We start from the raw sequence: 126709 nt of genomic DNA, 5'->3' as shown, positions 1-126709 counted from the left end.
AGCTGAAGAGCTGAGGGACAGCGCTCAGGCCCAGAGTTCAGGCCCCACGACCGGACCCAAAAAAAAAAAAAAATTAATGTGAAAACAAAAGGAAGAAATAGCCTAAAAGCCAGTGGGTCACACTTATAGTCCTAGCTACTCAGAAGGCTGAGATCTGGAGGATTACAATTTGAGGCCAGGCCAGGCAGAAAAATCCATGAGACCCCCCATCTCCAAAATAGCCAGCCAAAACAGCCAGGCTGGAGACATGGCTCAAGTGGTAGAGTGCCAGCTGTGAACAAGAAAAAACTGAGTGAGCATGAGGCCCTGTAATCAAACCCCAGTACCAGAAGACAGACAGACAGACAGCATTTATTCAGATGAGTTCTTGACCCTTCAAATCTGTGTCTTTATCTCTAACATGGAACAAAACCAAGAAACAAAAATTAGATACTTCCACATAAGATGGCCTAGAGAATAATGGAAGTAGTCATAATGGGGGAGCCATCCTCAGGGAGTCTTGGGGCGGTGGGGAAGAGGGGTATGCGTAACCCCCAAGGTGTCGGCAGGTGAGCCCTGGTGGGGGGAAGGGAGCCTGCGACAGAAAAGCCAGGGACCCACCATGCATCAGCCAGCCATGAGAGACAAGCATCTCCCAGCCAAGAACTGGGGCCTCCAGGCCTGCAGGTGGCGCTGCAGCCCCAGGCCCTCCATCATTCACCCAGGTACAGGCACAGTTCCATGGTGGGTTTGAGCCCAGCCTCACCACTTGCACTGGTCAGTTTGTCTTCTTGTCTCAGGGCTACACATTGTAGTCTCTCAAGATTCTCAAAGTAGACATTTGTCCCTTCCCTTAACAAATCACTCCCCACACAGGAATCCCAGGGATTGCAGGGCCTGGCCCTGGAGGAAGTGGAGGATGGGTGAGATCCGCACCTTCAAGACCAGACTTGATTTCTCTTGCACAAAGGGACCCTCGCCCTGCCTGTGTAGCTAGCACTGTGCAACGGAGGCGAGGTGGCAGGGCAGGGGGTGGAGGGGAACACTTTAACATCCAACACCCTAGCTAGAATGAGGCTTGGCCCACCATGAGCCTCCTTTCCTGTTCTCAATTGTCTGTAAGGGCTGGGAATGTGGCTTAGTGGTAGAGTGCTTGTCTAGCATGCATGAAGCCCTGGGTTCGATTCCTCAGTACCACAAAAAAAAAAGCTGGAAATGGAGCTGTGGCTCAAGTGGTAGAGCACTAGCCTTGAGCAAAAGAAGCTCAGGGACAGTGCCCAGGCCCTGAGTTCAAGTCCCAGAACTGGCAAAAAAAAAAAAAAAAAAGAATTGAAACTTTTAGCTGGGTACCAATGGCTCACACCTGTCATCCTAGCTACTCAGGAGGCTGAGATCTGAGGATCACAGTTCAAAGCCAGCCTGAGCAGGAAAGTCCTGAGACTTTTATCTCCAATGAACCACAAGAAAACAGGAAGTGGAGCTGTGGCTCAGAGTGGTAGAGTGCTTAGCCTTGAGCTCAAGGACAGTGCCCAGGCCCTGAGTTCAAGCTCCACGACCGACAAAAAATTAAGTAATTTTTTTTTAAAAAAACGATGTTGTTGCCGGGTATCAGTGGCTCATGCCTGTAATCCTAGCTACTCAGGAGGCTGAGATCTGAGGATCACGGTTCAAAGCCAGCCCAGGCAGCGAAGTCCATGAGACTCTTATCTCCAATAAACCACCAGAAAACCAGAAGTGGCGCTGAGGCTCAAGTGGTAGAGCACTAGCCTTGAGCTGAAGAGCTTAGGGACAACGCCTAGGCCCAGAGTTCAAGCCCCATGACTGACAAAAACTCAATTAAAAAAAATTTAAAGATGCTGTTGAGGAAAAGGAGAGAAAGGGTGAAATTGACCCACATGCATGCTATTTATTAACTGAGCTAAAAAAAAAATCAAAATGGTATTTGTCTTTTTCACACAGTTACAGTTTGCATGGAAAATTAAGAAAGGATAATTGTTACCTTAGCGTGTTTTCCGTGACTATAACACAGTACCACAGATGTGGTACATTACGAAGAAAAGAGGCCTTATTCCAGCTCCCATTCAGGGCTGAGATCAAAGGTCCACATTGGGTCCCAGCCTTCTCGATGGTGGGGTCCCAAGGTGACTTGAGGGCGTCACATATTGAGTCAGAGGAAGTGTGTGTGTGTGTGTGTGTGTGTGTGTGTGTGTGTGTGTGTGTGTGTGTGTGTGTGTGTGTGTGTTCAGGCCGCTCTCCTTACAAAAGCCACCCAATCTCAATAGTGGGGCCCCGCCCTGGTGACTTTATCTGATGCCGATCACCTGCCCAGGCCCCACCTGCCAGCGCTGCAGACGGATTAGCAGGGTGGGACAGCACCCTAGTAAAGCTACAATAGGGATTAAACTCCAAGAGGGGACAAATGGTACTCAACTCGCCTCTGTGAGTCAAGATCTATAAACTTGGGGCAACTTCATTGACAGCATATTGCCACAGACTGGGTACAGTAGCACCTCTTTTTTTTTTTTTTTTGGTGGGTCATGGGACTTGAACTCAGGTCCTGGATGCTGTGCGTGAGCTTTTTTGCTCAAGGCTAGCGCTCTACCCCTTGGAGCCACAGCGCCACTTCCGGTTTTCTGGTGGTTTATTAGAGATAAGAATCTCACAGACTTTCCTGCTCTGGCTGGCTTTGAACCGCAATCCTTAGATCTCAGCTTCCTGAGTGGCTAGGATTAGAGGCGTGAGCCACCACCTCAAGACCAGTAGCACCTTTCATTAAGCAGGGAGTTCAAGACATTTTTTACAAAGATGCTAAACAGCACTCTTATTGGGTGTTTGATTTTGGTCATAAAAGTATTTTTCATGAGCCAGACGCTGGTGGCTCATGCCTGTAATCCTAGCTGGTCCTGGGGCTTGAACTCAGGACTGGACATTGTCCTTGAGCTTTCTGGCTTTTTGTTTTGTTTTGTTTTTGCCAGTTCTGGGGCTTGAACACAGGGCCTAGGCACTGTCCCTAAGCTTCTTTTGCTCAAGGCTAGCGCTCTACTACTTGAGCCACAGCGCCACTTCTGGCCTTTTCTGTTTATGTGATACTGAGGAATTGAACCCAGGGCTTCATGCATGCTAGGCAAGCACTCTACCACTAAGCCATATTCCCAGCCCTCTTTGAGCTCAAGGCTAATGCTCTGTACTTGACACAGCTCCACTTCCAAGAAAAATACTTTTTTTTTTTGTCAGTCGTGGGGCTTGAACTCTGGACCTGGGCGCTGTCCCTCAGCTCTTCAGCTCAATAAATAAATTGTAATAAAATAAAACATTTTTCTTATCTTCACATATATGGGTTTATTATTATTTATTCAGAAGTACTGTTAAATGATCCAAGTTAACCTTTTTTTAAAAGGCAGAATCTCATAGTTTAGGTAGGCTTTGAACTTCCTATGTATTCCTCCAAACTGGCCTCCACCTCTCCATCCTCCTACCTCAGCCTCCTGAGTGCTGGGATTGCAGGTGTGAACCACCACCCTCAGCTGTGTGTTAATATCTTATATTGAAAATTAGCAGTAAATAGAGCTGTAACTATAACCCACCCACCAACAAAATCTCTCTGTGGTCTTCCCTAATTGCTTTTTGTTTTCTTTTGTTGCTGTTTCAGGATTTGAACTCAAGGCTTGTAACTCTTGCTCTGCTCATGCTCTACTATAGCCACACCTCACATATGGTTTTTTTCTTCTTATTTTAGAGATGGAGTGTGTGTGTGTGTGTGTGTGTGTGTGTGTGTGTGTGTGTGTGTGTGTGTGTGTGTGTGTGTGTGTGTGTTGGTCCTTAGGGCCTGGGTGCTGTCTTTGAGCTTTTCAGCTCAAGTGCTCTACCATTTCAGCCATAGCTCCACTTCTGGCTTTTTTTTTTTTTTTTTTTTTTTTTTTTTGGTAGTTAATTGGAGATCAGAGTCTCATGGACTTTCCTGACTGTGCTGGCTTTGAACTGCCATCCTCAGATTTTGGCCTCCTGAGGAGCTGCAACGTATAGGTGTGAGCCACCTGTTCCTGTCTGTAAGATGGAACTTGGAGGACTTTTCTCCTCAAGCTGGCTTTGAATCATGATCCTCCATAACTTATGTTCCCGAGTAGCTAGGATTCCGGGCATGGGCCTGGCTATTTTGTGATGTTTTTTAAAGCCTTATCCTTAAATTCTTTGGTGGTGCTGAGGTTTGAACTCACGTTCTCACTCAGTCTTCTACAAAGCACAAAAGATTCCTGAGATCAAACACTTCAGAGAATTGCTGTGTTAGGACCACACATGGAGAAATCTCCATGGAGTGTTTAGGACCACTGGAAAGAAAGCAGGAGAGCCTGATGCTGATGGCTCATACCTGTACTCCTAGCAACCCAGGAGGCTGAGATCTGAGGACTGTGGTTCAAAGCCAGCCTGGCGAAGGAAAGTCTGTGAGGCTCTTCTCTCCAATTAACCATTCAAAGAGCCAGAAGTGGAGTTGTGGCTCCAGTGGTAAGATGCTGGACTTGAGCAAAAGTGCCCAGGGACAGCACGCAGGCCCTAAGTTCAAGCACCCAGAATGGCCCAGGTACACACACACACACACACATACACACACACACATACACACACACACACACACAAATGGAAAACATGGGGTGGGGAGGAAGCAGGAGAAATCCTAGTTGTGAGCTTGGAGTGCTAGGGAGCATGGGGAGAAGGAAAGGGAAGCCGCTGGGTGGGGGGTACACCCCACAGCCTGAGGACTGAAGGGTGTTCAGTCTGACTCTGGCCGCCTCTCGATGACCAGGGCCTGCGCAGCTCCCCTTGACAGCAGACCCAGTGGTGATCCCTGAAACTCACCCATCCACCGCGGGGGGCCCTGCCATCCAGCCTCCAGGGTGGCTCCACTCCTGCTCTGAACTGGTCAGCGCCCAGCCTGCGTGCCAGGGGCCCGCGCTCCTGCTGCAGGAGCTGTGGGGCTGGGGGGGGAAAGGGGGGGGCTGGGCCGGGGGGGCTGAGCGGGGGGGGGGGGGACTGGGCCAGGGGCTGGGTCGGGGGCTGGGCCGGGGGGGGGGGGCTGGGCCAGGGTCTGGGCTGGGGGGCTGGGCCGGGGAAGGGGCTGGGCCGGGGGGGGGGCTGGGCCGGGGGCTGGGCTGGGGGGCTGGGCTGGGGGGCTGGGCCGGGGGCTGGGCTGGGGGGCTGGGCCGGGGGGCTGGGCTGGGGGGCTGGGCCGGGGGCTGGGCTGGGGGGCTGGGCTGGGGGGCTGGGCCGGGGGGAGGGGACTGGGCCAGGGGCTGGGCTGGGGGGCTGGGCCGGGGGAGGGCTGGGCGGGGGGGGGGGCTGGACCGGGGGCTGGGCTGGGGGGCTGGGCCGGGGGGAGGGCTGGGCCGGGGGCTGGGCTGGGGGGCTGGGCCGGGGGGGGGGCTGGGCGGGGGGCTGGGCCGGGGGGTTAGGCCGGGGGCTGGGCCGGGGTGTTAGGGAGGCCCGCAGAGCTGCATGGGAGCCTGGGGACACGCGTGGGAAGGGGGGGATGGGGGGTGCAGGGACACGTGTGAGATCTGCCTGCCCGCAGCTGCCTCCGAGGGGGACATTTTGGGGTGCACTTGTGAGTTCTGTGTGCTCCCAGTTGGGGGGGTCTCTGGGAAGTATCTTGGGGCCTTGTGCTCATGTTCTGTGTGTGTATTCGGGTCTGCGGGGACAGGTGTGTCTGTGCGGAGGCGCGGGCGAGCCAGTGGGCGGGGCGATCCGGGGGCAGGGCGAGCCAGTGGGCGGGGCGACCCAGTGGGCGGGGCTACCTGGGGCGGGGTCTTCTGGGGCGGGGCTATTCGGGGAGGAGCCGAGCCAGGGGAGAGTAGGCACGAGGCTATCCGAGGGCGGGGTTGTCTGGGGCGGGGCGAGGCGGGGGCGGGGGCGGGGGCGGGGCGAGCCGGGGGCGGGGCGAGCCGGGGGCGGGGCGAGCCGGGCGCGGAGCGCAGGCCCCGCCCCTTCCCGCCCGCCCTTCGCGTCCTCCTCAGAGTCGCCGCGCTCTGGCCGCCGCCGGCCGCGCCGCCGCCCGGAGCAGGTAGGAAGGCGCCCGGCCTCCGCAGGGTCGGCGCCGCGCTCGGCTGCCCCTGGGGATGGGGCTGGGAACCGCGGGGGGGAAACGGAGGCTCGGCCCGGGGTGGGGGCGGGCGGTGGGGGCTGGGAGCCGACCCCTCCCCTGCCGCCTGGGGCCACGGGGGAAACTGAGGCACGGGCGGACGCGGCCGGGCCTGACACGCCTGAGCCAGCACCGAGGGGAGAACAACCTGTTCTACTATGTATCTATGGAGAGACGGACAGGCCGGCCGGCCGCCGGGGAGCGGGCCTGGTGGCCCCCGCTGGATCCCGGTCCTGTGGAGGCTGCGGCCGCCAGGGCCTCGCCGAGACCCGGCTCAACGCGGCGGGGCCCGCGGGGCGCCCCGGGCCGCATCTGCTGAGCCCTGCCGCGCGAGCGTGTGCGTGAGCGTGTGTGCGTGAGCGTGTGTGCGCGTGTGCGTGAACTTTGTGTGTGTGAACTGTGTGTGAACTGTGTGTGTGAACTTGTGTGCGTGAGCGTGTGTGCGTGTGAGCGTGTGCGTGTGTGCGTGTGAGCGTGTGCGTGTGTGTGTGCGTGAGCGTGTGTGCGTGAACTTTGTGTGTGTGAACTTGTGTGTGTGAACTTTGTGTGTGTGTGAACTTGTGTGTGTGAACTTTGTGTGTGTGTGAACTTGTGTGTGTGAACTGTGTGTGTGAACTTGTGTGTGTGAACTTTGTGTGTGTGAACTTGTGTGTGTGAACTGTGTTTGTGAACTTGTGTGTGAACTTTGTGTGTGTGTGAACTTGTGTGTGTGAACTGTGTGTGTGAACTTGTGTGTGTGAACTTTGTGTGTGTGAACTTGTGTGTGTGAACTGTGTGTGTGAACTTTGTGTGTGTGAACTTTGTGTGTGTGTGAACTTGTGTGTGTGAACTTGTGTGTGTGAACTTGTGTGTGTGAACTTTGTGTGTGTGTGAACGTGTGTGTGAACTTTGTGTGTGTGAACTGTGTGTGTGAACTTGTGTGTGTGAACTTGTGTGTGAACTTTGTGTGTGTGTGAACTTGTGTGTGTGAACTTGTGTGTGTGTGAACTGTGTGTGTGAACTTGTGTGTGTGAACTGTGTGAACTTGTGTGTGTGTGAACTGTGTGTGAACTTGTGTGTGTAAACTGTGTGAACTTGTGTGTGTGTGAACTGTGTGTGTGAACTTGTGTGTGTGAACTGTGTGAACTTGTGTGTGTGTGAACTGTATGTGTGAACTTGTGTGTGTGAACTTGTGTGTGTGAACTTGTGTGTGTGAACTTTGTGTGTGTGAACTTGTGTGTGAACTTGTGTGTGTGAACTTGTATGTGTGTGAACTTGTGTGTGTGAACTTGTGTGTGTGTGAACTTGTGTGTGTGAACTTGTGTGTGTGAACTTGTGTGTGTGAGAACTGTGTGTGTGTGAACTTTGTGTGTGTGTGAACTTGTATGTGTGAACTGTGTGTGTGTGTGAACTGTGTGTGTGAACTTGTGTGTGTGCGTGCGTGTGTGTATGTGCATGCATGTGTGCGTGCATGTGCGCGTGCGTGTGTTGTTTTGGTGGTGCCCGTGCATCTCTGTCTTACCGCGTTCACTCGTAACCGGCTGAGCTCCGCGTCCGCAGTTCTGTGTCCTAAGCTCACTGCGTGGAATCCACATTTGGGAGTGAGGTCCCCACGGCGGCCCCTGTGTGTGTGCCTGTGTATACACGTGTGTTCACACCCGCGCCCCATGCACACGCCACCCTTGCAAGTGTGCACGCGCACCCCGAATGCCTCATTTTCTATCTGTGGTTAAAGAGGAGTCCGGCACCTCCGGTGCCTGCAGTTGCTATGAGGGCCAAACCCCGGGCAGAGACCCCGGCCAGGCACACTCCACAGGAAACAGAGCCCACAGAGGGCCAGGCAGGGGTGAGCAGCCCTAGTGGCCAGGAATGGGGACCGCAACCAACAAAAATTGCCTGGAACTCTCCATAAAGCCAGCCGGGGACACTGAGGCTCAGGGCCAGGTGGCGTGGCACACACCCCTAACTCCTAGCTCCACACAAGCCTGAGACCTAGAGAGTTCGAGGCCTGCTCAGGCAGAACAGTGCTTGAGACTCCAGCTCGAATGAAACAACGCAAAAACCTGGACTGGAGGCATTGTGTAAGCGGCAAAATGCCAGCTGGGAATAAGGAAGCCAAGAGAGCCGAAGGTCCCGAGTTCCAATTCCAGTATGGCCAAATGAAAAAGAAAAGATGAGAGACATGGGATTTTCATCTCACTGTCAGGTGCTAGGCAGGGTGCTCCCACGAAGCACAAGTGTTATCCTGCACCAGAGGATCCCCCCCACAGATGACCCCCTAAGCCAGAGCCCTGGGCCCTGCGTCAGACCAGGATGGGGGTTCTGATTGCCCATAACCAAGTCTGGTTCACAGTGGAGTCTAACTGTTGCCCTGGCACTTACAAAGAGCCTGCTGTGTGCCTGCCCAGCCTGAGGTACAGAAATGAAGTGGGCTTTAAAAAAACAAACAGATTTGTTGCCGGGTTGGGCACTGGTGGCTCACGCCTGTAATCCCAGCTACTCAAGAAACAGAGATCTGGAGGTTCAATATTTGAGGCCAACCTAGAGCCCCCTCAAAAAAGGTTCATGAGACCTCATCGCAAGTGAAAAAGAGAGGCGCATGGTGGTGCACTCCTGTCATCCCAGCGACTTGGAAAGTGTAAATAGGAGGATCACAGTCCAGGCTAATAACAAAAGCAAGAAGGGCTGGGGCACGGCTCAAGTGGTGAAGCACCTGCCTTGAAAGCATAAGGACCTGAATTCAATCCCTAGTCCAGCAAAAAAAAAAAAAAAGACATGGTTTATGAAATAAATGGTCCTTTTCCCTTTCAGTATTAACAAGAATATAATAATAACTATAATAATACTAGGCAGGTCTTTCATTATGACCCGGTCTGTATTTGGTGCTGGGCATAGAGCACAGAGCCTTGCACCCCTGGGAGCCCCGCCTCCAGCCCCTCAGCAGCCGCCTTGGGCTCAGAGACAGTTGTCGGCCTGGGTTTAAGCTCAGAGAGGTTAAGTAGTTTTCCCACAGTCACACAGAGCTGGCCAGCAGTGAGCTGGGGTTCAAAGCCCGGCCGTGGATGTGGTAGCCCAGCCCCTCCTCTGTTTCTGGAATCAGGAGTGGAAAGCTTTTACAATTCCAGATGTGTGTGTGTGTGCACGCGCGCGTGTGCGTGTGTGCCCTTGGGTGCTGGTGGTGGGGCTTGTGCTCAGGTCAGCTGTTTGTCCATGGGGAGTCGCGCTGGGTCACTGTGCGCCCAGTGCCCCATCCACACACACCCCCTCCAGCCTTCCCCCTCTGAGGCGGTGAAGTCTTGGCCTCCATGCCTTCCTGGAGGCCCAGCCTCCAAGGCTGGGCAGCTCAGACAGCCAGGGTTTGGGTGGGCCAGGCAGGGGGAGAGGAGGGGGGACCAGATAAGGGTGCACAGCCCGGGCTTGGTGCACAGAGACACAACCTCTGCGAACTTGCAGTCTGGACCACCACCGTGGTCTAGCTGTGTGACCTCAGGCTGCCCACCCGACCTCTCTGAACCTCGTGGGCTTGTCCATAAGATGAAGATGGGTCTGTGGCAGCGGCGGGGCACAGGGGAAGCATTGGGGCAGGTGGAGCCTGGCGCCCATCCTAAAAGCAAAACAAACACACACACACACTGGCCCGGGCTGGGCTGGGCGGGAACTGCCCGGGGCCCTGGCAGCAGGCAGTTCCCAGCACCCCTGCTTTTGAGAAGGAGGGGGTGGGGGTGGCCAGAGCTGGATGGGGTGCACGGCTGCTGGAGACACCCCTGGGGGACCCCGCTTGCTGCCCCCAGGTCGGAGATGGGGGCTCGACCTGGCCCAGGACTGGTGTTCCCAGGCACTCAGGGGGCTGAGAGCTGAGGATCCAAGTCTGAAGCCAGCCCAGGGTAGGAAAGTTCCTGGAGACTCTCAATGAACCAGCGAAAAGCCGGAAATAGGGCTGTGGCTTGAGTGGTAGAGCACCAGCTTTGAGTGAAAAAGCTTAGGGACAAAGTGCCCAGGCCCTGACCCCAGGAGAGGTGCAGAAACACGAGAAAAAGCCGAGAGCGTGAGGTCCTGAGTTTAAGCCCTTCTACTCACACTTACACACACACACACACACACACGCACACACGCACAGTATATGTCCAGCCATACTGAAATGCCTACTGGGTGCTGTCGGTTATGAACGCTGGCCCTGGCGACATCGAGGGACGGAGGGAGGAGGAGGGGAATGGGATGAAGGTCGTGGGGAGAAGTGTAGGTTTTATATTCTAAGTGACATAGGGCGCCATCACTAGCACCTCACAAGAAATCTGCAGGACCCCATTTGCCAGAAGTTCTGAAGTGAAGAAAAGAAAGAGGGAGAGGGAGGGAGGAAGGGAGGGAGAGAAGGAAGGAGAGAAGGAAGGAAGGAAGGAAGGAAGGAAGGAAGGAAGGAAGGAAGGAAGGAAGGAAGGAAGGAAGGGTGGATGGACAGGCATGGTGCTACACGCCTGTAATCCCAGCACTCTGGAGCATGGCAGCTGCCAGGCCAGCTGTGATGTGTGAGTATGGGTTGTGTAGATGAGAGTTTGGGCGCCAGGTCCTGTGTTGTGGTTGGAAACGAGAGAGGACCTGGAGAACTGAGCGTGAGCCACCCAGGGGCCGGGGGACACTTTGGGAAGAAAAAAGCAGGCTGGCAGGACGGAGGTGGCTGTGTGTGGCGCTGCGTGGCGGGTGCACTGGGCCCTGTGGTCCTCACTCCAGGCCTGGGAGCCTCAGGCCTCCCCCCCCTTCCACTCCCCCCCCACCCCTTTACTGGCTTTTCTCTGCTCTCTTCCTTTCTCTCTGTGTTTCTTCTTTTTTCTTTTTTTCTGAGTTCTGGGCTTGAACTCAGAGCCTGGGCGCTGTCCGGAGTCCCAGCTCCACTTCTGGCTTTTTTTTCCTAGTCATCAGAGATAAGAGTCTTACCAAATTTCCTGCCTGGGCTGGTTTTTGAACCTCAGTCCTCAGATCTCAGCCTCCTGAGTAGCCGGGATTACAGGCGTGCACAGCAGCACCGGCTTGCTCTGTCATTTCTGTCTTTGCAGTCAGCTCTAGCCGGGCTGGGGCCTCCCATGCTGAGCCTGGAAGCCTGAGTCCAGGGTCAAGGAACCAGCCAGTTCCTCTGCCTGAAGACAGCCACACCGCCCTCCTGGCCTTCTCTAACAGGCGCCTCCTGGGGTCCCTTTGTATACCTCAGGGGGGTTTTGTTCTGGGGCTTTTTGTTTTGGTAGGTCGTGGGACTTGAACTCTGGGCCTGGGCGCTGTCCCTCAGCTCTTCAGCTCAAGGCTAGCGCTCTACCACTTGAGCCACAACTCTGCTTCCAGTTTTCTGGTGGATCATTGGAGATACGAGTCTCCCAGACTTTCCTGCCCAGCCTAGCTTTGAACTGCGATCTTCAGCTCTCAGCCTCCTGAGTAGCTAGGATGACAGGCGTGAGCCACCAGCGCCCAGCTCTTTTTCTTAATAGTGAAGCCTTGAACAAAAGCTCAGGGACAGTGCCCAGGCTCTGAGCTCAAGCCCCGTGACTAAGAAAAAAGAAAAGAAAACTGAGTTTCCATGAGCATGATTGGTTTGTCTGATGTGGATGTGAATAGCAAAGGCTTGTCCTTTGCTTTCAGCTACCTATAGCCGAACACTGCGAATTAACTGGAAGGAGAGGATGGGGCGGGGGGGGGGGGGGGGTGGAGGGGAAGAAAAACAGGGAGAAGAGGAAGAAGATAGCTGTAGAAATGGAGGCAAGAGGGGTGAATAAGGAGACACAGATGTTGAGTCTGGAAAATTAATATATGCCAATATATACAATAAAAGGTGAGCTTTTTTTTTTAAGTTTTCCATTCACAATTGGCCCATGGATGAAAAGTGTGTAAAACATGTGTGTGTGTGTGTGTGTGTGTGTGTGTGTGTGTGTGTGTGTGCACATGCTGGTACTAGGGCTTGAACTCAGGACCTGGGCACTGTCCTTTAGCTTTGTTGATCAAAGCTGGCGCTCTACCACTTGAGCCACTATGTCTACCACATAGTAGGTCCTCAAGGCATATAGTAGGTCCTCAGGGAACATAGTAGGTTTTAGGAACCCATAGTAGGTATTTGGGGCACATAGTAGGTCCTCAAGACCACATAGTAGGTATTTAGGGCACATAGTAGGTCCTCAAGGTACATAGTAGGTATCTGGGACACAAAGTAGGTCCTGGGGGCACATAGTGGGTATTTGGGGGCAATTAGTAGAGTACATAGTAGGTCCTCAGGGCACAGAAGTATTTGGGAACATAGTAGGTCCTTGGTGCACATAGTAGGTCTTTCAGGCACAAAGTGGGTCCTTAGGGCACAGTAAGTTTGGGAGGCACATAGTAGATATTTTTGGGGGGGTCAGTCGTGGGGCCTGAACTCTGGGCCTGGGCACTGTCCCTCAGCTCTTCAGCTCAAGGCTAGCGCTCTACCACTTGAGCCACAGTGCCACTTCTGGCTTTTTGCTTATGTGGTGCTGAGGAATTGAACCCAGGGCCTCATGCATGCAAGGCAAGCGCTCTACCACTGAGCCACCTTTCCAGCCCCTTTGGGGCAATTAGTAGGTTTGGGGGGCACATAGTAGGTCCTCAGGGCACATAGTAGGTCTTTGGGGACACATAGTAGGTCCTTGGGGGTACATAGTAGGTCCTTGGGGGGCACATAGTAGGTCTTTGGGGGCACAGCATGGATGGCTGCTTTGGGTTGGCCCGCGCAGGTGCAGCATGGCGCTGAGGAAGTACCTGCGCAAGGGCCTGCACCGGCTGCAGAAGGGCCCCGGCTACACGTACAAGGAGCTGCTGGTGTGGTACTGCAACAACACCAACACGCACGGCCCCAAGCGCATCATCTGCGAGGGGCCCAAGAAGAAGGCCGTGTGGCTCCTGCTCACGCTGCTCTTCGCCTGCCTCGTGTGCTGGCAGTGGGGCGTCTTCATCAACACCTACCTGAGCTGGGACGTCAGCGTCTCGCTCTCCATGGGCTTCAAGACCATGGACTTCCCGGCCGTCACCGTGTGCAACGCCAGCCCCTTCCGGTGCGCGACACGCTCAGAGCCACCCGCTCCTCCCTTCCCCGCTCCCTTCCCTGCCTTCCCTGCCCCTCTCCACCTCTCCCCTCCTGCCTCCTCCCCCTCCTCCCCTCCCCTCCTCCTCTTCCTCCTTTTTGGTGCTGCGACTGGGACTTGAACTCAGGACCTCACCTGAGACGCTCACTTGACTTTCTCTCTCCAGGCTGGTGCTCTACTATTAAGCCACAGCTCTACTTTTTTGCCAGCTCATTGGACATAAGAATCGCACTGATGGTTCTTTTGCTCAGGCTGGCTTTGAACCTTCATCCTCAGCTCTCAGCCTCCTGAGTAGCTAGGGTTACAGGTGTGAGCCACCGCTGGCTTCCCCCGCCTCCCACCATCTTTCCTGCTTCCCCCCCCCCTTGCTTTTCACTCTTTTGCAACAAGATTAAACAATTGTAGGCTTCTTCTTAAGCTTCCTAAAGAGAAATATATGTAGGAAGCCTAGCACAGCAAGTGGTTCATGCCTGTAATCCCAGCACACAGGAGACTGAGGCAGGAAGATCTGAGTTCCAGGCCAGCTTGGGCTAGAGACTCTGTCTTTAAAAACACAAACACACAGGGTCTGGGAAGGTGGCTCAGTGGTAGAGTGCTTGCCTAACGTGCATGAAGCCCTGGGTTCCATTCCTCAGTACTATATACACAGAAGAAGCTGGAAGTGGCACTGTGGCTCCAGCGGTAGAGTACTAGCCTTGAACAAAAGAAGCTCAGGGACAGTGCCCAGGCCCTGAGTTCAAGCCCCAGGACTGGCCAAAAACAAAACAAAACCATCATAGCCGACAGAAAAGCCATATGTATGTGCTACTCCCTGTCTTCCGCACAGCATGTGTCATTTTGTGTGGTCCTGAGTTTACTGAGCATCTACTATGTGCTCTGAGGCCCTACTGTGTGCTGGGCACTGTTCTAGGCACCAGAAACACAGTAGTGAAAAGAACTCAGTTCCTGCCTTCTCTACCCAAGGGGGGAGGGGAAGGCATCCAGATTTCCCCATAAATATTGAATAGTTACCCTGATGATTAAAAATATATCAAGTTGCTGGGCACTGGTGGCTCGCAGCTGTTCCTCTTACTCATGAGGCTGAAATCTGAGGATAGGAGTTCAAGGCCAGAAAACCATGGGGAGAATGTTATGGCCAGTTAACCAGCCAAGAGCCAGAAGTGGAGCCATGGCTTAAGTGATAGCGTTCCGCCTCGTCTGTGGGTGGGCACGGTGAGAGGAAGTTGTGCAAGGAAGGGGTTAGGGGTGTGAGGAGCACGAGGCCCCTGGCACGTGGCCATCGCCAGCTACCAGCAGCTCTGTGGGTCGCATGCGGTTCACAGGTGCCTGCGCCCCGGGCGGCCTCCCGCACCCCGGGCCTCCTCCTGCAGGTACTCCAAGGTCAAGGCGCTGCTGCAGGACCTGGACCAGCTGATGGAGGCCGTGCTGCAGCGCATCCTGGCGCCCGACCCCAGCCACTTCAACGCCTCGCAGACCCTGAACCTCACCATCTGGAACCACACGCCCCTCCTCTTCATCGATGAGCGGGATCCCCAACACCCCGTGACCCTGGACCTCCTGGGGAGCAACCCCAACAGCTCAGCCAGCACTTGCAATGCCCAGGAGTGCAAAGTGGCCATGAGACTCGTGAGTGATTCCCCATAGAGCCCGGTGCCTTTCCTCTCCTAACTGTGATTGTTGGGGGGGGGGGGTGAAAAACTTTACAAATAGAAATAGTGAAGCTGGGGGTCAGTGGCTCATGCCGGTAATCCTAGCTACTCAGGAGGCTGAGTTTGAGGATCATGGTTCGAAGCCAGCCAGGGCAGGAAAATCTGTAGATTCTGATCTCCAATTAACTACTTAAAAAAAAAAGCTGGGATTGGATCTGTGGCCCAAGTGGTAGAGCACTAGCCTTGAGCACAAAACCTCAGGGACAGAATGCAGGCCCTGAGTTCAAGCCCCATGGTTGGCGCGCACACACACACACACAGAAATCGCTGGCTTGTTACTCAGACCCTTGGATGCAATTAACCCACTTCAAAGTAACTTATGCAAAAAACAAGATATTTACCAGATCAAAACATGAAGTCCAGGGGCTGGGAAGGTGGCTCAGTGGTAGAGCGCTTGCCTTGCATGCCTGAGGCCCTGGGTTCAATTCCTCAGCACCACATAAGCACAAAGAAAAAAGCCAGGAGTGGCACTGTGGCTCAAGTGGTAGGGTGCTAGCCTTGAGCTGAAGAGCTGAGGGACAGCGCCCAGGCCTAGAGTTCAGGCCCCATGACCAGACCCCCCCCCCAAAAAAACAAACAAACCACCATGAAGCCCAGGGTTCTTTGGCCTTGAGGTCTGGCTGGGTCTAGGCTCAGCTGATCCTGAGGCTGGCTTCCCCGGCCTCTCGGGCTGAGCTGTCAGGCTGTCAGCGCTGGTTGGCCCTCCTGCAGCCCAGCCATCTCTGCACACACGGAGCCCCTGTGTCTGTCCCAAGCCCCCAGCGCAGGCCTGGGACACACTGGCCAGCTCACGTGCGCATCTCCAAGCCAATCGCTGGGGGTCAAGGAGGGATGGCCACCGCTGGCCAGCGCTGGCCAGAGCTCGCTCCATCCGCACCAGGACCCCGCGTACAGACCCGGCACCGAGGGGGGGGCCGGGCCGGGCCGGGGCCTGGGTCCTGGGGGACCCGACACCCCCGAGCCTGAGGGATACTCTGGACCCCGCAGTGCAGTCTCAACAGGACGGTGTGCACGCTCCGGAACTTCACCAGCGCCACGCGGGCCGTGACCGAATGGTACGCGCTGCAGGCCACCAACATCTTCGCCCGGGTGCCGGGGCCCGAGCTGGTGGCCATGGGCTACCCGGCCGAGCGCCTGGTGCTGGCCTGCCTGTTCGGGACCCAGCCCTGCAGCCACCGGTGAGCCGGGCCGGTGGGCGTGGTCAGGGGAAAGGGGCGGGGCCGAGGCGTGGGCGGGGCCTGCTGTAGGGGCGGGGCTGTGAGTGGGCGGGGCCCTGGGAAAGTGGGTTCTGTGCGACAGTGGGTGGAGCCTGTGGTAGGGGCGGGGCCCTGGGAAAGTGGGCGGGATGGAAAGGAAGGATGCCATTTCAGATGATGCCTGTAGCCATCTTCATTTCCTCCTCCTCCTCCTCCTCCTCCTAGTCCTCCTCTTCCTCCTCCTCCTCCTCCCCCCTCCTCCCCCCTCCTTCTCCTCCTCCTCTTCCTCCTCCCCCTCCTCCTCCTCTTCCTCCTCCCCCCTCCTCCTCCTCCTCTTTCCCCTCCCCTTCCCCTCCCCCTCCACCCCCCCCACCCCACCCCACCCTCGCCCTGTGTCCTTCTCTCTGCCTGTGTCTGTCTGTCTGTCTCTCAGGCAGGCTCTGGCCCTGTCTAGGTGACCTCTAGGCTGAGGTGAGCCGCCCCTGCCCTGGGGTGGGGAGCGGCGGGTGGCAGGCGTGCACCGCTGCACGGCTTCCTGGCGTCTGTGCCCAGCGGGTGCAGGCGAGGGTTTGGAGGGAGCCCTGGCTGTGGGATCCGAGGCAGCCCGCGCTGGGCACAGGGCTGCTGACCCGTGAAGGGTTGGCACAGGAGATAAATCGGGAGAGTGGCACCCTGCGGGGGAGGGAGCTGGCCCGGCCCTCCCTGGGGATTGAATTCAGGGCCTGGGCTCTGTCCTTGACCTTTTTCACCCAAGGTTAGTGCTCTAACCACTTGAAGCACAGCGATACTGGCTTTTTGCTGCTTCAAAGAGACTTAGGGACTTTCTGCCCCAGCTGGCTTTGAACCTTGATCCTCAGACCTCAGCCTCCTGAGCAGCTAGGATGGCAGATGTGACCCACAGACCAATGACTCATCCTCTCTCTCCACTCAGATCTCTCCCCCAGCCTGACACCTCCCCTGAGCCATTCCCTCACCCCCTCTGGGACCTCAGTGTCACCCCAGGGCTTGTCTCAGCCCAAGCCTTTATCACCGATGACAGTTAATTCACCAAATATTTACCAAGTGTCTGTGGCCCTGCACCAGGCCTGCGCCTGGAAGGCCAGGTGGCTGCTGGCATCCTGGGGGAGGGGGAGAGACAGACAGAGACACAGAGAAAGAGAATGCACTTTCAGAGCAGATAGACTTGAAGGAAGAGGAGACGCGCAGGGGAGCTGAGAATGGAACATTAGAAAATGTTCCAGATGCAAGAGCAGGTGCCAGCACTTGAGCCTGGAATCATCTGGAGAGTTGCACAAGTGGTTCATCAAGAGGATCAAGGCAGGGTGTTGGTGGTTTTTACTGTGGGAGCAGTGAATGTCCTGGGGTGGGGTGGGTTTTCCCTAAGCATGGCTGGACCTTGTGCACCCACAGATGCAGGGATAGCCCAGGCCCCTTTTTGCAGCAGGATTGAAGAAAGAAAGGGGGAGGCCAGAAATCCTGCAGGGACCAGGCTGATTTTCTTTTTCTGTTTTGGAGCATTTGAGGCACCATCCCCCCGCCCCTTCCTGTTTCACTAAAAATAAAAAAAAAAAGATATGAGGGGCTGGGAATGTGGCTTAGTGGTAGAGTGCTTGCCTAGCATGCATGGAGCTCTGGGTTCAATTCCTCAGTACCACATCCACAGAAACTGTTGGAAATGGCACTGTGGCTCAAGTGGTAGAATGCTTGCCTTGAGGAGGAAAACAAAGCTCAGGGACAGTGCTCAGGCCCTGAGTTCAAGCCCTAGGACTGGCAAAAAAAAAAAAAAAATTCATAGAAAGATTGACTCTGCCTCCTGAGTGGCTGATGTGAGCTCCACACCCACCCAGATCACCTAAGATGACGTCAGCTCAGGAGCCTTGCTTATAAGTGCCAGGGTCCAAGCTGGGAACCGGTGGCTCACGCCTATAATTCTAGCTACTCCGTAGACTGACATCTGAGGATCATGGTTCAAAGCCAGCCCAAGCAGGAAAGTTCATGAGACTCTTATCTACAATAAACGACCAGAAAACCGGAAGTGGTGCTGTGGATCTAGTGGTAGAGTGCTAGCCTTGAGCTAAAGAGCTCAGGGACAGTGCCCAGGCCTGGAGATCAAGCCCCCCACAACCAACAACAACAAAAAAAAGTGCAAGGGCTCTTTGTCCAAATGAAGTTATAGCCACAGGTCCTTGGGGTTTAGGATATGGCTGTTTCTTTGGGGAGATGTGGGTGAGACAAGTAAACTTCTGAGAAAATTCTTTCGGAGCCTGGGACTAGTGGTTCACACCTATAATTCAGGCTACTTGAGAGGCTGAAATCTGAGGATCAGTGATCGAAGCCAGCCTAGGCAGGAAAGTCTGTAAGACTCTCATCTTCAATTAATCACCAAAAAGCCGGAAGTGGAGCTGTAGCTTAAGTGGTAAACTGCCAGCCTTGAGTGGAAAAGCTAAGGGACAGCAGTCAGGCCCTGAGTTCAAGCCACACTACCAGAAAAAAAAATGCTCTGATCTAGGTTCAAAGTCAACCCAGGCAGAAAAATTCATGTGACTCTTCAGTTAACCAGCAAAAAGCCAGAAGTGGAGCTGTGGCTCAAGTGGTAGAGCGCCAGCCTTGAGTGAAAGATCTTTCTCAGGACTCACGGCTAAGGCAGAGAGACTGGGTCCCAAGGCATCTGGGAGCCCACCTTTGGCTTCTGCAGAGGGGTGGCCTGTGGTTCGTCTCCCTCCATTCTGTACAGCCAGGATGGCAGACACTCCCAAGAGGCTCGGCCCTTGGTAGTGTGCCCCTTCAGCCCGTGATTCTTATTTTTTAGGAATTTCACACCCATCTTCTACCCATATTATGGCAACTGCTACATCTTCAACTGGGGCATGACGGAGCAGGCCCTTCCTTCTGCCAACCCTGGAACTGAGTTCGGTGAGTATTGCTGGTGGAAGTGTATGCCTGTAATTCCAGCGACTCAGAACACCACAATCAAGAGAATCACAGTTCAAAGAGCAGGAACCCGTCTCAACAGATAAACTAGGTCTAGTGGTGCAGTCTGCAATCCCAGCTATGCAGGAGACACACATAAGAAGGATCGAGATCCAAGGTCAGCCAGGTGCTGGTGGTTGATGCCTGTAACCCTAGGGACTTACGAGGCTGAGATCTGAGGATGGAGGTTTGAAGCAGGAAAGTCTGTGAAACTTTTATCTCTAATTAACCACCAAAAAGCTGGGACTGGAGCTGTGGCTCAAGTAGCAGAGTGCTAGCCTAGCAAGTATGATGTGCTGAGTTCAAACTCCAGTACTGAGAGAAAAACAATTAAAAAAAAAAAAAACCTTAAGTATACTGAATATTCTACGAAGTTTTAAAATCTCCACAATCTCCAGTTTCTAAGTGGCATTTATTTGCTCAGTCTCTCTACTATGCAGTTTGTTATTTTGATGTTTTAAGCAGGGGTTAGACTGGCCTGGAACTCTCCATCCTCATTCTTTTTCCAGAGTGCCGGGATTATAGGTTTGTACCACCATACTCACCTTGCTTGTACGGTTCTTGAAGAGAGAAAATCCCAGAGACAGAGAGCGAAGGAGCAGGAGACAGTGGGGGTGGTTGTGGGCCAAAGACCCTTCTTTTCAGGCGAAAGCCTTCCTCTGTCCCCTCGGGAAGGGCTGGGAAGAGCCTGGTGCGCACACCTGTAATCCCAGCAATGGAGAGGCATCATTGCCAGTGTGCGGCCAGCCTGTCTCACAATAAACACACACAATCGAAGGCAGCACTCCGCACGAATGGAGTCCTGGCTGTGCTGAGGGCGGCAGGGCTGGCGTTTACTGAGGATGACTGTAGACTGGTCCAGGCGCTGTGAGTGGGTGGGCCGTACGGGGTGGGCGGGGCTTGTGGCTTGGGCTAGGTAATGAGTGGGCGGAGCATGCTGATAGCATGACTAGACTGGTGCAGGCGGCGTGAGTGGGTGTGGCCGTGCAGGGTGGGCGGGGCTGTGGAGTGGGCGGGGCTTGTGGCCTGGAGTAGGTAATGAGTGGGCGGGGCGTGCTGTACATCCAAGATCCACCTGCGATGCAGAATAAAGGTTATGGAACTCGGGGAGAGAAGGGCCCAAGAAGGAAATCGTGGGTGCTTTGGAGAAGGCAAGAAATGTTTGGGGTCCATGGCCGCTGCGCCAGCCTCCTTGGCAGGCCCTAATGGGCCCCCTGGCTGTACGGAAGCTTGGTCCCCCACCCACATCGGGGATTTTGCTCAGCAGCCCCGGCCCGCCTTCCCCCAGGTCTGAAGTTGATCCTGGACATCGGCCAGGAGGACTACGTCCCCTTCCTGGCATCCACGGCGGGGGCCCGGCTGATGCTGCACGAGCAGAGGGCGTTCCCCTTCATCAGGGAAGAGGGCATCTACGCCATGTCGGGGACCGAGACGTCCATCGGGGTGCTGGTGGTACAGCTGGGGTCCAGAGGCTGCCCGGGGCCGAGGGTGGAGGTGCACCTTCCCAAGCCCCGGGCCCAACTGCAGCGGGCTTCCAAGGGGGGCCTGGGGTCCCCATGAGCACCCTCTCACCCAGGACAAGCTGCAGCGCAAGGGCCAGCCCTACAGCCCGTGCACCGTGAACGGCTCCGACGTCGCCATCCAAAACCTCTACAGCAGCTTCAACACCACCTACTCCATCCAGGTGGGGCTTGGGTCTCCAGGCCACGGGCACCCCTGGCCTACTGGGCCTGTGTATGTGTGTGTGTAGGTCGGTCCCAGTGTGTGTGTGTGTGTGTGTGTGTGTGTGTGTGTGTGTGTGTGTGTGTGTGTGTGTGTGTGTGTGTGTGTGTGTGTGTGTGTGTGTGTGTGTGTAGGTCGGTCCCAGGGCTTGAATTCAGGGCCTGGTCATTATCATTATCCCTGACCTCCCCCACCCTTTTACTGGTCCTGGAGTTTGAACTCAGGACCTGGGCACTGTCCCTCAGCTCTTCGGCTCAAGGCTAGCACTCTACCACTTGAGCCACAGCACCCACTCCCAGCTTTTTCTGAATAGCTGATTGGAAATAAGAGTCTCATGGACTTTTCTGCCCAAGCTGGCTTCAAACCATGCTCCTCAGATCTCAGCCACCTAAGCCTAGCTAGGATTACAGGCGTGAGCTACTGGCACCTGGCTCATCCCGTAGCCTTTTTCATCAAGGTTGGTGCTCTACCACTTGAACCACAGCTCCACTTTCAACTTTTTGGTGTTAGCTGGAGATGAGTCTCATAGACTTTCCTGTGCAGACTGGCTTTGAACTGCGATCCTCAGATCTCAGCCTGCTGAGTAGCTGGGATGACAGGTGTGAGCCACTGGTGCCCAGTCCTGCTGGACCTCTGAAGGCAGAACAGGGCACCCTGACACAGCACTGGCTGCCATTCCTCCCCCTGGAGACAGCCAGGGTGTCACTCCGCAGGTGTCCCAAGAAGAAGCGAGAAGAGATGATAGTTATCATCAGTGAGTCATCCCTGTGGGTAACACACTGCACTAAGTGTGGGTGCATTATTATTTTTTTGTCGGTCGTGGGGCCTGAACTCTGGGCCTGGGCGCTGCCCCTCAGCTCTTCAGCTCATGGCCAGCGCTCTACCACTTGAGCCACAGCGCCACTTCCAGTTTTCTCGTGGTTTATATGGATTTTCCTGCCTGGGCTGGCTTTGAACCATGATCCTCAGATCTCAGCCTCCTGAGCAGGATGACAGGAGGGAGCCACCGGCGCTGCACATTACATCATCTTTGACCCCATTCCACGAGGCAACACGCTGTGGGAACACACCATGACAGCCGCTCACCTGGTGCTGGGCAGGCTCTACTACTGCAAGGACATTACACGGATTATGTCATATAACCCTCACCTCCCAGCACCCTAATGATAGCCATGCTCTTTTCAATCCCTAATTAGGAACAAGGAAATAGACTGACCATCCCCAATCTACCTGCCTGGTCAATTTACCTGGGAAGTCCCCCTTTGTATCTGCCTTCAATCTCCCTTGCTGTAACTGGGAGCTTCCCTCTTGCTCTGGTTTCTGGGGTTGGCCCAGAGCAATCCATCCCTAGCCTCAGCTAACCTGAGAGGGCAAGGCTGACAGACAACCTTTTGCTGGTACTCTGTGCTCAGTCCAACACGGGGAGGAGCCAAGGGAGGAGACTGAGTACCAGCTACTCACTGAGCGTGGCTATCCCCTGTGTGGCCCAGAGTAAACTGAGGCCCCGGCACATGTGGCTGGTCCCTGAGAAGACTGAAACCAGGTCAGGATGACCCGGACACACCACTGGAGGCCTCCGTGTCCCCCCTGGTCCTTCCCTGCTGGCCACTCTAAGTCAAAGGTCATGCTCGGCTCCCTCCTGGAGTGGGAGCTCCCAGCTAGCTTGCTGTGGGCAGGTTCTGGGTAGGCGCATGCGCACAGCCGCTGGAAGAACTATGCTGGTGAAGCCTGGGCGAAGCATGGGTTTGGGGCAGGCCACCCTCGCAGCGTCTGCGGGGCCCAGGCTGCTGGGGCCAGGCCTGGGTGCGCTGCAGGATGCAGGGCAGTGCCCAGATCAGAAGGACAGCTACCCTACTACAAGGGCCTGAGTCTGACTTTAGGGTCATCTCACTTGTCAAATGGGGCCACTTCCGGCCCCTCAGCCACCAGGGCCTGGCCTTTAACTTCTCTGGATGAGTTTCTTTCCTTTCCTTCCTTCCTTCCTTCCTTCCTTCCTTCCTTCCTTCCTTCCTTCCTTCCTTCTTTCCTTCCTTCCCTCCCTCATTCCTTCCAGCTTTTCTCTCTCTTCCTCTCCCCCACCCCTTTCTCTCATCCCTTAGCTTTTGAACTCAAGGCTTACCACTTAAGCCGCACCACACACTTGCTGGCTAATTGCAGATAAGAGTCTCACCTACTTTTCCTGCCAGACTGGCTGCAGCCTCCTGAGTAGCCAGGACTACAAGCATGCGCTACAGCACCCAGCCGGGCTCCTTTCTGTGGAGTGGGCGCCCCACAGGCTGCTTGTGTTCCCCTCCACTCCCCCAGGCCTGTCTCCACTCCTGCTTCCAAGACCACATGGTTCACAACTGTAGCTGCGGTCACTACCTGTACCCGCTGCCGCCCGGGGAGCGCTACTGCAACGACCAGGACTTCCCGGACTGGGGTGAGCAGGGGGCCCAGGGCGCGTGGGGAGAAGGGGCGAGTGTGTGCGTGTGTTCACCCATCTGCAAATGCATGTGTGCGAGTCACACTTGTGATGCAGAGGACTGGTGCTCGGGGGTGCAGGACACGTGTGTATGCACACCCAGGCTCTGATTACTCCACTGTCTGCCTCTGCATGCATGCCCAGCCTGGGCGCACACGTTTGTGTGTGTGCACCTCACATCCACAGCGGTGGGGGGCCGGGATGGGGACCACAGGCTCGAACCTGGGGTCATGCAGGACCATGCCTAGCTGGAGCCCGGGCCTGGCAGCCGCGGGGCCCGCAGTGCCTGGATGTGGTCAGCGGCGAGCAGTCGCAGAGCAGCACAGTGCACACTCGCATGCTCCATGGTCCCAGAGCTCCATGGCTCTGGGCGGGGTTCAAGGGGAGCCACTGGGCTGTGCTGGGCTGTGTCCACCCCAGCCTGGCTGCGGGGTGGGACAGGGAGGGCCAGGCTTCCTCATGGCAGAAGAGCTAGGACCGAGACTCCCATAGATGCGCAGGGCATGGAGAGCAGACGCACGCGGGGAGGTCCCTTGGGGAGGTCCCCCCTCTGCCCCAGCTCGCCCCAAAAGGCTCCTGACCGCAGCCCCTCCCCTCCCCAGCCTACTGCTACCTGGGCCTGCAGATGAGCATGGCCCAGAGAGAGACGTGCATCAGCATGTGCCAGGAGTCCTGCAAGTGAGTGTGGTGGCTGGGGGCGGGGCTTGAGAAGTGGGTGGGGCCCCTGGGGCGGAGCCTAGGGGAGTGGGTGGGGCTGGGCACGGTGGCTTGGGCGTGGCGAGTGGATGAGGTATGAGCCGGCGTGAATGGCGGCGCCTTGTCTCTCTCTGTCAGTGATACCCAGTACAAGATGACCATCTCCATGGCTGATTGGCCTTCCGAGGCTTCGGAGGTGAGCCGGCGGGGTGACAAGCTCCTGGTCCCCACCTTTGAGCTGAGGATATGTATAGGAATTAGGGGGTGCCCTGCTTCCCCTTCCTTCTCTTCCACACACATGTGACACCACTGGGGAGGGAGACACACACAGAAACGAGATCGAAACAGAGCCTGGTGGCTTACACCTCGAATCCTGCTCAGGAGGCCGAGATCTGATGATCACGGTTCAAAGCTAGCCCAGGCAGAAAAGACCATGGAACTCTTTATCTCCAGTGAACCAGCAGTAAGCTGGAAATGGCACTGTGGCTTAAGTGGTAGAGCACTAGCCTTGAGTGAAGAAAGCGAACGGACAGCACCCAGACCCTGAGTTCAAGCCCCAGTTCCACACACGTACACACAAAAAGCGGGGCTAGAGCCATAAGCAATAAAACTGAGTGTGAGGCCCTGAGTTCAAACCCTGGCTGGGGGGGGCCTGGGGGGGGAATGTGCCATCAGGGCTATGAATCTGAGAGACAGGACTAAGGGAGAAACAAGGGAAGACCCCTCTTAAAATGTGACATCTGAGCTGTACCGAGGCAGAGCCAGGGAGGATTCTGGGAGCAGCAAATGTTGGGTGTGGGGTGGGAATGGGCTGAGGATCCAGTGGCTGTCCCCTAGGGGAGGACGCTGGAGACAGCAATGGGGGACCCCCCACCCCCACAGCAGCCAGGCCTCCACTTTCTCCTGTGCCACCCCCCTGCCCCAACCCCAACTTTGGGACAGAACGGGGGGGGGGAGCTCACCTCCCTGTGGCCGGGGCGGGGGTCAGTGGGGGAGCGTTCAGAGGCCATGTTTTTCAGCTGTCTTTTGTGTTTCCAGGACTGGATTTTACACGTCCTGTCTCAGGAGCGGGACCAGAGCCCCAATATCACCATGAGCAGGTGAGCTGGAGCCTGGGTGGGGCTGGGAGGGCAGATTAGGGAGGAGCCACAGCCCCTCACGCTGGTGGGGGCCAGGCACAAAGGAAGGGCAGGGAGGGGGGAGGCTGCCGGGCGGCTGGGTCTGCCAGTCCCTAAAGGAGCAGCACAGGGCTCCAGTTATGACTGGAACATCCACCCTCCATCCAGCACCCATCCACTCTTCCCCTCACCCATCCACCCCTCCATGCATTCATCCACACACCATCCATTCAGCATGAAGACACAGACAAGTGCTGGTGGCTCAAGCCTGCAATCCTAGCTATTCAGGAGGCTAAGATCTGTGGGTTAAGGTTCAAAGCCAACCTAGGCAAGAAAACTTGGGCGGCTGGGAAGGTAGCTCAGTGGTAGAGCGCTTGCCTTGCATGTATGAGGCCCTGGGTTCAATTCGTCAGAACCGCATAAGCAGAAAAAGCCAAAGTGGTGCTGTGGCTCAAGTGGTAGAGCGCCAGCCTTGAGCTGATGAGCTGAGGGACAGCACCCAGGCCCAGAGTTCAAGCTCACGACCGACAAAAAAGAAAGAAAGAAAGAGGACTGGGAAGGTGGCTCAGTGGTAGAGCACTTGCCTTGCATGCCATAGGCCCTGGGTTCGATTCCTCAGCACCACATAAGCAAAAAGAAAAAAGCCGGAAGTGGCGCTGTGGCTCAAGTGGTAGAGTGCTAGCCTTGAGCTGAAGAGCTGAGGGACAGTGCCCAGGCCCAGAGTTCAGGCCCCACGACCAGACCCCAAAAAAGAAAAAAGAAAGAAAGAAAGAGAAAATTTGGGAGATTCTTATCTCCAGTTAACCAGCAAAAAGCTGCCTTGTGCCAGGCGCTAGTGGCTCATGCCTGTAATTCTAGCCACTAAGGAGGCTGAGATCTGAGGATCACAGTTCAAAGCCAATCTGGGCAGGAAAGTCTATGAGACTCTTATCTCCAATAAATGGTCAGAAAACTGGAAGCAGCGCTATGGCTCAAGTGATAAAGCACTAGCCTTGAGCTGAAGAGCTGAAGGACAGCATCCAGGCCGAATTCAAACCCCACAACCGACCAAAAAAAGGCTGCCTTGCTCTGTGTGTGTGTGTGTGTGTGTCTGTGTGTGTGTGTCTGTGTGTCTGTGTGTCTGTGTGTGTGCAGTCTCCACCATCTTGCTGTCTCCTACAGGAAGGACGTTGTCAAACTTAACATCTACTTCCAAGAATTCAACTACCGAACCATTGAGGAAACCCCAGCCAACAATGTGAGTTTGGGGAGCCCTTTCCCCCTTCACCTCTGCACCCCAAGGTGGGGATTAAGAAGGTCCAAAACTAGCTGCAGGCTGGTGGTTCATGTGTACAACTCTAGCTACTCAGGAGGCTGAGATCTGAGGATGGAGGTTCAAAATCAGACTGGGTAGGAAAGTCTATAAAACTCTTATCTCCAAATAACACCAAAAAGCCAGAAGTGGAGCTGGGGCTTAAGTGGCAGAGCACTAGCCTTGAATGAAAAAGCACGGGAACAGTGCCCAGGCCAGGCTCTGAGTTCAAACCCCAGTACTGGCATGCAAAAGGTCCAAAGCTGTCCCTACGCTGATGGCCACCAGCTCCCCTCCCCAGCTGTACCTCACCACCTAGGGGCCCCGAGTCTGGGCTGGGGGCAGGAATGTGCCTGCCCTGACCCCCATCAGACCCGAGTCTCCTCCCCCAGATCGTCTGGCTGCTCTCGAACCTGGGCGGCCAGTTTGGCTTCTGGATGGGGGGCTCGGTGCTGTGTCTCATCGAGTTTGGGGAGATCATCATCGACTTCCTGTGGATCACGGTCATCAAGATGGTGGCCTTCTGCAGGGGCCTGCGGCAGAGGCGAGCGCGGGCCTCGTACTCCGGCCCCCCACCCACCGTGGCCGAGCTGGTGGAGGCCCACACCAACTTCGGCTTCCAGCCTGACGCAGCCAGCCCCGACCCCCACACGGCCGCCTACCCCGAGGAGAGGACTCTGCCCATCCCGGGGACCCCGCCCCCCAACTACGACTCCCTACGACTGCAGCCCCTGGACACCATCGAGTCTGACAGTGAGGGCGATGCCGTCTAGACCGGCCGCACTGCGCCCGCGACCCTGCCCAGTGCCTTCTCTGGCCAAGCCAGAGCCGTGTTCCTCAGAGAAGCCAGCAGCAACCGGCCATTGCCCGGCCGGGGCGCTAAGGACCCGATGCCAGTCCCTCCATTGCAGTGGGCTACCCTAAAAAGGTTCAAAGTTGAAAAAATTAAAAAAAAAAACAGAACATACTCAAATACCAGCTACTCAGGAGGCCGAGATCTGAGGCCTGCAATCAAAGGCTAGCCCTGGCAGGAATGGCCGTGATACTTCTGTCTCCCACTAACCAGCAAAAGGCCAGAAGTTAGTTGAGCTGTGGCTCAAGTGGCAGAATGCCAGCCTTGAGCACTAAACCTAAGGGACATCACCCAGGCCCTGAGTTCACGTTCCAGTACCAGCATACAAACAAACAAGAAAACCAAGATGCTAGGTTCAAGATAAACTGTATTCACCCTGTCTCTACCCACCTGTCCTGCTCTTTGGCCTAGATCAGGGTCCCTCCCCTACACCCTCTCCAGGTGGCAGCCTCTCTCCTCCCAGTGCCCCGCCCACTCCATCTGCACAAAGCTGTACAACTGGGCATGCCGCCTTCTCCTCATTGGCCTCTGCCGACCTCTGGGAACAGGCTCAGGAGGGCAGTGCTGGGTCAGGGCCGGGCAGCAGCAGGCATGAAGCAGCTGGGCTGCGGAGCAAGTTCCAGGCCACACAGTGAAACCCTGTCCTAAAAAGAATGAAAAATAAATAAGGTAAAGAGGGGAAACACTGAGTGGTGCTTTGTTCTGGCTCCACAGGCAGCGTCTGGCAGGGCAGCCTCAGGCCAGGCCTCAGGAGGCCACGGGAAGCCCCTGGTGATTCTCAGCTCTTCTCACGCTGGTCCCGACAGAGATCTAGCTGCTATTTTATCCTGTTTGAGGGTACTGAGGTTTGAACTTGGGGTCTCGGGTTCTCAAGGCAGGTACTCTACCATGTGAGCCATACCCCCAGCTTGCTTTGCTTTAGTTATTTTTTCGGGAAGGGGCTCATACTTTTGCTCAGCGTTGGCCCAGGACCGTGATCTACCTATACTTCATGCATAGCACAGCATGTATATCGCCTTTGCGGTATAAACCATCCTGCTTCGGGGCTGGGAAGGTGGCTCAGTGGTAGAGCGCTTGCCTTGCATGCCTGAGGCCCTGGGTTCAATTCCTCAGCACCACATAAGCAAAAAGAAAAAAGCCAGAAGTGGCGCTGTGGCTCAAGTGGTAGAGCGCTAGCCTTGAGCTGAAGAGCTGAGGGACAGCGCCCAGGCCCAGAGTTCAGGCCCCACGACTGGACCCAAAAAAGAAAAAAACAAATAAATAAACCATCCTGCTTTCCTAAGGGCAAAGAGAGACATTAATGCCTTCAGCGAAGCAAACTGATCTTATTCAAACCATCCAGTCTCTCTCTGCTTCCCAGGCCGCCTCTCTTTGGTCTTGGTCCCTGACCAGGTCACGTGACTGTTTCTGAACCAATCATCTGAACCAATCAGTGGGCCCAGCTGGACAGGCTGCTTTGACTGGTTGGACCTGAAGCCATGGATCACATGCCTAGGATCACTAGCTATAGTTGAAGCTGCTCATTTAAATTTGAGTATCAGAAAGACAAGTCCATTTCTTAGTGGAAGTATATTCCCACAATATATGAGACATATACCAATAACTCAGTCACTGTTTTTTTCTGAAATTCAAGTTCAAGCATTTCATTGCTAAGTATGGCAACCCTAATGGCTCCCCTCCCAGATAACAGGCTCTGCCCACCTCCCAGGCCCTGGGTTTGAACGAGCCCTGAGTTCAGATCCTGCCCTACAGGACCAGCTGAGCGCCAGGGTCTGGCCTCCCATCTGGGTCCGGGGGGGGGGGGTCCCCATGGAGGAAGGGTGAGGTGGCTAGAGGCTGTGGAGCACAGGCTGGGCTTGTTTGGAGACTTCTGCAAACTCAAGTCAAGCTCCACTTCTGGCTCTTTAGTGGCTAATTGGAGATAAAGAGTCACAGACTTTCCTGCCCAGGCTGGCTTTGAACTTGGATCCTTTCATCTCAGCCTCCTGGGGAGCTAGGATGACAGATGTGAGCCACTGGCTCCTGGCTCCCCTGTGCACATTTTAAAAAGGAAAAACTGATGGGCTGGGTTTGATCCCCAGTACCCCACCTGGCCTGGCTTCCTGTGTCCTCCCATTGCTGCTCTACCCGGCACCCCGGCAGACCGGGGACCGGCCTCGGCCAGTGCTGCGCTGGGCCTGGGTGGGTCCGGGCTGCCCGCTCCCCTCTGCACTTGCACTTCCACCCATGCCTTTCCCCCAACCCACCTCTGCCAGCCCCCCCTGTCCTCCCCCAGGCCCTCCCCCAGGGCCTCCACATGGCTGAGGTGTGCAGGAGACAAGAGCACTCACTGTGAGACTGAGGAAGAAGCAGCGCTTTCATTTCAGTGTTAATTCATGTTTAAGATCATTTATTTTAAAAATCATCTGCAAAGTTCTAATAAATAATATCCTTCTCATTTATAAACTTGTTTGTCTGAGACAGGGTCTCACTGTGTAGCCCAGGCTGCCTGAACTGGCTAATCCCACTCCTGCAATCGGGTGTCTTGCCGTGCCCAGATTACCACCTTTCCTTCATTATACGAAAGAACCAAGTCACTTAAGAGCAAGCCCTACCCTACCGCCGGCACGTGTGGGCCCCGGTCCGTCTGATTGGCTGTGGCTGCAGACATCGGCCCTGACCTCTTCTCAGAAATTCACACCCCTCATGGCAGCCACGGTGGTGGCCAGGCGGCGCGGCAGACCTTTGCTGGCCTGCCTGTAGTCCTCGGGCTTGGCCTTCAGGAGGGTCCCGATGTTCTGCAGGGTGCGGGAGGGCTGCAGGCCCAGGGCGTCCATCACGTTGATCAGATAGTCTGTGGGGAGGGCAGGGGGTCAGCAGCATGCAGAACGGAAGGTCTCCCCACTAGGAGCGGGGGAGAAGCCCGCGAATCCCCAAATACCGGACACCTGGCCTGCATCTACTGGCCTCGCCTGAGTGCAGTGATCCTAACTTAACAGAGGACTAGGCCACATGGCCACCCCCTGCCCCCCACCCACACCTGTGCCGGCACCCCCATATTCCCCACACACTCCAAAAGGGCAGGGGACACGGCGGCTTGTTGCAAGGATCATGGAAGGTGGAGGCTGCCTTCCTCTCAGAGGGTTCCTCGGGGCTCAGTCTGATTGGTGCACATTTCTGGGTCAACCCTCTACATCCCCCCTCTCTCCTTCCCCTCCACCCCCAATCAGATTGTGAGCATGCGCAAACCAGGACTCCAGGCTCTGTTGTCCCAAAACACAACTACCTGGAGAGGCACGGGGGGGGGGGGGGGGGGGCGTTAGGTGGGGGAAACAGACAGCAGCCAGGGACGCCCCTTCCTCTATCTGGCAAGGCACTGGTGGTACCAGGCAGAGAGAGGGACCCGAGTCATTGCATGGGAGGAAGGGCACAATGGCCCTGGCAGGCCAAGGGTGATCAAAGCTCAGGATTCCTCTCCTTCCTCCTTCCTGGGTGGGCTGACGCAGAGCCCTGCAATGCTCTTGCCCCCGCCTTACTCTCACGGCTGCGTGGGCCTGTCTTTTACTGGGCCTGGGTCTCCCCTTGGGGTCTCCCTTACGAGGTCCAGGTCAGGCTGGACCCCCAGGCAGTGGCTGCCCTGCAGACCACCAGTGGTTGTGTTGCTGATGCTGCTTTGCTGCAGTATCTTCAAGGAGGCGCACGCTGCCCTGGCCCTGGCCCTGGTCTACTGTCACTCCTGCTCGAGTTTCCCATCAGCCTTGCCTCCTCAGCCCAGGCCCTGCCCCTCACAGTGGAGCTCAATCACAAAAGGAAGCATCAAGTGGCTCACGCCTGTCATCCTAGCTACTCAGGAGGCTGAGATCTGGGGATCACGGTTCAAAGCCAGCCCAGGCAGAAAAATCCCGAGACTCTTATCTCCGATGAGCCACTCAAAAACTGCAAGTGGAGCTGTGGCTCGGAGTGATAGAGTGCTAGCTTTGAGTGAAAAAGCTCAGGGACAGCACCCAGGCCTTGAGTTCAAGCCCCATGACTGACAAAAAAAAAAGGCAGCATCTAGTTCTCCCAGAAGGAACACTGACACACAGCAGGTGCTCAGCCCGTGCTGAGAGGCAGAGCATGAGAACTGAAATCTTGGGAACCCTGCATCTCCCCCCCCACCCCACCAGACTTCCTAATCTACCTCCAAACTTGCTGCTCCCAGGGAAGGGCTGCAGCCCCCAGGCCCCCAGGCCAAGCCCAGACTGGGTGCCGGGGAGCTGATCAGCTGGGCACCCCCAAAGCTGCCTTGCGCTGGAGAAGAGGCGAGTCAAAGCAAAGACGCCAGGAGACTGGGGAGACCCCTGAGCCTGCCAGCAGTCCTGACCTGGGCGCGGGACGGCCTTCTGGTGGGGACTGCAAAGCAACGCTGGCTATGGGGCCTCTGGAGGACGACCTGCATCACCGCCCCGCACGAGGTGAGGGGTCAGCCAACTGGCACCCCATGCCCCACGCTTAAACCACAGCAGACTTCTTCAAGTCACTCTCTGGGCGGGGCTGAGGAATCTGCGTTTTGTTGTTTTTGTACTGGTAACGGGGGCTTGAACTCAGGGCCTGGCCTGGCCTTTAGCTTTTTCCTCTAAAAAAAAACCAAAAATCTCACAGACTTTCCTGGTTGGAAAGTCTGAACCTGAACCCTGATCCTCAGATCTCAGCCTCCTGAGTAGCTAGGATTACAGGTGTGAGCCACAAGCATGGGGCTCAGAACCTGCTTTTTTTTTTTTTTTGGTCATGGGGCCTGAACTCTAGGCCTGGGCGCTGTCCCTCAGCTCTTCAGCTCAAGGCTAGCGCTCTACCACTTTCAGTTTTCTGGTGGTTTATTGGAGATAAGACTTGTCTCACAGCCTTTCCTGCCCCAGCTGGCTTTGAACTGCAATACTCCGATCTCAGCCTTCTGAGTTGCTCAGATTACAGGCATGCGCAACCAGTGCCCAGCCTTTGCATTTTAAAAAATCAGAAACATGGCAAAGTTTGGGGGCTGAACTTAACAGGAGACTTGGGGTAAGTTCCTGGAGGCCAGAGTGTTGGAAGGGGTGGGGATTGCAGGTGCAAAAGCAGGCCCCGCACCGCCCAGCCCCGGGCACCCACCGATGTCAGTGGCCAGCTGCTTGGTGGCGTGTGGGGTCAGCTCTGGGATCTGGAGGACCACGTCGCAGTAGGTCTGCATCGTGGCTCTGGCGACGGAGCCCAGCCAGTTGTCGGCCATGTTGTCCAGCTCAGGCAGCTCATCTCCTAGAAGGGACAGAAAGCCACTGGAGACCTCAGAACCCACTCAGGCGACCTGACCCGCAGGAGTGCTGGGCACGAACCCACCATGGAGCTGAGGAGCGCGGAGGGAAAGACACAGGCAACAGGACAGCGAGATCTGGGGCAGGGGCACCGAGGAGAGGCGGCGCAGCGTTACTTCACAGGTCACACACTTGCTTGATAGTTGGGCTTCACTGCCCACCACCGTGATTATGTGCGTATGCACCCACAGCCCAGCTCTAGCAAGCTTAGGTCTTCACACCATAAACTGTACATTCTAGCCCTTGAAAATGTATGAGTAAGCTGAGTGCCAGTGGCTCGTGCCTGTCATTCTAGCTCATCAGGAGGCTGAGATCTGAGGGTCTCAGTTCAATGCCAGCCTGTGCAGGAACATCTGAGAGACTTTTTTTTTTTTTGGTTGGTTGTGGGGCCTGAACTCTGGGCCTGGGCGCCATCCCTGAGCTTTTCAGCTCAAGGCTAGCATTCTACCACTTGAACCACTTCTGGCTTTTTCTGTTTATGTGGTGCTGAGAAATCGAACCCAGGGCGGGCCTCAGGCATGCAAGGCAAGCACTCTACCACTGAGCCACCTTCCCAATATCTCCAATGAGCCATCAGAAAACCAGAAGTGGTACTGTGGATCAAAGTGGTAGAGCGCTAGCCTTGAGCAAAAAGAGCTGAGTTCAAGCCCAAAAGACTGATACAAAAAACATAAAGCTTAATGTAAATCAAGCACAGTGATCATCCTGTTCAATTCTTTTTTTTTTTTGGTCGGTCGTGGGGCCTGAACTCGGCCTGAGTGCTGTCCCTCAGCTCTTCAGCTCAAGGCTAGCGCTCTACCACTTGAGCCACAGCGCCACTTCCGGCTTTTTTCTTTTTGCTTATGTGGTGCTGAGGAATCAAACCCAGGGCCTCCTGCATGCAAGGCAAGCACTATACCACTGAGCCACCTTCCCAACCCGTTCAATTCCTTTATAATTCATTTTTGTTTCTTACTCAAGCCTAAAAAGACATTTCTTCCCAGCCATGTGGGCTTTGTCACGTGCTTAATGGATGTCTCAGCCGTCTATTTCAGTGCTGTGTTGCATGACACTGAAGGGCTCTCTTTGGGCTCATCTTATCAACATAAATGAATCACGGGTCCTAATTACTGCCTTTTGACTTGAATTTGCATCTAATTTTTTTTTTTTTTGGTGTCAGTACTGGGGCTTGACTCAAGGCTTGGGTGCTGTCCCTAAGCTTTTCGCTCAAGGCACCCTACCACTTAAGCCACAGCTTCACTTCTGGCTTTTTGATCGTTTACTGGAGATAAGAGTCTCACAGAGGGGGCTGGGAAGCTGGCTCAGTGGTAGATGCCTCAGCACCACATAAGCAGAAAAAAGTCGTAAGTGGCACTGTGGCTCAAGTGGTAGGGGGCTAGCCTTGAGCTGAAGAGCTGAGGGACAGCGCCCAGGCCCAGAGTTCAGGCCCCACTACCGACAAAAAAAAAAAAAAAGTCTCACAGAGGAAGTGGCGCTGTGGCTCAAGTGGTAGAGCACTCACCTTGAGCTGAAGAGCTGAGGGACAACTCCCAGACCCAGAGTTTAAGCAACAACAATAAGAAAAAAGAAGAAGAAGAAGAAGAAAAAGTAATTTTAGCTGGGCGCCGGTGGCTCACGCCTGTAATCCTAGCTACTCAGGAGGCTGAGATCTGAAAACCGCAGTTCAAAGCCAGCCCGGGCAGGAAACTCTGTGAGACTCTTATCTCCAATAAACCACTAGACAACCAGGAATGACGCTGTGGCTCAAGTGGTAGAGCACTCACCTTGAGCTAAAGAGTGCAGGGACAGCGCCCAGGCCCAGAGTTCAAGCCCCATGACCAAAAAAAAAAAAAAAAAAAAAAAGAGTCTCACAGATCCTCCTGCCTGGGCTGGCTTTGAACCACAATCCTCAGATCTCAGCCTCCTGAGCAGCTGGGATGACAGGTGTGAGCCACCAGCATTTTCATCTTTCGGGGTGTTCAACGGAGATGGAGCCCAGGCCTTAGTGCGTGGCGGGCAAGCACCCTGCCACTGCGCTACATCCCCAGCGAGCTGCTGTCTCTCCAGTTCCAAGCGATTCTTTCTCTGCTCAGCCTTACAGGGGAGGCCCACAATGCCTGACATTTGGGTACTAAGATGCTTTGAGATCAGCAAGTATGTGGTCCCTGCGCAAGAAAAGGAAGAGGGTAGCGTGGCGGCTCTGCCTGGTTGTGTACATTCATTGGGGAGCCCTGCGGAGTGAGAAACAAGCTCTAGGCAGAGGCGGCGGACCAAGACACGAAGCACCATGCTGCCTAACTCCCACAACCACTGCTCAGGGCTGGGAGACCCCAGGTCAGGGATTAGACGGAGTGTTGAGCAGGAACCTCGCCCCCAAGAGCTCACAGCCGCCGCCACCAGCCATCGCCTCATCTGGAGCCCTGGGAGCTTCTGCCCCTGCCGCCCAGCTGAGGGCCACTGACTGCTGCCGTCTGCACCCAGTGACACGAGGCAGGCTCACCTTGCTCAGGAGGAAAGGGGAGTTTCCCGGCGTGCAAGGCCAGCTCCAACGCAGAATCCTCTTGGGTGACGAAGGGCTCGAGATTCAGGGGCAGGGACATGATATACTGCCCAATCTGAAAGCAAAGAAAGACTTTCAGCTCAATGCCAGTGCCTCAGAGACGTGAGCGAGGCGGTTCATCCATGCCAAAGGTGACACCTAGACACGGGTGAGCACCAGCATGTGGTGCTGGTTATGAGGACAGCGTGAAATCCCCCGGGGCCTTGTACCTCATGTCAGATCCATGGATCCACTGTATCTGTGGATCCAGTGACAGCGCTACACCAAGCATGATGTACCTCAAACGAGGCAGCAGGACCAGAGCGCTTTATGAGACTTGAAGCACTGTGCTAACATGACTTACAGGTGCGTGTGGGCGAAACACCATGATGCAATGCCAGCAAGTATCTGGCCCAGTGAGGATTCAAATCCTAGCCCCTGGATTTTGACACAGTCCTCTCCTTTCAAGATGATCTAAACAATTGGATGGGAGTGGGGGGGAGGATTGGGTAGGGGGGTGGGGGGAGGATGGGAAGGGATGGAAGAGGAAACAAAGGAGGAGGCTACAATGCTTGATAAGAAATGTACTCATTATCTTGCCCATGGAATTGTAACCCCTCTCTACAGTATTTTCACAATTAAAAAAAAAAAAAAGATGATCTAAACAAAGCCGGGCACTGGTGGCTCACGCCTGTAATCCTAGCTACTCAGGAGGCTGAGATCTGAGGATCTCGGTTCAAAGCCAGCCCAGGCAGGAAAGTCCGTGAGACTCCTATCTCCAATAAACCACTAGAAAACCAGAAGTGGCGCTGTGGCTCAAGTGGTAGAGCGCTAGCCTTGAGCTGAAGAGCTGAGGGACAGCGCCCAGGCCCAGAGTTCAAGCCCCATGACCGACAAAAAAAAAAAGATGATCTAAACAGGAGAGACGCCGGGGAGCCCACGGGCTCTTACGTTGCTGATGTACTCCAGGGGGGTGAGGCTGAAGGCCGGCAGCTCATCCGTCAGCGTTTCTCCAATGCCAGCTGTGTTCCAGCTCTAGGGAGAGAGGGAGAGGAGCAGTCAACCACACAATGGGGCAGGACACCAAGATGGCGAATGGAAGTTCACAGACAGCCTTCCTTACAGGACTGCCCGTGGTCCACGCTGCCCGCTGGGACGGCTGTCGCTCCCACCCAGAAGGGTATCTATTCTCCAAAGCCTGCTTGCCTGTCGTAGCTAGAGTCATCATTTATTCTCAGACTTTCTTGCCTAAGCTGGCTTTGAACCACAATCCTCAGATTTCAGCCTCCCTGAGTAGTTAGGATTAGAGGCGTGCGCCACCAGTGCCCAGGGACTCATTCATTCCCTCTATCATCTCGGCCCGACTACCAGAGGGGCACGCGTCTGTTTTGATCACCTTGCCAAGAAGATCAAATGGGAGTCAGATCTACACCTACGTCACCAGGCAGAAAAGCTGCCAGATGCGGGGAGTCCAACAGCACTGTGGGGGGAGGACCCCACGCCTCCTCGGAGACCACAGGCAGCCCCTGGTCTTGGTAGGACCCAGGACAAGCCTCTACCATCCACCAAAACTACTGTTTGCACTTCGCCTGCCTTCTAGATTCATCTCTCAACTTGTTCAGAGAGCAAGGAGAGAATGAGGCACAGGCAGGCCTCGGCGCCAGCACACGGCTCCGGCCATTGGCTGTGAGTCGGAAGTCACTGCAGAAACTTCCCGGTAAACCCTCAGGACACACGTGCTTCTGTTGGCCCTCCTGCGCCGGCCTGGGCCCCAAAGGCCAACCCGGACAACAAGGCCCTGGCTGGCTGGGCTCCAGGAGTGACTCATGAGGTCACACGGGGGCTGCCTTCAGCCACCACCTGATGCCCCAGCTGGCTGCCTGATCCTTTAAGTAGCATTCCGGGAATGGAAGCACTTCCGCCCTGAGGCCCCTGGCCCAGCTGAAGCCTCGGCAGCATCCCCCACGCTCTAGGTGACATTTCCTCTGCTAGGGATGAGGCCTTTCCCTCCCCACCCCCACCCATTTGCTGGACTCCTTGACCCCCTCGTTTTCCCCAGCTACCACCTCCAATCCCACATGAAGGCATGCGACGCCCTCAGGATAACCTGGTGCTCGGGATGCAGTGCCACGTGCTAGGCTTCGCTGACAGGACAGAGAAACTGAAGGCTTGGTTCTGAGTCTCATAAGCTACCTGAGAAACAAGGATCCCCGGATATTCCAACCTCCCAGCCTGCATCATCTCCTCTCCTCTTCCTGTACAAGTGCATGCATGTGCGCGCGCACGCGTACACACACACACAAGCCGTGAGAGCTCTGCATCAAGCATGAGCATTCTTACAGTAATAGCTGATTAGAGAAGGGCTGGGCACAGTGATGCAAGCTGTGCAGGCAGAAGTAAGGCTGGAAGACGCTGGGCCCAGTGACTCCCGCCTGTAATTCTAGCTACTTAGGATGCTGAGATCTGAGGATTACGATTTGAAGCCAGCCTGGCAGGAAAGTCTGTGAGACAGCCAGAAATGGAGCTATGGCGCAAGTGGTAGAGCACCAGCCATGATCATGACCACACTCTTGGGCCAGTGCCCAGGCTGTGAGTTCAAGGCCCAGTACATACAAAAAGAAGGGGGCGGGGAATTGCTTTGTGAAGAAGGCACAACTCTGAGAACACAGGGGGAGCCAGGGGAGTGCAGAGTGGAGCTCAGGAAAGGGGACGTGATGGGGGCAGCGGCCATGGAAACAGGTGGAAACACACAGACCAGGAGGAAGGAGAAAACTTGGGGGGTGGGGCTGGCCAAGAGAGGCATGGCAGGACTTGGGGACCAGCAATGACCCCAGGGGCAGGGCAGAGCGGGGAGGACTGAGGTGGGCAGCAAAGACCAGCGTCACACCTGTCCACTGGGGTCGAGCACTGCAGGTGAGGCTGGGAAAGGTTCTGAGAGGGCCGGAAGAGCAGGTGAGGATGAGGCTGGGCACAGGAGAGACAGGGAAGGAAGAGAGGGGAAAGGAAGCTGAGGATGGGGCAAGCCCTGAGCAGCGGGCAGGAAAGCTGCGCTTGCAGAGGACAATAGGGAAGTGATGCGATTATTCCTCCATTGTCCACGGTTTATTTAAACTGTCCTTCACAGGGGCTTTTTCTAGTCATCTGTCATCAGGCACTGTAAGTACCAATGATCTGTTCTGAAATCAAATACAGTGTTAGCTTATAGTCTTAGAATTCAAAAGAGCAATGGGATTTACCAGCAAACACTAAAAACAAACATCTAATGACCAGGGCTTAATTTCCAAATTCTTTAGACCCAGTGTTTGCCTTTGGATTGTGTGCTAGGGGCTGGCGCTAGCCAACGTCTAATCTCCAAAGCCACACAGCCGGGCCCGGTGCAGAGGCCGCCGTGAGAAGATGCGACTCCAGCACCACAGCTGAGTCCCAGCGGAGGCCAAAGGACAGGCAGGAGCACTGGGCCAGTTCCAGGGTAGAACAGAGACCAAATCCTGGGAGAAAAGAGCTCCCTGATCAGGAGGCCAGTGCCTGAAGGTGTTTTGTTTTGTTTTGTTTTGGTCGTAGGGCTTGAACTCTGGGCCTGGGCGCTGTCCCTCAGCTCTTCAGCTCAAGGCTAGCGGTCTATCACTTGAGCCACAGTGCCACTTCCGGTTTTTTCTGCTTATGTGGTCGAACCCAGGGCCTCATGCATGCAAGGCAAGCACTCTACCACTGAGCCACCTTCCCAGCCCCGTGCCTGAAGTTTCGAATCTGCAGGCAGGGGAGAGAGAGGAGCAGCGTTAGTTAGGAAGAGTCATGCCCCGTCTTAGTAAGCTAATTAGTGAGTAAGTAATTAGTAAACTCTGGAGTTCTCAGGAGCGAACTTTCTCAACCTTGCAGAGAGTTCCAGGGAAATAATAGCTTCCGCGATGAGGAAACAGGATTTCTAGTTTAACAACTCTTTGGTTTCATTTCGTTTCTCTTTGCTTCCTAGCTACATTCAAATGTGTTTATATTGTACACATTTTACAAAAACCAAAAAACATGGGGGGGGGGGCAGGGAGGGGCGGCTAGAAGCTCACGCCTGTAATCCTAGCTACTCAGGAGGCTAAGGTTTGAGAATTGAGGTTCGAAGCAAGCTTGGGCAAGAAAGTCCATGAGACTTATCTCCAATTAACCAGCAAAAAGCTAGAAGTAGAGCCGTGAGTGACTCAGAGACAGTGCCCAAGCCCTGAGTTCTAGCCCTAGGACTGTCACATGCATGCGCGTGTGCACACACACACACACACCACTCAAACCCACAGTATGGAGTCAGACAGGCACTCTCCTGAGTAATATTCTAAAGCTGGTTCTGCCTCAATGCTTCTCTTTCTGAGGACTCAGGGCTGTCCTGACACAGCCTCCCCCTGCACTGAGCTCCCTGACTCCTCGAGCGTTGTTCACAGCCCAGACACTTCCAAGTGGCCACAGCTGTGATGAGCTGACAGGACAGGGACTGTGGCCCCAGACTCCCTGAGTGGGCCAGCGACCATGCAGGCCTAGTGAACTGGACTGCAGACACCGGGGACTCACGTCCATCTTGGAAACGAGCAGCAGCTGCTGTTTGATGCGCAGGAAGACGGAATCGAAGGCCAGCTGGTGGGCTTGCTGGTTGAGCCGGGTCAGGGCTGCGCGGGATGAGGCCAGCAGGGTGTGATTGCTGCAGCCTTTCTCCTTCAACGAGAAAACACAGAGGCAGGCCGTGAGGCCTCGAATCCAACTGAGATGATCAGCTGTCAGCCGAGAATAGCAGAAGAGAGCAGATCTGGAGTCTAGCTGTCTCCCCTCTCCCCCCCACTCCTGGAGAAGCAGGCTGAGGGTCAGACCTGTGAGCTACACCCAGGCCAGATTCTATAAGGGCTGGTCACTGCCCCTGAGCTTTTACACTCAAGGCGAGTGCTCTACCATTTTGAGCCACAGCGCCACTTCCAGTTTTCTGGTGGTTCACTGGAGACATGAGTCTCATGGACTTTCCTGCCCAGGCTAGCTTCAAACCACAATCCTCAAATCTCAGGCTCCTGAGTCGCTAGGATGACAGGCATGAGCCTCAGGTACCTGGCATATTATTCTCAACTCACTTTTCCCTGTGATTCTGATCCATCTGACCTGAGTTTGAAGGCAGCCTGCGATCGCCCCCCGAGGACCGAGGAGATGGAAGACAGCAGAAGCCTCACACATGGGCGAGAGTGGTTCCCAGGGGGTCAGGTCAGCCCTGCTTGGCTGAAAGCCAGAGCACGCAGAACCTGTGGGAGTCCCTTCCCACAGCCCGAGAAAATGCAGGGATGGAAAATGTGCCCCTACACTCACCAGCACAAATGAACTGATTACAGCAGACATAAATCAGATTAGCAATAAAGATAAACAGAGTTGCCCAAGCTTAATCTCAAAAGCATGGATGAATGAGTTTATAGAACGGCTCCGAGAAGTGTGTTTGGCAAGCTCAAATCCAACCGGTTGGTGGGCTGGGGTGCAGAGGGGGGCGATTTGGGAGGGCACACCAGGGCCTCACACGGGGCCAGGCACACCATAGCATTCACCCCCTGCACTCAAGGCTGGTCAGCAAATTATAGATTGCATCTCTAATAAAGGGAGGACCAAACCAGACTGGGAAGGAGGGGGCAAGATATGAATGACACCCCTGCCCTGTTACAACCCTGGGGCGCCCCTCGACTCTCCATTTGATGGGAAGTTCTCCGGTGTTTGCACCCAGTAGGCCCAAGACTCAAAGCCAAGGGCAGCTGTGTGGCAGACCAACTAGGGCTGCAAAGACAAACCAGGAGACTTTCATGTTCCCCTGTGAGAAATAATTACACTAGGGTAAGTTCTGGCATTCTACAAGCCCTCCCCCAAGGAAGCGGTAACATCTCCATCTGCTTAGTTGTTTTTTTTTTCTTTCCGTTGTTGTTTTGTGGCAGTCCCGGGGCCTGGGCACTGTCCCTGAGCTTTTCTGCTCAAGGCTAACACTCTACTTCTTGAACCACAGCTCTACTTCTGGCTTTCTGGTGGTTAATTGGAGATAAAAGTCTTACAGATTTTCCTGCCTAGGCTGGCTTCAAAAGTCCATCCTCAGCTCTCAACTCCTGAGTAGCTAGGATGACAGGCATGAGCCACCAGCATCCAATTTGGGGTCCTCTTTTTCAGGGTCAGCCTACCTGTAGCCCATACACATCCAGTCCATTTACCAATCGGTAAAGCGCACTGTCCCTTGCTTCATGGACATTTTAAATTCTGGAGTCAAGTTCAGCAAGGCCATAAGGCTACAAGCCTAAAACCACATTCTTCAACCCGCCTTTGATCATCCACACAAGGTGTGACAGGATACACCTGTAATCCAGCACTCAGGAGGCTGAAACGGGAGGATTTGCAAATTCCAGGCCAGCCTAGGCCTCACAGAGACCTTGTCTCAAAAGTCCAGTGGGAGAGCTGGGTACTGGTGGCTCAGGTCTGTAAACCTTAGCTACTCAGGAGGCTGAGATCTGAGGATCAAAGTTCAAAGCCAGTCTGGACAAGAAAGTCTATGAGACTCTTAATCTCCAATTAGCCACCCACAAGCCAGAAGTGGAGCTGTGAAAAGCATCTCAGAAGTAGTACCTAGGCCCTGAGTTCAAGCCTCAAAACTACCACCAAAAAAAAAGGGGAGGGGTATTGGGAGTAGAGAGAAAGACCCCACTGTCCAATTCCTCCAGCTCCATCTCAGTGGGTTTCATTGAGTGTAGTTACAGTTGATTAGCTACTTCATATCTCACTATAAATGACAGTGGCAGCAGGCCACGCCACAGGCCAGGCCAGAAAGCCTGCAAAATGGATACCTTGAGGTTATAAAGCATCTCCATCAAGCTGGCGTACTCGGTCGGGCTGTCTTTCTGGAGGTAATTGTACTCCTGCCATGGGTTCCGGGCCGAGCTCTTCTTGTCTGCCAGGACGCCCTCCTGAAGGCCAGCCAGGCTCCGAGGACTGTAGGAGTCACACAGATACTTCCCAGCAGTGGCCAAAAGCCTGAAACCCAAGCCAAGACCATAATGCCTGGAGCTGGCTGCACCGAGTGCTCTCTCTTACCAGAGAGCAGGGCGAAGACAGCTGTCACCACGTTGAAGGGGGTTAGGGGTTTACTTTCTCCTGAATACTCCTGCCTTGGGAGGACACCATCTTCCCAATATGACAGCCAGCCGGCCCCACCATGCGTATCACTGGGCGCTTGCTCCGTACACCCTTTTTTGCTACATAAGCACCACCAGGTGGAATTGTCAATGCCAGCATGCGCCGCTACAGACCACTGCGCAGGGCAGCAGGTGGCTGCAGCGACTCACTGCCCTGCACAGCATTGGTGTTCCCTGGCACTGCAAAGTTGGCTTTTGTGCCAGGCACTGGTGGTTGACACCTGTCAATCCTAGCTACTCAGGAGGCTGAAATCTGAGGATCACAGTTCCAAGCCAGCCTGGGCAGCAAAGTCCATGAGACTCTATCTCCAATAAACTGTTCAAAACAAAAAGCTGGAAATGGAGAGATGGCTCAAGTGATAGAGCACTAGCTTTGATCACAAAAGCTCAGGGACAAAGGTCAGGCCCCGAGTTCCAGCCCACAGCTGACAACAAACCAAAAGAACAGGCCAAAGTTGACTTTTGTGGCTTGGGTGCTTCCGAGTTGTACTCAGAGAAGCTGGCACTCCCGATTCCTCCGAGAAAGACCACCATCTGCCTCACCATCTATGGGAGCCCCTCCTCTGGGACTGCTGGGGGCTGTGAGCCCGCCCCGTGAGCATGCGCACCCTGCCACTGAAAGCACACTGGCTTCCTGTACCTTCCCTTGCCAGCCGGCCTGGCACTTTAGGACAGTATCATTAGAAGAGCATGCCGTCAGTCTCAGGACTGTCCGGGATTGTGCCCAGCCCAGCCACCCACCGCTCTGGTTTTCATGGCACTCATTCAACTGCGCCCCACCCTCCCGCCCCCCACCCTTCCCAGAGCTGTGCTCCTCACACACAGATCCATTTGCTACAGTCTCCCCGCGTCCCCAGGCTAGGGAGGTCCTGCTTCTCCTCCAGGGTCTGGTCCTGGAGCCCCCTCCTCTGTGACACCTGTCCTCATGTCCCCTGGTCCTGACGCCCCTCCAGTCCGAGCACCCCTGTGGTGCCATGCATGAGCCAGAGGAATCTGCATACCTGAATTTCTGGTACCTAGCAAAGTGCCTGGCACACAGCAGGCACTCAGTAACTATTTGTGAAGCTGGGTACAGAGGGTCACACCTTTAATCCCAGCTACTTGGGAGGCTGAGATTGGGAGGACTGTGGTTCTAGGCTAGCTGGGCAGGCCAGTCAAGCCTCCATCTCAATAGAAGAGGCTGGGCATGGTTCCATGAGCCAATCACCCAGCTCTGACGGGAGGAAGCCTAGAGTAGGCAAACTGTGGGTCAGGCATGCACTAGGGAGACCCCATCTCAAAAACAACTGGTGCAGAAAAGGGTTGGAAGCAAGGCTCAGCTGGAGATCCACCGGCCTTGCTAGTGGGAGGCTTTGGGTTCCAACTCTACAGCACCAAGATAATGACACTGTGGAGTGCCACGGGGTCTGCTGACGCCGAAGACAGGCCCTCAGGCATCAGCTCCTTGGCAGGGTAGTATGATCATGCCTCAGTCTAGGGTAGCTCAGGGAACTGTCAGCTCCCTGCCCCGGTCTGCCATCCATGCCCCACAGTATCAGTCTACGTTGACCTGTTCTCGGCAGCACCACCAGCTTCAAATGGCAGGAGTACAACGCCAAACCCGAAAGAACTGACACCATCTTTCCCTCTCATCTGGATGGCAGTAGGAGGCATCCACTACCATCACAATGAAGAGCTCCGGGCTAGGGGGGTTGGGGGGGGGGAGCAACTGGCATTCAGGCCTTGTCTCCAAAGAGCTCAGAGACCAGTGGTGGTGTCGGTGTGTGTCCCAGCACCATCAGCCCCCAACCCCGCCCCTTCTTGATCATGCCAACGTGTGCACTTCTGCTGGATTCCCAAAGCTGCAATCTACTTTACCACCGTTTCCTGGTGAATCACAGATGATCTAACACTGACAATGGGGAACATCCCAACAAGCTCCCCACGGGCTGAAGATCTCATCTGATACACCCAGCCTTCTGCACACTGCAGCTCAGGCCTGCAGCACACTGGCGCAATGACTGTCCGCAGGTGACAAAGTAGGTCGGGGTGGGGCTGTGGCCCTCGGCAACTGCCCAGCATGGCAGGATGGCAATGCACTAACCCAGCAAAGACATGATTCCAACTTATTAGTATGGTTTCCCCTGAGTGTGTACCTTTTCTGCACCGCAATAAAAGTGGAATGCTAAGAATCAAGGAGAAAGCCAGGCATCAATGGCTCACACCTGTAATCTCAGACACTCAGAAAGCTGAGATGTGAGGCTCAAGGCTGAAAAGCAGCCTAGGCTGGAAAATCTGAGACTCTTATTTATTAACCACCAAAAAGCTGGAAGTAGAGTTGTGGCTCAAGTGGCAAAGTGCCAGCCTTAAATGGAGAAGTCTAAAGGACAGTACCCAGTCCAGACCCCAGTGTCAGTGCACAATGCATGTACACACACACACACACACACACACACACACACACACACACACACACACACACACACACACACACACACACACACACACACACACACACACACACACACACACAGGAAAAGCCATCATGAGAGGCCCAGTCTGTCCGGGCTCCAGCAGAGACTAGAAAAGCCATGGCTGCTCCCCGCCCAGGGCACAGGGTGATCTGAGGAGCCCAGGAGCCCGTGCCAGCCTGACGGCTGAAGGTGTGTGTGGTGCTGAGGGCTGCCCCGGCCTGCTACTCCACCCAGCCATGTGGGGAGTGGTCCCTGAGAAGCCTGGGTTTTGCAGGTCCATCGATGGGGGAGATAAGGTAAGCTTTACAGGCAGCAGCCACACACGCTCTGTGCACCCCCAGACGGGAACGCAGATGGTGGCTGTCCCTTTCCAGGCTCAGAGCTCCCAGGATAACATGACCCCTGTCATAGGCTGCCTTGGCCATGCCCAGGCTGCCCCCGTCACACCAAGCGGGCTGTCAGCTTCGCTCCAGGAATACCCAGTGCAGCACCCAGCCCCAGCCCCTCACCCCCCTCCCAGATCCTCCCCTACTGCAGCCTGATGAGGAATGGTGCGTGATAGACGCCAGTCTAAGAGAAAGACACTCGGACACTCCCGTGACTCAGGTGACACGAAGGTGCGAGTCAGTGTCTCAGACACAGCTACGGTCCTGGGGCTTGAACTCAGGGCCTGAGCGCTGGCTCTTAACTTGTTCCCACAGCTATTTCTTTTCACCTAAGAGGCTGTTGCTGGGCTCAATGGCTTTTGTCCGTAAAGATGGAATAGGAAGAGTGCCTACGTCTTCAGGCACGGGGCGGGAGGGGAGGTTAATGAGTTGATTCATATCTAGTCCCTCCTGTCAGCTCAGTGACAGGGAGTGGGAGAGAGACCGGAAGTGACGCAGCCTGCGGAGGAGGATGTTTTAAGGTGAGCAGATTTTCGGGTTTCACTTTGCTTTTCTCTGCGTGTGTGCCTGCAGGGAAACATGAACTCAGGGCCTCTTACTCTTGCTTAGCTTTTTCCATTGAAAGCGCTTACCACGTGAATCACAGCTCTACTTCCAGCTTTTTGCTGGTTAACTGCTGTCTATCCAGGCTGGCTTCAAACCTCAATCCTCATATCTTAAGCCTCCTGAGTAAGCAGGATTACGGATGTGAGCCATCGATGCTCAGCTTCAGGTTTTATTCTGAATACTTGTGAATCGCTTTACTGTCCCTTTTTTCCTCTCCCCTCCCCCACCTCCAGCGCTGGTGATTGAACCCAGGGCCTTGCACATGCTGGGTAAGGACTATACTGCTGAGCTACGGCCCATTTTGATTCTTGCAAGGACAAATACTATTTAAGAAAATGTGATAATGCATTTCTCCCCACTCACCCCACCCTTTTTTTTAAAGACAGTCCCACCATACATCTCTTTTAATTATGTAAGAAATTAGCCAGGTGCTCCTGGCTACTCAGGAGACTGAGACCCGTGGATCAAGGTTCAAAGCCAGCCCAGGCAGGTAAGTCTGTAAGACTCTTAGCTCTAGTTAACTCCCCCCTCCCAAAACGACAAGTGGGATCATGGCTCAAATGATAGAGCACTAGCCTTGAGCAAAAAGCTCAGGGATGATGCCCAAACCCTGAGTGCAAGCCCCAGGACCAGCATGCACGTGCACAGACATACACACACACACACACACACACACACACACACACATATTATGTAAGAAATCTCCATCCTAACCTGGATCCAACCCCTAGGCCAGCTCCTGGTAGCAGAGCCCTGTGTGCCTGTGGAGGTGGGCGGCTCACTCAGCTTCTGCTGTTTACACGTGACCCACTGCAGGGCTGCGCTGCGTAGGTTTTAGTCACTCTGCCTGGTTTCTGAGAGGGGCAACTTAGGAGTTGCAGCAATGACAGCCACCTCTCCTCTGCCCTGACACAGGACTTCACATATGAGAGCCCCCCCCCTCCCCACTACCCCTACCCACCCACCCCCGCCCCACGAAAAAGTACTACATGTGAAGACAGAGAGTCATGACAAGACACTGTGAGGAGAGATCAAAAGCTGCTTGGGCAGCCCGTCCCGTCCCACTGCCTCCCACAGTCCTGCCACCAAGACGCTGCTCTACAACACAGGGAGGTTCAAGTAAAATGTCTGTAGGAGCCAGGCATGGAGTTCATGCCTGTTATCCAGCACTCGGGAGGCTGAGTCAGGACTACATTGAAAGGCCAGCCTGGGCTGCATAGAGAAACCCAGTGTTAAAAAAAAAAAAAAAGGCACGCCTAGAATCCTAGCTATTCAGCAGGCTGAAATCTGAGCATTACACTTTGAAGCCAACCCTGGGCAGGAAAATCCATGAGCCTCTTTATCTCCATTAAACCACAGAGAAAAAGCTGGAAGTGGTGCTATGGCTCAAGTGGTAGCACACTAGCCTTGAGCACAAAGAGGCTCAGGGACAGGGCCCAGATCCTGAGTTTAAAGCTCCAGGACTGACAACAAAGAAAAAAGAAAAAAGGGGGGGAGGGGGAGAAAGAAGAAGAAAAAGAAAAATAATGTGCGTGGAGGGGCTGGGAAGCTGGCTCAATGGTAGAGTGCTTGCCTCGCATGCATGAGGCCCTGGGTTCGATTCCTCAGCACCACATAAGCAGAAAAAGCTAGAAGTGGCACTGTGGCTCAAGTGGTAAGGCGCTAGCCTTGAGCTGTCCAAGCCCCACAACTAATCAAAAAATAAAATAAAATAAAATAAAAAATAAAAAAAGTGCATGGAACTCCTAGACTACAAAAATCAGTTGAACTAAGGGAATCTGTGAGCCCTTTTCTGAGCTGTCTTGATGGGTCGATGGGTCTTCCCGGGTAACTTAAGCACAGCTGGGGAAGAGACAACACATTTCTCCTAGAGAGCCCCTGTCGGAAAACACACCCCTTGGCACCCCAGAGTTCTGCTTTGGATGCAAGGCAGCTGTCTGGAGCCTGACTCACCACTTGCGACACTTTATTTCTCCAGGGAAATTTATTTGGAGCCCAATAACAGCCTTACAAGCAATCAATAGGAGCCCAGCCCATGTATAATTTGGAAACATGGTGTACTGTTTCCTCATTTAGACTGAGACCTCCATACCTAACCAAATTTACGTGAGCACTGCCAAGTAGGATGGAGCCTTGCCCTTCTTCGGTGGCTCAATAAATGTTTAATGATGACAATAATGACACCTCATGTCTGGGGACAGACAGTTCCCGGGCCCCGTGGCTTCTAGACCATATATTTCCCTTGGGGTGCTGTGTCCTAGATGAAGTTCCTCCCAATCCAGAACCCCAGGCGTAAGGTGGAGGGCAGGGAGGCCCCTCTCCTACCTGTTTGCTAGCTGCTGCTCAAAGTCCCCACACTGCCGCAAGAGCTCTCCACAGGTGGCTATTATCCTAAACAAAACAGAAAAAGCACTTCAAGTTCAAGTGCCTGGAATGCCAACATTTACAGGGCAAACACTGTCTCATTCATAAAAATTCTAAGTATTCACTCCTCCTGGTGCCACTGGGTTCTGGGAACCGTGTTAACCACTTGCTGGCCCACGGCTAAGCTGTCATTAGTTGGTGGTTAATGTAAAAGGTAAATGTCTGTCCTTTCCAATATCCTCCCAGGTAGGGTCGCTTCCAGTAACTGACATTTCCAACACACTGAGGAGATTTGCCTTTGAGAGGCAAGGTTAGGAATACTTTTTATTTCAATGTTTAAGTTAAGGACTGGGAATGTGGCTTTAATGGTAGAGTGCTTGCCTAGCATACATGAAGGCCTGGTTGGATTCCTCAGTACCACCTACACAGAAAAAGCCAGAAGTGGCGCTGTGACTCAAGTGGTAAGAGTAGCTTTGACTGGCAATAAACAAACAAACAAATGTTTCAAAAGCTATTGACCTATTATCTTTGGATGCCTGCTATCTGCAACACTAGACCTGTTACTTGGTATTCCATGTCTCTTCTCCGCTCTCCTAAAAGGCAGATGAAGACTAGGTCATTTGTGCCTCAGAATCAGCCTGGATGATGGGCTGTGTGTGCCATTCATACGCCTTTAATTCTCAGGTGACTCTGTGCCAGGTCTCAAGCTGTAGTGGCTACTGAGTCCTTCAACGCTGAGCTCATAATAATGTCAGGACAAATCCAAGGATTAAAAAAAATATTTCAGGTCTAGTTAATGTTTAACTTCCTCTAAAAGGGCCTGTCATCACCAGGGTATCTGAGCATTCCATCATAAGAAAGGTTTATGAGAAAGTAAAATATTCCATTTGCCTTTGGCACAACACAGCTAATGTACGCAGACTATTTCCCCACACGCCAAGTCACCAATAGGCGACAGGGGTTACAAGTTAGCATCTAGAACATTGAAAGTCCATAAAGCAATGGCCTGAAGTCCTTAGATCTTCTCTGACAGTCTCAGCGGGTCATGATCACCCAGAAAAGTAGAGGTGACGCAGGCGGGCCCCACGGCTGGAGGTCAGGCAAAAAAATGCAAGTGGGTGCAGTGGGCCATGTGAAGAGCAGCTTGTATCTTTGGAATGTAGACCCGTGAAGAATGGTTTGAAAGAAACTTTGAGATTTGTGTATCACCTGAAGAATGTAGTTGTTGGGCCACTTGGGAAGAGAAAAGTACAGTGGGCCTAGTGGAGTGCAGGGACAAACTGACAGTTTGGCTCACTTAAGACTATGGCTTCCAGTTACAGAGGAAATCAGAATTCTGTGGCCAGGCATCCATGGCTCATCATCCCAACTAATCAAGAGGCTGAGATCTGAGAATCCCAGCTCAAAGCTAGGTCTGGCAAAAATGTCCATGAGACTCTTATCTCCAGTGAACTACCAAAATGCCAGAAATGGAGGTCTGGCTCAAGTAACAGAGTGCCAGCCCTGAGTTAAAAAGCTAAAGGACAGTGCGCAGGCCCTGGAGTTCAAGCCCCAGGACTGGCACAAAAGCAAACAAACACAAGAGATCTGGATTGGGTTAATCTGGTTTTAAAATGTTGGCAATGAATCCCAATTGCTTCCAAATGTTATGATCAAAAAAAGCATGACTGTTGGACAGACCTGCTAGCCTGCCTTCTCTGGCTGGATGTGTTCAAGGGCCAAACCTCCTAAGGTCGCTGCTGGGGGAGGAGCAGCAGGGTGTCTACTATGGGCCCACGATGGCAAGGACTAAGTCAGAATCTGACCAGTCACTCAATGCCTTTCAGACAGACACATAGCCCTGCCTCACGGCTTAGCCCTGTGCATCTCAGATCACCAGAGCCTTGCTAAGTGGGAGAATCCCATACCACATAGAAAAACTTGAAACTTGAAGTCAAAACCCAAGATGAGGCATTCAGAAGGCACTTTAAAAAAACATTGCAAGTGAAAGCCGGGCACTGGTGGCTCACATCTGTCATCCTAGCTACTCAGGAGGCTGAGATCTGAGGACTACAGTTCAAAGCCAGCCTGGGCAAGAAAAATCCATGAGACTCTTTATCTCCAATGAACCACCAGAAAACCAGAGTGGCGCTGTGGCTCAAGTGGTAAAGCATTCAGCTTGAGCTGAATTGCTCAAGGACCGAGACCAGGCCTGGAGTTCAAGCCCCACAACCACCACCAACAACAACAACAACAAAAATTGAAATAGAAAAGGATAATGAAAGAGAAACATGAATGCCTTCTAAGGCCACTTGCTTCCTGCACACACAATGCCAGCACAGTGGTGTTTGCTACATCAGCCCACGCTGAAGTCATGCCCCGTTACCTGATGGAATTCTGAAAAGCCGTCCAGTCTTCCTGGAACAGGGAGCTGGGAGGGATGTCATCCAGTTTGCACTTCTTCCGGATGGACTGGAGCGCATTGGTGAAATCTGACACATACCTAGGGGAAGGGAGGAAGGACAGATCTGGGCACACCCACAATCCCACAGCTGTGAACAGACTGCTAAAAGCCTTGAGGTTTTTCAAGGCTCCCAACCCTTAGTAACATGAATGAAAAACATGTCCATGTGACAGACCATCTCAATCATATGAAAAGGCAATAGGAGAGGTGCGGAATGCTAGGGCTGATGGTTCAACGGCCATAATGCTAGCCACTCAGGGGGCTGAGATCTGAGGGTTGCAGTTCAAAGCCAGCTCTGACAGGAAAGTCTGTGACACTTTTATCTCCAATGAACCACCAGAAAACTGGAAGTGGAGCTGTGGTTCAAGTGGTAGGGCACCATCCTTGAATGAAAAAAGTGAAGTATAGCACCTCGGCCCCAAATTCAAATCCCAGTACTGGCTCAAAAAACCAAAACACAAAGGCAGAGTACTGAAAGCTGTTCTCTGCTGTAGAATCCAGACCCAAAGATCTGCTATCCTTCTCACTGCAGAAAAAGCTTTCGAAAATATATTCCAGGGGGCTGGGAAGGTGGCTCAGTGGTAGAGCACTTGCCTTGCATGCCTGAGGCCCTGGGTTCTATTCCCCAGGACCACATAAGCAAAAAGAAAAAAAGCTGGAAGTGGCACTGTGGCTCAAGTGGTAGAGTGCTAGCCTTGAGCTGAAGAGCTGAGGGACAGTGCGCAGGCCCAGAGTTCAGGCCCCACGACCGGACCAAAAAAAAAAAAGAAAAAAGAAAATATATTCCATTGTTTTCAGTTCTTTCTCACATGGTGTACTAGTAGCCTTTGCATCACGCTACAACTGCTTTTCACTTTGTAGTGTTTTTGAGCTCCACCCTGCATCATTATGTGCAGAGTTCCTCTGTGAATATCTCGTTTGCTGAGGAATGGCTGAGCCCTAGAGGAGAAAACACTGGGTTGTTTCAAATCTATCTTTGTGATCCGTACTGCAGTGGACATCTGTAAGAACGTCCTGGGGCTCAGGTGCAGGAATACAGAACATGCGTTCAACTGGCTCAGCCACCACCCGCCAGAAGGCCCAGCCCCATCCCCGCGCCCTGGCCTTACTTGGCAAAGAGGGATTTCAGGGCTGTCAGCAGGCCACAGGTTCCCAGGCCATTGGTGAACTGGGCACATCTGTCGACAGCTGCAGATGCCAGGCTGAAGAGCTTGTTCACGGAGTGGCTCAGCTCCTGCACACAGTCAATGACTTCCCCATGCTCCTGCAGTGATGCCCACCAGTGGGAGCCGCATCAGACTCCAGTAGCCCAGGACAGGCAATATTAAGACAATGGAGGGGCTGGGGATGTGGCTTAGTGGCAGAGTGCTTGCCTGGCATGTGGAAAGCCCCAGGTTCAATTCCTCAGTAACCCATAAACAGAAAAGGCTGGAAGTGGTGCTGTGGTTCAAGTGTTAGAGTGTTTTTTTCTTGGTGTGCTAGTCCTGGGGCTTGAACTCAGGGCCTGGGTGTTGTCCCTGGGATTCTTTTTTTTCTCAAGGCTACTGTTCAACCACTTGAGACACAACTCCATTTCTGGCTTTTTCTGAGTAGTTTATTAGAGAATAGTCTCAAAACCTTCCTACCCAGGCTGGCTGCAAACTGTGATCCTCAGATCTCAGCCTGTAGAGTAGCTAGGATTACCGGCTTGCGCCACTGCACCCAGCCACCCTTGAGTTTTTAATTCCTTCCCTCTTTCTTCTGTGCTAGAGACCACACTTTGTCACCGAAGCTCTCAAGCTATGATTCAAATTCTCCCTATTAGGCACTCCAGAATGGACCAGGAAAATGCTTCCTTCCCAGGCAAGAATGTAACCGGAATGGAGCAGACTTTCTAGGTTTGTCCCTAGAAAATAGGAAAAATGGCAAGAGGCAATGGACCTTCACCAGCTCAGATCAAAGCTTATGCGGCCCCTCCCCTCCTGCCACACAACTTTAAATGACTTGAGCCCAACAGACATCGTCTGAGACAGCAGATGGCCTGTCCCTCCGTGTCCTGGGGCCCACACGGTGCCCCTGGCCCACAGCAGTGTCCTTGAAATCTAAGCTCCTCCTGGGTACTATTTCTAAATTTCATGTTCTCTATAAAGTAAAGGCCTCTTTAGGAAGAAATTGCTAAACCCATGGTAGGTAACAAATTCTCTTTTCTAGATCTCTAGTGGGGATGTGTGTGTGTGTGTGTATGTGTGTGTGCGCGCGCGTGCGTGCATTCACACATGAGCATGAATGCATGCACCAGTGCTGGGGCTTGAACTCAGGGCCAGAGCACTGTTCCTCAGCTTTTTATGCTCAAGGCTAGCACTCTACCACTTAAGCCACAGCTCCACTTCCAGCTTTTTGCTGGTTAATTGGAGATAAGAAAAGTCTCACGGACTTTTCTGCCCAGGCTGGCTTCAAGCCATAATCCTGAGATCTCAATAACAAGCGTGAGCCACCAGCACCAGGTTTTTAGTGGGGATTTTAAATGAGTATGTGGTCACTCCCATACTCTCATTTTACATTTTGTCAGAAGCCCTCCCCGCCCTCCAGGGTACACTGAGGGCCTGGCACACAGAGCGCTCCCTGGTGGCCAGCGGCCTTACCAGTGGCACAGCGCTGATCTGGATGAGGAGGTTGCTCTCTTCTAGGCTGCCGTACTTCAGCTGGTAGGGTTTGTAAGGCCCATACACCGCATCCACCAGCTCCACCACTTTCACCAGGTTGTACTCATCTGTAAGGGAGCAGACATCAAGAACAAACAGCGAAGGCAACAGGCTAGAACTTGTCCTATTCTGTCTTTGGGGTGACTGTATTTACTTCATCTGCTTTTAATGCTCATGGAAGCTTCTTTAATCGTCTCTTCAAAAAGCATCTCCAGAAAGCTGGCTTTGTGAAAGCACATTATTATAAAGACTCCAGCCTCATAGAGTCCTAACCTGTCCCTTCCCATGCAAACTCTTGTCAGGGACACACACAAAACTGCTACTGAATGCTGAGCACCGGCAACCCATGCCTATAGTCTTAGCGATTCAGGAGGCTGAGGTCTGAGGATTATGGTTTGAAGTCAGCCCAGACAAGAAAGTTTATCTCTAATTTATCAGCCAAAGCCAGAAGTGGGGCTGCTGCTCAAGTGGGAGAGTGCCAGCCTTGACTGAAAAAAGCTAAGGGACAGCACCTAGGCCCTGAGCTGAAGCTCCAATACCTGTGTTAAAAAAATTTTTAAGCCGGGCACCAGTGGCTCACGCCTGTAAAACTAGCTAGCTAGTCAGGAGGCTGAGATCTGAGGATCGAGGTTCAAAGCCAGCCCGGGCAGGAAACTCTGTGAGACTCTTATTCTCCAATAAACTACCAGAAAAACCGGAAGTGGTGCTGTGGCTCAAGTGGTAGAGCGCTTGCATAGAGCTGAAGAGCTGAGGGATAGTGCTCAGGCCCAGAGTTCAAGCCCCACGACCAAAAAAAAAATTTTTTTTCAAGACACCCTGGCTTCTGACAGGTTAATAAAAGGATCTGTCTGCCTGGGATAACTTTGAACTGAGATCTTCACATCTCAGGCTTCGGAGCAGCTAGGACTACAGGCATGAGCTACCAGCACCTGCCCAGAGTCTACTTACAGTTGAGTGAATAGAATATTTCATTATCCAGAATGCAGCCATAGAAAATTACATGTGGCATGCACATATTCTCTTCTCTCCCCCCCCCCCCCCACTCACACACACACACACAGCTGAAATACAGGAAACTCACTGAATGCTGAGAGAATGCCATCAAGGGGATTATTCTGCTAAAATATAGTATATGATCATGTAATATGCCACGGTGAATCTCCCTGGTATGACATACACTAAAAATATGAATGACAGGAGAACAAAGCAGGCTCCATTGGGGATGGGAGAGTATGATCCAGTACTTTAAATGCACATATGAAGAAAACGGAACAATCACACCTGCTGAAATGGCTTTAAGGGGGATAGCAGAAATGAGTTTGGTGAGTGGACTGTATGCATGTATGGGAATGTCACAGTGAAACCCTATTGTAATGTATGCTAACACAAAATTCCTTGGAAAAAAAAAGAGGTAAAAAGAACAAGTGGTATTAAATTTGATTCAGAAGTAAACTAGCCATTTTTGTTTTTAAACCCAAACAAGATTTTGTTTGGGTTTTTTTGTGGAGATAGGGTTTTTCTGGCCTTCAAGTCACTATGTACTCTAGTTGGCCTTGAAATAAAAACCTCTCCTGCCTTAGCCTCCTGGGTGCTGGGATTACAGATCACAGCCATCATACATGGCTTCATCTAGGCTTTTTAAAATAATAATAATTTTGACAACAAATGCAACAGTGGTACTCACTAGACACCATGCTGAAAATGAATTACATAACTTTTTTTTTTTTGGGGGGGGGGGCGGTCGTGGGGCCTGAACTCTGGGTATGGGCGCTGTCCCTCAGCTCTTCAGCTCAAGGCTAGCACTCTACCACTTGAGCCACAGTGCCACTTCCGGCTTTTTTCTTTTTTGCTTATGTGGTGCTGGGGAATCGAACCCAGGGCCTCATACATACAAGGCAAGCGCTCTACCACTGAGCCACCTTCCCAGCCCTGAATTACATAACTGATAGGTGGGGATGGGTAGGAAAAACTGGGAGAGAGAGAGAGAAGGGATGACAGTGTCCAAAAAGAAATGTACTCTTTACCTGACTTATGGAACTATAACCCCTCTGAACATCACCTTTATAATAACAATAAAAATAATAATTCTGACACCAATAAGAATAGTAACAATGGGGGGACGCGGGGAGGCTGGGAAGTATAAACAAAGAGGAGGCTACAATGCTTGATAAGAAATGTACTAGCCGGGCGCTGGTGGCTCACGCCTGTAATCCTAGCTACTCAGGAGGCTGAGATCTGAGGATCGCGGTTCAAAGCCAGCCCGGGCAGGAAAGACCGCGAAACTCCTATCTCCAATAAACCACCAGAAAACCGGAAGTGGCGCTGTAGCTCGAGTGGTAGAGCGCTCGCCTTGAGCTGAAGAGCTGAGGGACAGCGCCCAGGCCCAGAGTTCAAGCCCCACGACCGACCAAAAAAAAAAAAAAAAAGAAAAAAGAAATGTACTCACTATCTTGCCCATGTAATTGTAACCCCTCTGTACAGTATTTTCACAATAAAAAATAAAATTAAAAAAAATAATAATAAATTTTAAAAAAGAATAGTAACAATGGATCATAACACATTGAACTTTTTTAAAACCATGAGTTTGTAGTGATAATAAAGAGAAAACCAGATGTAGTAACGTGTACTTAAAATTCTAGCATTTGGAAGGCTGAAACAAGAGGATCTTCTATTTGAGGACAGTCTGGACTACACAGCAAGACTCTGTCTCAAAAATAAACTGAAAGGAAGGAAAAGAAGAAATGAGAGAGTGAAGGAAAGAAGGTGTTCCCATTACAAAATGTCACAGAATAGGAGTTAAGAAATCTGTTTCATAATCAACAATAGGCAAGGAGTTATCAATGGAGGCTAAAGTAAATGCCGCTTAGGGAATGAGACAGTCCTGTGAGCTCAGTGTCTGGCTCCATACTTAATAATGCCCCAAATCACATGCACCACATGGTTAATCTAGCCTGTCACTAACAGCTGGACGGCCTGTGCCTCCTGAAGCAATACAATCTATGCACTGGTGTCAGCGCAAGACTTTTGCCAAAAAAATGTCTGATCTAAATCTAGAAATGAGGAAGAGATGGACAACTGAAAACTTGGGGATGTCCTATGGGAAAATGACCCTGTCTTCTTCACAAATGGCAATGAAATGCCTGCTGGAGATGAAGAGAGATGGAAGAGACGGGCAGCCTAGCACGACCATCCACACATTGAATCTCAGCTGTAAGGGCATCTACAGAACCGGGAGAGTAAGAGCACTGTATCACAGACAATATGGAATCAGTATTAAAAAAGTTCTCATTGTGATAATGGCAACAAAACATTCTACTAAAGACACAAAATCCCAGCACTGGTGGCTGAGTCAGAAGAATCATGAGTTCAAGGACAGCCTGAGGTAATAATGAGAAATTTGACTCAAAAAACTGATATACAAGCTGGGCGCCAGTGGCTCATGCCTGTAATCCTAGCTACTCAGGAGGCTGAAATCTGAGGATCGCGGTTCAAAGCCAGCCCGGGCAGGAAAGACTGTGAGACTCTTATCTCCAATAAACCACTAGAAAACCAGAAGTGGCGCTGTAGCTTAAGTGGTAGAACGCTCGCCTTGAGCTGAAGAGCTGAGGGACAGCGCTCAGGCCCAGAGTTCAAGCCCCACAACCGACAAAAAAAAAAAAAAAAACTCATATACAAACTCTATTGAGATGGTAGATTGATGATTTTTTTAATCCGTCCTTGTATTTTCAGATTTTTCTATAATAAATACATATTGTAACCAGGCACAGTAGCCCACACTTGTAATTCGAAAATACTTGAGAAACTAAGATAAGGAAGACTATGATTCAAGGCCAGCCTGGGTAATACAGTTCATAAGACCCCATTCTCAGTCAATAAAATATCTGGGCATAGTGGGATGAACTTGTTATCCCAACTATGCAGATAGTAGGACAGAAGGATCATAGGGCAGCCAAAAAAGCAAAACGCTATTTAAAAAGTGACCAAAAAAAGGACTAAAAAAAAAAAAAAAAGTTGGCAAGTATGGCTCAGCAGTAGAGCACCAGCCTAGCAAGAGTGAGGTGAGGGGGCTGGGAAGGTGGCTCAGTGGTAGAGCGCTTGCCTTGCATGCTCAAGGCCCTGGGTTCGATTCCTCAGCACCACATAAGCAAAAAGAAAAAAAAGCCGGAAGTGGCGCTGTGGCTCAAGTGGTAGAGCTAGCCTTGAGCTGAAGAGCTGAGGGACAGTGCCCAGGTCCAGAGTTCAGGCCCCACGACAGGACCCAAAAAAAAAAAAAAAACGAGTGAGGTGAGGGCCTGAGTTCAAACCCCAGTAGTACACAATAAATAAATACATATATACATGCTGCTTACTGATCATAAAGTCAACCTATATTTGTGTGTGTCTATGTGTGTGTGTGCGCACACACACACACACACACACACACACGTGTGCACAACAGGCCTGGGGCTTGAACTCAAGAGCCTGGATGTCCCTGAACTTTTTTTTTCCCCTCAAGCCTCGTGCTCTACCATTTGAAGAAGCAGAAGGGTCCCCTGTCCCACTCTGCTTTGGCAGGACTCAGGGCTCAACATTCCGGAGCCACTTGCACCTGGGCAGCCCCTGACATCCACTGTGCCTCTCCCAGCACTGGGGCCTGGCCAGGGAGTGTGCCAAAAATACCTGTGAATCACCAGGAACCCGAACAATAAATACACTCCCTGGGAATGTCCAGGTAATTAAACACAAGGTAATTAAGGAGAGTAACTATTAAATAAACGGAGTCAGTGACACACGGCAGCCACATGGCAGAACGGGGACCTTCCTGAAGCCATTTCCTGATTTGCCAACAGCATACGTCAGGAGGGCAACACTGACACTTGATGAGGCTTCCACATGGATGTGAACAGCTGGAAAGAGGCACAGACCAGATGTGCTGACCCAGAAGGGAAGGACAAGTGTTTTGCTCCTAGTTGGCCTTGGAGAACCTCCATTCCCTCCAGCCCAGCCCTCCTAGCCTGGCTCCCCTGTCCTGCAAGCCTGATCGAGTCCTTCCAAAAACTGCCCTGTGCACCCAGTGCCTGGGAAGATAGGGCCTGAGACAATACACTAAACACCATTTCCCCCAGAGTAATGTTCCCATGGAAAAGCCTTAGGTATGTGTGGGGAAGATCATCACTACACTGACCCCCTGCTTCTTCATCGTGTGTGTGTGTGTGTGTGTGTGTGTGTTCTTCTTCATCGTGTGTGTGTGTGCACGCGCGCGCTGGTATTAGAGGTTGAACTCAAGGTCTGGGAATAGTCCCTGAAAGTGTGGAAGATCATCACTACACTGACCCCCTTCTTCTTCATCGTGTGTGTGTGTGTGTGTGTGTGTGTGTGTGTGTGTGTGTGTTGGTATTAGAGGTTGTGTGTGTGTGTGTGTGTGTGTGTGTGTTGGTATTAGAGGTTGAACTCAAGGTCTGGGAATAGTCCCTGAAAGTGCTCTATCACTTGAACTCAAGGGCTAGGCACCGTCCCTGAGGGTGCTCTACCACTTGAGCCACAGCTCTATTTCCAGCTTTTTGCTGATGCATTAGAGGTAAGAGTCTCATATACTTTCCTGCCTGGCCTGGCTTCAAACTGTGATCCTCCTAGTTCAGCCTTCTGAGGTAGCTAGGTTTACAGACATGAGCCACCAGCGCTCAGAATATTGTGCCCAGGCCCCAGAAGCCTCCACATGAGTGAGCGGGGTGAAGACAAGCCAGAGTGGAGGGGAGACATGACTCCTCACTCACGTGGGTGGGGAAGAAGAGCCATCTCCAGTGCCTTGGCGAAGTGGGCAGTAGTATCGTAGAACTCCAGCAGCTTGCTGAGCTCCAGCTCGGGCCCCGCCCGCTCCACCCCGGCGCTGAGGCACCCGGGCAGGGAGGGCACCAGGGCCCCCAGGGTCTGAATCAGCAGCACCGTCACCACCTCGTGGGGATTTCTGAAAACCTGCAGAGGGAGAAATGGATGAGATTGGGTAGCATCCAAGTACACGTGCCTCAAAGAAACGAATGGCCCTGATCAGCTGGGCTGCAAGCTTAAGAGGGCTCAGGAAGGAGTGGGGCACACTGGCAACATCACAGCTGCCACTGGCCCTGAATGCTGTTTGCAGATTTATGGACTATTCTCCTGTAGCATTTAACTGACTACAGAGAACTTGAGAAGGGAAGGATGGCCAGGTAAAAAGTGAGGAATGGAGATGGAATGAAAGGAGCAATGCACTGAAGGAGAGCTGGAAGCATCTGTCCACAAACCCACAGTCAGCCCTGCACCACTGCTACCCAACACGAGCCTTCTGTCTAGATGGATTCTCACAGCATCAGCAGGAAAGGAGTATCTAGAGTCTTCCATTCTGAACTCACTGACAGCCTCTCTCCCCATTCCATGTACGCTAGCTAGCTCTGTTGGACTAACTCAAATCATGTCAGCCCATTCAGAGGGGCCTCATACACACCCCAGGTTAAGTAAGTTACTGTAATGACGTATCTCAAACACATATGAACAATGAAATAAAAATATACGAACTGCTTTAGGCAAATCTAAGGCCAAAAAAGGTATAAATCTGCCACCAATAAAATTCAGTTTGGGGCCAGGTGCTGGTGGCTCACACATGTAATCGTAGCTACTCAGGAGGCTGAGATCATGGTTCAAAGCCAGCCCAGGAGGGAAGTCTATGAATCTCCTATCTCCAAATAGCCACCAGAAAACAGGAAGTGGTGCTGTGGCCCAAAGTGGTAGAGCACTAGCCTTGCACAAAAGCGCCCTGACCCTGAGTTCAAGACCCAAGACTGGCACCAAAATTAAAAAAAAAAAAAAAAAAAAAAACACCTAATTTTTATTAGAAAATATCTTGAGATAACTGAAAATGAGAACATAGTGTAAGAACATTTTCTGAGTACAACAAAAGTAGAGGAACTGACAGCTTAAACACAGACAATATAAAAGAAGACAGCACTGGGTACCTAGGCTTCCATTTGTAATCCCAGCTATTCAGGAGGCTGAGATCTGAGGATTGTAGTTCAAAGACAGCCCAGACAGATCCAAAGTACGTGAGACTCTTATTTCCAGTTAACCACCAAAAAGCCAGAAATGGGGTATAGCTGAAGTGGTAGAGTGCTAGCTTTGAACAAAAAAATAAAAAATAAAAGCTAAGCAAGAGGTTCAAGCCCCTGAACCAGCACAAAAAGAAAAAGAAAAGATAGATCTCAAGTTAATGACCTAGTTGTATACATTAAAGACCTAGAAAGCAAGCTAAGCTCTTTAACTTTAGAAATGACCACTTCTCATTCTAGCCAAAGCAAGAACAAGTGTGTTTAAATAACCACCAGAAAACAGGAAGTGGTGCTGTGGCCCAAAGTGGTACAGCACCTTGCGCAAAAGAGCTCAGGGACAGTGCCAGGCCCTGTGTTCAAGCTCCTACATCAGCAAAAAAAAAAAAAAAAAAAAAAGGAAAAAAAGAAAAAGAAAAAGAAAGAAATGTCACTAACAGCCCTACCTCCTCTGCTGCGCAAAGCCTCTCCCAGAGAAATGTTTCCAATGGGCTGGGAAGGTGGCTCAGTGGTAGAGTGCTTGCCTTGCATGCATGAGGCCGTGGGGTTGATTCCCCAGCACCACATAAGCTAAAAGAAAAAAAGCCGGAAGTGGCGCTGTGGCTCAAGTGGTAGAGCGCTAGCCTTGAGCTGAAGAGCTGAGGGACAGTGCCCAGACCCAGAGTTCAGGCCCCACGACTGGACCCAAAAAAAAAAAAAAAAAGAAAAGAAAAAGAAATGTTTCCAATGTTCGGCAGTGGAATGATGCTGAGCACTAGAAGTTACAAAACGCATCTTTTTCTTGAGAAGGCTGAGAGTCAAGGGAACTAATCTCTTCTGCTCCAATCGTGGCCCTGGGCTTCTGGGGAGACAGTGAGTGGGGCTCAACAGAAGTAGGTATGTGATCCACTCATTAGACTCCGAGTTACATACTGTACACTATCGTCTTCCTGCTGTTCTTGGCAGAAAAGCCTAAACATGATTAATAAAGAGAGCTGCCCCATTTCCAGGAGCCAGTGGCTCATGCCTATAATCCTAGCTACTCAGGAGACTGAGATCTGAGTTTTGGGTTTTTGTTGTTTTGGGTTTTTTTTTTTTTTTTGGTCAGTCATGAAGCTTGAACTCTGGGCTTGGACGCTGTCCCTCAGCTCCTCAGCTCTACCACTTGAGCCACAGCACCACTTCCCGTTTTCTAGTGATTTATTGGCGATAAAGAGTCTCACGGAGTTTCCTGCCCAGGCTGGCTTTGAACCATGATCCTCAGATCTCAGCCTCCTAAGTAGCTAGAATTATAGGCATAAGCCACCGGCGCCCAGCTGAGGCAGAGATCTGAGGATCAAGGTTCAAAGCCAGCCTGGGCAGGAAACTTCGTGAAACTCTTATCTCCAATAAACCAGCAGAGGGCTGGGAAGGTGGCTCAATGGTAGAGCGCTTGCCTTGCATGCATAGGCCCTGGCTTCAATTCCTCAGCACCACATAAGCAGAAAAAAGCCAGAAGTGGTGCTGTGGCTCAAGTGGTAGAGCGCTAGCCTTGAGCTGAAGAGCTGAGGGACAGCGCCCAGTCCCAGAGTTCAGGCCCCACAACCAGAAAAAAATAAAAATAAACCAGCAGAAAACTGGAAGTGGTGCTGTGGCTCAAGCAGTAGAGAGCTCGCCTTGAGCTGAAGAGCTGAGGCCCAGAGTTCAAGCCCCACAACCTACAAAAAAAGAGAGAGAGAGAGAGCTGCTCCTTGCTATGTTGAAAATGAACTACACAACTTGTGGGTGGAGGCAGGAGGAATCAGCTGGGAAAGAGCAAAGGAAGGGGAGACGATGTGCAAAGAGCAATGTATTCATTACCTGACATGAAATAGTCAGGTACATCAGTACATCTGTACATCACCTTTATAACAATAAAATTTAAAAGAGCTATCCCTTCATCATAATAAATATCAATTCAGAGTCAGGCATGGCACTGCACATTTGTAATCCCAGCACTCAGGAAACTGAGGCAGGGGGACTATGAGTTTAAGTCTAGTCTGGACTATACAGAGAGACTCTCAAAAATAAATAAATAAAACAGGCAGGCAACCCGTGGGTACTTGGGAAACTGAGAACAGAAGGATTGAAGTTAAGAGTCCAACCTGGGCAGAAAAACCTATAAGACTCCATCTCCACAAAGGGAAGCTGAATGCAGTGGCACATACTTGTAATCCCCGTGACAATGGGAGGCCTAAATCAGGTGGATCACTGTTTAGACTAGCCCGAGCAGGAATAGAGAACCTAGCCCCAAAACAACCAGGGAAAGAAAAAGTATACCTCTATGGTATGCGGCTTGTCTACCAAGCACAAGGCCCTGAGTTCAGACCCCAATGCCAACAAAACAAAAAAATTAAAAATTAAAACAGAAGTAAGTAAAATAAAGAAAAATGACTGAAGGAAAGCCAGAGTACCTGTTATTAGTCCCTTAGAAAGATCAATAAAACTGGTGATCTTTACCAAGAATAAGAGGAAAAAGAACTCAAATTACTAAAAGCAGGTATGAAACCAGAGACATGGCTACCACCTATATAGAAATGAAACAGGGCTATAAAGGAATCTTATTAACTGTCTGCCAACACATTGAAAGAAATGAATACATTACTCAAAACAACCTACCAGAACTGACTCAGAAAGAAACAGAAACATGAAAAGACTTACAACTAGTAAGAAGACTGAGTCTACAATCACCACTCTCCAACAAACAACAATGGGTTCTATAAGAGTTAAACAGTAAGAATTAAGGCTGGGAGTATACCTCAGTGGCCAAGTGCCTGTCTAGCAAGTTGCAAGGCCCTGGGTTCAATCCCGAGAACCATAACAAAACCAGAAAAGCTAAGAAAGTTACTTGTATTTAAAAAAGAAAAAAGGCCAGGTACCAGTGGCTCACACCTATAATCCTTCTGAGTACAGAAGGCTGAGATCTGAGGATCTCAGTTCAAAGCCAGCCCAGGCAGGGAAGTCCCGAGACTCTTATTTCCAATGAAGCACCAGAAAACTGGAAGTGGTGCTGTGGCTCAAGTGGCAGAGCATTTCCCTTGAGCTGAAGAGCTGAGGAACAGCACGAAGGCCCAGGGTTCAAGCCCCACAACCAAAAGCAAAACAAACAAACAAAAACCAAAGACTCTGAAAGAATAGACATCCGTGCACATCGATACCCCTTACAAATGCTCATTTGTGTGGGAGTTGGGCACCACTGGCTCACATCTGTAATCCTAGGAGGCTGAGATCAACATTTTGGTATTGTTCGTTTTAAAGTTTTACTCGTTCTGGTGGGTGTGTGGTAACACCTCACTGGGCTTTTCATTTGCATTTCCCTGATGACTAAGCACTGAGCACCCACTCTTGTGCTTACTGTCCCTTGCAACACCTTCCTTTGTGAAGCACCTCCTCAAGTCTTTTGTCCGGTTAAAAAAAACCCTGGGAGCTGGTGGCAGTATCACACCTGTAATCTTACCTAGTCAGGAAGCCTGAGAACCATGGTTCAAAGCCAGCCTAAGCAGAAAAGCGGGTAAGACTCCATCTCCAATTAAGCAGGGGGAAAAAAAAAAAGCTAGAGTAGAGGTATGGCTCAAGGGATACAGCACCAACTACAAACAAGAAAGCAGAACAGGGCTGGGAAGGTGGCTCAGTGGTAGAGCGCTTGCCTTGCATGCATGAGGCCCTGGGTTCAATTCCTCAGCACCACATAAGCAAAAGGAAAAAAGCCGGAAGTGGTGCTGTGGCTCAAGTGGTAGAGCGCTAGCCTGGTCAGGACACACACACACACACACACACACACACACACACACACACACACACACACACACACACACACACACACACACACACACACACACACACACACACACACACACACACACACACACACACACACACACACGAGTTATTTCTTTCTTATTATACAGCTGGAAGAGCTCTTTATCTTCCAAATGAAGTCCTTTATCTGATGTTTTTAGGACACTGCCTCCCAGCCTGTGGCTTAAGCAGAGGTTAAGGTATTGATGAGTTGTGGTTGTTTTATTTTGTTTTGTTTTGAGGGGAGCAAGTCCTGGGGCTTAAACTCAGGGCCTGGGCACTGTCCCTGAGTTTCTTTTGCTCAAGGCTAGCACTGTACCACTTGAGCCATAGCACCACTTCCAGCTTTCTGTGTATATGGTACTGAGCAATCGAACCCAGGGCTTCATACATGCTAGGGAAGCACTCTACCACTAAGCCACATTCCCAGCCCTGGTGAGTCTTTCTTTATGTTTTTTCTTTAACATGTAGACTTTTGTTGGACTTTGGCAAAAAGCTAGAGAATCCCTGCCATCATACCTATAAGGCAAGGGGTACTGTGAGCACAAGGGAGCCAGTGTGGGTCCCTTAAACAGTTAGGATTAGGGTTACATTTGAAGCATACACTTGAAAAAACACATTGCAGGTCTAGGAAAGAATTTATATACAGGATAGTCAACCAGAACTCTGTGGAATGTAGCCATTTCCTCTAGCTCCCTCCCACCCTTCCCAACTCTTTTACACAGGACATAAGAACACAGTGGGTCTTAACCTTCCAGGACCAAGACTACCAACAGGGACAACCTAGTTAACTAGAGCCAACCTAACTGCAGAAATAAATATACACAAATACATAAGTCCAGCTGTAAGGCAGAGGACCCGGGGATCCCAGTTTGAGGCCAGCTAGGGCAAGAAAAAGGAAGCCCTATTCAAAACATTACCAAAGGGGCTGGGAATGTGGCTTAAGGGTAGAGTGCTTGTCTAGCATGTGTGAGGCTGTAGGTTCAATTCCTCAGTACCACATAAGCAGAAAAGGCCAGCAGTAGTGCTATGGCTCAAGTGGTAGAGTGCTAGCCTTGAGCAAAAGAAGCTCAGAGACAGCGTCCAGGCCTTGAATTCAAGCCCCAGGATTGGCCAAAAAAAAAAAAATTCCAAAGCAAAGGTGCTAGGTGCTGGCAGTGTGGCTCAAGTGGTACAACCCGGTAAGGAGGAAGCCCTGAGTTCAAACCCTAAAAGACCAAAAAAACCAAAAACATGCAGCAGATAAAAAGCGCCTACAGCTATGTAACAAACTAAAAAATAACCAAGTTTGTTTTTTTAAAAGTGAGCGACAGACTTGAGTAAGCACTTCACAAAGGAAGGTAGTACAGGGGCCAGGCAGCACAGGAGTGGGTACTCAGTGCTTAGTCATCCGGGAAATGCAAATAAAAAAACCCAAGGAGATGCTACCACACACCCACCAGAATAGTTAAAAGGAAAAGGAACGACACAGCTTCTATTCACAAACAGAACTCTCACACCCCAGTACAGGAGGGGAAAATGTCCATCCACCTGGAAAAAAAAAGCCTGGTTGCTTCTAAATCGCAACATACACCTGCCTTAAGGCCCCATAATTCCACTTGGAGGTATTTACCCAAGAGACAGGAACACATGTACCTACAAGAGGCCTCAGGGAACAATGCTGAGAGCAACTTTCCTCATAATAGACTCCCTGGAATTAGACCAAGTGCCCATCAAAAGAGAATGGGTACACAAGCAACTGTGTATTCATACCATGTCCAAGAATCCAGCAGCACACAGGAACAATGTCATAGTCATACTATCCCATGAATACACCCCAAACCCTGCTGAATGACAGGCCACAAGGTGTGTATGAGTCCACCCCATGAAATTCTACAGCAGAATGGACTGACTCATGTGGAAAGCAATCAGAGCATCGGGAAGGAGAAGGAAGGAACTTCCCAGGGTTAGGAATGTCATATGTTTCCAAAGGGGATTAGCGGCCAGGTACCAGTGGCTCATATCTATAATCCCAGGAAATACAAATAATATAATACTATAATAATTGAGTCTATAATACTCAGGAAGCTGAGATCTGAGGATAATGGCTCAAAATCAGCCAGGGCAGGAAAATCTGACACTTGCTCAAGTTGTAGAGCACCAGTCTTGAGCAAAAAGCTAAAAGACAGCCAGGCGCCGGTGGCTCACGCCTGTAATCCTAGCTACTTAGGAGGCTGAAATCTGAGGATCACATTTCAAGCCAGCCGGGGCAGAAAAGTCCATGAGATCTCCAATAAACCACTAGAAAACCAGAAGTGGCGCTGTGGCTCAAGCAGTAGAGCACTCGCCTTGAGCTGAAGAGCGTAAGGACAGTGCCCAAGCCCAGAGTTATGAGTTCAAGCCCCATGACCAAAAAAAAAAAAAAAAAAAAAAAAAAAGCTAAAGCACAGTGCCTAGGATCCGAGTTCAACCCCCAGGACCAGTGCATGTGTGTGCACGCACGCACGCACACACATACACACACACACACGCACGCACGCGTGCATACACACATACACACACACACACACACAGAGTGGGAGGATATTAGCTTATGCAAGTATTTGCATTTTTCCAATTACTCAAATTGCATATTTAAGATCACTACATTTACAAGTCTACCTTTAAAAATCTTATTAAAAAAATGACAAATGTTGAACTCTAGTTAATAAAGCATGTATGATCTACAAGGAATGATGCTTGTGACTTACTCTGAAATGAATCAAGAAGTAAGAAGGCTCAATGAGCAGATGGAGATGTGGATAGGGGCAGATTGGTGATAAAGCACACATGCCCGAAGCTCACTATGCGACAAGGAAATGGCAACACGTGGCTATTCATTGTATAACTCCTTCCACATTTATGTGTATAGAACTGTTCAAATTAAGATACTTGGGGCTGGGAAGGTGGCTTGCCTTGCATGCATGAGGCCCTGGGTTCAATTCCTCAATACCACATAAGCAGAAAAAGCCAGAAGTGGGGCTGAGGCTCAAGTGGTAAAGCGCTAGCCTTGAGCTGAAGAACTGAGGGACAGTGCCTAAGGCCAGAGTTCAAGCCCCACGACCGACCAAAAAAAAACAAAGATACTTGAAGAGGGCGAGGAGTATGGCTCAGTGATACAGTGTCTGCTTAGTGTGCTTAGGGCTGGGTTTGTATGCACGTGTGCGCGCACGTTCATTTAAAATACTGGCAGTAGCCCGGCATAGGTGGCTCCTATCTGTCATCCTAGCTACTCAGAAAGCTGAGATCTGAGGATCACAGTTCAAAGCCAGCCCAGGCAGGAAAATCCTTGAGACTCTTACCTCCCATGAACTACCAAAAAGCCAAAAGTGGAGTTGTGGCTCAAGTGGTAGAGCAAGCCTTAGCCACAAAAGCTCAGGGACAGCGCCCAGGCCTTAAGTTCAAGCTCCAAGACTGACACAAAAAATAACAAACAAAGAAACAAATAAATAAAGCAAGCTAAGGGAAAACACCCAGGCTCTTCACTGGCATTAAATAAATAAAACTGGCAGTTTGAAAACAAACAAACCTGAAGCAAACCACTGCCCTCAGTGACTCTGGCCTTACTCTGCACTCTTCTGAGCTTTGGGAGATGAAAGTATTCCTGTCATGCATACATCCTGTAAAGAGCAAGTGCTGAGCTATGCAATGAGCATCAACTCCTGCCTTAGAAAACAGAGGCAGAAGATTCCCAGGGTAGGCATAAACTGTTTTTCCCTGGCTGCGGAACTTTTTTTTTCCGGTCATGGGGCTTGAACTCTGGGCCTGGGTGCTGTCCCTCAGCTCCTCAGCTCAAGGTGAGCGATCTACCACTTAAGCCACAGCGCCACTTCTGGTATTCTGGTGGTTAGTTGGAGATAAAGATTCTCACAGCCCACGCTGGCTTTGAACCGTGATCCTCAGATCTCAGCCTCCTGAGTAGCTAGGATTACAGGCTAAGCCACCAGTATCTGGTTGCTACAGAACTTTGAAAGGACCCGTGAGCATGCACTGGATAGGCTTCTTGAAAAATGCTAATTACATAAACATGGCAACCACCCCAGGAAGCTAAAACCTAAGTGGGAATAAGGTGAGTTCAAGGATAAACAGACAGAGATGGAGAAGAGTGCTTTCACCAATGTGACATGGCCTAGGCAGGAATTCCTCCCAGGTGCAGTCCAGTTCACTCCAGCCGGCAACTGACAACCTTCTGCAGAGCGAGTCACTGCTGCTGGTAGATGATGTAACAACCACATCACCACCACCAGCTCCAGAGTCATCACTCCCCAGCAAGGTAGCTTTCCCTGTGCACAAGAGGATGGGCGTGGCCCGGCACTGGGACAAGGACGTGGGTCACTTCCAACGTCTGCAAATGGCTGCAGACGTTGTTAGATGGAAAGTTTCCACTTAAGACATCTGTCTCCCTCCACCCTGGTCACATTTAACACTTCTCCAAACTCACGGGGGAGAGAGAGAACAAGGCAGGTGAAGTGCAGGCTGGGTAAACCTGACCTGAAGTCAAGCTTTAAAAAAAAAAAAAAAAAAGCCACCCTCATTCACTGCCACCTGACTGGGGCCATGCTTGGAGATGTGAAGATAGCCACTCAGGAATTCCAGAGCCCTCCCTGAGCGACCGCCACCCTGTCACATTAGACCCTGGGAAAGACTCCGATAAGCGTGATAACGACTTTTCGTGGTGGCCGAAAGGGTTCACTGAGTTCTAAGCCTATCCTTTAACCCGTGGGTGACGGGCAGCGAGGGAGTGATTTCTGCAGGGGGTGTTGCACAGTTACCAGTGGCTGTTCCCCGTGGGTGACCCTGGAGCCCCGCTGAGCCATTACCTGTAAGGCCCACTGGATCTGCGTGTGCCAGGCACCAAGCAGGGCGTCGTACAGGCCCGTGAGCTGCCGGTCCAGCGGAAGGTCGCTCTGGCACAGTTCCTGCCAGGTTGCGAGAAGGGGTGCCTGCAGAGGAAAGGGCTACCTGCTGACGCTGCCCTGCGCCCACCAAGGCACCAGGGCCCCCCCCTAAGCCCAGCACCCCACAGTGCTCCGCTCCCTGAAGACAAAAGAGAGAGCAAACAAGCAGGGCACTTACAGGACCTGTTTTCCCTCACCCACAGCTGGACCGTCCCCTCCATCTGACCCTGTGTCCTTTCCACCCGGCACACTGGCCTCACCTAACTGACCTCAGCGCAGGGCGGGGCGTGTCCTGAACCTTCATGGCTTTCTCTCGTGTCCTCACCTCCCAGCTTAGAAGACACCTGAGCACTGGGCTGGCTGGCATTCAGGCTGGCCCAGGAAGCTGCCAGGGTTTTTTTGGACACCTAACTTGGACACTGGTAGAGAGCGTAACATTCTTTCAAGTGGCTGAGGGCACAATAAGGTTTAAGGCACGGGTCTCTCTTGAGAGACAAAGCGGAAAGGAACTCTTAAATGCTGTACATGAATCCAGCTGTAAATGTAAAAAGATCAAAAGCAGTAACTTTTTCCAGCGGGCATTTAAATACCACTGCAGGCTGGGCCAAGAGCACCCCCTGCTGGCCAAGTGGAAGAACACAGCCAGGAGACAGGAGGCCACCTTCCCCTCCCTGAGGCCACAGCCAGGGCCTCTTTCCCACCTTGTGGCACTTGTAGTAGTAGGCCAGGAGCTGAGGCATCCGGTCAATTTCACTGAAGATCTTCACGAATGCTTTGGACTGATCTAAAGGACACAATGTGGGGACAGCGTTAGCAGGCTTTCTGACAAAGCCAAGAGAAAGAATTCACGAGAACAAGTGCAAGTTAAGAGCATCTAGGACTCCCACATTCCCACCCAGACAGTGAATAACTCAGGCCTAGGGGATCACAAGTATGAGGAACAAGCGAAGGACCAGACATGTGACTCTCGATCAGACCCTGCGTGCCAGGGCTTGTTATGTAATGTCTCCATCGCTCACGGCTAGGATGCCACACTGGCAAAGGGATAGCCACACAGGCATGGTAACAGGAATTGCACTGGAGTTGAGGACTGAGCCTAGAAGGTATATTTTTGTTTGAGTTTTTCTTTTTGTTTCTTTTTTTTTTTTTGGTCAGTGGGGCCTGAACTCTGGGCCTGGGTGCTGTCCCTCAGCTCTTCAGCTCAAGGCTAGCGCTCTACCACTTCAGCCACAGTACCACTTCTGGCTTTTTCTGCTTATGTGGTGCTGAGGAATCGAACCCAGGGCCTCATGCATGCAAGGCGAGCACTCTACCATTGAGCCCGTTTTGAGTTTCTCAATTATATACTTTTTCTTTTTCGATACTGGGGATTGAACCCAAGATGCACTTGCTAGGGAAGCGCTTTCCACTGAACTACATTCCAGTCCCTGGGATGTAAATTTTGAGGAGGCTTTTCCCTTCAGGGATGTGTCAGGCACCATCAGGCCTGGCCTTGGTTCTCATCAGGAGCCTGAGCCAAGAGGACTGAGAGTTCCGGGTTAGCCTGGTATACATAGACCCTCTCAAAACAAAACAAAAACGGCACGTATAGCTCACACCTATAGTCCTAGCTACTTAGAATCCAAGTTAAGGAGGCCTGTGGCTGAGGCCAGCCTATACATACCTATGAGACCCTTCTCAGCCCAACAGCTGAGCTTTGTGGCACATGCCTACAATTCCAGCCTCAAGGGAGGCTGAGATTAGGAGAACTGTGGTTCCAGGCCAGCCTGGGTGTGTAGCCAAGTCCATAAGACTCCATTTCAATAGAAGAAATTCAGCATGGTGGTCTATGTCTGGGACAGGAAAAGTAAAAATGGGAGGTTCATGGCCCAGGCACATTCCTGGGAAGAAAGCAAGACCTTATCTAAAAAATAATCAGGAGGCTGAGATCTGAGGACTGCAGTTCAAAGTCAGGCCAGGCAGGAAAGTCTATAAGACTCTTATCTCCAATTAAACACCAAAAAGCTCACAAGTAGAGCTGTGGTTCCAGCAGTAGAGTGCTAGCCTCAGGCACAAAAGCTGAGGGACAGTGCCCAGGCCCTGAGTTCAAGGCCCAGAACTAGCACCACCACCACCAAAAAAAGACTGACAAAGACAGGAAAGTAGAGACAGGATGAGGGGGTGGATTAGAAGCATCTGCCATTTTCACTCCATGAATATGAAGAATCTTCTGTCAGAGAAGAGACACGATTCTGAAAAAAGAAGGGAAGACAACCAGAAACCATGAAGAAGGTGATGGGGAGGCAGAGAACCAAAAGAAACTATCCCAGCAGGAGAAAAAGCAACGAGGAGTTCCGAGCCCCAGTCTCGTTCCCCTGAGGAGAAACAAGAATGGAACATGAGGTAAAACAGATGGCCCTGCTGTGGGCCCACCAACGCTACCCATGGAAAGCCCACTCACTCCACCAGCCTTAGCTCCAATACAGGAGTCAGGGCAGCACCTAGTACAATGTGGGAGGCCAGGGTTGGCAGGGAAAGGCATCCTGTGGGCCCCTGATCACAGGGAGCACTCGTGAGTCACTATACTGAGAGTCTGCTGCTGGACTCAGGTACTCTAGGGTCTGGGGAGGGAGCTGGTTGAAGAGAAGAGAGAAGACTCCATAGGGCACCACTGTGGGAAGCTACACTGTCACTTTAGACACCAGAGGCCTAGCAAGCCTGGCTGTACTTAGAGTCCCTGCTAGTCACACAACAGTGGTACAGTCCCACAGCTATTGTTTTTACCTATGGAGGACCACAAGGGCAACTCCTAACACCCACAGAAGCCACCATTAGAGTCAGCTGCTCAGATACCTGGCAGGGAAGGACCCTTTTCAGGTTACACAGAGATGCCATTAAAGGTAACTGGGACTCTGAAGATCTGAATATGGCTCCACCCTCCCCATGGTCCCACCCTTTCAAGGCTCCACCCTGTCCTGGCTCCACCCTCACATGGCTCCACCCTCCGAGCTAGATTAACTAGATTTCTTTTTTTTTTTGGTTGGGGGGGTGGGGGTCCGGTAGTGGGGCCTGAACTCTGGGCGCTGTCCCTCAACTCTTCAGCTCAAGGCTAGTGCTCTACCACTTGAGCCACAGCTCTACTTCTGGCTTTTTTTCTTTTGGTAGTTAATTGGAGATAAGAGTCTAAAAGACTTTCCTGCCCAGGCTGGCTTTGAACCCTAAGCCTCCTGAGTAGACAGGATTACAGGCATGAGTCACCAGTGCCCAGCTGTACAACAGGTTTTATAACCAAACCTCCTTACCCTGAGTGAAAAAGAGCTCCCATAGTGTCTTAGACATTAAAAATGAATCTTTGACAACTGAGAATCACTCCTCCAATCTAACAACAGGAAAATATACTGCAACCCAGCCATTACCCAGTCTTATGTAATCTCAGACAAACTGCCAACTAAAATGACATGGAAGACTGAAATCTCCATCAGAACTTGGCCCCAGATGCATAAATCCTGGAAAAAGATCACTAACCTCAGGAATAAACAAAAACCAAACCACTCCACTTAAGTGACAGTGAAAAGGAAGAAAGTTCAACAAATCCAAAGCAACAATGACAAGGATGATCAATGAAATAAAAGAGCTGGGGGCTGGGAAGGTGGCTCAGTGGTAGAGCGCTTGCCTTGCATGCCTGAGGCCCTGGGTTCGATTTCTCAGCAACACATAAGCAGAATAAGTCGGAAGTGGCGCTGTGGCTCAAGTGGTAGAGTGCTGCCTTGAGCTGAAGAGCTGAGGGACAGCGCCCAGGCCCAGAGTTCAGGCCCCATGACTGACAAAAAAAAAAAAAAAAGAAAGAAAGAAAAGAGCTGATGCATAAACAGCAGAACAAATTCAAAGAGGACACAACCAACCAGAAAGTCAAACAAACTAACAGCTAAATTAATTAAATAAGATAATGCAGGATATAAAAAAGAACATAGAGAAATCTTGAAAAATAAAACACAAGCTGGGTGCCAGTGGCTCACGCCTATAATCCTAGCTACCCAAGAGGCTGAGATCTGAGGATTACGGTTCAAAGCCAGCCTGTGCAGGAAAAGACCCTGAGAATGTTATCTCCAATAGACCACTCAGAAAACCGGAAGTGGTGTTGTGGCTCAAGTGGTAGAGTGCTAGCCTTGAGATGAAGAGCTCAGGGATAGCACCCAGGCCCAGAGTTCAAACCCCGTGACCGACCAAAAAAAAAGGAAAAGAAAAAAGAAAACTCATCTTGGAAATGAAGAGCTCATTTGCCAAAATTAAAAACTCAACTGAATGCCTAGCAAAAGCCCAGCATATAGAACAAAACAAATTGAAAATAGGTGATCATGGAACGCACATAAAGCAGGGGAATTAGATCAAAGACATGAAGACACTACAAAGCTATAAATGCAATTCAAGAGATCTTTTGGACTCCATTAAAAGATCAAACCTATGAATCATAGGCGTAGAAGAAGGAGAAGAGATACAAACTAAAGGCACTGAAAACCTATTCAATAATATAATAGCAGATTAATTTCCCCAACCTCGAGAGAGTCATCTATGTGGAAGAGGCTCTCAAAACACTAAACAGACAAGATCAGAGAAGAAACACTCCCTGACACATTATAGTTAAAACACTAAGCAAACAGAATAAAGGCAAATATTGAAAGGTGCACAAGAGAAGAGGCAGGTTACCTACAATGACAAGTTTATAAGAATAATAGATTTCTTTAAAAATAAGAAACACACACAAAAAAACCTCTAAAAGCAAGAAGAAACATACTTCAAGCTCTGAAATACAGCACTTGCCAACCTAATGTACCCAGCAAAGTTAACCCTTCTTAATTGAGGTAGAAATAAATATCTTCCATGATAAACAAAGCTAAAGGAATCCATGATGACTAAACCAGCACAGAAGAAACTTAAAGAAATTCTAGTCACAGAAGGAAATAATAAACCAGGAAAATACAGGAAAGAATAAATCCTGCTAGAAGAACTTAGCGAAGTAAGAATAAGAAAGAAACAAGAAAGCTGGGCGCCAGTGGCTCATGCCTGCAATCCTAGCTACTCAGGAGGCTGAGATCTGAGGATCGCAGTTCAAAGCCAGCCTAGGTAGGAAAGTTCATGAGACTCTTATCACCAATTAACCATCAGAAAAAGGAAATGGTGCTGTGGCTCAAGTGGTAGAGTGCCCAGGCCCTGAGTTCAAGTCCCAAGACTGACAAAAAAAAAAAAAGAATTACTTAAAATATAGTAACAATAAAGTCAGGTGTTCAAACTTACAATCCTAGCTACTCAGGAGGCTGAGATCTAAGGATCATGGTTTGAAGCAGCTATTCAGGAGGCTGACATCTGAAGATTATAGTTTGAAGCCAGCTTGGGCAGGAAAGTCTGAGACTTGTACCTGTAATTAACAAGCAAAAAGCCAGAAGTAGAGGCATACCTCAAGAGGTAGAGCACCAGCCGTGAGCAAAAAAGCTAAACAAGAATATGAGATAAGCCAGGTGCTGGTGGCTCACCTCTGTACTGTAATTCTAGCTATTCAGGAGGCTGAGATCTGAGGATTGCAGTTCAAAGCCATCCCAGGCAGGAAAGGCCGTGAGACTCTTATCTACAATTAACCAGCAGAAAACCAGAAGTAGAGCTGTGGCTCAAAGTGGCAGAGTGTTAGTCTTGAGCAAAGGGTTCAGGGACCATGCCCAGGCCCTGAGTTCAAGCCCCACAACCAACAACAACAAAAAAAGAGCAGAGCATGAGGTACAGAACACTGGCAAACAAAAAAAACAGTGCTAATGCTGAAGTCCAACCTAGAAGATGTATTCACAGTGCCTGTTTCAATTTTTCTATATGCTGAAAAACTGTGTATAGGGTTGAAAACATGTAAGCATCATACAGAGACAGGTTTATTTGCAATCTTTATAATTAATGCCAGTCAGAGCATTGTACAGGCTCAAGATGCAGAGTATGTGCTGCGATGACACTCACCGACAGACTGGGAGTTGAATGCTGTCACAATCTGGGGGCTGGCCAGGGCCTCCAGCCTGTTCTTCAATGCCTCCAAGTGCACACACTTTTCGGAGTAGTCTGGGGTATCCACAAGTATCATCAAGCTGTTCTGCATACCAATGAGCTTGGCAGAAATCACAGCTATATCCTATAAAAAGACCAGGATGGGGCCATGTATTTTAAAGACTCTTACTACCTCCATATATGAAAGGGCCTAAAATTAAATGGCCCAGAGATATTACATTCAACATTACTGGTACTGGAGTAAATACAAAGAAAAACAACGAAAGGCCATTTTTCTTAGCCAATTGGGAAAGCCTCTGAAAAATCACAATGTCCATTACTGGTAGAGAGCAAAAGGAAAATGACCATCTGCTGCCATCGTGAATGTGCCACTGGCTTACTGAAAGGCAGCTCAGCAACAAGTGGAGAGTTTTAAAAATATTTAAAATAAGCCAGGCACCGGTAGCTCACACCATAATCCAAGCAACTCAAGAGGCTGAGAGCTAAGGATTGAAGTTCAAAACCAGACTGGGCAGGAAAGTGTATAAGATACTTATCTCCAATGAACTACCAAAAACCAGAAGTGATGTTATGGCTCAAAATGGTAGAGCACTAGCCTTAAGAGCAAAAAAAGCTCAGGGTCAGCAAGCACACCAGACCCTGAGTTCATTCCCCAAGGCAGGCAACAAAATGTATTTTTTTTTAATAAAATTCAGGTAGATATTTGAAAGCTGAATTTGAATATTTTATGAAGTAAATTAAGATATTTAAAGTAAAAAATATTTTAGGGGCTGAGAAGGTGGCTCAGTGGTAGAGTATATGCCTTGCATGCACGAGGCCCTAGGTTTGATTCCTCAGCACCACATAAGCAGAAAAAGCCACAAGTAGCACTGTAGCTGAAGTGCTAGAGCACTAGCTTTGAGCTGAAGAGCTGAGGGACAGCACCCAGGCCCAGAGTTCAAGCCCCACGACCAATAAAAAAAAATTTTTTTTAAATGAGCTGGAGGTAGTGGTTCATACTTGTAATCCCCAGCACTCAAGGTGTGGCAGGAAGATCGTAAGTTCCAGACCAGTTTGGGCTACATAATGAGGCCCTGTTGAGAAAACCCAAATGGAGAACAACACTCCTCATTCTCCTCTTTCCACGCGATCCAGGGCAATGTAAGACCTGAGCTTACATCTATGAGTCCAGCAATAGTTAAACCCATGAAGTACCTAAGGGCTAGATAGGGGAGGGGACAAACAGGGCTTCCCTTACTGAAGACCTTAATAATTGACAGGGGAACAAGAGGCAAGCAGTGGCAAGCAGTGCTCAAGATGAGGGACTGTTTGTGAGAAGGCCTGTGTGGACGGACAGCAAGTGTAAAACTGCTAAGAGTATCTGTCAAAAGCCAGGTGCTAGTGATTCATGTCTGTAATCCTAGCTGCTCCGGAGATCTGAAGATCATGGTTCAAAGGAAATCTGGGCAGGAAAGTCTATGAGACTCTTATCTCCACTTAACAACTAACAAGCTATAGCTCAAGTGGTAGAACACTAGGCTTGAGCACAAAAGCTTAGGATAGAACCAAGACCCAGAGTTTAAGCCCCTGCACTAGCACCAAAAAAGAAAAAAAAGAAGAAGAAGAAGAAGAAGAGAAGAAGAAGGAGGAGGAGGAAGAGGAGGAGGAAGAGGAAGAAGAGGAGGAGGAGGAGGAGGAGGAGGAGGAGGAGGAGGAGGAGGAGGAGGAGGAGGAGGAAGAGGAGGAGGAGGAGGAGAAGAAGAAGAAGAAGAAGAAGAAGAGGAGGAGGAGGAGGAAGAAGAAGAGAAGAAACTAAGTGTCTGTGGCTTATACCTGTAATCCCAGCTGTTCAGGAGGCTGAGATTGGAGCACCATAATTTTTAGCCAAGCCCTGACAGGAAAGTCCATGAGACTCTCATCTCCATTTAACTACCAAAAAGTTGCAAGTAGAGCTGTTGGCTCAAAGCACTAGTTTTGAGCAAAAAAGCTAAGATAGCCAGGCGCTGGTAGCTACTCAGGAAGCTGAGATCTGAAGATCACAGTTCAAAGCCAGCCTGGGCAAGAAAGTCCACGAGACCCTCATCTCCAATTAACCATCAGAAATGACACTGTGGCACAGTGGTACAACGTTAGCCTTGAGCTGAAGAGCACTCAAGCCGAGTTAGCCCCATGACAGACAAAAAAAAAAAAAAAAAAAAAAAAACTAAGACAGGCCTTAAATTCAAGCCCCAGTACAGGCACAAAAAATAAGTTTGTCAGTGGAAGAGAAGGCAGGGGAGGGATGCTCAGTATAATCATTGTTTTGCTTCCCACTGGGAAAGGCATCCAGCACTGCATTCCAGCCTTGTGCTGGTCTCAGGAGTTCCCACTGTGCTGCTGGGAGGAGCTGGCCTGCCCAGGTCCCACAGTGTGGCAGGCCCATCCATCCAGCTTCCACTCTACGCTCCCATTCCCTATTATCTCCTCTGCCTCTATGTGACTGCTGAGGCTCCTTCTGAACTCCCCTTTGTGCCCACAGGTTTCAGTCAGGTAGAAGGTGCCAACGAAGGAGGGTCAAAGAGCTCAGAGCAGTTCCAGACCTCCCCACACACCGATGTCTGATTGTCTCTGCGTGCCACTTCTGACATCCTAGTAGTTCTGATAGGTGGGACCCCATCTATCATGACCCCACTCCATCCCCTAAACAAGACGCCTACCTGAGTCTTAAACGTCTCCTCAATGTCAGCGCTCAGCGTGCTCCACTTGTCTGCTTCCTGAAGAGACTCGGCAGCAAGCTGCATCCTGGATTTCACCTGGTCAATTTCCACCAGCACCTGAGAGCAATGGGGACAAAGAAGAAAGAAGTGCCATTCCAGGCCAGGCACTGGTGGCTCATGCTTGTCACTTTACCTACTCAGGAGACTGAGGTCTGAGGATTGAGGTTCAAAGCCAACCCAGGGAGCAAAGTCCATGAAGACTCTTATCTCCGAAGAACCACCAAAAAAGCCAGAAGTAGAGGTATACCTCAACTGGTAGAAGGCCAATGCTGAGTGAAAATGCTAAGGCCCCAAGTTCAAGCACCAGGACTGGCACCAAAATAAATAAGAAAATAAATAAGTGCCTTCTCTTTCTCTCCCTCCCACCAATGACCTGAAACCGAAGCACCCATGGCACCCTCTGTCTCTAGGAAGCTTCTACCCCCCAAATTCTAGCCACCCAGTGATTTTCACAGCCTCCCAAGACTGCTCTAACCCCTCATGACAAGACAGAGCCAGAACCTGCATTGACTGTGACGTATCCTGCTCAAATTTCTTAATGTCCTCCTTGACAAGAATCATTTGTTCTTTCAGGAATGACGCCTCCTGTTTCAGGGCTTCGACATCACGGAGTACTTTGGGCATGCTCTGAAGGGCCTGGTGACTCGTTTCTGTCTCAGAAATCAAGCACAGCAAAGTAAGCTGAGGGTTGGTGGCTCATATCTGTAATCCTAGTGACTCAATATGAGGATTGAGGTTCAAAGCCAGCCTGGGAAGGAAAGTCTGTGAGACTCTTTATCTCCAATTATCCACAAAAACGCTAGAAGTGGGGATGTGGCTCAAGTGGTAGAGCACCAGCCTTGATCAAAAAGCTAAGAACAGTGCTGGGAAGGTGGCTCAGTGGTAGAGTGCTTGCCTTGCATGCATGAGGCCCTGGGTTCAATTCCTCAGCACCACATAAGCAAAAAGAAAAAAGTTAGAAGTGGCGCTGTGGCTCGAGTGGTAGAGCACTAGCCTTGAGCTGAAGAGCTGAGGGACAGCGCCCAGGCCCAGAGTTCAGGCCCCACGACCGGACCCAAAAAAAAAAAAAAGATCCAACTGGGCTGGGAATGTGGCTCAGTGGTAGAGTGCTTGCCTGGCATGCATGAAGCCCTGGGTTCCACGCCTCAGCACCACATACAGAGAAAAAGCCAGAAGTGGTGCTGTGGCTGAAGTGGTAGAGTGCTAGCCTTGAGCAAAAAGAAGCCCAGACACAGTGGTCAGTCCCTGAGTTCAAGCCCTAGGGCAGGCAAAAAAGAAAAAGAAAAGTAAAGAAAGAAAGAAAAAAGAAGGAAGAAGACGAAAGAGATCCAGCCAGGAGCCAGGATGTTACGTGCCTGATACCGTGTAATACAGCAGGTGGACACTGGCAGCCACGTCTTATTGATAAGAAAACAGTGTTGTTATCCCGGCACTCAGGAGAGGATTGTGAATTCCAGACTGGGCTGTACACTTCTTAGCTGGACTCTACTATGTATCCCCCCAACCCCCCAAAATTAAAAAGCTAGGGAACTCGCTCTGGGGCACATGACCCGCAAGAGCCTGTAAAAAGTTAGCTGCGAACCGGTTAAAGGTTGGGGGCGTGGCTCTAGGGCTAGAGGGCCAACCCAACCCAACAACAACAACAATAACAGTAACGATCATAATACATGTTCAAAGGAAACTCGGGCATTGGCCAACACGGAGCTGAGCCGCCCCGGGATGCGGTCGGCCGCGTGCGGGAGGGGCTGGCCGAGGCGCGGGGCCCGCGCCGTGCACCCCGCGCCAGCCCCGCGCCCCTGGCCGGGCCCCCGCGCCGCTCACCTTCCACAGCGTGGTTCACCTCCTGGATGAACAGCTGCAGCTTCATGACCAGCGTGGCCGCGTGGCCGTCCGCCGTCCCCGCGGCCGCCTCCTTGGGCCCGGCCCTGAAGGCCGCGTTGATCCAGTCCTTCACGTCGAAGTCGTCCGCCAGGAACCTGGAGAAGTCCATGGCGGCGCGGCTCGGGCCTGACGGGCCAGGCCTCGAGAGCTACCCCGGGGGTGGCCACGGGGACGCAGAGGCGGGCGGTACCGCGAGACGGCAGGGCCGGCCTCAGAGAACGCCCGCCCGAGGCCGAACTTCGAAATTCCTGCTGGCGTGGCCCTCGCCGCGCGCCGTCCCCCTCCCGGAAGTGGAGGGCCGTTACCACGGCGACGGCTGACGCTGCGCCTGCGCAGTGGGTACGAGGGGGGGGAGGAGTAGGAAACGCCGGGACTGGGAGCTCTGGGCAGAAACGGCCATTGCTCTTCTGCTTGCTGAGCAGTAAACCCTGCGCTTACTCTAAGGTCATCACAGGGCCACTACGGTCTTGATGCCACTTTTATTCCTCACAACGGGGCAAGAAGAAATGGGTTGAAGCACCGGCGTTCTCCCTCCGGCACGGGCAGGTGAGGTGACCACACCTGCCATGTGGCGCTCGCGTCGCTCCGGGACGTTGCTGTCCTCTCAGACCGCGCCTGCACTTACTGTTTCCTATGGCTTAAAAAAATGAGCCTTAAAACTTATCATGTGAAAAGGAGGGACGGGCTAGCGGCTTCTATGACGGGAAATGCAACTTTTCAGTTCTTCTTTTGGCCCATCGTGGGGCCTGAACTCAGGGCCTGGGCGCTGTCCCTCAGCTCTTCAGCTCAAGGCTAGCGCTCTACCACTTGAGCCACAGCGCCACTTCCGGCTTTTTTCTTTTTGCTTATGTGGTGCTGAGGAATCGAACCCAGGGCCTCAGGCATGAAAGGCAAGCGCTCTACCACCTTCCCAGCCTTTTTGTGTGGTTGAGAGCCACTATTTTTCTATTCTCGTGTTCACAGTAATTGTTGAGCACTCGAAACCTAAATATGTGAGTCCAAATCAGGAAAGCTAGTATACTAGGCTAAGTGGGAACAAATTGAGCCAGAATCATGGAGGCCTCTAAAACATGCCCCTCTTTCACTACCTGACAGGCATTTTTATGTTATTTTTAGGTGAAGGTACTGAGGTTTGACCTTTTCCACGCAAGGCTGGTGCTGTACTACTTAAGCCACACCTCCATTAGCAGCTTTTTTTTTGTCAGTCATGGAGCTTGAACTCAGGGCCTGGGGCTCTCTGAGCTTTTTTGCTCAAACCTAGAGCACCCTCACTTGGAACCACAGGTCCACTTCTGGATTTCTGGTGGTTACTTGGAGATAAGCATCTCAATCCTCAAACCTCGCCTCCTAGGTAGGTAGGATTATAGGCTTGAGGCACTGAACTCCAGCTTGACTTAGTGCATTTTGCTCACTACTAATACATCCCTTTTAACTTTGTTATGGTTCCCACTCACACCTCCCACCTTTTATCTTTCTCCTAGTCCCAATACCTTTGAAAACCTAAGGATGTCTGTTGCAGATAACATATACTTAGACCTCCGTGTTGTTATTCCAGTCAAACTTCAAGCTTTTTTTTTTTTTTTCATCTTCTAGCCTTTGATTGGGGCGATTTTTGACATATGCAGATTTACACTTGATGTTTTACTGTTTCCTTTTTGCCTCCTTTATATCATTGTTCTATTTTGGCAGTTCTAGGGATTGAACTCAGAGCTTTACACTTGCAAAACAGGTGCTCTATCACCTGAGCCATGCCTCTGGCCTCAATTTTAGTCCTTCTATGCCTCCTTTAACTACATTTTTTTTTTTCATTAGAAGAGCTTTTTTTTTTTTCACTTTTAATGTTAGGGATTGAGATCAGAGCTTCATGCATACTATTCAAGCATTCTACCACTGAGCTATAACCAGTCTTTTTAAATGAACTCAGGGCCATGCATTTGCTAGATAGGTACCCAACCACTTTACACTCCATCCCTTTTTTGTTTTAGTTATTTTGTAGATAGGGTCTTGGCATTATTTTTCAGGACCAACCTCAGACTTCCTACAGTAGCACAAGTGAGCCTTTGGTCGGCACCCTACCCTAGTCCTCAACCCCACAAAAGCATGGATGGAAAGAAAAGAACTTGGCTCAGGTGAGGAAACACATGACCTGCATTTCATTCAGCAATAGTTCAGAGTAGCATGTGCCCCCAATAAATCGCTCTATCTTGGAGCAGTCCACTAAATTACTACTCCTTCCTTAGTAACCAAACCTAACTTTGTAGTATAGCATTGTGTACAAATTTAAGATTTTCTTGGTCTCCATACAGCTTACCAGGACAAGATATGAATGTAAACATCCCATGGGACTTGCAGGAAGCCTTTGTAATAGGAATGATAGCATTTTCTCCTTCTTTATCCTCTTCCTTCTTGATTTACAAGGTACACACAGATGCAACCATCTGAAGCTGAAGGCATCACTCAGCAGGCAGTGAGGAATGAAGTGTCTTAGTGTGTGTTAATAGCCTAGGTCTTTAGTGACTTGTAAAACCCACACTAGTTCTGGCTTGCTTTCACATTGTACTGTTTCTTCTTTGTCTTGTGCCAGTACTGGGGCTTGATCTCAGGGCCTCATGCTCTTGCTTGGCTTTCTCACTCTCAAGGCTAGTGGCTCTATTGAATCACACTTCTACTTCTGTTTTTTTTGCTAGTTAATTGGAGATGGAGTTTTATAGGCTTTTCCTGCCCAGGCTGGCTTCAAACCTTGATCCTCAGAACTCAACCTCCTGAATGCTAGGATTACAGGTGTGAGCCACCAGGATCTGGCTCATACTGTATTCTTTCTTTATGAAGCATGGGGCTGGGTATTTGATTAGAAATGTGACAAAATGCCATTTCTACACATATCAATATGACAAAAGGCTTCTGAGCTATGAATAGAGTTAACTAATACCAAGAAGATGGTAAGTTGCTCTAACAAATGAATCTTGGGGTTTTCTTTTGTGCCAGTCCTGGGGCTTTAACTCAGGCCCTGGGTGCTATCCCTGTACTCTTATCACTTGAGCCACAGCTCCACTTCTGGCTTTTAGGTGGTTAACTGGAGATAAGAATCTCCCAGCCTTTTTTTCTGCCTAGTCTGACTTCAAACTGTAATCCTCAGATCTCAGCCTACCTGGATAGCTAGGATTACCAGTGTGATCCACCAATGCCTGGCTTATAGGGTTTGTGTTTTGAATATACCATTGTTTCTGAAGCCAAGATTTTAGTAAAATATTTTGCTCTTAATTTCTGTATATTAAAAAATTAAGCTGGGTGCCGGTGGCTCACGCCTATAATCCTAGCTACTCAGGAGGCTGAGATCTGAGGATCACAGTTCAAAGCCAGCCCAGGCAGGAAAGTCCGTGAGACTCTTATCTCCAATAAACCACTACAAAACTGGAAGTGGCGCTGCGGCTCAAGCAGTAGAGTGCTCGCCTTGAGCTGAAGAGCACAGTGCCCAAGAGGACAGTGCCCAAGCCCAGAGTTCAAGCCCCACGACTGACCCAAAAAAAAAATATCACCATAAAGGCCAGTGTGGTAATGTACTATGAGCCCTTTTATCTGAAGAATAAACATTCAGGAAGCCAGGGACTTCGGTCAGAATTGTATCTGCAATGGATAGACTTAGAACAGGTTAAGGGAGGTAAGCCAAGCTCAGAGAGACAAATGATGCATGTGTTCTCTCATATGGAGAAGCTAGATGTAAAATACACTGGGACATGATAAATTATACAGGCTTTCTATACATTAACATACAGACTAAAAGCAGGATACTCTCAGGAGAGGAACACAAAGGCCCAACACCTATGTGCCTTTGATCATGCAGAATGTTTACCGAAATGAATTTTTAAAATTCTATCTGCAATCTCCAGCACCTGGCTCAAGGGAGCTGGTTGTGGCTGAATGAAGCAATAGCACTGGGCTTGACGTAGCTGCTGAATCTAGTAATGAGAAGGCACTGCTGACATAAACCAAGGATACTTCCAGGGTAGCTACCATCCTTTGTCCCCTCCCAGCCCTATGCTGCCCTATTCCACATGGCAGAGTGACCCCTCGTTCACCTTTGAACTACAAGATGAAAAGTGTCTCTCTTCATCTACCCGTGACACTAGCATTCTGTGATGGCTACAGATAGAAGCTACAAGAACACTCAGTCTTACACGAATCATTATCTGCTTTATAACGTTTCACACTGGCTTCAAAATCAGCATGCCTTGATTATCTTTACAGCCCCCACCCCCACCCAACTGTGACATTTCCAGCTGTATATAGAGGTAAATGATCAGAATGAAAGTATTGGATCTCATCAATAAGAACTCCAAAACAGCCTTGCAGTTTGAGGTAGAATCCTGCCCAGCCTCCCCGGCTCCTCACCCACCTCCCAACTCAGCGTCCTCCTCCCACTGGTGCACTAAGTGGACTTGTTAAACATGAACATCATGTTCACAGCACACAGTAGGTATGTGGGAGCATAATCAGATTGGTACGCCTGAGTCTGCCCTTCAGATTCTAAAGCTCTCCTCTCCAGCTTTCTTCAGGGCTCCTTCAGAGGGCTCTTTAGCGCTCTGCTCTGGCTGGGATAGTTCCAAGTTTTCATCACTGCTCACCAGAAGACAGCTGTGGCCTGTCACCTCTCAGTGCCTTGGCACCACATCCACTTGACACCAAGAGGCCAGTTTGCTACGTGGTATTTATTCAATGATATTCTGGGTTTAGTGACCACCTACATCATTCATTGCTAGTCTCTTCTGGTCACCTGCACACCTCAACTCTCCATCTGGGATTGAGAGGTCACCAAGCCAGGGCTGACCTGCCAGCTGAAGGTTCCGATGACTAAATGGGGTTCACATTAAAGAGCTCAAAGGGAGCTGGTGAAAGAAGAGGGTGAGGATGGACATGGGGGTCCTGAGTCAGGGCCCAGAGGCCTGAGCAAGGCCTGGGGTCAGCTTTGCCCTCTGTCTAGAGGCTCCATCTAAGGGCAATACTAAGGCACAGTGGTGAAGGACAGGACTGACCAACCAAATGTGGTTTCTGGTCTGGCAAGCAGCCTCCCGCCTGCAGACAGCTCAAGAGGCCAAGTATTCCACCTAGATCACTCCGAACACATGCAAGTGGCACACTCAAATGATGGAGACGAGGTCTTCCTTGGAAGAGAGTGCCTGGAGGCCCCTCTGCCCCAGGACCAACCAGGTCCCTCAGAAGGTCCCTGAGAACAGCAGCCTGGGAGCAACCAAGACTTTCAAAGGCTGACAAGGCACAGATTGGGTAGATGAGAAGGTAACAATCCAGGAAGAAAGCTTTGGCAGAGACTGCAGTGCCCACCAGCATGCGGAGACAAGACAGCTGTCAGCCCAAATGGTCATGTGAAATGCTTCCACATCTCCCATGCTGCCCCTACAAAACACACACACACACACACACACACACACACACACGCACGCACGCACACACACGCACGCACACACACGCACACAGAGACACACACACAGAGTCTATAGAACAGGCCAGAGACTGGCATTCAGAGCCTGACATCAGGAGAGAACAGTTGGCACTCTGCACTAAAGCCCTGGGATGAGACCCAACAGTGAAAGGAACGGTGGCCCAAGTTGAAGTCAAAGGCCCATCTGGAAAGTTAGGCCGCGCCTAAGACAGCCAGGTCTGGAAAGTCTCTCACTTCTCCCACTTCGCTGAAGGGCTGTCCACCCTGGTTGAAGGTGAGTTTATACCGTAACCGGATGGGTTCCTGCAACAGAAGGGAGGGAAGATGTTAGGTTCCAGGGGAGGAGGCTCTCAAAACTGTCCATGGACAGAGGCATACTGGCCTTGCCTCCTTGGGGCGGTCTACACTTCTGAAGGTGTGGGACCCATTAGGAAGACAGGTGTCAGGCCGGTCCTGTCTCTCCCTCAGTTGGAAGCTATGATAATCCACCATATACCTTCTTGTAAGTCCCGAAGACAACCAGCCCCCAGCAACAGCTGTCCTATTCCCAGCACGGGAGTCATGTGAGATCTTAGAACCAGTCGCCTTTCCCCTGCTAAGGCCACCACGAGCACGTACTTTATGTGGATTGTCGAGCAGCAGCATCTGGGAGATCACGGCTGGAGGCATCAAAGGGCTGAATGCAGGCAGCTTGGAGCTGGAGGCCGGCTGCAGCTTTACCCGCATGGACTGCCGGGGGAGAGGGGAAGACATAATCTACCACATACCTCACCCCCACCAGCCCCCCCCCCCCCCCCCCAGCTCCTGCCTCAGTGACAGCTCAGGTAGGCAGGCGCATGACTCCACCTCCCAGAGGAGATCAGGCATCTCGGGGGCCGTGGGCGCCATCCAGTGGTGGAGCCCCATGGTGGTTCCTTCCAGTGGAGGGAGGAAAGGAGTCCGAACAGCCTTTCCTCCATTCACACATCTGAACCAGTGGCAAGAGCTGGCACCTGACAGGCCACATGAGAAGAGCAGCAGCTCACAGTGCGCTGAAGTCGCTCTGTTTCTTACTAGCTCTTATGATCCTGAACGAAACATTTAATTTCTGAACCTTCTGTATAAAACATTTAGTAACTGCCAAAGACGGCCATTAAGGATTAAGACTGCATGTCTTTCCTCTAGGATCTCTTCCCTTCAAGACACATCCCTTCAGGTGATGGTGGCATGGCTGACATCCTTCGAAAAGGGTGGACACATTGGCCAAGTCCCTCTACACCCCAAGTCCAACATATACAAGTGCCATCAACGAGGCCAACCACAGCCTTGGCCTGAGGGGTCCTTGTGCACACCTCAGGCCAGGTGGCAGTTTTTAGTTTGTTTTCTTAAGATAGGCTGTCACAGCCAGGCACCAGTGGCTCACACCTGCAATCTTAGCTACTAAGGAAGCTGAGATCTCAGGATTGTGGTTCAAAGCCAACCCAGGCAGGAAAGTCCGTGAATTAACCACCAGGAAACTGGAAGTGGTGCTATTGCTCAAGTGCTGGAGCGCTCACCTTGAGCTGAAGAGCTGAGGGACAGTGCCCAGGCCCAGAGTTCAAGTCCCACGACTAACCAAAAAATAGAAAAAAGAGATAGGCTGTCACACTATGGGGATCTCCTGAACTCTTGTGATCCTCCTGTCTCATGTTCATGTACCACCAACCTGACTTAAAGTTTTAGTGATGAAATGGGCTTAGGACCATGTAAGCCTGAACCTGCTGGCAGTCACTTTCCTGCTCTGTGTACACAGTATGAGAATAGTGCCAAGAAGGAGTCAAGAGATGGAAAGAGCCTCAAGAGCCACTGAAAACCCTGCCTGGATACGCTCGCAGCTGAGGCCAAATACCAATTCAATTACAATTCCCATCTGAAGTTCCACAAGTTAGCGTGAAGATTCTCATTCCCAATGATGATGGGCATGACTGGAAACGCCACAGGAGCTGGCCAAGCAGAGGACTCACCTTGGGCACAGCCACCTGAAACATGATGTCCCAGACAGGCTGCGTGGCAGTGCTCATCATAGTCAGCAGTAAGACCTGCACCTCCGGATGGCCCGGGGCTCCGGTCTGGGAGAAGTGCAGCAGAATGCGGAAGCCATTGCGGTCATATACGATAACCGGGGGCAGGCTGCCTGGAGACAAGGATCCAAACACAAGGGTTGGTTCGGCTGCACTATGTTGTCCTAGGCCTTCCCAACTACCTGCCCCCACCATCAGCAGTTTTTGAAGAGAGGTAAGATTATAGTTAAAATAATGCACAAACACTTTAGAAAATAGAGAATATTAAAAGGAATTTAAAAAAAAAAAAACCTTTGGCTGGGAGTGTGGCTTAGTGGTAGAGTACTTGCCTAGCATGCATGAAGCCCTGGGTTCAATTCCTGAGTACCACATACACAGAAAAAGCTGGAAGTGGCACTGTGGCTCAAGTGGTAGAGTGCTACTTGCTAACCTTGAGCAAAAGAAGCTCAGGGACAGTGCCTAGGAGATAGGAGTCTCAGTCTTTCCTGCCTGGGCTAGCTTTGAACCATGATCTCAGATCTCAGCCTCCTGAGTACCTAGGATTACAGGCCACCAGCGCCTGGCTGTGAAACTCTTATCTCCAATTAACCACCAGAAAACCGGAAGTGGTGCCTAGCCCTGAGCTGAAGAGCTCAGGGACAGCGCCCAAGCCCAGAGTTCAAGCAAGCCCCATAACAACAAAACCCAAACTGTAAAGCAAGTTTCAAATCAATAGGCTTAATGAAATTCCAATGGAAAATATTAAAAGATGTTTTAATTTACCTAAGAAGTGACTATAACATTAATTTGAGGAGAATAATAGATGGTATTTAAATAAAAATATTACAACAAAACCCCTACTTTCTAGAATGTACACTAATTTTTTTTTTTTTTGGTTGGTCATGGGCTTGAACTCTGGGCTTGGGCACTGTCCCTGCGCTCTTCAGCTCAAGGCGAACACTCTACCGCTTGAGCCACAGCGCCACTTCCAGTTTTCTAGTTGTTTACTGGAGTCTCACGAACTTTCCTGCCCAGGCTGGCTTTGAACCGTTATGCTCAGCTCTCAGCCTCCTGAGTAGCGAGGATTACAGGCGTGCGCCACCAGCGCCAGCATTAATATTTTTTTAATTTTAAAATTTTCTGGTCCTGAAGCTTGAAATCAGGGCCTGGACACTGTCCCTTTTGCTCAAGGCTAGTGTTTTACCACTTGAGCCACAAATCCACTTCTGGCTTTTTTCTTGGAGGGAGGGAGTGCTTAATTGGAGATAAGAATCTCATGGACTTTCCTGCCTGGGCTGGCTTTGAACCTCAATCCTCAGATCTCAACTTCCTGAGTAGCTAAAATTACAGGTGTAGGGCACTGATGCCCAGCTAATATACTAATTTTTAATGAGACCAACAAAAGAAGAACAGGCACATTTGTATTAGCAAATGCTTGGAGATCAAATTGCAATTCAAATAAAGTGACATAAAACAGAGCATGCAGCAGGTGTGGTTGTGCATATCTGTAATCCCAAGCTACTTGAGTGTCTGAGGTAGGAAGATCAGGCGTATAACTCGTCCTGCCCCTCCCCCTAATAAATGCACAGAGCATGAGAAATCAACCCAAATATGGAACTTAACATGAGAATAAATACTTGACAAATCAGTGGCTAACTCAACACATAGCACAAAGATGATTGCCCAACCATATGGAAAAATCTACCAGCCAAAGGCCACTTATCAAACTGTATAAGATAGCCAGGTGCCAGTGGCTCACTGGCTGGGCCTTTCATTGTTCTTCTGGAGCAGAGGTAATACCCACTTTTATGAGTGTCAAATCCTTCATCCTTTTTTTTTGTCAGTCGTAGGGTTTGAACTCAGGGCCTCCATCTCTGAGCTTTTTTTTTTTTTTTTTTGGGGGGGGGGGGGGTCCAGTCATCATGGGGCCTGAACTCTGGGCCTGGGCGCTGTCCCTCAGCTCTTCAGCTCAAGGCTAGCGCTCTACCACTTGAGCCACAGCACTACTTCTGGCTTTTTTCTTTTTGCTTATGTGGTGCTGAGGAATCGAACCCAGGGCCTCAGGCATGCAAGGCAAGCGCTCTACCACTGAGCCACCTTCCCAGCCCCATCTCTGAGCTTTTTTGCTCATGGCTGGCGCTGTACCACTTGAGCCTCTGCTTCACTTCTGACTTTTTAGTGGTTAATTAGAGTTAAGAGTCTCACGGACTTTCCTGTCTGGGCTGGATTTGAATCGTGCTCCTCCAATCTCAGTCTCCTAAAATTACAGGGCCCTCCAGGATTACAGATGTGAGATATCGTGTCTGGCTCCTCCTCTTCTTTGCTGGCCACATAAAACATCTATCTTTTTGTTTTTTGTTTTTGTTGGTCATGGGGCCTAAACTCTGGGCCTGGGCGCTGTCCTTCAGCTCAAGGCTAGCGCTCTACCACTTGAGCCACAGCATCACTTCCAGCTTTTTCTGCTTATGTGGTGCATGCAAGGCAAGCCCTCTACCACTGAGCCACCTTCCCAGCCTAAAACATCCCTTCTGGAATCCCCAGGAGTGAACATCATGTTCCTAAGCACACTTCATCAGAGCTGGGCCCAGTGGCTCACATCTGTCACTGTAGCTACTCTATGCAGAGTTCAAGGCGAACCGAAGCAACAAGTTCATGAGGCCTCAGCTCAATCAGGACCTATTCCTGTTATCCTTGCTATGCTTACAGCATAAATAGGAGGACTGCAGCCCAGATTGGCCTGAGAAAAAACAAGCACCTATCTGAATAATGAAAGGAAAAAAGTCTGGCTGTATGGTTCAAGTGATAGAGTACCAACCCTGAAAGCTCAAGACCAGAGTCCTGACCCCAATACTGACAAAATACATATACATACATACATAGACATATAGATATGTATAATCTGTATCTATTAAATATCTACATAAATGTGTGTGTGTGTGAGAGAGAGAGAGACAGAGAGAGACAGAGAGAGACAAGGAAGTCTCCATTTATCTTCTGCCCCTGGCAAGCTGACCAACAATGAGGAGGAAGCCCAGGAGGCTACCAGCAAGAAGAAAAGCAGGAACAACCATACTTACTGGGCTTCACAGACTCCAAAGGGACAAACACCTGAGCCAGAGGTGTGTTCTGTGATGCTGGGGAAGAGGCCAGGGAGCCAGCCTCCCACGACCAGCCCGGGGAAGACTTGGTACCTGGTGGCACTTCCTTTGGAATACTTTTCTGTGGCACATAATTCCTACAGAGAGACATACAAATAAAACAAAACTCAAGACTAGTCAAACCTTCGAAGAATCCGAGAAATCCATGATTTGGCTCTCTGAAAAACAAGGTGAGGAAAGGAAATACATACTCGATACACACGGAAGGAATGACGGACCACTACACACAGCCAATGACTTGGAGCCAGTAAGGATGGGGCACATGGAGGCCCAAAGATGACCCATGACATGAAAAGAGACAGGCTGGCCGGGCGCCGGTGGCTCACGCCTGTCATCCTAGCTACTCAGGAGGCTGAGATCTGAGGATCACGGTTCAAAACTAGCCCGGGCAGGAAAGTCTGTGAGACTCTTATCTACAATAAACCACTCAGTAAACCAGAAGTGGTGAAGTGCTCGCCTTGAGCTGAAGAGCTGAGGGACAGCACCCAGGCCCCACAACTGACAAAAAGAAGAGAGAGAGAGAGAGAGAGAAGAGAGACAGGCTGGATGGAGCACACTTTCTAATTACCAGCTACAATAATGCACTAACTTCTATATTATACACAACACACACAAAGCAGAGACAAATGCTACATTGTTTTTACAGACTAGTGCTTAGGACCTCCTGTTATAGTTCTATATATATTGTATATTATATTTATATATTATTCCCCTAGTCTTTATGAAACTCCTTCAGGACACCCCAGCCAGAGCATGTAGGCTGGAAGGAGAGCAGGAAATGGAGAAGTGGCACACTGCGGCTGAATAGCAAGAGGACGCTGATCCATGGCTGCTGGCTCCCAGCGCCACCCCAGGCCCTACGTCACGTGCCAAAGCCTGACGCTTTCACTTCCCATACCCAGACTCACAGGGACCCTGGAGACAGCTGTGGCGAGAGGAGATCCAGCAAGTTCCTGTCTCCAGAAGGGCTCTGCATGCCGCCTTCTTGGGGATTCTTTTCCTTGCAGCAACTCTGACCAGCAACCTGTATGAGGCAAGGGGGAGAAGCAATACAAGTGCTTCAGCCCTAGTTTCATGTGTGCCTGGAGCGGAAGAGAGAGGACAGAGCACAGGACTTCCGAAGAAGGCACCCCCTTTCTTCAGGAAGGGAGCAGGAGAGGTTTGCTGCAGACTGGGTGAAGAAGAGCTCTGGGCCACCAAACCCACCGGCTGTTCCTAAAGGTCCCTTGGGATCCAGCCAACACCCCTCCCCTGGGGCAAGTGTATTGGAAACCCTTCCTGCCCCCTCTCAGGGCTAGTAAGAGCATCCTTCCTTACCTTACTCAGAACAGGAGCATCACTGATCCCTGTAAGAGAGAAACAAGAGTGAGGGAGGCACTTGCTAACTACCAGACACGAGACCAATGGCACAGCTGCCCTCCCTGGACATGGAGAAAGTCTACACAAACCTAATGTATGCACAGTCACCAGACCCCGCAAACCTGAAGGGACTTTTCTGAACTATGTACATTGAGCCCCTCAAAAGCAAGGCTGTGCTCCCCACTCTCCACTCAGCACCACAATGCTTACCCTAAATGGCTGTCTCACCTAAGGCTGCCAGGTCCTGATGAAGCAGAGATGGCATCACAGGCCCAGCCTGCCCAGATGCACTGTGCATGTCCAGATCGATCAGGGGGCAGTTCTTGCTACAGCCTGTGGGATTCTGAAACACTAGAAATAAAGACAGACAAGGTTAGAAGGCTCAGCCAGAGGTGAGAGTCCAGGCTCTGCTGAAATCCAACCAGCATCTGCAATGTTCCCCGAATCTGAAGACATCAGACTTCAACCCTCAAGCACCTCCCACTGCAGCTGAGCATCTGGACAGAGCCAGGACTAGAATTGGGACCAGAGGATGGCCTTCCTGGCCGAGACTGCATTGTTGACTACATTGTTCTCCAGGGGCCCAGGAGCCCAGGCCTCAGCAGATTAGGTTTCTTCTTCAACTTGAAGGCCTTTAGAGGTTTGTGACCAGATAGGATCAGGCCACCTGCACATATCCCAGGCCTAGCTTAGTAGGGGCTACAAAGATATCATGCCAAGCTCAATGCGGGCTGCTAGGCCAAGCTCCAAGCAATCTCCCCGCCCTCCCCCCTGCACCTTGGCAGTTCTGGGGCTTCAACTCAGGACCTCACAGTTCCTAGGCAGGCATTTCACCACTAAAGCCATGCCCACAGCCTTTTTTTTTGCCAGTCATGGGGCCTAAACTCTGGGCCTGGGTACTGTCCCTCAGCTCTTCAGCTCAAGGCTAGTGCTCTACCACTTGAGCCACAGCACCACATCCGGCTTTTTCTGCTTATGTGGTGCTGAGGAATCAAACCCAGGGCCTCATGCATGCAAGGCAAGCGCTCTACCACTGAGCCACCTCCCCAGCCCCAGCCCACAGCCTTTTTGTGCTTAGTTATTTTTCAAGTGAGGTCTTGAACTTTTGCCTGGGTGTGGCCTTAAGGACCATGATCTCCCTACCCCTGATTACAAGTGTGATCCATCATGCTTGGCCTGCCAAACAGCCCCAGTCCAGAAATATTGCAATGTAAATGCCTTTTCTTTTTCTTTTTTGTCAGTCATGGGACTAGGCCTAGGCTCTGTCCCAGGACAGATAAGAGTCTCGCCAGGGCTGGGAAGGTGGCTCAGTGGTAGAGTGCTTGCCTTGCATGCATGAGCCGGTGGCTCACGCCTTTAATCCTAGCTACTCAGGAGGCTGAGATCTGAGGATAGTGGTTCAAAGCCAGCCCATGAAGGAAAGTCCCTGAAACTCTTATTTCCAATAAACTGCCAAAAAACCAGAAGTGGTACTATGGCTCAAGTAGTAGAGCGCTAGCCTACCACTTGAAGAGCTGAGAAGCTGAGGAACAGTGCCCTGGCCTAGAGTTCAAGCCCCATGACTGACCAAAATAAAAAAAAAAAAGTCTCACAGACTTTCCTTCCCTGGGCTGACTTTGAACCATGATCCTCAGATCTCAGCCTCTTGAGTCGCTAGGATTACAGGCATGAGTCACCAGCACCCGGTTGCCTTTTATTTCTTTATTGATTGCATTACTGGCATAAACTGTAGGGCCTTGTGCTAGGCTAGGGCCTTGTGCTAGGCAAGTGCTGAGCCACCAAAGACTATTTCTGGGATTTGTAGCTCTGGTAAGTGAGCACTTAGGAGAAGATGCAAATCTGGGCACGGCATAGCCTCTGTCTGTGTGTGTGATCACAGCGGGGGCCCAGCTAGGCAGTGGCAAGTGGATGCTCTTGTGGTGCTGGAGAGGAGAGGAAAGGGGACTGAGACAGGTCCCTTTTCTGTGCCATATCCTCCACCCCTCCAGCCCCCCACCCCCCCCACCCCCTCACGCCCTCCAACACACATACACTTCTTTCCCAGGACTTCCAAGCAGAAGACAGAGAAGTTCCTGGCACATACCTCTAGAGACAGGAATGTCTCCCACTGAGCTAGTCACTGTGTTCCCAAAGGTGACTCGGCCCTCCATCACCTGTTTGTACAGCAGAACTCCCTGGGTGAGGAGGTCGTTGGCCTGGAGAATCTCCGCTGAAGGAATAAGAGAATGAGAACCCTGGTGAGCAGCCCCGCCTCCATGTTTCTCAGCCAGTCCACAAAGCAGCCCTCATGAGCCGAGCCTATGATCCTAGCTACTCAGGAGACTGAGATATCTCAGGATCCAGTTTGAAGCCAGTCCAGGCAGGAAAGTCTCTGAAACTCTTATTTCCATATATCCACTAAAAAGCTGAAAGTAAAGCTGTGGCCCAAGTACATGAGTGCTAGCCTTCAGCAAGAAAGCTCAGGGACAGCACCTAGGCCCTGAGTTCAAGACCCAGTATGGGCATACACAGTGAAATAAGCAGTCTTCACACACCAGGCTGAGCACTTCACCACTCAATCCTGAGTCTCTCTTTGCTCTCAAGAGAGGAAACAAATACTCCACCATGTTCACACCACTATCATGTTGCTGACATGTACTCTCAAAATGCTGCTCTTTGAGGAACTAAAAGGAACACTTTAATTTTAGTCTAAAACTAAAATCCAATCCCCGCATGCAGGAGGCTGAGGCAGCAGAAATGTTTCAGCCTATGTAGGAACCTGTTTGAGAACCAAACAAACCAAAAGAGCCATCTTGTCAATGTGGATGCAACTATGAAGAGAGTTCTGAGGGCAGTTTGGAACACAAATCAGCTTTCGAGCCCAGCAGTTCCATAGGAGTATAAACATAGAGCTAGTTTTTCCCGTGAAAACTTGGCATCCAAATTGTAATGTGCTTAAACATAATCTGCACACTTGGATTTCGAAACTGCCTGAGCATTTGTGATAGGGTCCAGCGACCTACAATGGGAGACGGATAGAACAACATTCACAGGCCAAAGCACCATACACTACTTCTAAGGAGTAGGCTAGTGCTAACCCTGACCCTGACCTTCATGTCCCCAAATGTTAAGCTGCTAAAGGAGGCTCCAAATTGCCAATGAGGCAGAATTGAGTAGCAAGAGACTTTATTTGGCATGTCTCTGCCTACTTAGGCTTAACACTAAAACTCACTGCAATCACCAAGAAAATAAGGGATTGCACAAGAATTACATCACAAAAGCAGGTAACCTCCTATGTACAATGCGCCTCCTGAACATCATTTGCAATATATTCTTTGGTTTGGTTTTTTGTTGTTCATTTGTTTTTTTGTTTGTTTTGGTCGTGGGGCTTGAACTCTGGGCCTAGGTGCTGTCCCTCAGCTCTTCAGCAAAAGGCTAACGCTCTACTACTTGTGCCACAGCGCCACTTCTGGTTTTCTGGTGGCTTATTGGAGATAAGAGTCTCACAAGCCAGGCACTGGTGTCTCACGCCTGTAATCCTAGCTACTCAAGAGGCTGAGATCTGAGGCTCAGGGTTCAAAGCCATCCCAGGCAGGAAAGTCCATGAGACTGTTATCTACAATAAACCACTAGAAAACTAGAAGTGGCGCTGTGGCTCAAGCAGTAGCACGCTTGCCTTGAGCTGAAGAGCATAGGAACAGCGCCCAAACCGAGTTCAAGCCCCAATACAGACCAAAAAAAAAAAAAAAAAGTCTCACAGACTTTCCTGCCTGGGCTGGCTTTGAACCTCGATCCTCAGATCTCAGCCTCCTGAGTAGCTAGGATTACAGGCGTGAGCAACCAGCACCTGGATTTCATTTGTTTTCTTTTTCTGTGCCTATTCTAGAGCTTGAACTCAAGGCTCAGGTCCTAGCCTGGTTTTCTTGCTCATAGCTGGTGCTCAACCACCTGAGCCATGCTTCTAGTCTGGCATTTTACTGGTTAATGAGAGATGGGAGTCTTCCTAACTTTTCTCCAGGGCTGGCTTTAAACCATGACTATCCCAAGGAATACAGGTGTGAACCACAGGCATCTGGGGCTTTTTTTTTTTTTTTTTTGCTAGGTTTCACTATGTAACTAACCTAGGCTGGCCTTAACTCTCAATCTTCTTGCCTCCACCTCTTGAGTGCTAGGATAACAGACCTGGGACAATATACCTGCCTTTTTTTGGTCCGTCATAGGGCTTGAACTCAGGGCTTGGATGCTTCCTTGCTCAAGGCTTATAGTGCTCTACCACTTTGAGCCACAGCTCCACTTCTGGTTTTCTGGTGGTTTATTGGAGATAAGAGTCTCATGGACTTTCCTGCCCAGGCTGGCTTTGACCCATGATCCTCCTAAGTAGCTAGGATTACAGCATGAGCCACTGGCACAAGCCACCAGCACCTGGCTTTCTTGTTTGCTTAGCTGAGGCAAAACCTAATCAAGTCCCAAATGAGAAATGTAAGAAGTAAAACAGAAATGGAGGGACAGAGGGTGAACAAATGTAGCAGTAGTACACACTAGACACTATGTTGAAAATGAACTATATAACTTGTGGGTGGGGACTGGAGAGAAAAACTTGAAGAAAGCAAGGGAAGGGATATTGTCCAAAAAGAAATGTATTCTTTACATGATTTATGTAATTATATGTATATAATTACAATAACGATAAAAAAAATTTCAAAAAATAAGAATACAAACATTCAACAGGTTTGCAAACAGCAAAACTGAAGGAGATCCAGAGAACTTTCCTAGGGATCAGTTTGTTTTGTACTGCTTCTCAATGCTCTGTGAGGCTGCTCAAACACCTAATTCCAGTAAGCTCTCTCCCTTTTCTAACCTTTCAGATCTGTTCTTTGTTCAAGCCTAGATTCCTCTGGAAGTCACACTTTCCCAGCTCAACTGCTGCAACAGGACCCAGAGGCTCTTCATCTTGCTGCTGGCTCTGTAGCTGTTTAGCGCTTGGAGAAACAGAGCCCTTACCAAGTGCATCGTCGTCATCTGTGGTGTCACTGGCCAGCCGGAATAGAGTGGGCCGCAGCTTCTCACATCTTTCATACACGACCTGGAAAAACACAGCCTGATTTGCACAGTCCTAGGCCCCCACATAAGATCCTAAACCCCACCACTGAAGCAAACAGCAGTCCTGATGCAGGGTAGATTCTTCAGGCTGTTCCAAATTCATGACAACGGGTATAAAGTAAGATGTTTCACAAAGTCTAGGCTTGGTGTGTGTGTGTGTGTGTGTGTGTGTGTGTGTGTGTGTGTGTGTCTGTGTGTGTCTGTGTGTGTCTGTGTGTGTGTGTGTGTCTGTGTGTGTCTGTGTGTGTCTGTGTCTGTGTGTGTGTGTCACAAAGTCTAGGCTTGGTGTGTGTGTGTGTGTCTGTGTGTGTGTGTGTGTGTGTGTCTGTGTGTGTCTGTGTGTGTGTGTGTCTGTGTGTACCAGGACTTGAACTCAAGGCTTCACACTTTCTTTTAGCTTTGGCACTCAAGCCTGGTACTCTTACCACTTGAGCCATACCTCCACTTCCAGCTTTTTGATGCTTAAGCTGGTGCTTAATTGGAGATAAATGTCTCAAGGATTTTCTGCCTGGGCTGGCTTTGAATTGAGACAATCAGATCTCAGCTTCCTGCTTTTTTATTTTTATTTTTATTTTTTGTCGGTTGTGGGGCTTGAACTCTGGACCTAGGTGCTATCCCTCAGCTCTTTAGCTCCAGGCAAGCACTCTACCACTTTGAGCCACAAGGCCACTTCTGGTTTCTGGAGGTTAATTTGGAGATAAGAATCTCATGGACTGGGGGGGTTTGGGGGGAAGATGGGATGGGAAGGGGAAACAAAGGAGAAAGCTACAATGCTTGATAAGAAATGTACTCATTATCTTGCCCATGTAATTGTAACCCCTCTGTACAGTATTTTCACAATAAAAAAAAAAAAAAGAATCTCACGGACTTTCCTGCCCGAGCTGGCTTTGAACCTTGATCCTCAGATCTCAGCCTCCTGAGTAGCATCACAGGCAAGAGCCACCAGCACATGGCCCTGCTGGTTTTTTAAGAAGTAGATAAGCAGAGCACTGATGGTTCACACCTGTAATCCTAGCTGCTCAGGACACTAAGATCAAAGGATTGAGGTCAAAGGACTGTATTGCCCAGCCTAGGCAATGCATTAAGGTCTGAGAGATTCCATCTCTAATTTATCAGCAAACTGTCAGACGAGGTGTGACTCAAGGGGTAGGGTACCAGCTATGAGTGGAAAAAGCCAAGCAAGAACTCAAAGCCCCAAGTAAAAACCCCAGTACTAGTAAAAAAATAAGTTTGTCAGGAAATACCGTATGGCTTCCTAAGGCTGGAACAGCTTTTACAGTGGATGAATCCTCCCCGCTTTACCACTGTTTGAGAACTTCCCATTCCAAGTGTCTTGTGACCATCTCAATCCCTTAACAACACACACTGTTTCATGGCCTCCTGCTGAGGAGTAAAAGCTCCGCACAGCTTCACTCTGCTCCCCTCCTTCAAGGAGCTCAAGAACTAAGGTGACTGCCAGGCCTTCCCTGCCTGCTGCCTCTCTCTGGGCCCTTTGCTGGGAGGGGAACTGTCCTGCACTGACCTTCCTGATGTGACCTCACTGTGGGAGGAGACGGATCCCGCGATGTCCGCCGGACGGAGCTCAGAAACCTGACCCTTTCCCTGCCACCCAGACCAGGGCTAGTGTGAGGTTCTCCTACTGTACCCAATCCAGTCATGGCTAGGAGCTGGGGCAAATGCACAAAGCAAGCTGGCCACAATGAATTCCCGTCAGTAGTTCATAATTGGGAGACTGTAGTTCACTTCTACCAATATTGTAAAATGGACAGCCAAACATAGGGCCTGGAAGGCCATCTTTCCTGGAATGGAGAGAAGACTGAAGTCAGCCTGCAGGGGATGCTATAAAGCCCTAAAGACCAGGAGAATGGTCACCTCAGCCACTACCTCACTATGAAACCAGCTGCTGGCTTCTTCCATAGAACAGGGCATCAGCAAGAAAAGGAGAAAAAAATAAGCTAAACTTCACTAAAATTTGTGTGTGTGTGTGTGAGTATACGTGCGTGCGCATGTACTTTAAAACATGCTATTGCTTGGCACCAGTGGCTCATGGCTGTGATCCTGGATACTCAGAAAGCTGAGATCTGAGGATCATGGTTCAAAGTGACCCTTGGCAGGAAAGTCATGAGACTCTTATCTCCAATCAACACTGAAAAGCCAGAACTGGAGCTGTGGCTCAAGTGGTAGAGCACTAGACTTGAGCACAAAAGTTCAGGGACAGCACCCAGGCCCTGAATTCAAACCCCAAGACCAGCATCAAAAAAATAAATTAATAAAATTCATGCCAGGATGATGACTCACATCTTCAATTACAGCTATTCGGAGGGCAGAGATCAGAAGGATTGCAGTTTGAGGCTAAGAATGGCAAGACCTCATCTTAACCAATAAGCTGGATGTGGTAGGTGCATGCTGGTGGTCCCAGGTACTGGGCAGTATAGGTAGGAGGACTGCCATCTGAGGCTGGCCCCAAGCAAAAACTCAAGACTATCTGAAAAATAAGCCAGAAAAGGTTGGAAGTGTAGTTCAAGTGTGCCTAGCAAACAGGAGACCCTAGATTCAAACCTCATTACTGCAAAAACAAAACAAAAATGCATGTAATACAAAAATGAAGACAAGGGCTGGGAAGTTGGCTCAATGGTAGAGTGCTTATCTTGCATGCATGAAGCCCTAGGTTCAATTCCTCAGCACCACATAAGCAGAAAAAGCTAGAAATGGCATTGTGGCTCAAGTGGTAGAGCACTAGCCTTGAGCTGAAGAGCTAAAGGACAGCACCCCGGCCCAGAGTTCAGGCCCCACGACCAACCCCCCCCCCCCAAAAAAAAAAGAAGACAAAAAGATTTGTGCAGAAAAGATATAGAAATGGCTAAAAAGCCCATCCAAGGGCTGGGAATGTGGCTTAGTGGTACAGTGCTTGCCTAGAATGCATGAAGCCCTAGGTTCAATTCCTCAGTACCACATAAACAGCAAGGCCAGAAGTAGTGCAGTGGCTCAAGGGAGAGTGCTAACCTTGAGCAAAAGAAGCTCAGGGACAATGCCCAGGCCCTGAGTTCAAGCCCTACAACTGGCAAAAAAGAAAAAAAGAAAAGAAAAGAAAAGCCCATCCATCATAGTTACTCAGGCATGAGTTAGTGACCTATGTCTGTGATCCTAGCTACTCAAGAGGCCAACACCAAGGCTTTGAAGTCAGACCACGGGGAATAGTATACAAGACATTCATTTCCAATGAACCATAAAAATAGAACACTCAGTGGCTCAAGTGGTAAAGTACCAGCTGTAAGGCAGAGTGCAATACCTTGAGTTCAAGCCCTAGTACTGACACCCAAACTATATAAAAAAAATTAATTAATTAAAAAAATAAAAGATGCTCAGCATAGCCATCAGGGAGGTACAGAAAGCCGTCGCTTCATACTAGGGTAGCCAGAATAAAAGACAGGGACAGTTAATGGTGGCTCATGCCTGTGCTCTTAGTTACTCAAGAGACTTAGATTCCAGTTCAAAGCCAGCCAGGAAAGCTCATGAGATTCCATCTACAATGAACTAGCAAAATGTCAGACTGGTGATATGGCTCAAGGGGTGAAGTGGCAGCCCTGAGCAAGAAAGCTGAGCCAAAGTGTTAAATCCTGAGTTCAAACCCCAGTATTGGGGCTGGGAAGGTGGCTCAGTGGTAGAGCGCTTGCCTTGCATGCATGAGGCCCTGGGTTCGATTCCTCAGCACCACATAAGCAAAAAGAAAAAAGCCAGAAGTGGTGCTGTGGCTTAGGTGGTAGAGCGCTAGCCTTGAGCTGAAGAGCTGAGGGACAGCGCCCAGGCCGAGTTCAGGCCCCACAACTGGACCCAAAAAAAAAAGTTAAATCTTGGCTCCGAATATGGCAAATCACACAAGTAGGTGCTACCCAGGAGAACCACAGAGTCGGTTCTCATGGCATTCTGCGCATCACTCCTTAGGGCCACTTAATCCACACTCACCCAAAAGATGGAAACCACCAGTAACCACAAGCAGATGCACGCGCACACGCACACACACACACACACACACACACACACACACACACACACACACACACACACACACACACACACACACACACACACACACACACACACACACACACACACACACACCCCCGCACGCACACACCGCACGCACATCAGTCAGGAAAAAGTAGCAAGGATATATGCTACCTACATGAGTCTAGCCAGAATTGAAAATAAATCAGTGTCTGCTAAGGGATGAGGAGCCGGAGGAGGAAGGGATTGAGGAAATTGGGAGGTGATAGCCATATTTCCTGTCTTCGTGTGATGATGAGCACAGGGCCAAGCACATGAATATCATTTTTAGGAGAGGCAAAGCCCCAGGGCTGGTGTCCCGCCAGGGTACCTGCAGGGCTTCCTGGTCTGGTGGGGCCTGGCCCGGCCTGCGGTACGTGCTCAGCATCTCCCTTAGCACTTTCACGTGGCTTCGGACCTCCTCCACCGCACTCACCCTCTTGGACACTTTCTCTGATTTTTCTTGCTCCTTTAGGAAGAAAGAAGAGAACGCAAGTGAGAGCCAAGGCCCGGATGATACCTGAATATGAAATAGGAAGGGAGCTCCAGAGGTCCTGAGTCAGTGAACAGGACTTACTGGGTAATGAGGAAGACACCCCTGGACTCCCTGGACTCCCTGGGTGGGAGGGACGGGGGGGGGAGAGGGGGGAGGGGACCATCTATAAGAACCGACCCCAACATGTACTGGTGGCTCACGCCTTTAATCCTAGCTATTGAGAAGTCTGAGATCTGAGGATCATGACTCAAAGCCAGCTGGGGCAGCAAAGTCTGTGACCTTTTTTTTTTTATCTCCCATTAATCACCCCAAAGTTGGAAGTGGAATTGTGGCTCCAAGTGGTAGAGTGTTAGCAAAAAAAAAGTGAGCTTAAAAATGCTCAGGGTCAGCACCCAGGCCCTAAGTTCAAGCCCCAACTGACAAAACAACAACAAAAATCTCAAACTTGGCCACCACCACCATCAATGGGACAGAAGAGGGATCACAGAATGCATTGAGCATGTAGATAAAGGAGCCCAAGTCACAGCAGAATGACTGCTGCTTCTAGTCACCAACTTGCTGCCCTCAGGGACACAAGGCTCCCTCTCACTCAGATCGGAGCTAGGCCATCCCCCCACCCTCTGATATGCCACCCCCACCCCACCCCCTGCCTAGGGAACTGAGTGCCCACCTCCTTGACCAGGTGCTTAATAAGCCGGTTCGCAGCCTGGAGGTCCTCGGGGTGGCTGCTCTTGAGAAGTCTTGTCAGCAGCTGAATAGAACAAAAGGGAGTAAAGCATGGAGGTCCAGTGGAATTGGCACCAACACTGCCCCAACAATCTGTGTGTGCTACCATACAAAGCTGACACAGTGACATGAGGACGGGCAGGGCCCAGGGTCAATCCCGAAATACCACTAGCTATCATGGGGTGGGACATGGGAGGACAAAATGCCCTAGGAACATCTGGGCACCCTTCCAGATTGCAACAGCTGATAGGGAGGTTCTACTGGCTGCTAGTGGTAGAGGCCAGGGCAGCTGGCACAGAATACTCTAAAGGCCAAGTGTGGGGCTGAGCAGGAGCTCAGGAGGAGAACGCAGGCCTGACATACACAAAGCCCGTGATCTATGATGGAACAGACTCTGATGGTCCTCTTTGTCACTATGTCCCAAGGCCTGGCCAGGCAGCTGGCACAAAGGCCCCTCAACATGAGCTGGGAGGACTGGAGGAAGAACTACAGGAACCCAGCTTCTACCATTCTTTGAGATCACGCCACACTGTCTACAAATGTCACATCCCAGCAGAAGAGGAGCTGGTATGGAAGACAACCCAGACCCCAGACCAGCCTTGCTTGCTGTGCACACAGCAGCCAGAGGGCACGCTGAGTGGGTGCAGCTGGAAGGAGCGCCTACCTCTGTCCTAACAGAGCCCCCGATCTGCAGTCACCAAAACGTAATGACTGCGAGGGGCAAAGGACTGTGCCTGGGTCCTGGCCTAGGATGTAAGCACCTTCTCCTGACAATGGCTGAGGACCAGCCATCCTGGGAGGCCTTGGAGGAGAGGACAGGGGTGGGTCAGGACAATGGCACTAAAATGATCTGTAGCCACACACTGCCCTTTCCTTTCCAGTGCTGCCCCAAGTCCCAGGCCCACACTTCACCCTCCCCTCATGCTGTCCTCTGGAGCCTTCTTTCCCCAGGAATACTTGTTCAAACACGGGGAGGGACAGAGAGGAGCATTTTCATCTGGTCCATCCATGGACACACAGGACCTTCTGCTACCTCATATCTAAGAGTCTGCTCCGGGGCATGGGGCTCACCCCTCCATCTTCCCACAGTCTACACTCATGCTCACAGACCAGACTGCATCTGAGAAGATTTCCCAAGAAAGGCACCAAGGCCAAGGGAGGAGTTCCTTACCTTGGACTTCTCTTCATCAGCATCAAAGATGGAGCTCTTGGGCCAGGGGGAAGGTGGAGGCAAGATCTTATCCATAGGCAGTTTAGGGTCTTGCTTTATGATTCCTAAAATATGCAATGCACAAGGTTCAGACATGGACACAGTTCCTCCTGACTTCAGTGTGATCCAGAACAAAGTCCAGGTAGCCCTGGCTCCTGATACACTAGGGAAAAAAATCCATGGCCTGCTTAGTAGATCTTTGCCAGTCTGCTCAAGGCCTGAGCTCCATACCCAGCACCTGCCCAGAATAAAATACTTCTAGCAAGAAAGAAACATCATTCCCCAGGTAGGAAGCATGTCCTGACTGAGGCCGGACTGATAACAGCCCACATAAGTCCCTGGGACCCATGGCCAGTCAGGGATGGAGATGGAATCAGAACAGACTGCCCTCGGCTTCCTGAGGCTAACATTGGAGGGCAAGAGCAGAGAGAAAAGGCGCCTCTCCTGAGCACAGGGCAGCAAGAAGGGGAGCAGGGACTCAGAAAAACTCCAGTAAGTCAGTCCCTAACCCAAACACCAGTGATCACTAGAGAAATCTGAAGGCTGCTGGCACTGTGGAAGTTCAGGGCAACAGCATCTATAACAGCCTACCCTCTGTCCATCAGAAGGAAGTGTGGCCTATGTCCAGGGCTACAGGCCTGTGACATCGGTTCCACTGTCCTACACAAAAATGGGCCTTTTCCACATATAAAGCCTACAAAGAGTAGGCAGATGGCCTTGGGGACACAACCCAACCTTGCTTCTTCAGCATCTGATAGGCATCTCGGATCTTGATGTCCTCAGGGAACCAGACAGTCCAACTGAAGAGGATCTCGATGACACGACTTTTCACTTTCTCGGTGGCCCAGGCGCCCAGGTACTAAGGAGGAAGGAGCAAGCGGAAGGGTCTGAGACTACCTGGCCATCACTCCAGAGGTACTGCTGAGGCCCAGAGCATGAGCTGCTCCAGGTTCAAGCCAGGTGAGAGCCCGTCTACAACACTGCCACAGTCATTCTTTGACTACATATAGAATTCTTTACAAGCTTAGATCTTTGTCCCTCTTCCTGGCACAGACTCTAAGAATAACCTGTGGAATTTCCTCAGTGATAATGGTGTTTTGTTATTTCAAAGAAGTTTCCGTGGGCTACAGCAGAGTTTACAGTAATGACTATTGATGGAGTGCTTCAATTGTCTCCAGGGAGTCTGGTTACCCACCAAAGACTAGCCACATAATTAGAGAGATAGAATTTTCTGCCTCATTCCTTGGCCTTTGTGTGCGTGTGCATGTGTGTGTGTGTGTGTGTGTGCGCACGTGCGCGCGTGTGAGTGCATGTGTGCACTCATGGGGGAAGGGGGTGCGCGCATGTGCGCATGCACTGGGGACAGCATTCCAGCAGGCAGCCAGGGACTTCCTCAGTATGGCAGGTCTGGAGGGCTCACTGACTGGTGAGCTACTGCCACCCCAGGAGGGCACAGGCTCGACTCCAAGTGGATGCAGGGTGTCCTCTGCCCATACCAAGCCCAGCTTGAGGATCACTTCTATTCATACACTTCATGATGAAGCACTAATAAAAACAGAGTGCCATTGGGTGATGGTGGCTCACACCTGTAATCCTAGCTACTCAGGAGGCTGAAATCTGAGGATCTTGGCTGGAAGCCAGCCTGGGCAGGAAAATCTATGAGACTCTTATTTCCAATTAAGCACCAGCAACAAAAATCGGAAGTGCTGCTGTGATTCAAGTGGTATACTACTAGACTTGAGTAAAAGAGCTCAAGGATAGTGTCCATGGCCTGAGCTCAAAGCTGCTCTAGGACTAGCAAAAGAGAGAGAGAGAAAGAAAGAAAGAAAGAAAGAAAGAAAGAAAGAAAGAAAGAAAGAAAGGAGAGAGAGGGAAAGAGAGAAAGAGAGAAAGAGAGAGGAAGGAAGGAAGGAAGGAAGGAAAAGAAAAAAAGCAGAATGCCTTCCTGTGAGCTGTGTGTGGCTCTAGTGAACTGCACACCCTGGGGGGGGGGGAGGGGTAGTAGTGAGCAGTGCACACAAGTGCCTGCTGACTTGATGCCAAAGCTCAGGGCTGACACCTGAAGCACGGGGAGGTGGGAGTGAGCTCTTCATGTGCAGTGTATATGAACAACATGCAACCCCACGCGGGGCCAGAAGTCAATTGAAATGGACTAGAGAATTGCTGGCTCCAGAGAAAAAGGGCTCAGCTGATGGCTAAGTGGGAATGGGCGTGGCGATGCTGACAGGTGAAGGAGGAGCTGTGTAGGGGATGAGGCCGGAGGCAATTGGACACTTAATCAGACCTAAGCTTAGAGGAACTTTGGGCCTCCAGGCTGGAGTAGCTCACCTTCTGTAGGCCACATGACCCTAATAGGTGGCCATTTTCAAGGGGGAAATGTGGAAATGCTAACTAATGAGGGGTGGGGGTCAGCTGACAAGCTGGACTGTCACCCCACACCTGGCAGAGGAAACAGCACACCTGTGCTGGACCTCTTCCCGCAGCAGCTGGGAGGCACTGCGCATGCGTGAGCCTGCCCTGCTCTGTGAGGCGACAGGACCTTGAAGGTGGAGGGGGGCAAGTGAAATGGGGGCAAGACCAAGCCCTAGGTACTCACCTTTGGGGACAACACTTTGATCAGCTCATTCAGGAAGCGGAACTTGGCCACCTCACTGTGGAACTTCTCCCCGCAGTGGTTCATGCACGTCTCCAGCACCTGTGCACATGGGTCCCCAGTCAGAGAAAGCCAGCAGCTCCAGGACTCACCTTGAGCTGAGCACTGGGTGACATCGGCACAGCTCACTCCTCTGAGAGCCCACCACAGCCCTCCCCTGCAAGCCCACCATGCTGCTAGTGCTTTGGAAAAAGGAAACACTTTCAGATCAAGAGGAAAAATGGCACCTATATGAGTCCCAGAAGTAGCTTGTGGGGATGGGGAACATGCACTCTGAAGCTATCTCACTGTGAAGAGGACTTTTGAGCAGGTGACCAGGGTCTGAGAATCATGCTCTTCCCTGAGGTGGACACCCAGGCATTCCCCCCAAGAGGTTCCTCCAGGTACTCAAAAGCAAGCTGATCCTATAACTGACCTCTCTGGTTCTTCAAATGTTCAGCTTGGGTTTTGTTTTTTGTTTTCTTCCCTTTGTGCATCAGCAAGGCTTGGCCTCAGGTCATTGTTTCTTAGCTTTTTTTTTTTTTTTTGGTAGGTCTTGGGCCTGAACTCTGGGCCTGGGCGCTGTCCCTGAGCTCTTCAGCTCAAGCTCTACCACTTGAGCCACAGTGCCCCTTCCAGCTTTTTCTGCTTGTTTGGTGCTGAGGAATCGAACCCAGGACCTCATGCATGCAAGGCAAGCACTCTACCACTGAGCCACCTTCCCAGCCCTTTTAACTTTTGGGGGTTTTTGTCGTTGTTGTTGTTTTTTTTTTTTTGTTAAGTCATGGGGCCTGAACTCTGGGCCTAGGCACTGTCCCTCAGCTCTTCAGCTCAAGCTCTACCAATTGAACCATAGCACCACTTCCAGCTTTTTCTGCTTATGTGGTGCTGAGGAATCAAACCCAGGGCCTCTTGCATGCAAGGCAAGCACTCTACCACTAAGCCACCTTCCCAGCCCTTAATTGGGCCAGGCACTGGTGGCTCATGCCTATAATCCTAGCAACTCAGGAGGCTGAGATCTGATGATCCAGGTTCAAAGCCAGCCAGGCAGGAAAGTCTGTACAACTCTTTTTTTTTTTTGGTCGGTCGTGGAGCTTGAACCCTGGGCCTGGGCGCTGTCCCTCAACTCTTCAGCTCAAGGCTAGCGCTCTACCACTTGAGCTACAGCGCCACTTCTGGTTTTCTGGTGGCTTATTAGAGTTAGGAGTCTCACGGTCTTTCCTGCCCGGGCTGCCTTTGAACCAAGATCCTCATATCTCAGCCTCCTGAGTAGCTAGGGTGACAGGTGTAAGCCACCAGCACCCGGCTTGTACAACTCTTATCTCCAATTAACCACCAGAAAAACAGAATTGGCATTGTGGCTCAAACTGGCAAAGTGCTAGCCTTGAGCAAAAAGGCTCAGGGACAGTGCCAGACCCTGAGCTGAAGCCCCAAGACAGACCAAAAACAAACAAAAAGCCTCCACACAAAAAAAAACAACCACCACAAAGGTATTAATTGGCTTTGTTTCTAATTCTAGAATTGGCCAGCGCTTTATTTCACAAGGCAAAATAATAGGTCCTGTGTACAACACTGGGCCCAGAGCCAGGCTTGTACTGCAGCTGCTGCCCTCTGCAGGCAGGACAAGGCCTCACCCAGCCGCTTTGCTCATTTCTGTTACTTGCTACTTGCCAGCCCTCACAGAGGAAGGACAAGCAGGGAGGCTCACACCTATAATCCTAGCTACTCAGGAGGCTGAGATCTGAGGATCAAGGTTCAAAGCCAGCCCGGGCAGGAAAGTCTGTGAACTCTTATCTCCAATGAACCACCAGAAAACCGGAAGTGGCACTATGGCTCAAGTGGTAGAGCGCTCACCTTGAGCTGAAGAGCTGAGAAACAGCACCCAGACCCAGAGTTCAAGCCCCACAACCGACAAAAAAAAAAAAAAAAAAAAAAAAGTTCTCAGTGCTCCTTGCTAGAAACAGATCTGGGAAGGACACTGTGACCCAGAGTGCATTCCTGCCTGCCGCTGCTGGAGGCCGGTGAAGCAGAAGTGCTCAGATGCCACACAGAGGTAGCACATAGAGGCCTGGGGCAGACGCAAAGATCCTCTTTCTAACACTGGGACAGGAAAGCCTGAGGCTGAGGAGCGCGCCCACTCACCGTCAAGGCATACAGAGCTTCCTTCTCTTGTGGAGACTGGATCTTGTGGGCCAGCAGCCAGGGTGCATGCGTTGGCCTACGGGGAAGAAAAGGCATGTGGCAGGAAACACTAACTAGTTTGTGTGCTTGTGCAGGAGCTGTTATCCCAAAGCAGAGGGACCATGCTGTAGGACCTCTCCCCAACCCCTGGGTCAGGGACCCACTCTCACCCACTTGTGCTGTGACCCTTCCAGATCAAGTCCCCTTTCTGCCAGGCCCACCCTCCCCTCAGTCACCCGAGAACTCCAGGTCACAGTCAGGCCCACAACCACCACAGTACCCTCTGTTCCACCATTAACTGCTATGTAAACAGTGGAACGGCAAGTGTCAACAGAGGGAGGGCACATTCCAGGACAGACAGGCACCTTGGGTGAGTGACAACTCCTCAAAAGCTACCAAGGGGTTTTGGAAACAAACTCAAGAAAAACCTCACCCTGGGCTGGGCTGGGCTAAAGCTGAGTCTGAGTGGTGGATGAATAACTAGCATGCATGAGGCCTTGGGTCCAATAAATAAATATTAATAGTTGCAAAAAAAGTACTTTTTAAAAAAGCAAAGTGAAGCCAGACACCCGTGGCTCATACATGGAATCTTAGCTACTGAAGAGGCTGAGTTATGAAGAGCACAGATCAAAGCCAGCTGAGACAAGAGAATCCTGTTAGACTCTTATCTCCAATTAACCAGCAAAAAAGCCTAAGTGGCCAGGCGCTGGTGGCTCACGCCTGTAATCCTAGCTACTTAGGAGGCTGAGATCTGAGAATGGAGGTTCAAAGCCAGCCCAGACAGGAAAGTCCGTGAGACTTTTATCTCCAATATACCACTCAGAAAACCAGAAGTGGTGTTGTGGCTCAAGTGGTAGAGCGCTAGCCCTTGAGCTGAAGAGCTGAGAGACAGTGCCCAGGCCCAGAGTTCAAGCCCCAAGACCAACAACAACAAAAGCCTAAGTTGCTCCAGTGATAAGAGCACAGGCTTTAGGGCAAAAAACTCAGAGACAGCACCCAGGCCCTGAGTTCAACTCCAAGATAGGCCAAAAAAAAGCAACATGAATTTGCTGACTTTAGAAAAATACCGTGATGACCATGATAATGACAATTTGCCTTGTGAAGGTTAAAATGTGTTTGTGACTTTAACTAAGTATGACTATTTCACAATACTGTGAAATATGTGAAATTTATGTGATCACCTAATCTCAATTTTAAAAAAAGAAAAGAAAAGTGAGAGAAAGGATGGATTAAGAGTATGGGTAACAATGTTGTCAGACACCTTGTATTCATTCATATACTGTTCTGTAGAATGGGAACTTCTTTGTACAACTACTTAAAGATAATAATAATTAAAATGTTAAAAAGAAAAAGGAAAACACTGTGAAGGGAAGAAAGAATGAAGAAAATCTCAAATGTGTAACAGTTGGTCCCAAGAGACCCAGGCCTGTGCTCAGCGTGGGTGACAGTCGGTCATACCTGTGAGTGACCTTACCCATTGGGGTCGATGTTCACTTGCTCACAGAAATTCTGGATAGCTGACCAATCCTGTTCCAATGCACTTGGGTCTGTGGCTTTATCTATCAAGCAAATAAAATAATCAATGTAAACAAAGTTATTACCATAACTGTGGGGATCAAGAGCTGTGGCATTACCTTTGGAGGGGACCGGAGTGGGCAGAGACCAACAAGGGTGGAAGCAGGCCAAGTGTGCGCATGAGCAAATAAGCCCACAGGCAGTGACCCAAAAGTGGCCCCATTTCCATGTGGAGGCCAGAACTGCCATGTGGTCAGTGAGAGCCAGCGGCTGGGAAGTTGCCTTAAGTCGCCTAGCTGCATCACAAGAAGAAAGCACCTATCACAAAAAGGCTGCCTCAGTCCTGCCCTTTCCTACAACTTCCCCCACTGATCACCTTCCAGGCTATCCAGTGTCTCCAGTGAAGTCTCTGCTGGTCCCAACAGAAAGGCTCTTTCAGGTTAGAAACTTGAGGGTAACACAGGGATTTTGGTTTTGTTTTGTTTTGTTCTTTTACTTGATGTCAGGACCCACACACTGACCCTTAACTTTTTCCCACAAAGCTACCCACTTGAGCCACACCTTCACCCTTGGGTTTTGAGTGGTTAGAAATAAGAGTCTCTCAGATTCACTTGCCCAGGCTGGTTTCAAACCTGGATCCTCAGATGGAGGATTACAGGAGGCATGAGCCACCGCAGCCTGGCAGGTTGTATTTTTGTTGGTGGTAGTGGTGGTTGTGGGGCTTGAACTCTAGACCTGGGAGCTGTCCCTCAGCTCTTCAGCTCAAGGCAAGTGTTCTACCACTTGACCTACAGTACCACTTCCAGTTTTTTCTGGTGGTTTATTGGAGATAAGAATTTCCTGGACTTTCCTGCCCGGGCTGGCTTTGAACCAAGCTCCTCAGATCTCAGCCTCCCGAGTAGCTAGGATTACAGGCGTGAGCTACCAGCACCCAGCTCAGGTTGTTATTTTTTTATGTTATTATTACTGTTGTCCAAAGGTATACTCCTCTCCATTCAACATTCTCCATCCTTGAAGACTTGTAAGACTTCACATTTCCTGTAGAAAATCTCCAGCCCCTAACTGCCCTCCCGCCTCACTGAGGGCCCCACCAGCAACTCAGAGCCTTCCTTCCAACGGTGGCAAACTCAGGGCATGTGCAAGCCTCATGCCTGGACTGCCAGTCAAAGGCCACACCCACTGACTCCATTCCAAACCCAAACAGCCCAAGGGGGAGGGTGGACACGCCACATGCACCCCCCCCTACCCTGGTCTAATCTCAAAACCCTCTCCATTACTATCCAGGTCCCAAGGCAAATGTCCCACTTTCAAAAACACCTCCTCTGCTTTTTTTTTTTTTTTAAATCGCCTATCCCACAAAATATAAGCTATTTTTAACTCCTCAGAACTTTATTTTTTTTATTTTTTTTTTGAGACAGCGTCCCTGTTGCCAGCCTGGTCTAAAATTCCTGGCTCAAATGATCATTGCCTCCGTCTCAGTCTCTCCCAAGTCTCTAGGACTAAGGGCATGTGTCCCGATGCCCAGTTAAAACTCTGCCATTTTACCTGCCCCTCCCCGGAGGCTATGGTGAAGCTCTCAAGCTCCACCCTTCATCAGTCACAAAGTCCCCGGACTCTTCCTCCAGGGACTGTCAGGGGATTAAAGTAGATAGTGTCTACAATAGCCAGCACAGTCACACAGAAAAAGAGAGAAACAACCAATGAAGAGAGATCTGGAGGGGCTGAGGGTGTACCTCAACGGTAGGTGGCTTGCCTGCGCATGCGTGGGACCAGAAGTAGCATCTCGAGAAGTGCAAGAAACAAGAAAAAGAAAAAATATATATATAGCTCACACTCAGGAGGATGAGGTCTAAGGATCTCAGCTCAGCCAGCCAGCAGACACACTCAAGAGACTTATTTCCAACTAACCAGCAAAAAGCCAGAAGCACAGGGGTGACTGATAAGCGCTCCAGCTTTGAGTGCCCAGTCCCTGAGTTCAAACCCCAATATCACCACAGCTGATGTGATTGTTTATTATTACAAGACAGAGAATCTCTGCCATTTCCAATGAAGCAAAAACAAAAAACCACCTGCGCAGCTGGGAGCTGGTGGCTCACGCCTGTAATCCTGACTACTCAGAAGACTGAGATGTAAAGATCAAGGTTTGAAGCCAGCCTGCACAGTCAAATATGAGGGACTTGCTGGGCGCTGGTGGCTCAGGCCTGTAATCCTAGCTACTCAGGAGACTGAGATCTGAGGATCACGGTTCAAAGCCAGCCCAGGCAGAAAAGTCTGTGCGACTCTTATCTCCAATTAAGCATCAGAAAACCAGAAGTGCTGCTGTGGCTCAAGTGGTAGAATGCTCACCTTAAGCTAAAGAGCTTGGGGACAATGCAGCCCCAAAACCGACAAGTGTGTGTGTGTGTGTGCATGTAAAACTTATCTCCAATTAACCAGCAAAAAGCCTTAAGTGGAAGTGTGATGCAAGTGGTATACGGCAGCCCGGAAAGCCAACTGAGACCTCAAGGCCCTGAATTCAAACCCCAGTACCAGCACCAAAAACAAACAAAAACACAACAGGTTGTACATGCCTTATGTGGCTGAAGAAACACAGCCCTTGAAGACCAAGGTACAGATTTCTTCCAATGCTTAGTACAAGCCTTCCATCCTCATAGCTATAAAATACACACAGCCTCCACTCTCCATGAGCTTACATGCCAACAAGTCAAAAAACTGTAAATCAGGGACTATCAGTGACTATTTGAATAAATGATTCAAAGCAGTGATTCAGATCTGGCATCTACTTTACTTAAAAGTAATTCTACACCATCTAAGCTTCAGTTTCAGTTCATGACAAGGTCAGGGTTGACACCTGAAAGGAATTTCCAACGGCCGTATGTGATTGGTTCTGGCAGCAGAAAACAAGGCAGGCAAGCCCAGCCTCCCCCCTCCTCCGGGCTGCCCAGGCCCAGGGCCAGAAGGACAGGCATCAGCCTTTACAAAGAAAAGGAGAAATTTCTGGGAGATTAAGTCAATAAATCTTGTTTTTCTTTTTTCCTTTTAAATGTGCTAGATCTTGTATCATGAGGATCTGAAAATGGTCATAGTATAATAGTAACAGCTACACTACTGGGCACTGTAGAGGCTTACACCCATAATCCCAGCTACTCAAGAGGGTGAGACCTGGAGAATCATAGTTCAAAGCTAGCCCAGATAGGAAAGTCCAAGAGACTCCATCTCCAAATAATGAGCAAAAAATGCAGGGTTGGAGGCATGGCTGAAGTGGTAGAGTATCAGCTGTATAAGAACGCCTAGCAATTGCTTGAGGTCCTGAGTTCAAGGCTGGTACCATTAAAAACAAAAAAAAAAAGGTCCAGTGCCAGTGGCTCAGGCCTGTAATCCTAGCTACTCAGGAAGTGAGATCTGAGGATCATGGTTCAAAGCCATCCCAAGCAGTAAAACCCTTTAGACTCATCTCCAATTAACTATCCCTACCCCCCCCCCCAAAAAAAAGGCCAGAAGTAGCCAGGCACCAGTGGCTCACAGTTAAAATCCTAGCTATTCAGGAGGCTGAGATTTGAGGATCACAGTTTAACGCCAGCCCAGGCAGAAAAGTCCTTTGTGGGACTCTTGTCTTCAATTAACCACTCAAAAACCAGTAGTGTAACTATGGCTTAAAGTGGTACAATGCTAGCCTAGCGCAAAAAGAATTCAGGAGTGGAGCTGTGACTCAAGGGATAAAGTGCTTGCCTGGAGCAAAAAAGTTGTGTCTGCGGGGGCTGGTGGCTCAAGCGTGTAATCCTAGCTACTCAGGAGGCTGAGAGTTAAAGATCCCGACTCAAAGCCAGCTGGACAGGAAAATCAATGAGACTCTATCTCCAAGGAACCACCAGAAAACTGGAAGTGGAGCTGTGGCTCAAAGTGGTAGGGGGCACTAGCCTTGAGCAAAAGATCTCAGGGACAGTGCCTAGGCCCTGAATTCAAGCCCTAAGAGCAGCACAAAAAAAAAAGTCTCACAGCCTTTCCTGCCTGGGCTGGCTTTAAACCCAGATCCTCAGATCTCAGCCTCCTGAGTACCTAGGATAACAGATGTAAACCACCGGCACCCAACTGCTATTTCAGTTTTGAATAAACATGAATCAAACTAAGCTGGGCGCAGTGGCTCACACCGGTTATCCTAGCTACTCAGGAGGCTGAGATCCGAGAATCACCGTTCAAAGCCAGCCCATGCAGGAAAGTCTGATAAACCACTAGAAAACCGGAAGTGGTGCTGCGCTAGCCTTGAGCTGAAGAGCACAGGGACAGTGCCCAAGCCCAGAGTTCAAGCCCCATGACCGACCAAAAACAAAAACAAAAACAAAACATGTATCTAAGTACATAACCCTGGCTGCTCAGATTAGTTCAGAGGCCTTAGGCTGCTTCCAGAGAAAATGATCCCCAGGGGGTCAGCAGCTGGCCAGGCCGCATTACACCAATCTGCTCTAAGGAGGGGCCAAGAAGAAACTCAAAAGACACTTTCTCTCTCAGTGTCTATGAAATCTCCAGGTCTGAGACCCAACTGAGCTGGCACATGGGCAGGACCCAGAAACCACACTACAGCCACAGATTTACTTCATAAAACCAACGTTTTGTAGGGTTCACTTCAAGTCTGCTCCTGGGTCAGCTGTATTAAGAACACAGCTGAGACTCTGGCTGGGAGTGAAATAACTCACCCAAGAGTGACTAATTCAGAAGCTGAATCTCTCTCTCATAGCAGCTGCCAAGCACCGGCTGGGAGTCTTGACCCTGGCACCAGCAGCAGCGGGGGCTGGCAAGGGGGAGGTTGGGGGAGATCACTCAGTCACCTTCAGGGAACACCTTCCCCAGGGGTGCTCAGCAGTCAACAATTCAGCACACATGAAATACCAATGAGACCCACGGGAATGTCCTCTGCTGGATACCAGCCCTGCTATAGCTCAGAGTAGAAACGGACAGCAATCTAGACCTCTGAGGAGACCAAGGGAGGAGTAAAAGCTGTAGGAAGACAGTATCTATCACTAGGAAGAAGTCCAGGCAGAAGGAAGAGAGGATTTACTTTTAGCTCAATTTTTACTAAGCTACTCCTCTGACAGCACTATTAGCGCCAGGACCCACATTCAGAGACCAAAGGGACCAAGTCCTTTAAAAATAGCACCCAAAGCTCACACCAGTGGCTCACACTGAAAATCAATCCAAGCTACTCAGGAAGTGGAGGTGAGATCTAGAGGTCTGAAATAAGCCAAGGCAGAAAAGACTCCCATCTCCAATTAACCAGCAAAATGCTGGACTGGAGGGGCTGGGAAGGTGGCTCAGTGGTAGAGCGCTTGCCTTGCATGCATGAGGCCTTGGGTCGATTCCTCAGCACCACATAAGCAAAAAGAAAAAAGTGGCGCTGTGGCTCAAGTGGTAGAGTGCTAGCCTTGAGCTGAAGAGCTGAGGGACAGCGCCCAGGCCCAGAGTTTAAGCCCCACAACCGGACCCAAAAAAAGCTGGACTGGAAGCATGGCTCAAGTGGTAGAGTACCAGTCCTGAGCTGAGAGAACAAGGCCCTGACCTAAAGTCCCATACCAGTGAGCCAGTGCATGCATGAGCATATACACATGCATGAGCATACACACACACACACACACACACACACACACACACACACACACACACACACACACACACAGTACCTGACAGTGCAATGTCTCACACCTATAATCTTAACTACTCATGAGGCTGAGATCAGGAGGATCTCAGTTTGAGGCCAGCCAGGGCAAATACTTATCAAGACCTCCAAGCCAACCAACAAAAATCTGGTTCTGATGGCCCAGGTCTGTCATCCCAGCTACACAGGAAGCAAAAGAGAAGAACTGAAGTCCCAGATAAAAAGTGAGGGCCCATTCCAAAAAAGTAGGGTTGCTGGTATGGCTCAAGTGGTAAAGCACCTGCCTAGCAAGCAACCTGCCTAAGGCAACAACTAAAACTTCTCCAGCAGGGAGCTTTCAAAATAAACTATAGCATATCCACACAATGAGCACATAAGGTTTTTTATTAGCAGAAGTCAGGCAAGCATACATGAAACGACATGGGTCAATGATCAAATACATGGTGTGCGGACGGAAGCTGCAGAGCAGAAGGCACAAAAGCTGTTGTTTGTATTTTGAAAGCTTTCTCTTCGGGGAATTATTCCTCCCTATCTCCCACTCTAGAGGTTGCTGCCTCCATCCTACTCTTGGTCTGCAAATCTTTGTTAATTCATCTTCTGGGTCATCGTATTCCAAGATGGACCTGCTGGATCAACAAGCAGGAGAGCCGTAACTTTCCCAAACCCATTACTTCCACTGGTGGATAGCAAGGGACAGAACAAAGTAGAGAAAATCAGGAAAAGAATCTTGGTGCCAACAAGGAGCGCCTGGATTGAACTTAGCCCTAATGTTGGGCCTTTCTTCTGGCTTATTAAATGTATTGTCTTGTACTGGTACCACAGTAAGGCAGGATTTCAAGTGCTTCACCTGTATGAACTTTGATTTTCCCAATAACTCTAAGGGGAAGGCATTAGTCTCCACGTTCACCTTAAAGACACAATCTAAGCCAGGAGCTATTGGCTCACTCTTGTAATCCTTGTTACTCAGAAGACTGAGATCTGAGGGTTATGGTTTGAAGCCTGCCTGAGCAATCAAATCCCCAAGACTCTTATTTCTAATGTAGCCAGCAAAAAAACTATACGTAGAGGTATGGCTCAAGTACTAGAGCATCAGCCCTGAGTGAAAAAGTTAAGTGAGAGTGTGAGGCTCTGAGTTCAAGTTCCAGAACAAAATCAGTCTAGAAGGACTCATACCTGTAATCCTAGCTACTAAGGAGGCTGAGATCTGAGGATTGTGTTTCAAAGCCAGCCCAGGCAGCAAAGTCCATGAGACTCTTCTCTCCAATAAACCACCAGAAAACCAGGAGTGGCACTGTGACTCAAGTGGCAGAGCACTAGCCTTGAGCTGAAGAGCTGAGGGACAAGCACCCAGGCCTAGAGTTCAAGCCCCACAACCGACAAAAAAGAAAGAAAGAAAGAAAGAAAGAGGGGGGAGAGAGAGAGGGAGGGAGGGAGGGAGGGAAAAGAAAGGAGAGAAGGAGGAAGGGAGGGAAGGAAGGAGGAAGGAGGGAGGGAAGGAAGGAAACAAAGAAGGAAAGAAAGAAAGAAAGCTGAGATCTGAGAATCATGGTTCAAAGCCAGAGTGGGAAGGAAAGCCCGTAAGACTCTTATCTCCAATTAACCAGCAAAAGCCAGAAGTGGAGGAGTGGCTGAAATGGTAGAGCACTCAGGGACACTGCCCAGACCCTCAGCAGGGGGAAGTGTGGATAGAGATGATCCAATCCCTTTCCCCTGTATATCTGGCAATACCAAAGACATAAGTTCTTTGCCAGGTCTGGGCAGGGAAGGGATACTGTTGGGGTCATGGCCAGGGATGTGGCTAAACATTGGATAGTGCTGGAGACAACTCACCACCAGACCCTATTATCAACCCAGCATGCCAAGAGCATGGAGGCTGAGCCTCCATCCCAGCTGTCAGGTGGGTTCCCTTTTGCTTCTCCTACCAGCCTCTAAGGGTGGAGTGACAAACTAATTTGCAAGAGCAGTCACCTTTATCTCCCACCCCAGACACTCAGAGACAAAAGCTGCCTCTCTGCCAGCCTGTCAGGCTTCCTGTTTTGACTGTCACATCTCCAGCACCTCCCAAGAGAGCCAGTTCCCCTACTGAGGGACCACCAGTACAATGCGGGGACCACCTCTCTCCTCTTCTGCTCCTAGATTCTCAGTAGCTGCCCCCTCTCCTCCTCTTTCCCTGCAAGCACCATGAAAAAGACCATCTGGCTCACATCTGTAATCCTACCTTTGCAGGAGGCTGAGATCTAGAGGAATAAATACAGTTGGAAGCCAGCCCAGAGAGAGTAGTTCAGAAGACTCCCTCCCCAACTAACCAGCAAAAAGCCACGCTGGAGGCATGTGGCACATTACCAACCACAAGCAAGAACTTCAACTGAGCATGAAAGTCCCTAAGTTCAAGCCCCGGTACCCACAAAAAAAATTTTTTAAAGAAACTTTAAGGTCATGTACCACATTCTCCTTGCAAATGTATTCTGCCTGACCTTCACTGAAAGGAAAACGTCTAAAGTACTAAGTTACGATTCAAAGTAGTGGCCAACTTTTGAAAAATTCACACACAAAAAAAGGTTCTAACCTCCCTGACTATGTGGAAGATAGCCAGGACTAGACCTTATCTGAGAAACTAAAAACAAATGGGCTGGGGGTATATATATAGCTCAAGTTCACACTTGCCCAGCAAGCTCAACGCTGAGTCTAATTCCCAGAACTATGAAGAATAATTGGAGGACAGGGAGAAACCAAGCTAGAAACCAAGCAGTTTTAGAATATTCTACCCCAAAAGCTGGGTCTGAAGGAGCCTCTCCATGGGCAGCCAGGGCTCCAGACACTCGTATTTCCTGAGCTTGCTTTGTTATACCACCCAGCAGACTGCTCCATTCTCCATTCTGTGCAGCCTCATAAAACACAGCCTCTAGAATCCCCTTGTTAACTCAGTTAACCAGTTAGCTCAGATAATAGCTCTCATTAGTAACCTTTCACCTGCTGAATTCAAAATTCCCCCTTTTCATTTTTAAGCAATAAAACTACCCAAAACAGCGCTTTTAGGAGTTGTGTGATTCACAGCTCCCCAGTCTTCCCCTAGGCTCTTCCACAGTGCCTTCAGTTTCCAGGCTGTTCTTCCCATCTGTAGCCTTACACGTTGGGATTCCTGGGGATTCACTGCCAAAACCTCAGCTCTTCTTCACAGGCAACATTCTCCCTGAGCAAACTGCCTGGCAGACACAACTCCTGCGCTCTCTCTCCCTGGAAGTAGCCCAATGCCTGCAGCAGGCCTTTCTGTCCCACTCAACTGTCTTCTTATAAATCACCTCCTCCTCATTATCCATGAGCCCCAAAACTTGGGATCCACCCTACAGTCTTCCTCCACTGAGGACAGCCAGTAAGTAGGCTGTTGATCGGCAAATCTTTTCTCCTCTCCTTCCCCATTGCCTTTGTCCAATGCAGCCCCAAGACTACCAAGAACTCCCCAGATCTCACCATCTCCCTGGGGCTACAGTACGAGCCTGTCAAGCTTACAAGGATGAGCTTCTCCAGCTAAAATCTCCCAACGGTTTCTCCCCACTGGCAAAGATAAACTCCCTTTGGTAGCTCACCAAATCCCACCTATCCCACCCAATTAGCACGTTAGCACACAGCAGCACAGTCCTCCGCGGGTTCAGTTGGAGGCTTGGCACCCGCCAGGCCACTGATGAACTTGTTCCCCAGGCCAGGGTGTCCCCTAGGTTCTTGTCCTCTGGAATGGGGGGTGGGGATAGGGAGAGGTAAGTGCAGGGGGTTCCCACTGTTTACTCAAACACCTCTCTGTCAACTGCGACAATTCCCCCAGGGTCAACAGACCCCGCCAACCCACCGCCAGCGCGCCGAACCCGCGCCCCTCCCCCAGCCCGTTAACCCCGGGCCGCTCCCCGCCTGGCAGCGCTCCATGAAAACGACCCGGATGGCACGCCGCAGCGCCCCCCCCCCAAGCATGCAGCCCGGGGGGGGGCCGGCGGCGATCCCCTTCACACCCCGATTCCGCAGTGGTAGCGGGGTGCAGGAAGAACCCCCACACCCTACCCCCACCCCCACCGCGGAGAACACGGATCAGACTGGGCACCGGGGAAGCACGCGCAGAACCGCACGGCGGACAGCAGCAGGATAAAGACCTCGGCCTCCCGAGGGGGCCGCGTCCGCCTGCAGACTCGCGCCCCCCCGATCCCCCAGTTTCCGATGCCCCCCCCGCCCCTGCCCCATCCCCCACCCCGCGGACGGGGCTAGGTCTGTGCGGCCCCGTCCGGGTCGCCAGTCGGGACTACAACAATGGCTGGACCGCGTTCTGCACCGCGCCGGGTACAAAAGCAGCCCCCCCCCCCCCCGGGCGTCCGGCACCGCCACGGAAGAGCGCGGTGATCGCGGGTGCGGGGCAGCAGCGCCCACCCTTCCCCAGGCCCAGGGGCACCCCGGGGCGATGCCTTCCCGCGCCACCGCCGAGACCAGGCCCCGGGAGGCGGCGGGAAGCGACGCCGCGCGCAGGGCCTGTCCCCCCCCCACGCCCCGCCCCGCTCCCGCGCGCCCAGGGGCGGCCCCGCCACTCACTGAGCCACAGCTCCAGCGCCGCCGCCGGCCCCGGGGGGCCCTCGGCCGACTCGGCCCCCGCCGCCGGCCCGCTCCCCGCCGCCACAGCTGTCGCCGCCATCCGCCCGGCCCCGTGACGGTCCCGCAGCGGCCGCGGCCCCGGAGACGCTGCTGCAGTCGCCGCCTGGCGCGCTCCGGAGCTGCTGAGGCGGCGGCACGTGACTGGGGCGGGCCCCCGCGTGGCCACGCCCATGCCGGGGCTCTCGTGTGACCACGCCCCCTCGAGGCCACGCCCCCTCACAGCCTCAGGCTCGAGTCCCAGCTGTTGCTGTGGGTTTCCTTGTCCAGGATCTCTATCTAGCAAGGGTCAGAGCCTATAGTTAACCTCACAAGGCTTGTACCCCGTATATCTTCACAAATAAGGTCCCCAGATAAAATTCAAGACGCCCAGCTAATGCTGAAATTCAGAGAAAGAATTATCCTTTAGCATATGTGTTTGTATGTCTGCATATGTCAGTGTTGGGGCTTGAACTCAGGGCCTGGGCACTGCCCCTGAAGTCTTTTAGAGATCCAGGCCGGATCTCTACCATGTGAGCCACAGCTCTACTTCTGTCTTTTTGGTGGTGAATTGGAGGTAAGAGTCTCTTGGACTTTCCTGCTCCAGTGGGCTTTGAACTGGGATCCACAGATCTTAGCCTTCTGAGTAGCTAGGATTATAGGCATGAGTCACCCAAACTTGGCCTTCCTTTATTTTAATCATGGATGGTCTGCCTAGATTTTCAGACCACCCTTTCTAAAGTAATATCCAGCTTCCCTCCACACTCCTTTTCTTTTTTCAGTACCAGTACTGGGGCTTGAACTCAGGGCCTTGGCACTGTCCCTGAGCTTTTTCATTCAAGGCTAGTGCTCTTATGAGGCACAGTTCTACTTCCACCTCTTTGGCAGTTAATCAGAGATAAAGAGTCTCAAGGACTTTCCTGCCTGGGATGGCTTTGAACTATGATTCTCAGATCTCAGCATCGTAAGTAGCTGGGATTACAGACATAAGCCACCAGCTTTCTCCTTTGTTTTCTCCATAACATATTAAGCCATCATCAACTTAATACACACCACACACAATTTGTGAAAGGATACATCCTGCTTGTCCCAAAAATGTCAGTTAAGATTCTCCAACACTGTGAAATGGGCTCATTAAGTATAATTCTTAGCTGGGTGCCAGTGGCTTACTCCTGTAAATCCTAGCTACTTAGGAGGCTGAGATTTGAGGATCATGATTCAAAGATGGCCGCAGGCAGAAAAGTTTTTGAGATTCTTTTTTTTTTTTTTTTTTTTGGTTGGTCCGTGGGGCTTGAGCTCTGGGCCTGAGCGCTGTCCTTTAGCTCTTCAGCTCAAGGCTAGTGCTCTACTACTTGAGCTACAGCACCACTTCTGGTTTTCTGGTGGTTTAGTGGAGATAAGAGTTTCAAGACTTTTCTGCCTAGGGCTGGCTTTGAACAGCGATCCTCAGATCTCAGCCTCCTGAGTAGCTAGGATTACCAGCGTGAGCCACCAAAAATCAAAAGTTTTTGAGATTCTTATCTCCAAAAATCAGGATGTGGTGCTATGGTTCTAGTGGTAGAGCTCTAGCTTTTAGCACAAAAGCTCAGGGACAGTGCTCAGCCCCTGAATTCAAGCCCCAAGACTGGCTCACACGTATGTGCGCCCACACGTACACAAATATTTTATAACTTTTAAACCAGGCACCTCATGTCTGTAATCCTACTCAGGAGGCTGAGATCTGAGGATCACTGTTCAAAGCCAGCCTGGGCAAGAAAGTTCTTTGAGACTCATCTCCAATTAACCACTAAAAGCGAGCTGGAAGTAGAGCTGTGGCTCAAATGGTAGAGCACTAGCCTTGAATGAAAAAAACTCAAAGACAGTGCCTAGGCTCTGTCTAGTACCAACACAAGAAAATAAACTAAAATTTAAAAAGTATTTTAACTTGTGAGTTAAATGAGGGAACCAAGCAGATCTTATCATCTGCCCACAAGAGAAGTCAGAGAAAGGCAAATTTCTATGAAATAAAGGACTATTGAAACAAATATGAAAAAATATGCAAATAAGCACAAAACTAGCTTCTATTGGCAGAAAGAGTTGTTCTTACTGTGGACAGAATTCATTTGCAAGTCCGCAGGCTGGAATTATTTTGCACTGCTATTAGTGATCTGCTGACAGTGATCTGTGAAATGAAAGGCTAGAACATGGAAGAATGCTAGATAGGGCACCCTTTTCCCAGATACTTCCAGTACTTTGCTACCATCCCTTCCCCCTGCATATCACTAATACATTTCGAACAGTTCTGTATCTCCCTCACATTGAGCAGTGTTGGACAAACCAGTGAAACAAATCTTTGTAGAATGAATACATAAACTGTGGAGGCAATAAGAGGCGGCTCACACCTGTAATCCTTACTCAGGGGTGGGGGGGCAGAGATCTGAGGATTGAGGTTCAAAGTTAACCTTGGCAGGAAAGTTCACCAGACTCTCCTCTCCAATTAACCATTAAAAAGCCAGACTGGAAGTGTGGCTCTCAAGTGGTAGAGCACCTAGCCATGAGCAAAAAGCTGAATGATAGCTTATGGCCATGAGTGCAAGTCCTGGCACACACACAAAGTGGTAGTAAACATTTTGTTTTATATTATTGTACTTTGCCTTAGTCAGTTGAAGCTGCTGTAACAAAATACCACAGATGGATGACAAATGACAGAAATGCATTCTCATTTCTGGAGGCTGGGACATCTGAGATGAAGATGCTAGCTCCCTAGGCTCCCAGTGACGACTTCCTTCCCCACTTTACACAGACAGCTCTGCTCTCCCTGCTGGTCCTTGCTCAGTGAAGAGGCAGGAGGAAGTACGGGGGTTGTTCCTTCTTATAAAGACATCAGTCCTTATAAGGACATTAATCACAAGCTTATGGCTCATGCCTGAAATCCTAGCTACTCAGGAGGCTGAGATCTGAATAGGATCCAGATTCAAAGCCAGACTGGGCAAGAAAGTCCAGGAGACTCTTATCAATGAACTACTCAAAAAGCTAGAAGTTAGAGCTGTGGCTCAAGTGGCAGAGCAAAAAGCTAAGCAAGAGCTCCAGGCCCTGAGTTCAGCCGCTAGAACTAGCTCCAAAAATAAAACAACCAAGTATTAAAAAAAAAAAAAAAAAAGCAAGGGGCTGGGAAGGTGGCTCAGTGGTAGAGTGCTTGCCTTGCAAGCATGAGGCCCTGGGTTCGATTCCTCAGCACCACATAAACAGAAAAGGCTGGAAGTGGCGCTGTGACTCCAGTGGTAGAGTGCTAGCCTTGAGCTGAAGAGCTGAGGGACAGTGCCCAGGCCCAGAGTTCAGACCCCATGACCGACCGGCAAAAAAAAAAAGTGAAACCAAACCAAACCTTCTGCTATAGAAAGGGAAACAACGAATTCTCTGGTTTCATTTCCCTTCAGTCTCCATCCCTGTCATTTTACCTTGGTCTCTGCACACTGGTATTACTGCAATTGTTAGTGTCCCTTGGCACTGGGAGCGCGCGCGCGCGTGCGCGCATGCGTGCGTGTGTGTGCGTGCGTGTGTGTGCGTGTGTGTGTGTGCGTGTGTGTGCGTGTGTGTGTGTGTGTGTGTGTGTGTGTTGGTACTGAGGCCTGAACTCAGGGCCTCACTTCCGTTGCTATTTTAAGACAGATCTTGCTGTATACCCTAGGCTGCCCTGGACTCACCATTCTGCTTCATCTTCAACAGGGCTGGGATTATATACCACACTTGGTTTAATAAGGGTAACATGAAGTAGATGGGGTAGCTCAAGTAATAGAGAGCCAGACAAAAAAAAAAACAAGAGCACAAAGCCCTGATAGCAAGGACTAGTACAGGCAAGAAAAAAAAGAAAAAAGAAAAAGAAAAAATAGTGGGGTAACGACATTAGTGGGTGAGTCCTGTGTTGTTCCTGTGTACACCTCCAGATCTAACAGTGTTAGTACCGTAACGAATGGAGAGAGGCTCTGTGGACAGGCCAGACTCTGTGGCTGGGCCATCCTGCTGAAGCCATGATTGTGAGTGGTCAGTGGCAGGGCTCACTTCCTTGGCTGGGACCCCAACATGTTGCCTGGGCTTGAATATAAGTTGGAAATCCCCCAGGGCATCATAAAGATCTTAGTGAGAACCAAGCCAAACTTGTCCAGCCTAATAAATATAAAATTGTTACATTTGGGCTGGGAAGGTGGCTTAGTGGTAGAGCGCTTGCCTTGCATGCATCAGGCCCTGGGTTTGATTCCTCAGCACCACATAAGCAAGAAGAAAAAAAACCGGAAGTGGCGCTGTGGCTCAAGTGGTAGAGTGTTAGCCTTGAGCTGAAGAGCTGAGGGACAGCACCCAGGCCTAGAGTTCAGGCCCCACGACCGGACCCAAAAAATAAAATAATAATAATCAACAAAGAACCAGGAGCCAGGCACAGATGGCTCATGCCTGTAATCCTAGATACTCAGGAAGCTGAGATCTAAGGATGGCAGTTTGAAGCCAGCCCAGGTAGGTAAGTCCCCATGAAACTCTTATCTCACTAAGGGAAGTACATCTTCGGCTCAAATTGGAGACTGTTAGTCTAGAGTTCACAAACAGTGCCCAGGCCCCAAATTCAAGCCCCACAACAACAACAAAAACAACAAAGCCAGGGGATGGGAATGTGGTTTAGTGGTAGAGTGCTTGCTTAGCATGCATGAAGCCCTGGGTTCAATTCCTCAGTATCACATACACAGAAAAAGCCAGAAGTGGCACTGTGGCTCAAGTGGTAGAGTGGTAGCCTTGAGCATAGAGAGGCTCAGGGACAGTGCCCAGGCCCTGAGTTTAAGCCCCAGGACTGGCAAAAAGAAAGAAAAGGAAAAAAGAAAAGAAAAAAAAAGGCAGGCTGGAGACATGACCCAAGTGGTGGAGCACTAGCTGAGCAAGCTAGTGAGAGCAAGAGGCCCTGAATTCAAACCCCATTACTTAAACAACAACACCACCAACAAAGACACCAACAGGGAATGAAGCAGGGTTGAAAAACCTATATCCAGGAGTTTTCTAGAAAGAACAGCATGAGAAAAGACAGGAAGGGGCCCTGGGCCCTAAGGGAAGCTAAAATGGCTGTAAATGAGAACAAGTTTAAGGCCTATACTGGCACATGCATGCACACACCCAAATCCTCACACATGCAATCATGTTTCACTGTATGGAAAGAACATTGCGGGCTGGGAAGGTGGCTCAGAGGTAGAGTGCTTGCCTTGCATGCAATGAAGCCCTGGGTTCGATTCCTCAGCACCAACCACATAAGAAGAAAAAGTCAGAAGTGGTGCTGTGGCTCAAGTGGTAAAGCGCTCTGGAGCTGAGGAACAGCTCCCAGGCCCAGAGTTCAGACCCCACAACCAACAACAAGAAAGAAAGAACATTGCAGGCTCATCTTTTCCTGAGCCAGCCAATCAGATTGGAGTTCCGCACTAGTCCTAGAGTCCCTCACTTCCCCAGCAGGGATGGAGGCTCAGATAGGCCAGGTGAGGGGACAATGCTTAGAGGCAAAGACTGCCACAGGCCAACAACAGGAAGTGCAGATACCTGACTCAGGCAGTCAACTGTGAGAACCTCCCCAGACTGTTTAGGGTTCAGAGTTAGGAGAGCAGAGATTGGGGGATGCTGGGCCCTGGCTGACATCACCATCAGCCAATCTTATCTTCCCACTCCTGGCTAGAATGAGGATCTTGCATTTGCATCAGATCATGCCTGGATGTATTTTACTGGCAAAGAAAGATCTTTCAGATCTCAGTTCTGCTTGGTTCCTTAGCAGCCCCTCTATCTTCCAGTCATCTCCAACATTGTAAAGCTTTTTTTTCTTTTTCATTCCTCCACTTGAATAACCTTATAATCCACTTCTCACTGGGAAACTCTTACTCATCCCTCAGAACCCATAGTATGTAAAATTCTCTGAAATCAAGCAAAAGCTTACTCCACCAAACCTTTCCATCATCCTTTTCAGAAAAAGTCTTCCTTTTTTCACTATTGATTTTCTTGGTCTTTGAGAAGTATTTTTTTCCCCTGCCAGTCCTGGGGCTTAAACTTAGGGACTAGACACTGTCCCTGAGCTTTTTTTTTTTTTTTGTCCAGCATGGGGCCTGAACTCTGGGCCAGGACGCTGTCCCTCAGCTCTTCAGCTCAAGGCTAGCACTCTACCACTTGAGCCACAGCACCACGTCCGGCTTTTTTCTTTATGTGGTGCTGAGGAATCAAACGTAGGGCCTCATGCATGCAAGGCAAGCGCTCTACCACTGAGCCACCTTCCCAGCCCCACTTTCAAGAATTTTTAAAATTTATTCATTTATTTGAAAATGCTAAAAACAAAAACCAGAGGGTTGGGTTTATGTGTGTGCACCAGTCCCAGAACTTGAACTCAGGGCCTAGGCACTGCCCCTGTGCTCTGGTGCTCAATGTTAGCCCTCTACCATTTGAACAGTAGCACTACTTCCTGCTTTTGGGTGGTTAATTAGAGCTAAGAGTCTCACAGCCTTTCCTGCTTGGGCTGGCTTTGAACCATGATCCTCAGATCTCAGCCTTCTGAGGAGCCGTGGATTACAGGCGTGAGCCAGCGGTGCTAGCTTCAAGAAATTTATTGATGGTTTCAGTCACTGAGAATGTTTCTCTGTGGTGCAACCAAGATTTTTCTAAGAGTAAGACAACAGTGAGTGCTGATCATGAGGAAACAGCTAATGTTTATTGAAACAAACTGCCCCCCATTAAGCAGTAATTTCCCACTTCCTGTACCTCTAAACCCAGACAGCCAATATACTCCTCTGCCTGTGTGTGTACATGTTAGAACTGGGGCTTGCACTTAGGGCCTAGACACTGTTCCTTACCTTTTTCACTCAAGACTGATATTCCATCACTTGAGCCACACCTCTGCTTCTGGCTTAATTCATTATCAGATTTTTATGGACTCTCCTGCCCGGGCTGGCTTTGAACCATGATCCTCAGGTCTCAGTCTCTTGAGTAGCTAGGATTACAGGCGTGAAACACCAGCACCTGGCTCTCTATAATGGTTTTTGATGTCTTTTTGTTGTTGTTGGTCCTGGGGCCTGAACTCTGGGCCTGGTCACAGTCCCTC

General features: G+C 50.7%; 4 protein-coding genes across 7 annotated transcripts in view; 1 reads left to right on the top strand and 3 right to left on the bottom strand.

Moving 5' to 3' along the window:
- Nucleotides 1–5988: 5988 nt before the first annotated feature.
- Nucleotides 5989–27845, top strand: Scnn1b (sodium channel epithelial 1 subunit beta). 2 transcript variants are annotated; one of them, XM_070004338.1, is made up of 13 exons: nt 5989–6031; nt 12814–13131; nt 14532–14787; nt 15858–16048; nt 18876–18979; nt 20325–20488; nt 20613–20720; nt 23063–23180; nt 23825–23900; nt 24057–24114; nt 24957–25018; nt 26198–26273; nt 26720–27845. In XM_070004338.1, exons 2-13 carry the CDS (start codon nt 12821–12823, stop codon nt 27098–27100), a joined length of 1905 nt encoding a protein of 634 aa, XP_069860439.1. In that variant the 5' UTR covers nt 5989–6031; nt 12814–12820; the 3' UTR covers nt 27101–27845. The 2 variants fall into 2 exon arrangements, with proteins under 2 accessions (XP_069860439.1, XP_069860438.1); XM_070004337.1 differs by having other exon boundaries at nt 14484–14787.
- A 1707-nt stretch (nt 27846–29552) lies between these two features.
- Nucleotides 29553–79793, bottom strand: Cog7 (component of oligomeric golgi complex 7). Its single transcript, XM_070004336.1, has 17 exons — nt 79444–79793; nt 78124–78272; nt 77563–77679; nt 74843–75011; nt 69571–69653; nt 68792–68914; nt 58860–59058; nt 53047–53174; nt 51535–51689; nt 50348–50464; nt 47944–48009; nt 41826–42012; nt 39550–39690; nt 35953–36036; nt 34963–35077; nt 32284–32427; nt 29553–30013 (listed from the first exon to the last, which is right to left on the bottom strand). The coding sequence occupies exons 1-17, from the start codon at nt 79610–79612 to the stop codon at nt 29847–29849; spliced, it is 2313 nt and encodes a 770-aa protein (XP_069860437.1). The 5' UTR covers nt 79613–79793; the 3' UTR covers nt 29553–29846.
- Nucleotides 79794–84191: 4398 nt separating this feature from the next.
- Gga2 (golgi associated, gamma adaptin ear containing, ARF binding protein 2) lies at nt 84192–119743 on the bottom strand. The gene is made up of 17 exons (XM_070004339.1): nt 119590–119743; nt 109336–109420; nt 107823–107898; nt 105645–105743; nt 103784–103907; nt 103010–103113; nt 101783–101863; nt 100948–101085; nt 96474–96555; nt 93577–93702; nt 91722–91844; nt 91452–91480; nt 91043–91158; nt 90054–90211; nt 86941–87110; nt 85577–85687; nt 84192–85261 (listed from the first exon to the last, which is right to left on the bottom strand). Exons 1-17 carry the CDS (start codon nt 119687–119689, stop codon nt 85151–85153), a joined length of 1833 nt encoding a protein of 610 aa, XP_069860440.1. The 5' UTR covers nt 119690–119743; the 3' UTR covers nt 84192–85150.
- A 6598-nt stretch (nt 119744–126341) lies between these two features.
- Nucleotides 126342–126709, bottom strand: part of Ears2 (glutamyl-tRNA synthetase 2, mitochondrial) — a 26609-nt gene continuing 26241 nt past the window's right edge. For all 3 annotated transcript variants that reach the window (XM_070004329.1, XM_070004331.1, XM_070004330.1), the window contains exon 9: nt 126342–126709. This exon is cut by the window's right edge. The gene's annotated coding sequence lies outside the window, so the exon portion shown is untranslated.

This window comes from Dipodomys merriami, unplaced genomic scaffold (assembly GCF_024711535.1).
Source record: "Dipodomys merriami isolate MVZ:Mamm:240054 unplaced genomic scaffold, mDipMer1.0.p SCAF_62, whole genome shotgun sequence".
Taxonomy (NCBI): Eukaryota; Metazoa; Chordata; class Mammalia; order Rodentia; family Heteromyidae; genus Dipodomys; species Dipodomys merriami.
Note: the sequence above shows the minus strand (reverse complement) of the source record. Positions and strands in the feature narration are given on the sequence as shown.

Coding starts and splice junctions, on each gene's coding strand:
- Scnn1b (XM_070004337.1), top strand. CDS start 12,821: ATGGCGCTGAGGAAGTACCTGCGCAAGGGCCTGCACCGGCTGCAGAAG. Junction 13,132..14,483: donor TGCAACGCCAGCCCCTTCCG/GTGCGCGACACG, acceptor TGCGGTTCACAG/GTGCCTGCGCCCCGGGCGGC. Junction 20,721..23,062: donor ACACCACCTACTCCATCCAG/GTGGGGCTTGGG, acceptor CCACTCCCCCAG/GCCTGTCTCCACTCCTGCTT.
- Cog7 (XM_070004336.1), bottom strand. CDS start 79,612: ATGGACTTCTCCAGGTTCCTGGCGGACGACTTCGACGTGAAGGACTGG. Junction 77,680..78,123: donor ATACGTCACAGTCAATGCAG/GTTCTGGCTCTG, acceptor CATTGCTCTCAG/GTGCTGGTGGAAATTGACCA. Junction 36,037..39,549: donor TGCTCGTTTCCAAGATGGAC/GTGAGTCCCCGG, acceptor CTCTCTCCCTAG/AGCTGGAACACAGCTGGCAT.
- Gga2 (XM_070004339.1), bottom strand. CDS start 119,689: ATGGCGGCGACAGCTGTGGCGGCGGGGAGCGGGCCGGCGGCGGGGGCC. Junction 93,703..96,473: donor AGATGACGACGATGCACTTG/GTAAGGGCTCTG, acceptor TTATTCCTTCAG/CGGAGATTCTCCAGGCCAAC. Junction 85,688..86,940: donor TTCAGGTGGCTGTGCCCAAG/GTGAGTCCTCTG, acceptor CTCCCCCGGCAG/TCCATGCGGGTAAAGCTGCA.